At 40.4% G+C, this 144,179-nt stretch overlaps 2 protein-coding genes and 2 long non-coding RNA genes across 7 annotated transcripts; 2 read left to right on the top strand and 2 right to left on the bottom strand.

The window, feature by feature from the left end:
* The first annotated feature begins 27,907 nt into the window (after positions 1-27,907).
* LOC115380149 (uncharacterized) lies at positions 27,908-28,898 on the top strand. The gene is made up of 4 exons (XR_003930302.1): positions 27,908-28,119; positions 28,208-28,299; positions 28,519-28,623; positions 28,714-28,898. It is a non-coding gene; the product is annotated as an uncharacterized LOC115380149 (long non-coding RNA).
* Positions 28,899-29,006: 108 nt separating this feature from the next.
* LOC115380150 (uncharacterized) lies at positions 29,007-30,200 on the top strand. The gene is made up of 3 exons (XR_003930303.1): positions 29,007-29,157; positions 29,328-29,572; positions 29,690-30,200. It is a non-coding gene; the product is annotated as an uncharacterized LOC115380150 (long non-coding RNA).
* Positions 30,201-48,843: 18,643 nt separating this feature from the next.
* kif5c (kinesin family member 5C) lies at positions 48,844-103,099 on the bottom strand. The gene is made up of 25 exons (XM_030081243.1): positions 102,864-103,099; positions 89,934-90,021; positions 88,782-88,855; positions 87,240-87,344; positions 86,199-86,247; positions 83,248-83,303; positions 82,851-82,938; positions 76,615-76,739; positions 75,502-75,606; positions 74,734-74,882; positions 73,830-73,978; positions 68,635-68,807; positions 66,347-66,415; positions 64,940-65,146; positions 63,696-63,842; positions 61,839-62,027; positions 61,088-61,205; positions 60,908-60,984; positions 58,246-58,355; positions 57,751-57,852; positions 57,054-57,114; positions 54,527-54,598; positions 53,886-53,990; positions 52,611-52,827; positions 48,844-49,010 (listed from the first exon to the last, which is right to left on the bottom strand). The coding sequence occupies exons 1-25, from the start codon at positions 102,987-102,989 to the stop codon at positions 48,844-48,846; spliced, it is 2,928 nt and encodes a 975-aa protein (XP_029937103.1). The 5' UTR covers positions 102,990-103,099.
* A 1,137-nt stretch (positions 103,100-104,236) lies between these two features.
* epc2 (enhancer of polycomb homolog 2 (Drosophila)) lies at positions 104,237-139,564 on the bottom strand. 4 transcript variants are annotated; one of them, XM_030081214.1, is made up of 14 exons: positions 139,164-139,564; positions 136,705-136,864; positions 124,897-125,042; positions 120,902-121,108; positions 120,042-120,220; positions 119,105-119,234; positions 118,771-118,980; positions 117,413-117,496; positions 116,973-117,121; positions 116,322-116,644; positions 112,887-113,029; positions 109,472-109,625; positions 106,692-106,983; positions 104,237-105,584 (listed from the first exon to the last, which is right to left on the bottom strand). In XM_030081214.1, the coding sequence occupies exons 1-14, from the start codon at positions 139,314-139,316 to the stop codon at positions 105,515-105,517; spliced, it is 2,400 nt and encodes a 799-aa protein (XP_029937074.1). In that variant the 5' UTR covers positions 139,317-139,564; the 3' UTR covers positions 104,237-105,514. The 4 variants fall into 4 exon arrangements, with proteins under 4 accessions (XP_029937074.1, XP_029937075.1, XP_029937076.1 ...); XM_030081215.1 differs by having other exon boundaries at positions 112,887-113,026; XM_030081216.1 differs by having other exon boundaries at positions 120,042-120,190.
* Between the last annotated feature and the right edge of the window lie 4,615 nt (positions 139,565-144,179).

The raw sequence follows: 144,179 nt of genomic DNA, 5'->3' as shown, positions 1-144,179 counted from the left end.
TTGGAACTATATGGTGTGGTGCGCATTGCGTGCAGGTAATTTGAGTTGTGGTTAGGATTGGCGGAGTGATGTATAAACTGGTTAGAGGTCATTTTGGTTGTTGGTGGTCAGTTGTCTTTTTCTCACTCTGGTCAATAAAGTGGTTCGAGCTAGACAAGAGAAGTTGTCCCCGTGCTCTGACTACATCCACAGCCCTCCGATAATTTAAGACAATTGGTAAGAAATGACTCAAGAAAAATATCACTTGTTTTAAAAGTACATTAAGTGTTAATAGTTCCATAGTCTTGATAGTGGTCATTGCTCCAGAGGGTAGATACAGTACTGTATTCAGTAAATATTATAATAAAAACTCCCTACGGATTCAGGATAAAATTCATTGAGATTATAATTGTGCAAAAATGGTAGTCCAAAATTGAATTGCAAATTTTTAAAATTGAAGCTGATAAAGTGTCTATTTAGGGTACTTTCCAATTCAATTTTTGATGATTAAACAATTTTTACTGTAGAGATTGAGACCCAAAATAATGAATCCACCCTCTATAGCAATGACAACTATTAGAATATGGAGCCATTTAACACTGTTCAAAAATGTTTTGGCACTTACTGTACCTAGAAGGCTGCAACTCACTTTTTTTTTTAAATAAAACATTCAAACACTGGCTTCTACTATGCTGTACTTAAACTGGCAACATTAAGGTAGTGCATCAAGGTTGGCATTATGCAAGAGAACATTAAACATGTATAGTGCATGAATAGAACAGTCATTTTCCATTATTCAGTGCATAAAATTGGCTAGGCAATACATCAATGTTGTGATATTCATGTATTGACAGTCAGTGCAACATCTTAAATCTCAGGTACAAGAGGCAAACAGTGCCACATTCAGTCCTGTTATCTAGGCTTTGAACTGAGTAGAAATCTGAGGTGCACAAGGAAAACAGTGCAACATCTCAAATCTGAGGTACTATACAAGAGGCAAACGGTGCAACATCTTAAATCTGAGGTAGAAGAGGCAATTGATTACATTTGTAGGGGCAAAAAAAAAAACTTCCCCAATATTCAGCTCAACAAATAGTCCACTCTGCTATTCACTCACTGAGCACGTTTACATGCACATCTTATTCCTGTATTAACCGGAATATTCGCAATATTCCGGTTGCGTACATGTCATGTAAACACGCACCGAACCCGATTAAGGTCATATTCCGTTGGAGAGAATTCCGAATAAGCCCCCTGGAATATTCTTGTTCCAACCGGAATATTGGGGCATGTAAACACCTTAGTCGGAAAACTCCCCGAACCGGAATATTCAGTCACGACTGCGCATGCTCGACTCACAAGGAATTCTGTGGCGTCTTTGTTGCTATGGTTACTGCAAGCGGGGAAAACGGCAGGGCGAACAGCAGCAAGAGCCAGGAGACTGCAGTCTGCCTTCAGCTAATGAAAGACTTAAATATCATGGAGGATATCGATGGGAGAAAACTTAGAAATAGCCACAGAAGAAGAAGAAAAAGAAGAAGACGAGGAAGAAGACTTATTCGTCTGTTTTTCCGGCAGACCAGATGCCTATATGCGTACTGCTGCCCCCCACGGCTGAGTGTCGCATTACGTCAGAGAGTGGAATACGCCGAAACACGGGGGCATGCCAAGTAACATGTAAACGGAATATTCCAGTTGCCGCGGCGCAGTTACCTTAGCCGGAATATTGACCTGAACCAGAATATGGTGTGCATGTAAACGTACTCACTGAACAAATTATTCTTCAGCGTCAGTAGACGCCCTTTCAGTGGCTTGTTGTCCTCAAGACACATCACAACTTTTTGGATAAATGTCAATGTAAGCTCGAGATTCTTTGGATACTTGAGGTCTAGTGCATAGATGTACCCAAAGAGCAGGAGAAATGACTCAGCCAGATTCGTGGGTACAGTCACTAGTATTTCATCCTCCACGACAATAGAGATGCTCTCAGGGCTGAAGAGGGCGGCATCAGTAGTGTCATCCAAGACGCCAGTCAGGAGAGCCACCAGAGTGTCTGTGAGGTCTGGACCATCTGACTACAAAACACAAATAAAGAATGAGTTTAGTTCCTCAAGGATGCAAATCATGCTAATGATAGCTCCATATTCTCATAGTGGTCATTGCTATAGATTGTAGATTGAGTATTTTGGGTCACCATTTCTTCATTAAAATATTTTTCAAATTGATAATTGGACTTCTTCATATTGAAGCTGGCAAAGTATCTTTTTAGGGCACTTCTTTTTGATAGGATACATCTTAAGATGTCTATCTATGATGAGATGACAGTGTTTTGTTTGTGGCTTAATCACTTCTGGTCACAGTCCCAAGATATGATTTTTTTTTTTTTACTACATATGAGGCAATGGCTTAGTTACAGTTGTCTGCAAATAATCTGTTAATAATCTGTTTCTGAATCATGGAAAGTAACAAATTCACCTGAAGGTCATAAATCCTCATGAGCTTGCCTAGCTCCTCTGCTATCTTGCCAGTCTTGGTGGCCTTCTCTCTGAACAAGGTGATGAGTTTCGGTGTGTGTCTGTCCAGCTCCTTGTAGAATTGATTGCGTAGGTTAACATTGTTGATTCGGTGAAACACAGCAAACACCTGTATATGGACAGAATTACACAGAAATGTACAAAGATGAACAGGGGCGGACTGGGACAAAAAATCGGCCCGGGCATTTTGGACCAGACCGGCCCACCACATTCGATAACGCACACCTTTCCGGTCTTTTTGCTCTCTTAAATGTGTATACCAACTGTGCAACTCTTTAAAACCATAATGCCATGCAATTAGTTAGCTGTCATCAGCAGTGTTGGGCACGTTACTTTGAAAAAGTAATTAATTATAGTTACTAGTTACTTCTACTAAAAAGTAATTAATTACCAGGAAAAGTAACTATTACGTTACTTTTTAAAAAATTGTTCAAATATGTCAAATTACTTGGCTGCCCCAATCATAGTGGAACAATAAAATACAATAGATGAATAGGAATTGAACTTTTTTATTCTATTGAACAGGCCACAACTGGCCAACACCTTTTGGGCATCTATTTCAGATCAGTAAGTGCAGGTGCCTATCAACATGAATGGAGAATGAGCCCAAACTGCACATAGGAAGGTCATGGCGACAAACAAAGTATACCACACAAATCCTTTAAATCTGAATCTGATTCGATTGGTATATATATCTCCCCATAAAGTTAGAACAAGGCATTAAAAAAGGCCAAAAAAAAAAAAAAAAAGGCAAAATAATAATAACAATAATAATAATGATAATAATAATAATAATTTAGCACCTGGGTTACAAATTCACAAAAAGAGTACAGAAATGAAAATTACAGAAACCCTAAATGCCACTGTGTGTGTCATCTAGCCAATGACAGGCAGAATAATAAGAATCACTTCACTGTCATGGTTAACAACAAAGTGAGGTAGGCTAATAAAGTAAAATCCACCTTTTGTCCGGGTGGGGAATTGAACCGAAGACCTCCTGCATGGCAGACGGGGGCACTATCCGCTCTACCATCGGGAATTGTGTTCATCTGGCATTGTTTGGGCCTGTTCTTCATTCATGTTGATAAATTACGGAAAAGCGAAAAAGTCCGATCGGTTTGAAAATTGACAGCCGCTGTTTTTCTCGCAGTTTCTCTGCGCCACTTTTGCGTTTTCTCTCCATCTCAGTAGATCCTATGAGATAACGTTCGACTCGCGTTGCACTGCACACCGGCTCACCGAGCCACAGGCCCGTGATATTATTGGGCCAGCCCCGTGTCAGTGAAGAAAAATGACCAATGGGCCGCAGAGCAGCGTGTGTCAAGGGCCAGCCCGATGCTTAGTAAACAAACTCTCGCAATGACTTTATTTGCCGAAATCATTATGCAGGCGGGACCAAACTACGTAAAAGGGGTTGTTTAGCAATGTGATTGGGCCAGCCCAGTGTCAATCGGGCCGCTGATCTACTGATCTTACGGTCAGCTATTTCAATAATAATTTAAAAAAAAAAAAAAAAAAAAAAAGTGTCGGGGGACTGTCGGCCCACTTAGCACATCGGCCCACCGGGCAAATGCCCGGTGTGCCCGATGGCCAGTCCACCCCTGAAGATGAATTAAAAACAGAAGTGTGCAGTTATTTGTTGGCAAGTAGCAAAACCAAGGGCAATTCTGTTAGGGATGAGTCAGAACCAAGGTTAAAATAGAAAGTTGTCATTCATTGATTTAAAAACAGGCTATATAATGTTATCTAAAGTAAATTTAACTAATAAACCTCTGTATACTTTGTTTACTGTGAATGACAAAAATACATCACAGTGCAATGTGTTGTGAACATTTACATCTATCATTGGCTTTTTGGGGAATTTTTGCAAATTTAGATTTTTAAAGCATTCATTTAAATATTGGAACAAATTAAAACATACATGTTCAAAGTGGGCATGCCAGGGCTAAAGAGTGATTTTGATTAATTGCTCTCAATAGGGAGAATAGTAAAATAATAAAAGTGAATTTGATTCATAACCCCTATTAGGCGGTGGGCCGAGACCGCGTATCTGCTTTAGTTTTAAAAAATAACGATCCCCATCGAGGGAGGACCTGGATTTTTCAGGATGCAAAGATTGTTTTATTCTTAATCATAATCCGTTTGTTGCCACTTCAACAACTTGTTCCTAAATCCAAAATCATAGTTTAAAGTTCGTTAAATTTTCAGGCAAACGCCGCAGCATACTACACGATTCTAACCAATAGCGTTGATGGAAAAATGTCACTGGCCAATCAGATACAGCTACACGGGACGTACCTTTTCCATGGGAGACAACAGGTGACCGACAGCACAGGCATTATCTGGCGTTTGGACGTAAGTATCAACGTAATTGAAAAATTCAGAAGTTGTGTGTTTTACAATTTTGTTGAACGGTATGGTGATGTTTTAAGTGTAAATATAGCGTTAGTTTCCATAAACAGCGGTCGTCGCTAGCTTCGTGCTTTTTCACGTAGCCGGCTGCATACATCGCTAGCTAGGTGAGATAGTCAGTTGCTTATTTGTCATTAGCTGTGGCTCGCCGCTTACCAAACATCAATCATAAGTAGTCTCATAAACCAAGCAAACAATTTATGATAATGTATCTGTAGACATCCAATTATTGGTTAAGTATAAACGTAATTCGAAAGCTTAAAAATTATTTGTGTTGCACGATATGTTGTTGAATGGTATGGTTTTGTTTTGTAAGAGTAAATTATAGCGTTAGTTGCGCTAAACGGCGTTGGCCACTTGCAAAATGCTAGTTCACGTGGCCGGCTGCACATGTCGTTAGCGAGATAAGTGGTCGGCTGCTTTTTTCTTATCTTCTTAAGCTATCTCTTAGCTATGGCTAGCTGCTTACCAGCATCACCTGTAAATAGTCTCGTAGTAGTAAGTGATGGCCTGTGATGACTCCATCAATAGAACCTGCAGCCACAACTTCAGATTCTATTAAAATATCCTGAAAGCCTGCATCAGCAAACGTCTTCCCAATACATGAAAGATACGCCATAGCTGTGTGAAACTCTCCTATCCTTATTACAAGGGTCTCTTGGGCCTTTGCATATATCGCTTGATCCATTACTAACACCATTTCTGTTTGTTTCAGACAGTCAGCAACAGCAGTGGAGCGGCTCAGGATGGAATGGACAGTGTTGAGATCTGTTGAGCTAGCATCAATGACTGGTAGGTAGCCTATATTTGTAGATGGCAGTATTTTGTCGTGCTTCAACATGATATTAAACCCTGTCCATCCAGGAAGCACTTTCCTTGGAGCCTCAGACACTTTCATTAGGAAGAATGCAGCATCAAGCCTCCTTCCAATGGTTTGGGTATGTCTGTATTTGTCCTCCTGCAGATCTACCTTGAGCACACAATTCTGTGGTCCAGACCTCTGTCCTTGTGTGTATGTCAGAAGATTTGGTGGAGGAGGATGGACAGACCACTCCCTTGTTCTCTGTCTGGACAATGTATCAGGTAAAGATGCAGAATCACTAGACATGGCCTGCTGAATGATTACACTGTTGGTAATCGTTGGTAATGACACAATGCTCCTCTAGAGTGACCTCAACATGTTCGTTGTCTGATGGTTGCTCTGAAATTCCCAAAGTCCAGGCAACAAAGTTGAACAGTTGGTGAGGCACTAAATCCAAGGCATTTGCCAGTGTAAGGTCAGTTGCTGTTGGAGGCCGTGGAAGCTTTTTTGATGTTTTCACTGACTTACTGATTATGTCCTTAAGTATGAGTGCTGCATGATACAATATTCTAGAGTCATCTGTTGTTAAAAAACAAGCAGAATAATAGATTTAGGCTCCAACTTGCTTGAGGCTATGCACCCCAGCCACACCCCTTCATCACCACCATCACCATCACCAGAGTGAGCCTTTATGGACGTCAGTGGTACATATCATGATGTGTTCACTCGCATCATATCAAGTCTGTGATGGCACTTAGCAGCGAGTAGATGCAAATTACCAAAATGTTTTTCTGAACAAGTCTAAACTCCCTCATATAATCAGACCAGAAAAAGTGATCTATTGAGTGGCTGGTCAAAATTGTTTGATTGACAAAAGATATTTTAGGACCCTACATATGACACTATTTAATGTGCTATGTAGTGATAATAGCAAATTTGAATGTTAACAATCAGTTTTATTTTTGGCTATTTTAAAATCTGTCTGTCCATGTGTGTGTATGTATATGGTAACCCAAAATGTCAATTTTAACCTATAGTGGACGAGTAAGGGCTCTTAACATGTAATTTTACATCCAACATGTTCCATTTTCTTCTGTTATTACTTTTACCTTAATCACAGATCATTAATATATGAAATATTTGACAGAGTAATTGTGTATCAGAAAAAGGGGTAGTCATGCTTATGTCTTTTTCTTAAATTGTTCCCACAGATGTGATTTTACTTTTGTGCCTATTAAGTAGATTACAGGTGGCTTTTTTGTTGAAATGTTCATCAGAACTTCATTGGACTCTGAAATCATGAAGTAATGGGAATGAGTAAGAAAATTAATTATGTTTTGCTTCTCTTCATCTCAACAGTGTCCACTGCAGTCGCCTCTCTCCAGAATCAGGTGGTCGAGAAGATCCATACATTACCATTCATTCCATGATTGATACCAACCTTCTTCGACAGACTCTTTTTCTAATAAAACTGCCTTTTCTCTTCTCTTTTGGGCTTGTTTTATCTTGGTGATGTTGGTAAAATGGCTGTAGCAGTCCCTGTGATAGCCAGTGTTTGTTGGTATAGCAGCAGGTTCCTGATCAGTCTCCAACTGAAATCTCCTCATTGCCTCTTCAGCCATAAGACTCTCTCTTGTATTGAGATCCTTCCACAGAAAGACTGATTTAATAAATTTTCCCCATCCTGTGTCTGTAAAAGGAATGATGTGTCCATCCTTCTTGTAACTGTTGTTGTTTATTAAGTTAGGTTTAAGTTCATATTTTATAAGTTAAAGTTTAATAAGTTAAATTCATGTAATATAATTTATATATTTTGGTTAAAACCAGGCATAACAAGTTAAATTTATAATTTAGTGATTTAAGTTATTTGTGTTTCACTTCCTGTCGTGACACCTTTATTTTGAAGGGTCAAGGTCATTTTGTGTCTTGTTGAGCTGCGCTCACAACTTGAGTTTTAGCGCGTCGGACTTTTCCGCTCATTAAGAAAGCAGCAAACAGCACGGTGTGTTTTGCTCCGTTTGTATCATGTAAAGAAGAGACTAATGTAGTTGGACAAGAAGATGTGGGGACTTTCTGAAGGTTTATTCCTTCGAATAGCACGCAGCCAACGAGGTATTTTGTTTTCTTTTGTTTGTATTTACTTATATATGTCGTGCCTGGTGTCACATTGTGTTGCTAATGTGCTATTTGTTACTGTTTAGTTTTCACGGTGGAGTTGGAGGAAGGTGAAGCGTCTAATAAATCCATCAGTAGCAAGAAAACCACTTGTGTCTGTACATGCTTCGAGGGAGTTACACTTCTCAAGCCAGCGTGTGGCCTGATTTTTTTTTTTTTTTTTTTGTCTGTTTTTCCCCATTATATTATACTCATACTTTTTGACAAGAGCCTAACAGATGAAGTCAAAAAGCAATACAATAGACTTGATATTGAAATTATTGGAGCTTGATAATTTAACAACATGTTAAATTATTATTATTTTAAAAATCTAAATTGCTTATCAAATACTCCTGTGATAACCATGGGCGTTTCTTGGATCTCAGGACATTGGGGGCTGAGCCCACTGCCTTGTAGGGGGGTCCCCCGGAAAAATTTTGATAAACAAGCTCTATTTTTATGCTTTCTCGTGCATTTTGGCACCTTTTTTACATGCAAAAAAACTGCAAAATGTACTTTAAAAACAGCCATTTATTTTCAGAATTAATGAACAATATACAAATGTCTCTAAACTTCTTCTCTCTCTCTCTCTCTCTCCATCTGCTGCTCACTCTCCCCGTCTTCTGCCAGAAAAACAAATATATACCAGATGATAAATTGAGAGAATATCTAATAAATAAGTTATATTTTTTTCTTTTTTCTTTCACTCATTCATAAAATTTTAAAATAATGTTCATTCAATGTAGTGCTGTACCTTTCACCTTTCCATACTCAGCTGCTGTCTCTCTCCATCACCTGCTCTCTCTCCTTCATGTGCTGCCAAAAAAATTAAACATGTACTTATTACTTAGTGAACTGGAACAACATGTTTTACATTGTTTGACTCAATTTTTTTCTGGTTAAGCTCAAACTGTGCTGTTTACCTCTCCATCTGCTCATCTCTTCTCTCTTTCCCTCTTTCACTTGCTGCTTTCCCTCTTTCACGTGCCACTTTCTTTCTTTCTTTCACTTGCTGCTTTCCTTCTTTCTTTCACTTGCTGCTTTCCATCTTTCACTTGCTGCTTTCCCTCTTTCACGTGCCACTTTCTTTCTTTCACTTGCTGCTTTCCTTCTTTCTTTCACTTGCTGCTTTCCATCTTTCACTTGCTGCTTTCCTTCTTTCACTTGCCACTTTCCCTCTTTCACTTGCTGCTTTCCTTCTTTCTTTCACTTGCTGCTTTCCCTCTTTCACTTGCTGCTTTCCCTCTTTCATTTGCCGCTTTCCCTCTTTCACTTGCCGCTTTCCTTCTTTCATTTGCCGCTTTCCTTCTTTCATTTGCCGCTTTCCCTCTTTCACTTGCCGCTTTCCTTCTTTCATTTGCTGCTTTCCCTCTTTCACTTGCTGCTTTCCTTCTTTCTTTCACTTGCTGCTTTCCCTCTTTCATTTGCTGCTTTCCCTCTTTCATTTGCTGCTTTCCCTCTTTCATTTGCTGCTTTCCCTCTTTCACTTGCCGCTTTCCTTCTTTCACTTGCTGCTTTCCCTCTTTCCTTGCTGCTTTCCATCTTTCACTTGCCGCTCTCCCTCTTTCACTTGCCGCTTTCCCTCTTTCACTTGCCGCTTTCCATCTTTCACTTGCCGCTCTCCCTCTTTCACTTGCCGCTTTCCTTCTTTCACTTGCCGCTTTCCCTCTTTCACTTGCCGCTTTCCTTCTTTCATTTGCCGCTTTCCCTCTTTCACTTGCCGCTTTCCTTCTTTCATTTGCTGCTTTCCCTCTTTCACTTGCTGCTTTCCTTCTTTCTTTCACTTGCTGCTTTCCCTCTTTCATTTGCTGCTTTCCCTCTTTCATTTGCCGCTTTCCTTCTTTCACTTGCTGCTTTCCTTCTTTCATTTGCTGCTTTCCCTCTTTCACTTGCTGCTTTCCTTCTTTCTTTCACTTGCTGCTTTCCTTCTTTCTTTCACTTGCTGCTTTCCCTCTTTCACTTGCTGCTTTCCTTCTTTCACTTGCTGCTTTCCCTCTTTCACTTGCTGCTTTCCTTCTTTCATTTGCTGCTTTCCCTCTTTCACTTGCTGCTTTCCTTCTTTCTTTCACTTGCTGCTTTCCCTCTTTCACTTGCTGCTTTCCTTCTTTCTTTCACTTGCTGCTTTCCTTCTTTCTTTCACTTGCTGCTTTCCCTCTTTCACTTGCTGCTTTCCTTCTTTCATTTGCCGCTTTCCCTCTTTCACTTGCTGCTTTCCTTCTTTCATTTGCTGCTTTCCCTCTTTCACTTGCTGCTTTCCTTCTTTCTTTCACTTGCTGCTTTCCTTCTTTCATTTGCTGCTTTCCCTCTTTCACTTGCTGCTTTCCTTCTTTCTTTCACTTGCTGCTTTCCCTCTTTCATTTGCTGCTTTCCCTCTTTCATTTGCCGCTTTCCCTCTTTCACTTGCCGCTTTCCTTCTTTCACTTGCTGCTTTCCCTCTTTCACTTGCTGCTTTCCTTCTTTCTTTCACTTGCTGCTTTCCCTCTTTCATTTGCCGCTTTCCATCTTTCACTTGCTGCTTTCCTTCTTTCACTTGCCGCTTTCCTTCTTTCACTTGCTGCTTTCCCTCTTTCCTTGCTGCTTTCCATCTTTCACTTGCCGCTCTCCCTCTTTCACTTGCCGCTTTCCCTCTTTCACTTGCTGCTTTCCCTCTTTCACTTGCTGCTTTCCTTCTTTCACTTGCTGCTTTCCCTCTTTCACTTGCTGCTTTCCTTCTTTCACTTGCTGCTTTCCTTCTTTCATTTGCTGCTTTCCCTCTTTCACTTGCCACTCTCCCTCTTTCACTTGCCGCTTTCCCTCTTTCACTTGCTGCTTTCCTTCTTTCATTTGCTGCTTTCCCTCTTTCACTTGCCACTCTCCCTCTTTCACTTGCCGCTCTCCCTCTTTCACTTGCTGCTTTCCCTCTTTCACTTGCCGCTTTCCTTCTTTCACTTGCTGCTTTCCCTCTTTCACTTGCCGCTTTCCCTCTTTCACTTGCTGCTTTCCTTCTTTCACTTGCCGCTTTCCCTCTTTCACTTGCTGCTTTCCCTCTTTCACTTGCTGCTTTCCCTCTTTCACTTGCTGCTTTCCTTCTTTCATTTGCTGCTTTCCCTCTTTCACTTGCCACTCTCCCTCTTTCACTTGCCGCTCTCCCTCTTTCACTTGCTGCTTCCCTTCTTTCATTTGCTGCTTTCCCTCTTTCACTTGCTGCTTTCCCTCTTTCACTTGCCGCTTTCCCTCTTTCACTTGCTGCTTTCCTTCTTTCATTTGCTGCTTTCCCTCTTTCACTTGCCGCTCTCCCTCTTTCACTTGCCGCTCTCCCTCTTTCACTTGCCGCTTTCCCTCTTTCACTTGCCGCTTTCCATCTTTCTTTCACTTGCCGCTTTCCATCTTTCTTTCACTTGCCGCTTTCCCTCTTTCACTTGCCGCTTTCCATCTTTCACTTGCCGCTCTCCCTCTTTCACTTGCTGCTTTCCCTCTTTCACGTGCCACTTTCTTTCTTTCTTTCACTTGCTGCTTTCCTTCTTTCTTTCACTTGCTGCTTTCCATCTTTCACTTGCTGCTTTCCTTCTTTCACTTGCCACTTTCCCTCTTTCACTTGCTGCTTTCCTTCCCTCTTTCACTTGCTGCTTTCCTTCTTTCATTTGCTGCTTTCCCTCTTTCATTTGCTGCTTTCCCTCTTTCATTTGCTGCTTTCCCTCTTTCATTTGCTGCTTTCCCTCTTTCATTTGCCGCTTTCCTTCTTTCACTTGCTGCTTTCCCTCTTTCATTTGCCGCTTTCCCTCTTTCACTTGCTGCTTTCCTTCTTTCATTTGCCGCTTTCCCTCTTTCACTTGCTGCTTTCCCTCTTTCATTTGCCGCTTTCCCTCTTTCACTTGCCGCTTTCCTTCTTTCATTTGCTGCTTTCCCTCTTTCACTTGCTGCTTTCCCTCTTTCACTTGCTGCTTTCCTTCTTTCTTTCACTTGCTGCTTTCCCTCTTTCATTTGCTGCTTTCCTTCTTTCTTTCACTTGCTGCTTTCCCTCTTTCATTTGCTGCTTTCCCTCTTTCACTTGCCGCTTTCCTTCTTTCACTTGCTGCTTTCCCTCTTTCACTTGCTGCTTTCCCTCTTTCACTTGCTGCTTTCCTTCTTTCACTTGCTGCTTTCCTTCTTTCACTTGCTGCTTTCCCTCTTTCACTTGCTGCTTTCCCTCTTTCACTTGCTGCTTTCCTTCTTTCATTTGCTGCTTTCCCTCTTTCACTTGCTGCTTTCCTTCTTTCATTTGCTGCTTTCCCTCTTTCATTTGCTGCTTTCCCTCTTTCACTTGCCGCTTTCCTTCTTTCACTTGCTGCTTTCCCTCTTTCACTTGCCGCTTTCCTTCTTTCACTTGCTGCTTTCCTTCTTTCACTTGCTGCTTTCCCTCTTTCATTTGCCGCTTTCCCTCTTTCACTTGCCGCTTTCCTTCTTTCATTTGCCTCTTTCCCTCTTTCACTTGCTGCTTTCCCTCTTTCATTTGCCGCTTTCCCTCTTTCACTTGCCGCTTTCCTTCTTTCATTTGCTGCTTTCCCTCTTTCACTTGCCACTCTCCCTCTTTCACTTGCTGCTTTCCCTCTTTCATTTGCCGCTTTCCCTCTTTCACTTGCCGCTTTCCTTCTTTCATTTGCTGCTTTCCCTCTTTCACTTGCCACTCTCCCTCTTTCACTTGCCGCTCTCCCTCTTTCACTTGCTGCTTTCCCTCTTTCACTTGCTGCTTTCCTTCTTTCATTTGCTGCTTTCCCTCTTTCACTTGCCACTCTCCCTCTTTCACTTGCCGCTCTCCCTCTTTCACTTGCTGCTTTCCTTCTTTCATTTGCTGCTTTCCCTCTTTCACTTGCTGCTTTCCCTCTTTCACTTGCCGCTTTCCCTCTTTCACTTGCTGCTTTCCTTCTTTCATTTGCTGCTTTCCCTCTTTCACTTGCCGCTTTCCCTCTTTCACTTGCCGCTCTCCCTCTTTCACTTGCCGCTTTCCCTCTTTCACTTGCCGCTTTCCATCTTTCTTTCACTTGCCGCTTTCCATCTTTCTTTCACTTGCCGCTTTCCCTCTTTCACTTGCCGCTTTCCATCTTTCACTTGCCGCTCTCCCTCTTTCACTTGCTGCTTTCCCTCTTTCACGTGCCACTTTCTTTCTTTCTTTCACTTGCTGCTTTCCTTCTTTCTTTCACTTGCTGCTTTCCATCTTTCACTTGCTGCTTTCCTTCTTTCACTTGCCACTTTCCCTCTTTCACTTGCTGCTTTCCTTCCCTCTTTCACTTGCTGCTTTCCCTCTTTCATTTGCCGCTTTCCCTCTTTCACTTGCTGCTTTCCTTCTTTCATTTGCCGCTTTCCCTCTTTCACTTGCTGCTTTCCCTCTTTCATTTGCCGCTTTCCCTCTTTCACTTGCCGCTTTCCTTCTTTCATTTGCTGCTTTCCCTCTTTCACTTGCTGCTTTCCTTCTTTCTTTCACTTGCTGCTTTCCCTCTTTCATTTGCTGCTTTCCCTCTTTCATTTGCTGCTTTCCCTCTTTCACTTGCCGCTTTCCTTCTTTCACTTGCTGCTTTCCCTCTTTCACTTGCTGCTTTCCTTCTTTCATTTGCTGCTTTCCCTCTTTCACTTGCTGCTTTCCTTCTTTCATTTGCTGCTTTCCCTCTTTCATTTGCTGCTTTCCCTCTTTCACTTGCCGCTTTCCTTCTTTCACTTGCTGCTTTCCCTCTTTCACTTGCTGCTTTCCTTCTTTCATTTGCTGCTTTCCTTCTTTCATTTGCTGCTTTCCCTCTTTCACTTGCTGCTTTCCTTCTTTCATTTGCTGCTTTCCCTCTTTCATTTGCTGCTTTCCCTCTTTCACTTGCTGCTTTCCTTCTTTCATTTGCTGCTTTCCCTCTTTCATTTGCCGCTTTCCCTCTTTCACTTGCCGCTTTCCTTCTTTCATTTGCCGCTTTCCCTCTTTCACTTGCTGCTTTCCCTCTTTCATTTGCCGCTTTCCCTCTTTCACTTGCCGCTTTCCTTCTTTCATTTGCTGCTTTCCCTCTTTCACTTGCTGCTTTCCTTCTTTCTTTCACTTGCTGCTTTCCCTCTTTCATTTGCTGCTTTCCCTCTTTCATTTGCTGCTTTCCCTCTTTCACTTGCTGCTTTCCCTCTTTCACTTGCCGCTTTCCTTCTTTCACTTGCTGCTTTCCCTCTTTCACTTGCTGCTTTCCTTCTTTCTTTCACTTGCTGCTTTCCTTCTTTCATTTGCTGCTTTCCCTCTTTCACTTGCTGCTTTCCTTCTTTCTTTCACTTGCTGCTTTCCCTCTTTCATTTGCCGCTTTCCCTCTTTCACTTGCTGCTTTCCTTCTTTCTTTCACTTGCTGCTTTCCCTCTTTCATTTGCTGCTTTCCCTCTTTCATTTGCTGCTTTCCCTCTTTCACTTGCCGCTTTCCTTCTTTCACTTGCTGCTTTCCCTCTTTCACTTGCCGCTTTCCTTCTTTCACTTGCTGCTTTCCTTCTTTCACTTGCTGCTTTCCCTCTTTCACTTGCCGCTTTCCTTCTTTCACTTGCCACTTTCCCTCTTTCACTTGCTGCTTTCCTTCCCTCTTTCACTTGCTGCTTTCCCTCTTTCACTTGCTGCTTTCCCTCTTTCATTTGCTGCTTTCCCTCTTTCATTTGCTGCTTTCCCTCTTTCACTTGCCGCTTTCCTTCTTTCACTTGCTGCTTTCCCTCTTTCACTTGCTGCTTTCCTTCTTTCATTTGCTGCTTTCCCTCTTTCACTTGCTGCTTTCCTTCTTTCATTTGCTGCTTTCCCTCTTTCATTTGCTGCTTTCCCTCTTTCACTTGCTGCTTTCCTTCTTTCATTTGCTGCTTTCCTTCTTTCACTTGCTGCTTTCCTTCTTTCACTTGCTGCTTTCCCTCTTTCATTTGCCGCTTTCCCTCTTTCACTTGCTGCTTTCCCTCTTTCATTTGCCGCTTTCCCTCTTTCACTTGCCGCTTTCCTTCTTTCATTTGCTGCTTTCCCTCTTTCACTTGCTGCTTTCCTTCTTTCTTTCACTTGCTGCTTTCCCTCTTTCATTTGCTGCTTTCCCTCTTTCATTTGCTGCTTTCCCTCTTTCACTTGCTGCTTTCCCTCTTTCACTTGCCGCTTTCCTTCTTTCACTTGCTGCTTTCCCTCTTTCACTTGCTGCTTTCCTTCTTTCTTTCACTTGCTGCTTTCCTTCTTTCATTTGCTGCTTTCCCTCTTTCACTTGCTGCTTTCCTTCCCTCTTTCACTTGCCGCTTTCCTTCTTTCACTTGCTGCTTTCCCTCTTTCACTTGCTGCTTTCCTTCTTTCTTTCACTTGCTGCTTTCCTTCTTTCATTTGCTGCTTTCCCTCTTTCACTTGCTGCTTTCCTTCTTTCTTTCACTTGCTGCTTTCCCTCTTTCATTTGCCGCTTTCCCTCTTTCACTTGCTGCTTTCCTTCTTTCTTTCACTTGCTGCTTTCCCTCTTTCATTTGCTGCTTTCCCTCTTTCACTTGCTGCTTTCCTTCTTTCTTTCACTTGCCGCTTTCCTTCTTTCACTTGCTGCTTTCCCTCTTTCCTTGCTGCTTTCCATCTTTCACTTGCCGCTCTCCCTCTTTCACTTGCCGCTTTCCATCTTTCACTTGCCACTCTCCCTCTTTCACTTGCCGCTTTCCCTCTTTCCTTGCTGCTCTCCCTCTTTCACTTGCCGCTTTCCCTCTTTCACTTGCTGCTTTCCCTCTTTCACTTGCTGCTTTCCTTCTTTCATTTGCTGCTTTCCCTCTTTCACTTGCTGCTTTCCTTCTTTCATTTGCTGCTTTCCCTCTTTCACTTGCTGCTTTCCCTCTTTCACTTGCTGCTTTCCCTCTTTCACTTGCTGCTTTCCTTCTTTCATTTGCTGCTTTCCTTCTTTCACTTGCTGCTTTCCTTCTTTCTTTCACTTGCCGATTTCCTTCTTTCACTTGCTGCTTTCCTTCTTTCACTTGCTGCTTTCCTTCTTTCTTTCACTTGCTGCTTTCCCTCTTTCATTTGCTGCTTTCCCTCTTTCATTTGCTGCTTTCCCTCTTTCACTTGCTGCTTTCCCTCTTTCACTTGCCGCTTTCCTTCTTTCACTTGCTGCTTTCCCTCTTTCCTTGCTGCTTTCCATCTTTCACTTGCCGCTCTCCCTCTTTCACTTGCTGCTTTCCATCTTTCATTTGCCGCTCTCCCTCTTTCACTTGCCGCTTTCCCTCTTTCACTTGCTGCTTTCCTTCTTTCATTTGCCGCTTTCCCTCTTTCACTTGCCGCTTTCCTTCTTTCATTTGCTGCTTTCCCTCTTTCACTTGCTGCTTTCCTTCTTTCTTTCACTTGCTGCTTTCCCTCTTTCATTTGCTGCTTTCCCTCTTTCATTTGCTGCTTTCCCTCTTTCACTTGCTGCTTTCCCTCTTTCACTTGCCGCTTTCCTTCTTTCACTTGCCGCTTTCCCTCTTTCATTTGCTGCTTTCCCTCTTTCATTTGCTGCTTTCCCTCTTTCATTTGCTGCTTTCCCTCTTTCACTTGCTGCTTTCCCTCTTTCACTTGCCGCTTTCCCTCTTTCACTTGCTGCTTTCCCTCTTTCACTTGCCGCTTTCCTTCTTTCACTTGCCGCTTTCCCTCTTTCACTTGCTGCTTTCCATCTTTCACTTGCCACTCTCCCTCTTTCACTTGCCGCTTTCCCTCTTTCCTTGCTGCTTTCCATCTTTCACTTGCCACTCTCCCTCTTTCACTTGCCGCTTTCCCTCTTTCACTTGCTGCTTTCCCTCTTTCACTTGCTGCTTTCCTTCTTTCATTTGCTGCTTTCCCTCTTTCACTTGCTGCTTTCCTTCTTTCATTTGCTGCTTTCCCTCTTTCACTTGCTGCTTTCCTTCTTTCATTTGCTGCTTTCCCTCTTTCACTTGCTGCTTTCCTTCTTTCATTTGCTGCTTTCCCTCTTTCACTTGCTGCTTTCCTTCTTTCTTTCACTTGCTGCTTTCCCTCTTTCACTTGCTGCTTTCCTTCTTTCTTTCACTTGCTGCTTTCCTTCTTTCTTTCACTTGCTGCTTTCCCTCTTTCACTTGCTGCTTTCCTTCTTTCACTTGCTGCTTTCCCTCTTTCACTTGCTGCTTTCCTTCTTTCATTTGCTGCTTTCCCTCTTTCACTTGCTGCTTTCCTTCTTTCTTTCACTTGCTGCTTTCCTTCTTTCATTTGCTGCTTTCCCTCTTCACTTGCTGCTTTCCTTCTTTCTTTCACTTGCTGCTTTCCCTCTTTCATTTGCTGCTTTCCCTCTTTCATTTGCCGCTTTCCCTCTTTCACTTGCCGCTTTCCTTCTTTCACTTGCTGCTTTCCCTCTTTCACTTGCTGCTTTCCTTCTTTCTTTCACTTGCTGCTTTCCCTCTTTCATTTGCCGCTTTCCATCTTTCACTTGCTGCTTTCCCTCTTTCACTTGCCGCTTTCCTTCTTTCACTTGCTGCTTTCCCTCTTTCCTTGCTGCTTTCCATCTTTCACTTGCCGCTCTCCCTCTTTCACTTGCCGCTTTCCCTCTTTCACTTGCTGCTTTCCCTCTTTCACTTGCTGCTTTCCTTCTTTCACTTGCTGCTTTCCCTCTTTCACTTGCTGCTTTCCTTCTTTCACTTGCTGCTTTCCTTCTTTCATTTGCTGCTTTCCCTCTTTCACTTGCCACTCTCCCTCTTTCACTTGCCGCTCTCCCTCTTTCACTTGCTGCTTTCCCTCTTTCACTTGCCGCTTTCCTTCTTTCACTTGCTGCTTTCCCTCTTTCACTTGCCGCTTTCCCTCTTTCACTTGCTGCTTTCCTTCTTTCACTTGCCGCTTTCCCTCTTTCACTTGCTGCTTTCCCTCTTTCACTTGCTGCTTTCCCTCTTTCACTTGCCGCTTTCCCTCTTTCACTTGCCGCTTTCCATCTTTCTTTCACTTGCCGCTTTCCATCTTTCTTTCACTTGCCGCTTTCCCTCTTTCACTTGCCGCTTTCCATCTTTCACTTGCCGCTCTCCCTCTTTCACTTGCTGCTTTCCCTCTTTCACGTGCCACTTTCTTTCTTTCTTTCACTTGCTGCTTTCCTTCTTTCTTTCACTTGCTGCTTTCCATCTTTCACTTGCTGCTTTCCTTCTTTCACTTGCCACTTTCCCTCTTTCACTTGCTGCTTTCCTTCCCTCTTTCACTTGCTGCTTTCCTTCTTTCATTTGCTGCTTTCCCTCTTTCACTTGCTGCTTTCCCTCTTTCACTTGCTGCTTTCCCTCTTTCACTTGCCGCTCTCCCTCTTTCACTTGCCGCTTTCCCTCTTTCACTTGCCGCTTTCCATCTTTCTTTCACTTGCCGCTTTCAATCTTTCTTTCACTTGCCGCTTTCAATCTTTCTTTCACTTGCCGCTCTCCCTCTTTCACTTGCTGCTTTCCCTCTTTCACGTGCCACTTTCTTTCTTTCTTTCACTTGCTGCTTTCCTTCTTTCTTTCACTTGCTGCTTTCCATCTTTCACTTGCTGCTTTCCCTCTTTCACGTGCCACTTTCTTTCTTTCTTTCACTTGCTGCTTTCCTTCTTTCTTTCACTTGCTGCTTTCCCTCTTTCACTTGCTGCTTTCCTTCTTTCACTTGCCACTTTCCCTCTTTCACTTGCTGCTTTCCTTCTTTCTTTCACTTACTGCTTTCCCTCTTTCACTTGCCGCTTTCCCTCTTTCACTTGCCGCTTTCCTTCTTTCATTTGCCGCTTTCCTTCTTTCATTTGCCGCTTTCCTTCTTTCATTTGCCGCTTTCCCTTTCACTTGCCGCTTTCCTTCTTTCATTTGCTGCTTTCCTTCTTTCACTTGCCGCTTTCCTTCTTTCATTTGCTGCTTTCCCTCTTTCACTTGCCGCTTTCCTTCTTTCTTTCACTTGCTGTTATTCAACTTCCTCTTCTCCGTCCCTCCATTTTATGCCATCTCACCCCCCCCCACCCCCCACCCCAAAAAAAAAAAAAAAAAAAATACACTGTCTCTTTTAGTGCTTTGAAGGTGGAAGTGTTAGGCTGAAGCGTCTTGGTTTTAGCTTTGCAAATCTATCAATGACCTCTGCATGGTTGACCTTAGCCAGCATCTCCCTCTCAATTGACATTATAGCCAAATTACTTAGCCTGTCCTGACCCATTGTATTCCTCAGCCATGTGTGTAGTCGTCTGAGGGCACTGAAAGACCTTTCACAACTGCAGCTGGTGACTGGGATGGTCAAGGAAACTTGAAAGATGGCCTTAAGGGAGGGGAACATATCCTTATCCAAAAGGGAAAACACATTTTGAATGGTGGGTACTATGTCTTTCTTTTTTCTGTCAAGGAAACATTTTGCAACAAGAATTTCTTCAGGCTTTATTTGGATGCTGTAATGTTGAGCCAGATGCTTGAGTGCCTCTTCATTCAGGAAATGCTCTGAAGCAGGGTGACATGCCTGTATGCCAGTCAAGATTTTTTCTCCAACTCCAGAAAACCTTTTCTGAAGCTCTTCCAGCATTCTGTCGAGAACAGGAAAGAAGACTCTCTCTCTCAGATCATCTCCATTAGACAGGACTGGCCGTGTCCCACAAGGTGTCTCGACTACAAAGTCATGCATTTTTTTTCTCTTATTCCTGTGTGTCTCTGTTGAATGAATCTCAAGATTGTCACACAAGGCCTTGGTCTTCTCATAGATTTCATGTGCTTTCTCATTGCTCTTGTAACTTTTGAGTGTGGTCTGAACTGCTGTTTTGTATTCTATTGCTTGCACTAAGTCAACTGTTTCTTTCTGTAAGTATTTGTGCAGGCCCTGAGTTACTGACAGCAGTGCCTGAAACATGACAAGCATGTAAATGGTACTGATTCTGCAAAGCTTGCTTTCCAGTCCCTTAGCTAGAGGTGCTGAAATGCTCCCTAAAGTCTGGATCAAAGCGGGGAGGTTTTGTAGAATGGCATTCACACTCTCAATCTGACAGGCCCAGCGAGTCTGAGATAACTGGACAAGTTGTCTGTCCCCCACCTCAAGTTGTTTCTGAAATTCTTGCAACTTCTGATGATGGATAAGAGATGTGGAGAAGAAAGAGTAGAGACACTCAAGGAGATCAAAGAAGTCACGTGCCTCTGGAATGGCTTTGCATGTGGAGCAAAGGATCAAGTTAAGTTCGTGGGCATAGCAGTGAATATATAGTGCCTCTGGATGTTTTTCTCTGAATCGCACTTGGACACCTCTCACTGCCCCACTCATGACAGAAGCACCATCATATGACTGAGCAACACATGTCAGGTGTCTTACACCATGCTTCTCAAGCTGCTGCTCTATGGTGTCAGTGATTGTTTTAGCGTCAAATGCATCAAGCTGTGAAAATCCAAGGAATCGTTCTTTCACCAGGCCTTGTGGACAAACATATCGGACACACAAAGCAAGCTGCTCTGTATGGTGATCCCTTGCTTCATCCACCATTATTGCATACATTTTTGTTTCTTTAATTTCAGAGATGATTCTTGAAATTATCACATCCGAAGTACTTTGGATCATTTCGTTCTGGGATGAGGGTGAGAGGTATGTTGCACATGATGCTGGTTTGTGATTCTGGAGGAAAGGATCAAATTGCTCTAACAGAATAATGCACTCCATAAAGTTACCTTTATTGGTGCTGTCTGGTCCTTCATTGTGCCCTCTAAAAGGAATACCTTGCTTCCCCAGAAAGGCTGTCACTGCCGATATGCGTTTCAGATACTCCCTACGCCCCTCAATCTCATGGGTATTTGCAGCTTGTAGCTGATCTGTAATATCCCCATGGATCCGTGTGGCTAGAAAGCTCTTCCATTGAATTACTGCGACTTTGTGCATTTGACATTTCTCGTGATCTCTGAATGAGTCTAGTGCCCTCTTCCAGTTGGTGTAGCCTGTGGTGGTGAGTGTGTCTTTTTGATCTCTTGCTTGTTTTTGTTTGCCATATACCCTACAAACAAAGCAGAATGCTGCATTGGCAGCAACAGAGTACTCCAGCCACTCAAATGTACCAAACCAACTGGATTGGAATGCTCTTTTTTGCTTCCCAAACATAGAGGAAGGAAAGCAGTGATTTTTTTACCTGCCGTGGGCCTGTATCTGCGGTCCCCAAATCCAGATTTTCAGTTGTCATTAGTTGCCTCTTGTCCATTCTCCTCGTCATCAGTGATCTGATCAGTGTTATCTGTTTTGTCTCTTACTTCAGTCTGCTTTACCTCTGCATCTTCTGCTCTTTCCTCTTCATTGTCTGGAGGATCACCTGCAGTGACTGTAACAGTAAACACAAAAATCTTCTATGTCAGATAAATTAAGCTTAAGATACATATGCATCTTTCATTAAATAGAATATCACATCACATCAGATAACATGATTTTTAAATATTTTTTTTTAATAATTACTGTCTTGTGATATACTCCCTAGATGATCATGAAGACGTCACAAGTTGTTTGAAAAAAAAAATCAGTAATATGCACCACAAGTTAAATGAGTATCTTTGAATGTGTCGAATATCCAATATCAAACAAATTTAACTGCAGTCTCTAACAGAAAGGCTGATGTAACTGGGGCTGATGTTACTGGCTAGCCTACATCATTTGTAGGAAAATTGGTGTACATAAGCCAATTATAATTTTTGTATTAGGCCTAGTAGTCTCAAAAATGATTAAATCCAGAAATATTACACTAAGTCACCAAAAAGGGATGTATGAAAGTACAGTGGAAACCTTACAGATCACTGCTGTAGTGGTAATCCGCAAAGCTAACGTCTGAGCTAACTTAATTAAGCTAACGTTACGCGCTAGCTGTAATGATCTGCGTAAATGTAATAACTGTAATAATACAACTTGTAGGTCATACAGACATTGGCATCACTTATTTACCTGTTTCATGTGACGCCTCAGCGCTTGGTGTTTGAGCCAGATCTTTCTTTTTCTTTCCTTTCTGGAAAAATCGGCGTATGTCCATTTTTAATGAGTCTGAGATTCATTCATTTCTGAGATTTCATTTATTCATTTGCCCCATGAAGCCCTGTTACTACTGCGCGAGTTACTGCGCGTCGTGCCTTAGAACGCCCCTCCGCCGTTGTAAAATAATTGTAACTCACGGCTTCAAGGGGCTTATTGCTTTTATAAAAACGATTACCCTACATATAGCCCATAAAATAAACACACAAGAAAAAAATCAATAATTTATTGGTAATAATGCAACAATAAAATTGAGAACTATTCATTCTTCCACCAAGCAAGATAGAGTGGACAGAACGGTTACCAAGCAACACAGACGCTAAGATTGCTTTGTCATCTAGCACCTTCATCATGTCACATCAGGCTATTTGGGCTCGTTAATGTTGAATTGGATATTTCCATTAATAGTGCAATTGGTGAAATAATGTTCAATTGTGTTTGGACTCCTCTTTGCGGGGACGGTGGTGTGCGTTTCACGACAGGTGTGTTTTTGCGCAGACTTATGCCTAACGTCGGTTCTAACAATAACAATAATAATAAACTGTTAATTTACCATACATCGGCGCTGTCACACTGTGTCCGCTTTGGGTGGAGATAAAAGGCAGGTGGATCAGGAGGCAGCAGGGAGAGGTAGGCTATTTCTCCAGGGAGGCCACCAGACACAGTGGGTTACCCGACTGCTCATATATGAATCCCCGCAGGCTTTCTATGTTTTTTTTCCGGCATCATCTTTGTGATTTTTTGTGCATTCGTTGAAAGACAGGGTGACATATTTTAGGCCATTTCCGTCGTGGCGAATGTTGAAAGAGTCGGTCTTTAATTTGCGGTTGCCCTCATTCGCCCTGCATCCCATATGAAGCTGCACGTCAAACCAGACTTTACAGACAAGCCCCCGAGGTGTGTTTGAGCTTCGTGCCTGAAAGTGCTTCATCTTCTGGCAGTCTGCCTCGGTTATGGCTTGGTGGTGGGAAGATTTGTCACGTCCTTCTCGGCGGAGTTTCTTTACCACACCGGTGAAAACACTGTTGCTGGTGGTGAATTCAGCGTCTTTTAACAGACACCAAGCAGCTCCTCCAACCACTCATCCAGGCTCAGGCCACCCAGCAAATCAAAATTCACCACAGAGTCTGACATTTTTTTTTTTTTTTTTTACAAAAGTCTTGAAACAAATGCAACCTAACGAGGAAGTGGAGCGCAGAGTAGTTGGTTGCTAGACGACGCTATGTCCGTTTACACTGGCGCAGGGATATTTTGTGCTGCGGTCTGCCAGTGTTACACTGATTTTACAACGGCATGGAACGCGGCTCAGCCAATCACATTTAAGGATGGGAATCACCCGTTTTATAAATCACAGATAAGATACCTGTCAGCCAATAAAACACGGTGTTGCCATACAACTCCTCTCTCATTGGCCTGAGCGTCTCGTCGCTGTTGCGTTCACTGAAAACGGGAAAATAAAAAACTCTTCTTGAGTGTAATGCCGCTTGAATAGCGCACGGTGATATTATATTCCTACTCCGTAGTAAACCGCAGAGGAGGAAAATTATTCGGGGCTAAAGAAAAAACATCCGGGGCTAGAGCCCCGAATGCCCAGGCCAGGCGACGCCACTGGTGATAACATAGATTGAGAAATAAGCCAGAGTGATACTTCCTCTCTGAATAGACAAGCTAAGCCAGTATGCTGCTGTTAGCCAGTGAAAATAGAGATGCGGTTAAAAGCTCTATATACCGTCTTTGGTATCACTGTTTCTGGTGCATTAAAAAAAAAAAAAAAACTTTAAATAAACAAGCCACGCTTAGCCTGGCGGGGGGGGGGTCAAGAAAAGCCTGGCGGCCTATAAAGCACTGGGGGAAACCCTGATATATAGGTAAGAACTTCTGTTTACTTTCTTCTCTAACGTAAGCTGTCATTTGTAGGAGCCCGATTTCAAGTAATTTGTGATTACACAACAACGTAAGAACGCATTATTTCTTCTACACGATTTAATAATGGTTTTATTACTTGCTGAGGATCGCTTTTGGTGGGGGTCTGAATCACTATCAACTACATTCATTCTCTGTTGTCAACACCGGCATTTTTCCAAGTACGCGATTGGATGCTAACTGCCAATACGTCACGCATGTCGGACCCCAAGCATAGCTGCCTGCGCTTTTTGCTGGAAATATTAACTCGAACAAAGTTATCGATCTACAAAAAAATGTGCAAGAGGTGCGGGTGGCAACAATTTTTCTCATATTTGTTGATAACTGTAGAGGTTGTAAACAAAAAACTGGGTCCTCCCGCGATGGGGATCATTTGGATAACACGAAAACTCCTGTCGGCCCACCGCCTATATGTTCTACATACATGACCATTTATGGACATGTATAGTTCTTTCTCTACTAGTGGCTACACATGTATAAATCAACTGGTGTTATCAACCCAACAGGAAGGTAGGTGAGAGGAGACTATTGGAGAAAAGCATGTATAAAGATGACGACATGCTATGCCGTTTAAAGAGCTTTTTTTTTTTTTTTTACCTGTGACTCCATAAGTAGGGCTGGCCATCTGTCCACAACATCTCTCACCCGTGGAGCTACAAGAGCTCCAACGATTTCTTGGCGATGAAGGGCAAAGGTTGTGTTCATGAGCTTGCCTATGACTATTTGGTTTTTCTCAGTCTTTTCGACCTCTAGCATGATTTCTTCTCTCATTGTTTCCAGAGTGGCTGGGGTTTGATCCTTCGGTAGATTGATGATGTAATTGACCTCAGCTTTTCAAGCTTTCTTTATGTTGTGATGGGGTGCTCATTTTCAGGGTTGTTTCTGCTCCGCCTCCCTGTGGGCTACTTCTGCAACCCCAGCTTTGGCCAGAATGTTACGCTAAGATGCAACCTTGTACACTATGTGACGTTTCCATCCCAGCTGCCCATCTTCACCAGCCGTCATTCTGAGACATGGATGAGCTGTAATCAGAGCTTGAGCAGCCATTTCCAATTCCTTGTCATGTGGGTATGGTGTAAAGCTGTAGATCGTTTCTGCCATTCTCTTAAAGGAACAATGTGTAGAATTTACAGTGATATTTGGGTAGAAATGGAACATAGTATTCATATATTTTTTTTAATTATGTGGAAATCAGAATCTGTGCGTTTCCTTTCGCTTAGAATAAGCCATTTATATCTATATTAGGGTGCGGGTCCACTTCCGCTAGGGCCACCGTGTTGTGCTGCCATGTTTCTACAGTAGCCCAGAATGGAGAAACCAGACAGGACCTCTGGAGAGCGCCTTTCGCGTTTGTGCAAATGCACAGGTAGATCGGAAGTGAACTAACGAAGCCAGGTATATATTGTGTGCCGCACGCAGGCTTGCCATTTCATCTTTCGAGGACTGGAAGAGAGTGTTTTGAGAGTTGAGTGTGAGAACTTTGATAAATGGAGGATCACACGTATTATTCAGCACAAGAAAGAGCGAGGAAGGGCGAACCTTCCCCTTCAAAGAAGCGAAAACGCGAAGAAGCCAAACGACTTCGAGACAGACGAAGACAGAAAACACGAGTAAACATCGGCGTGGCCTTTCCCAGGTGGAAATCACTAATGAGGGACAGACATTTCAACAGTGATGCCGAAGTCGCCTGCTTTCTGCTTGACAGGTAATGTAGACTATCTATGAGTGCATTTACACTGCCAATGTAATGTGACCCAATTCCGATTTTTTGCTCTTATGTGGCACAGATCGGATATGCTCGCTGACAGTGTAATCAGGAAAAAGACGCATGCATTCGGATATTTTGAGATCGGATACAGGCCTCATTCATATGTGGAAATAAATCAGATATGTATCGGATATGTGCCAATGCGACCGCCGTGTAAACAGGCTGATCGGATTTTCTTACACGTTGCGTCTCTAACGTCATCAAATCTACGACCAATTAGCTTATTTTGTCACATAAATAGTGAACACGTGGTAAACGACAGACAGAACATGGAGGCTAACCTGCAGAGAAAGATGAGAGATGAGGAGGAAAATTTGGCACAGTGGTCAGTTGAAGAGGTCAGATGTCTTCTCAGTCTTTGGGGAGAGGAGAAAATTCAGGAGAAAATAAAAGGGACCTACAGAAATAAAGCCGTGTTCCAAGGCATGCATGATGTTTCAGATGTTGTAGGCAAGTGTAATCGCGTGAATCAGATATGGGTCACTTGATAAAATACGTGTAACCGCACAGTAAAAAAAATCGGATATCATGTTTTTAGTTGATCTGTCAGCAGTGCTATACTTGATTTATTTTGATATGTTTGTAGAGAAAGCCTGATCCCCGCAGGTTGGGACGCAATGTGCGAATGTATCATGTAGCACTTATATTCTTAATGTTGCTGTTATTTCTCTAGCTATGAGCGAGGTCTCGCAACATCGACCCCTATGAAGGGAAAAACCCCTCAAGGCGCAGCTCCAGCATTGTCCAGCATAGGTACTTCAAGTGGGACAGACAGGCAAGTAATTTCAGTGAATTAACTGTGCGGTCCTAATATGTTTGATTATAAGTAAAGTAGCTTATTTATAAGTTTTTCTTTCTAAATTCATGTTTCCTCTCCGTATGTGTGATATGTGGATCATGGTCTGTATATGTTTTACAGAGAGGAGCGTCTGACTGTCATCCCAGAGGGCACAGAAATTCAGAGTCTTGAACAAAGGTAACAGTTCAAATGTCCTAACTTCTTTGCTATACATGACTGTTTTTAATTGGAATCATTTGTAAATTGTTAATGTTTTTTCTAATTGTTGCTGTTTTAATTTCTGCAGCTTCCATAATATGAGCATAATATGACTACCTCTTGAAGCTCATGGAGAGAATGCCAAGAGTGTGCAAAGCAGTAATCAGAGCAAAGGGTGGCTATTTTGAAGAAACTAGAATATAAAACATGTTTTCAGTTATTTCACCTTTTTTTGTTAAGTACATAACTCCACATGTGTTCATTCATAGTTTTGATTCCTTCAGTTAGAATCTACAATGTAAATAGTCATGAAAATAAAGAAAACGCATTGAATGAGAAGGTGTGTCCAAACTTTTGGCCTGTACTGTACCTTTCTTTACAGAATTGACTGGGCAGATGAAGGTTCCCCTTCCCTTCATGAAAAAGAGGGAGAGAAGGGTGACAGCTCCAATGAAGATTATATTCCACCAATTTGTATACAGTATGTTATCAGTCAGTGTTTATTCTGCTATTGTTGTATGGTTTGTTTCCTTTTTTAACACCTATGCCTTTATGTTGTTCCTCAACAGAATGGGTGGAGCATTAAAGAAGGCACAGTGCATAGATCAATTTCCAGTTATTGGAATCGATGAGACTGTGCATGACCAACCCTCACATGAAGACCCTCCTGATGAGCCCTCTCCCTGTGATCAGGCTCCTGTTCTCCCAGACCCACAGCATGTCCTTTGTGAAGATGACATCATAGGAGCTAGAGCTTCAATACTATATGAGGACTGCTTGAGACAACTGGCTTCATTTTTGATCCTGCCTGTGGATAAATGTACAGCCATTTTGAACACTGGTGCAGTGTGTGACTCCGTTGGCCCCTTTGAGATCAACATCACTTCCAAGGGCACGGCAACAAGTGTTGAATGGATAAGTCTTGACAGTCGTATCATAACTGTATGTTCGCATAAAAGCAAATGTATCAAATGAAAGCTGGTGCTGTATGTGCAAAATTTTGGTCATTTTTACTTGACTTTTAGATCTGCCCCAAAGGACACCCGTTGTGGAGGTGGAATTCTCAGCCTGTAATGAAGTTTGGGATGCAAGCTGGAGATTTTCTCTTGTCCACCAACATTTTGCTATCTGGTAACAACTACGCAAAGGTTGCCCTCCTGTTCAAATTTATGAACATGGGAATGGTGAACAAAAACACCTTCTTCTCCATTCAGGACACTTACTGTGTTGACACAATAAAGGAGTTCTGGGAAGAGAAAAGGACTGAGGCCATCAGTCGTCTTCAAGGGAAAGATGTGTTGGTCCTAGGTGCATAACATAAACTTTACCATGTTATGTGTATAGAAAACATCTGGCAATGATGGTGTGCTTATATGTGAGCAAATGACTAATTTCTGTGTTTGGGTGTTATTTTCATTACTTTTTTCCCAGCAGATGGCAGAAATGACTCACCAGGCCATTGTGCACAATACTGCAGCTATACCACAATGGAAAATGATACCAAGGAGATCATTCATGTCGCAACCATAGACAAACGGCAGACATCCTGGAATTCTGTCATCATGGAGAAGCAGGGTTTTATCGAGACCATGGACAAGCATACATCAGAGATCAAGCTAGTGGAGATCTGCACAGATGCTCACGCCCAGATTGGAGCACTTATGAGTAAGTACTCACCATACATAATGTTTGAATGCATTAGTTGAAAAGATGATTGAAATATTGTGGTAAAATTTGATTGCCCATTTCACAGACCCAGACAAAGTCAGATACAAGGCTCGTGAAATTCATCACAGTCTTGACATGTGGCATGGTGCCAAAAACCTGGCCAAAAAAAGCGCTGCAGTAAGTTTAATAAGTGGATCATGTTATTACCTACATATCTGTCTTAAAATTGATTTGCCTTACATCAGAGTATTCAGCAATGTGACATTGATGGCAGAGATTATGCACACTTTCATTTTAATCAAAGACAGCAAAAGTTGATTTCTGGCTGAAGGTGTGTTAATACCCATGTCTAATACTATGTTTGGTTTGTTTGTTTGTTTTTTTTGTCTCATCAAGGCAGCAAAGATAAAAGGACAGTCCCTTCTCCTCAACTGGCTGAAAGACATCATAAACCATTTTTGGTGGTGCTGTAAGACAGCTGACACAACTGAGGAGTTTCTTGTAGGCACACAATTTATATATTTTTTTCTCTCAATCAGTTAATTCAATGCCATATAAATGCTTGATTTATAGTGCTCTTGGTTTTCGCAGACACTGTGGACTGGTATCCTTCATCATGTCTGTAACCATCACAGCTGGGAATATGGAAGCTGCCAACATGACCACCTGGAAGACACTCGTGAAAAGGAGTGAATCAAGAGGGACTCCAAGTGCCACAATGCGCTGGTGGACATCGTTTACAACAAGCGTTTGCAGAAGGATGTACATAAATATCTGTGCTTCAGGTAAAGTGTGGCAACATATCACACACATTGCCATTATGACTGTTTGGGTTTATTTCTTTTTTTTTGTTTTGTTTTGTTCAATCAGATCAACTGCAGACCTAGAGGCATTCCAGAATCACATTCTGATGTATGCCAGCAAGCGCTACGCTTTCAGTCCTCCAGTTTATGAGGCAAGAGTTCTGCTTGCTGCTTTGGACTACAATTTTCACCGCAACCAACCAACACTGAAAACAGCTGATGGCAAAGAGATGTAAGTTTCACACTTGAATTACTGAAACAAGAATATGGCTTGCACAATGGAAATATTCCCATATACAGTAATGGAAGTTTTGTATTCAAGTGATTATCTATACACTTTTTTTTGTCAAGTGTTCTATTGTTTTGCAGGTAATGAATGTTTTTAATAGTTGATGTTTACAGTTTCAGAAGGCTGTACAAGAAAAATGCCAGACGATACAGTGTCTACGCCCTGAAAGCTGAAAAAACCTATGGCTACATAACTGAGCTGCAAGCAAAGATTGTTAACCGAAGAATCACAAGTGGAGTGGGGATGCCTCAAAGGAGAAGCCTTCGACCGGATGACCCCAGACGGCTCAGACTAGTGCCCCCTGTACCTGCACCATCCATAGCAGAACTGGTGCGGACACAAGTACGGAGAGGACTAGGTAAATGACAGATTTGTTTGCCTTTACTGATGCATGTTAACTTACCCTGCAACTTGTGCTCTTGGTGAAATAGCATTATTTTGTATGAAATTAATGTTATGTCTCTGTCTTCAACAGGACCAGCTTTCCGTGATGATGATGAATCAGACTGATCCAGATAGGAGTCTTCCAACAATCCATGACTGAATCAAAGTGATAAATGCACAGCTCTTACTATTCCAATTAATGCTTTGCCATCTCATTTTTTGTTTTTCTCAGTCTGCTGTAAAGTAGACATAATAAGCTCTTGAAATGTTGTCTGTTTGACACTAAATGCTGCATTTTTATGATTGTGTGCCAGCAGATCTATTGCTATTGTCTACATAAAAATGTGTGGCCTACAATTTCTTTATAAATAAGTCTTTCATTTTACAAATGTCAGTATTTACAGTTTTTTAGACATTTTTGGTATCAAAATTGTAAGGTACACTTGTCACTTGTAATGAACAGTACATGCATACATTGTGTGTGGCAATATGTCACATTGACAAATGATACTAATTTAAAGGAAACTGCAGTACTGTCATACTTACCATATAATTATATATAAAGTCACTATATACTAAGTTTATGTTTACATTGCAGTAAATAAAGCACATATTTGATGATTGTCTTTTTTTATTGCACTTACTATTGAAAAAACTTCAATGGAACAAATACAAATGAATAAATAATTACAAAAGCAAATGTATAAATATAGAGAATAATAACAATTATAATGAATTAAAAATATAACCGTAACATTTTTTTGCCTTCAAAAAAGTACCGGATGTTGATATTGTTTTGGTGCCCTGATGATGGACATGCAGGTATGTGAGTGCTTGTGGTAATGTATGGACATACCAGAGGGCCTGAAAGGAAACTCAGATGCCAGGTACGAAACCAGTGTAGTGTCCTTGGGGATCAGGGAACCTGTCCCTGATCCTCCAAACACAGCAGCTGGGGATGACACGTCGGTTTCCCTGCCCTAAGGAACCATGTTGCCAATAGATGAAGTGTCTATAGGCAGCATAGCGGTACTCCCGGTTGTCATCTCCAGGCCCACTGGCCTGGCCTAATACCGTAATGTCCTCCCAGTACTGCCTGTGAATACGCAGAAATCCTTCAGTAAGTCTGTACTGGGAGAAGTGTGGTAATAGGCTGACACAAGTATTTGGATCCTGGCCACAGCACTTCCTCTCTAGGTCCGTAGGCATATCCCTACAGTTACCACAAGTACACCATGGCACCCCTGGCACTCCAGCAAAAGGTGGGGCACCAGGCCTGGCTGCCTCTCCAGAAGCTGTGAGGTGAGCTCCCTGTGTTCCTCAAGGGTCATCTCCTGAAGAAATTTCTGAGGAAATAAAACCCAGGAAAAATGCAAATAAGTTCCATGATGTCAGTATGGTAGTAACACTGTAATAGTTTGTAAGCTGTCTAGCATGTTGTCAACGTCTAAAATAATGACAGGCATTTACAAAATATCAAAATATCTCTTCATACTGTTCTTGTAGTGTGTAAAATGATTTATTTGCCTTGTTAACGTTCAGGGGGAGCGGGGTGTTCACTTGGTTGCAATCTGCAACGTCAGCGCTAGATGTCGCTAAATCTTACACAGTGTGTAAGATTACACACTGTTCCTTTAAGGATTTCACTCTTCTGACACCTCTTCAACTTCAGCAATTTTCCTGACTGTTCATAAACACGATTTCCTTCTTCCAGTATATGATCCATTTCATAACCAAAACCAGGAACAACAACGTGATCAGGCCAACTCTTCTGACGCGGTGTTGCAGGTACATGTGGCAGTATGTCTGTATCAGAAGATGCAGTAGATGAGGTGTCACCTTCAGGTCTGACGACTCTCAATGTACCCTTCTCTGGTAACTCCTGGATGTCCACAAGAAGACAAAACTCACCATCAAAGTCTGGATCCTCATAATGCAAGCTAAAGTCACCATCCAGCCTCGGCTTGAACCTATCTTGCATCATTTCTTTAAGCTCTTCCACTGACTGTGGTCGCTCAGTTAGTGTAAGCTTCAGGGCAGTGTCTCATGAAATATATACACGTAGCACATGCTTCTTAACAGCAGCCATCTCTTGGTTCTTAAATGACAAAAACATGTTAATTAAGTGGAGTGTAAACTCATGGAGAGTGAAGGTGACAAACACAGCCTATGCAATAATGCCCAATTTTAAGATAAAACAGACATATTAGTCAGTTTATTGTACCATTAGTACAATAATTCCCAATAAATAAATAAATGATTAAGGAATATGATGCATTTTTTCTATATATCATTAGGAATATATAGCTTTTCATGTCATGCATAGATAGAACCTGTTCATTCAGAGGGAAATTCAGCTACTCAGGAAAATTTCTGCTTAACAATTGATCAATAATCGATCGATAAGGTGAATCAATTTGCACTGCTATTACTCATCATAAAAAAAGTAAAAAAAGATGAAACTAACTTCACCTAACCAGCTGCTGGACTAGAACAGTCTAATGCAGTCAGATGTTTACACTCTTCAACAAATTTTCAGTGTAGCAATATGAACTGTTTGGGTGTCAAGAGCAATCTTCCATCTATGTTGTAAGCGCAGAGAGGTGTTTTGTCATTGAGCTCTGATGGTGTGTGAACAGCCAAATTCTTTGGGGAAAGTTCATAAGATCTCAGGTGTTCAATGTAGTATGATGTGTGCTCTTGGCAAAGAAAGACAACACTACTGTTAACCAGGAGAACCTGTTCAATTCTACAGTAATTAGGCAGTCCTCCCTCTTGTCCCACACACAGAAACATTCCTACATCATAATCGGTTCCATCAATGCAGACCTTTGATGTGCTGTAAATAATATTGCTTGTTGTTATCTGTTCAATGTATGTCTTGGCAACATCTGGAAGCACTGATACCAGTACAGAAGAGACATTTGATGTCTACTGGTGAGGTTTGAAGAATCCTGAGGCACTAAGATGGTATGCTACCATGTACTGATGCTTGTCTGCAAGTGTTTTTAACACATTCTTAAAGTTTTGTGTGTCATGCACAACTCGCTTGAAGAAACGGTGTTTGCCCTCAAATCTCATCGTCCACAAGTGTACAAGGGGTCCAAAACGGCGTACGAGGTCTGGATAATGTTCAATGTAGTGATGTTTAGGACAGAGTGTGAAATCTGGAAAGGCCTCTTTCAACATCTCTCTATGATCCTGTATCTTTGACTGTAAATACTGGATAGACTCCTCTGTAAATTCTGAGCACAGAGATAACTCTACTACCTCTTTCAATTCCATCACCACAGTCCATGCTCATCTTCTTCAGGAACTACATTGCCAATAATCAAAGGCAGCAGTCTGAGCAATGTAGCATTTTCATGGCCATTGCCACCAATGCTTTTCTTTACAACAAAGGTCTGTGGTATCTTATGAGGTTTTTAGTCCTAGGACTAAAAACTTCTAAGAATCTCGCTTATCCTGGCAAGATAGTCTTAAAATTTACAGAAAGGCCCTCCACGTCACTAAAACAGCCTTCTATTCATCTCTGATAGAAGAAAATAAAAATAATCCCAGGTTTCTTTTTAGCACCTTAGCTACAGTTACAGAGTCATAACTCTACTGATCCTTGTATTCCTGCAACTGTCAGTAGTAATGACTTCATGAACTTTTTTAATGATAAAATTCTAGCTATTAGAGACAAAATTGATAACCTCCTACCCACAATTGGCATTAACCCAACCCCCTTAGAGACAAAGATGTCAAAGATGATTAATCTCTCAGAGCTAACTTCATTTATCTCCTCCTCTAATTCATCTACCTGTCTCCTAGACCCTATCCCAACTAGGCTGCTTAAAGAAATATTACCTTTAGTTAGCACATCTCTTCTAGATATGATCAATATGTCTCTATCGACAGGTTACATGCCACAGTCATTTAAAGTAGCTATAATTAAACCGCTTCTCAAAAAACCTACCCTTGACTCAGATGTCTTAGCCAACTACAGACCAAAATCTAATCTCCCTTTTCTCTCAAAGATATTAGAGAAAGTAGTCGCTAATCAGCTCTGTAACTACATACAGCACAATGAACTATTTGAAAACTTTCAGTCAGTATTTAGAGCGCACCATAGCACAGAGACAACTCTGGTTAGAGTTACTAATGACCTCCTAACTGCATCAGATAATGGATTTCCCTCTGTACTTGTATTACTGGATCTCAGTGCAGCATTTGATACCATCAACCATCACATCCTATTACAGAGATTAGAGCAATTAATTGGCATTAAAGGAACTGCTGGTTAAGCTGGTTTAAGTCCTATTTATTAGATCAACATCAGTTTGTTCATGTTAATAACAAATCCTCCTCCTGCGGAAAGGTAAAATATGGTGTTCCACAGGGTTGTGTGCTTGGTCCTATTCTATTAATCTCTTATATGCTTCCTTTAGGTAATATTATCTGGAAACACTCCATAAACTTCCACTGTTATGCAGACGATACTCATCCGTACTTATCCATAAAGCTGAATGAAACTCATCAGCTAAGTAAACTTCAAGTCTGCCTTAAAAATATAAAGGCCTGGATGGCCACCAGATTTCTACTATTAAACTCAGAAAGAACTTAAGTTATCGTGTTTGGCCCTAAATACCGTAGGGAATCAGTTTCTAATGATATAGCTACTCTGGACGGCATTACCTTGGCCTCCAGTTCCACAGTAAGGAACCTCGGAGTTATTTTTGATGAGGATTTGTCCTTTAACTCCCACATTAAACAGATCTCTAAAACTGCCTTTTTCACTTGTGTAATATTTCAAGAGTCCGGCATATCCTGTCTCAGAGTGACGCAGAAAAATTAATCCACGCCTTTGTTACCTCTAGGTTAGACTACTGTAACTCTATTATCAGGCTGTACCAGCAAGTCGTTAAAGACTCTTCAGTTGGTCCAGAACGCTGCTGCACGTGTGCTGACTAGAACTAGGAGAAGAGATCATATTACTCCAATATTGGCCTCTTTACATTGGCTTCCTATAGAATCTAGAATAGAATTTAAAACTCTTCTCCTCAGCTATAAAGCTCTTAATGGGCAGGCACCATCTTATCTGAAAATGCTCATAGTTCCTTATTACCCTGCCAGAGCACCGCGCTCCCAAAACGCAGGTTTGCTGGTGGTTCCCAAAATTACTAGAATGGGAGGCAGATCTTTCCAACTCCAGGCTCCAAGTTTGTGGAACAAACTTCCGGTCTCGGTTCGGAGGGCAAATTCTCTCCCTACCTTTAAGAGTAGACTTAAAACTTTCCTCTTTGAAAAAGCTTATAGTTAGGGCCAGCCCAGGTTGCCCTGGGCCAGCCCTTAGTTATGCTGCTATAGGCCTAGACTGTCAGGGGACTTCATACCATGCTCTGAGCACTTTTCTCTTTCCTAATCTTCCTCTTTCCTTTTTCTTTTTTCTTTTCTTATCCTGCTCTATACCCCCCCTCCCACCCCCACACCCATATCAACTCCTCTCATTTCTACTCAGTGCATGTTATTGTTCCAGAGTCCTCTGTGCCTTTTGCTTTCATTGTGCTTTCTATGTCTTCTGGGTGATACTGTCCTGCTCATCCTGGAAGGTCATCCTGCTGCAGACGAGAAGGCTGGATGCTGCGTGTCACTACCATCTAGATTACCTGTCAGGATATTCTGTCGTTCTGTTGTTGTCATTTGTCCCAGTTTGTCCTTATCCCCTTGTCTCTGTCTCTTTGTCTCTCTCTCTCTTTCCAGTAAAGGTACTGTAGATGACCACCCGCCCTGACTCTGGTTCTGCCTGAGGGTTCTTCCTGTTAAAGGGGAGTTTTACCTTTCCACTGTCGACAAGAGCATGCTCAGGAGGGAATCTGTTGGGCTTCTCTTTTCTTCTGTAATTTGTAGAGCGTGGTCTTTACCTGCTCTACCTGTAAAGCATCATGAGATAACTTCTGTTGTGATTTGACGCTATATAAAGATTGATTGATTGATTGATTGAAATGCACACAGCCCGTTTTTTGAAACTCTCCCTTTAAAACATGAGCACAGCACTTCCTCCTTTTTGTGATGTCACACATAAGGTGACTCCGCCCATTTAAACTAGCCAGCACGCCTCCGCTCCCCAGGTAACAAGATAACAAGCTGGCGACATGTTGAAGAAAGGATTTTTAGTCCAAATTTGCTTGTCTGCTTGGCTCATGTCAGCGCCTACTGTTTTATCAGCCTGACACAATACAATGCCGGTTTCGCAAAGAAACTATTGGTAAAGGATACTGCTGTCCCCACACTGTCTGGACCAACGTCAACTCTGCGACCAGTAAGTGATTTTTTGTCTCTGTCTCATCAAGATGGTACCATTTTCGGAAGTTGTAAAGTTTTTCATTAGTGCCGTTGATAACGTTACAGCCGTTAACTTGCCTGTGATTGGCCCAACCATATGCCACTCAAACCAGTCAGTCAATCAGTGGAGAGGTGCTGATTCTCTCTTCTGATTGGCTAAACAAACCGTGCTGCCAGAGCTCCGGGAGAAAGGCAAGAGAGAGGAGCTGTGAAACTATATTTAGCAGACCACAGGTACTCAAAACCACAAATACATCTTTCAGGGATATCAACAGTTCAAATACATCTTGCAGGGATATCAACAGTGGATACATGTTCCTCTAGAACCCATGAAATGAAGTGTGGGGTGCCCCAAGGTTCAATTTTAGGTCCAATACTTTTTAATTTTTTATTTTTAATTTTTTATTTTTTTTATTTGTTTATTTTATTTCGGTCCATTTAAAATAAGAAGAAAAGAAGAAAATACATAGTTTACAGTATAGTCCACTAATAGTGGTACCGAAAAGGTATAGGCTGAAGCCAAAGCTTATTTTGCCTACCCTTTTTACAAGGAAATTATGATATTTATTAACAAAAACAATGTCACAGTTTTAAACCATTATATACGTAAACTGAAAACAAGTTAAGGGAAAAAGTTTGTACATAATAGTAATAATCTTAAATTAATCAACAATGGATTAATAAAACTTAAAACAAAAAAGAAGTCACGTTTTGCAGAATGCAACATTCACATGCCACACCCTACTATATGGCCTATCAACCAGAGCATGGCTCCACTCCCAGGGACATCTACCACAGTGCCTCACCACAATCCGTGGCTAGTAGACCACAGAGCCTGGACGGGTACATACCCAATCATAATCATAAACCACCTGCACACAAGTTCACATAAACACACATCACATATACATATACTCCCACACCCACCCATACATGTGTATTCTGAAACTTAATCATACTGTTTTATATTTGTTTAATAGCTTATTTTTGTACATCTTTTTAAATTTTGTGACAGTTGTACACATTTTTAAGTCTTGGTCTAGTTTATTCCATAAATCAACCCCTTTTACTGATAGACACCTGCCTTTTATGTTGGTCCTCACTCTTCTTTTCTTAAATATACACATCCCCCTAAGTGCATACTGGGACTCCCTTACTTCGAACAGCTCCTGCATGTAGGGTGGAAGAGTATTTTTTTGTGCTTTGTACATGATTAGAGCGGTATTTAACTTTACAAGATCTTCTAGTTTGAGCAATTTAGTGTTAATGAAGAGTGGGTTGGTCGGTGACAGATAGTCTCTTTGATTTATTATTCGTATTGCTTTCTTTTGTAACACATAGATTGGTTTGATAACTGTTTCGAAGGTGTTTCCCCATACCTCTACACAATACAGTAGGTATGGCAGTATGAGTGAGCAGTACAATACGCGAAGTGAGTTTTTATTTACTAAATATTTCATCTTGTATAGTATTGCAACTGATTTTGATATTTTTGTTTTAATGTTATCTATGTGTGGTTTCCAACTGAGTCTGTTGCCTATTGTAAGTCCCAGAAATTTATGCTCATAAACACGTTGTATTTCAACTTCATTGATTATTAATTTGACAGGTATATTAATTTTCCTGTTGGAAAAGATTATATATTTCGTTTTAGTTAGGTTTAATGATAATTTATTGACGTCGAACCACTTCTTGAGTATCTCTAGTTCTCTTTCCACTACATGCAGGAGCTGCGCAAGATCTTTCCCAGAGCTATGTAGACTGGTGTCATCAGCAAATAGCACACACTTGAGCAGTGGCAATGCTTTACATATGTCATTAATGTACATGATGAAAAGCTTGGGGCCTAAAACTGAACCCTGTGGAACTCCATGTGTTATTTTTAACATATCCGAGTTAACATTATTTAGATAGCTTTCTAGCCATGCATGGGCGACACCTCTAATACCATACCTCTTCATTTTATTAAGAAGTATTCTAAAATCTACTGTATCAAAGGCCTTTTTCAAGTCTATAAAAACCCCAATAGTGTATTCCCCGTTATCTATACTTGTTGATATTGCTTCCACTAGTTCAGTGGCTGCCATTGAAGTGGACCTATTGGATCGAAACCCATACTGGTGGTTACTCAGCAGCTGATGTTTTTCTATGAAGCTGTCTAGTCTTATGATAAATAATTTCTCGAGAATTTTAGAGAATTGAGATAACAGTGAAATGGGTCTGTAATTGGTAAAGTGATGTTTGTCGCCACTTTTGTAGACAGGGATTACTTTAGCTATTTTCATGGTAGTGGGAAAAATACCTGCTGAGAATGATAGGTTACAGATATGTGTGAGTGGTGTGACTATTGCATCTATTATGTTTTTAATTAATGTCATGTCTATATCGGTACTGTCAGTAGACCTTTTATTTTGAAATGATTTTACAATATTCAAGATCTCATTTTCATTTACACTATTGATATATATGGAGTGTGGATTTTCTGTAATAATTCTGTGGTCCAGACCTGTCTTGTCTTTTGGTTCTTGTATTTTATTTGCTAGGCTTGGTCCGACATTAACAAAAAAATTGTTGAATTCATTTGCAATTATTGTGGTTTTATCTATAGTTATGTTGTCTTTGTTAAAGTAGTTCGAATATTCCCCTTTTCCAGTACCTTTTTTGATTATGGTGTTTAGTGTTTTCCATGTTGCTTGAATATTTCCTCTATGCTGTTCTAATTGTTTGTGGTAATAGTCCTTTTTGCTTACTCTTATAATATTTATCAATTTATTTTTGTATATCTTATATCTGGTCTCGGCATCTTTTGTTCTTTGTTTAATAAATTTTCTATAGAGTGTGTTTTTCTTTTTGCATGCATTTTCAATTCCTTTAGTAATCCACGGAGTTGGCTGCTTGTTGCTATGCTTGTTTAGTGATTTTCGTAAGGGACAGTGTTTGTTATATAGCTCTAGTAGTATAGATAAAAAAGCATCATATGATTTATTTGGGTCATTTGTGTCAAAGACCTCGTTCCAGGTCTGTCTGTTAAGGTCCACCTTGAGGGCAGCAACAGCTTCAGGTGTTCTATGTCTTATTAGCCTCGCTGTGTTGTTTTCACTTTTGGTTTCCATCTTAAGATGATGGTGAAAAATGGCAAAGATAGGAAAATGATCAGTTGTGTCATTAATTAATAGCCCGGCTGTTACTTGACTCTCAATTTTATTAATGAAAATATTGTCAATTAATGTTGCTGTCTCTGTGGTTATTCTGGTCGGTTTGGTAATGACTGGGAATAGACTGTTGCTGAACATTGAGTCAACAAAATCTGTAATTTTTTTCTTTCCATGTGGGTTAAGTAAATCCACGTTAAAGTCACCACATGCTAAGTGCACTTTATTGTTATTGAGGCTGCTAAGCATATTATCTAATTTGTTGATAAAAGTGTTTAGGCAAGTTCCAGGTGTTCTGTATATACAACTTATAACCATATTTTTGCATTTTTCTAGAACAATTTCAACTGTTAGGCATTCAAAAATCTTATCTATGTTATATGTCATACTTTGTACCACACTACATCTTAAAGCTCTGTCCACATACAAGGCAACTCCTCCTCCTGTTCTGTCTTTTCTGTTTGAGGTAAACAATTCATAGCCCTCCAGTTCCACATTAAATTCTTTCTTATCATTCAGCCAGGTTTCAGAGATCGCGATGACACTGAATTTATTGAATTGTGCCAAATATTTCTTTATTTTACTAACATTTTTATTCAAACTCCTACTGTTGAAGTGTATCATTGAGAATGTCCCTTCCATATCTACCTTTTTAAATTGCTCATCAGTGTAGTACTGACAGTTGTTATTTATATTGTTGTAGAAATTATTTTCAGGATCTATGTCATTACCAATCTCATAAGATTTATAGTCGGTATGATCAAAATGATTAAAACTATAGTGTTCATACTGTTGAATATTTATGTCGCTTACGTTGGCCCCATCAATAAACTCATCGTCATCCACGTCCATATATGGGAATGGAGGGCTCTTGTCAAGATCTGTCATAGGTGGCAGTCCAAGCGCTTAGACGTTGATACATTACATGTCCCCGTCATTGCACACATGCCAACGTAAGTACCTACTACTGGCATACTTTTATATCCATTCTCAATCACAGCTATACACACATCTAGCACACTCACGTGGTCTGTCACACTCACAACCCTACAGACTCGCACACTCCCATAACCTTCCACACTCACATCAATCACACTCACTCACATTAATCTTTATATGCTTCCCCTTGGGGACATCATCAGGAGACACGGCATCAATTTTCACAGCTACGCTGACGATACACAGCTCTGCATTGCCGTGTCTCCTGATGACACAGGGCCTATTGATACCGTTTTAAATTGTATTTTAGATATAAAGTCATGGATGGCAGAGAACTTCCTACAGCTCAACCAGGACAAAACAGAGGTTTTAGTTATTGGCCCTGAAGGCAAGAGAGAGAAACTTTTACCAAAATTAAAGGATTTTAAACCCTCACAATGTGTCAAAAATCTGGGCGTCTTTTTCGACTCTGAGCTTGATTTTATTCCACATATTAGAAGTATAACAAAGATAGGATTTTATCATCTTAAGAACATAGCCAGAGTGCGCCCGTTTCTCTCTCTGGCCAGCACAGAGGTGCTAATGCATGCTTTTATCTCTAGTCGTTTAGATTATTGTAATGCCCTGCTTTCTGGTCTCCCCAAAAAGAGTATTTCACACCTTCAGTTACTCCAGAACTCAGCTGCACGTGTGCTGACGAGGACCAGAAAGCGGGCTCATATTACACCAGTTTTAAAATCACAGCATTGGCTCCCTGTGCGTTTCAGGATTGATTTTAAGGTTCTTTTATTAGTTTTTAAGTGTCTTAACGGCCTTGGGCCTTCTTATCTGTCTGACCTGCTTTTACCCTACCAGCCCTCGTGCACCCTGAGGTCCTCCGGTACCGGTCTTTTAACTGTTCCCAACGTTAGAACAAAAACTCATGGTGAAGCTTCATTTTATTATTATGGCCCACGTCTGTGGAACAGCCTGCCGGAGAACCTCAGGGCTGCTGAGACTGCTGATGTTTTTAAGCGCAGGCTCAAGACCCACCTTTTTAATCTGGCTTTTATCTGATTCTATTTCCACTCTTTTATGCTGCTTCTGTTGTTTTTATTGTTTTTAGTTGCTTGTTAAATAATTTCTTTTTTACTTTTTAATACATATTTATGTTGCCTGTATTGTTTTATTGTTTTTAATTTATTAATACTCACTCATTTATTACACTTCATTTTTTATATTGTTTTTTTTCCCTTTTAGTATTGATTGTATTTTACTTTGTTATCTTTTAGTTTTTATCTCCAGTGTTTTCCTCATGGGGGCCCTCCACACCGGGAGCTGTGTCTGGCCTGCCTGCAGGGGGTGCCGTCCTGGGGGCTGTCCTGGCCTGGATGGTTGGGGGCCCTGTTCCAGGGCCTTATGGCCGTGGTGTGGGCTCCTATCTGTCTGAGTCGGGGTGGTCTCTGCGGTGGTGCCCCCTGTAGTCGGGGGCTAGGGCGTCTCCCGGTGTGGATGGCTCCCAAAGAATGAATGGTGTTTCCTCATCTGGTCCCTCAGCGCTCAGCCATGTTTCATTTTATCTTTGGGTGGGGTTGGGGTGGGCTGGGGTGTGGTGGGGTGTATGCCTGGAGTTTATGCATGTGTGAAATATGTTGTACTTGTGTGTGTGTGCGTGTGTGAGTGAGTTTGAGGGGGTGGGGGATTAGGGTTGTATGTATTTTAATGTAAAGCACTTTGCGTTGCATTTGTTTTATGTATGAAAGGTGCTTTATCAATAAAGTTTGATTTGATTTGAAATAAAACCCTGGAAAAGTGTACAGCATGGGGCCTTTACAAGAGGCCGCAAAGCATATTGCTTATGAAAAGGTTCAGCATGTTCTCATCTATCCACCAATCTAAAGTGTGAAGGAAAAGGATGCCTACTTTGGACATTACGGCCATTAGAAGCTGGCAGCATCATGTTCAAAACAGGTTTTACAAGGACTTTCTGGTCCAAACAGCTGCTAGTTTTTGGCTTCTAGTGGCCATACTTTCTAACAAACATGCACATATGAGACATCAGTCTTTTCAGCATTTTCTGCTGGATCTAGCAGCACCAGATGTGAAACAAAGAGACGCTGAGAGCAGACGATAGAAGCGTCAAAACCCAGCGGCGCAATTTTGAAAAACGTTTTTGCCAGCTGTGATCTTACATTGGCTGTTAAACAGGTACTGTATGTCTGTATGCCTTCACACAGTTTGAAACTGACATATAGATAGTGTATATCTACTTTTTTCAGCATCTTCTGCTCAATCCAGTGAAAGCAGCGTTCGATCAATAACACTTTGAAATTTATGGCCAGGAGAAGCATAGGAACTGCTTTCATTCCCTATCCCCAGCAGAATGAGTTGATGTTTTTCTGAGCAAGACCATTGCAGCTACACAAACCACTATACGTGTAGAGCAGCAGGCCCATTTTAAATTTCTTCTGAAATCTGTTAGTTGTCATTATTTTACTTTATTTTTCTGTACAAATCTCAGTTTGGCACTCCTCCCACAGTTTTTACATTACGCCCATACATCAAACATGAAAAATGTGCAACCTGATTGCAAGAAGTATGGTATGACTTTCATAACCAATCTGACATACTGATTTCTCAGAATTCCGCAGATCCGAACAACATGGGTGAATTTTTGCTATGCTCTCCATTGCACAGCTTTTATGCTACATCCACGCTCAAAATACGGAAAACATGCACCTTGTGGAAGTGGGATGTCAGTTTTCTATAGTTTCAACGCAATACACACTAATGGCAAAATGTTTGGAGGGCCTGCCACAGAAAGTCCCCTCTCACTGACACAGAGATACACACGTGGCTCTGTATCTCTCCTTGTCATCCCCACCAACCTAGCAAGTCCCTTGCAATCACCCCAAACACCCCAGCTAGCAGCCCCAATTACCATAGCAACTGCCTAGCAACAACTAAGCAACCATTAGGAACACCATAGCAAAACCCTAGCAACCACCCAGAACACCATAGCACCTGCATAGCAACACTCCCACATACCATAGCAACGGCATAGCAACACCTTGGCAACCATCAGGAACACCAGCGCAACCACCCACAATTCCATTGCATTTGCCTAGCAACATCCTAGCAACAGAACATCTCATGTTCATGACATTGACAAGGCCCTGATACCTTTAGTGAATGTGATTAAGACTCATCTCCACAATATGAGTTATAGTCCATATCATGTCACCATACCAACTGCTTATGAAACACAATATGCATAGAGCAGCAGGCACATTGACAATTTCTTCTGAAATTTTCTGGTTCTGTTTATATCTTCATATAATGATTTCTGTCTATTTGATTTTGCAGTTGTGGTGTTATGCTGCTGGGACTGAGAGATGCATTAAGAGCACCTTCATGATGTGATAAATGTTTTTGTGTGTACTTATTTAAAAAGTAGCCTATTCCCCTCCTGAATTTTTATCCCAGTCCGGCTCTGTCCCAAACACACCGGGGGTCCATGACATAAGTTTTGGTAAGTTCTGTTATTGGATCCATGGTTATTTATCACTAAGCAGTAATGGTAAAATGTTGGTGGTTTGTGGGAAAACAAATACAACCAATGGAAATACTCAATTTTATTCAAATTTGCAATATCATGTCATTGTATACCATGTGAAAGTCAACTATTCACTTTAGAAACAGGTCAACATTCAAAGGAACTCCTGGAAAAGCTGCACAACAGAGGTCAGGACAGGACATTTACAGAATGGTGAGCATCACCTTTCTGTTATGTTCAGTATCATGATGACAGAATATTATACTGACAGGCAAAGCTCAATGTGAATTATATTCATAGACACACACACATACACTCACACAAACTGCACAAATGACACTGCATGATGTGAAATACAGTTCTGATATGTATTTCCTCACTGAAATGCAGTCAGGATAGGAGTCTGCTGACTTCCACAAACACTTGACTTGACACTGCACTTGTCCCAGGAGGGTCAGCTGTGCTTGACATACAGTTCCCTGGAAGTACCAAAAACAACCACATCTCACAAGTTAACACATTCAAAAAACATCCACATTTCATCAAACAAATTCACAGTCACAAGACAACTCACAGCATACTGTGTAACACTGGACCAAATTTCACAAAAATGAAATTAACATCACAGTGCAAATGAGACAAGGGTTGAAATCTGTTTTCTGACATGAAAACGTGTTTTGTGAAATGTGGCTGGGTTTTTTGCACTTCCAGGCTACTGTACAGACATGACTGTTGAAAATGAGAGATGATACTAACCACTGCATTTGTAAACCATCCACAACAATCAACAACAATCATGAATATCTTTCACAGCACAAGTATCCTTTACAACTTTTGTTCAATATCCTCACATCAATATCACACACACATAAACATGTGTGTGTATGTATGTGTATATATCTATATCTATATCTATATATATATACACACACACACACACACACACACACACAGGTGTGTGTGTATATATATATACATGAGACAGTAAATGTATATAAAAAAAAGTCCCTGACTAATCCTTACAGTTCACACTCCGTCACTCCCTAAGCATCCACTCTGTAAATGGCATGATGTGCTGACTGGCTGATCATGCTAACAGGGACCCTCAAACACTTCACACACTTCCCTTCACCAGAGACGAGTCCACTCACTCAGCCTTTTGGCAAACAGTGTGGCTCTAACATGAGGCCAGCACTTGAGATTCTGGTTCAAAGTAGCAAAATCAAATGTTCCTATATAGTGATGACTTTACTCACCCTGAAATTTCAGAGTGATGACTAAATAAGAGTTGAGGATGCCTACATTGAATACCTGTTTGTCATTTATATCAATCTAAAATGGAATCTGCAGAGTCTTATTTCATATTCAGTGGTTTTCTTGAACTGAAACTCCATGTTCTATCAAAATAAAAAAAACAGCATTTGTTCATATGAAAAGACTTTTAGGAGTCTGCAAATTCCACTCAGACCTGTCCATAACCATCAAATTTCTTTTGCTCATTTTCGGATTTCTTCTTTGATTAATTATGAAGTTACTTCCTGGCACCTCATGTTCTTGTCAGTGAGCATACTACACAGTACATAACAACCATATCAATGGTTAATAATACATATACTGGCAAATCGTTGTGGTTCAACACCAATGCACCAAAATGTTTTCTTTGGACTGTAAATTTCATTGATGCACCAAGATTACTCAATTTACAAAAGCTTACACTAAAATGAAGGTAGATCAATACTATTTTGCACTCTAGAAATGCACTTCTTCTGAGCTGACACACAATTACATACAAATATGCATGTGCTCCCTTTAAACGCGTAGGCAAAGTAGTGGTATACTGTCAAAGTAAAAAAGTTATAAATTACATCTACAACAACAAAACCTATAATCCATAAAACTTACAGTGGAAACAACAGTGTTTTTCAAAAACAATCAATATCAGCTTATACTGTGCATGTCACGTGAAAATGACATTCAGTGTAAAGTAAAGTGCCACTCTAAAAATACTACTACAAAAAATGAGCTAAACATTCGGTGAGCACTGACACAAACTCCAGGCTTATAAAGGTTGCCTCTGTGCATTTTTCTGTTGCTACCAGTATCTGTTCACAAATAATAAAAACCCTGTCCTGTTGATTAAAGGGACAGTTTACCCTTTTCAGGAAAAAAATCTATGAATTCACACACACACACACACACACGCACACACACACACACACACCAACCAGCTGTTGTGTAGGACAGTAGTGGTGCTCTCTTCCTCTCATTGTTACTGAGTGCTGGATACTGGCTGGATGCTCCAAATGCTAACTGTTAGCCTCCTGCTACTGAGGTGGACTTCCCCCCAGCTAACACTCTTAAAAATAACCACATCGTTAAATAAACAAAGTTTGATGGTGTGTGGCAGAATTTTTAAAACCTGTAATAGTTCAAAAATGTTTGCCATTTTCCAAAAAACATTAGTAGCTGGCAGATGCCTGAAAGGTACATGAAACATGTGTGCCTGAGGGGAGCAGAGGAAACAGTGAAGCTAGCTCTGACATGCAAACATGTTTGCAAATGACAGCAAACTCACATTATGTTCTTCCATCTCGGTGGTGGCTACTGCCACTTTCAGGAAGTGCAAAACTCATTGGATCTTTCTGGATGCTGATAACAGGACAAATACAGTTTTAAACAGTAATTTGAGCAAAGCTATTGTCCATGTACACACAGTGGCCACATTCCATTTTAGTTTTGGAAAGCAACAGTTGTAAACTGATGTTAATCCTTCTTTGAGTGGATGAAAATTGTTATGGTTAATAATGTTAGCTGGGGGGAAGGCCATCTCAATGGCAGGAGGCTAACAGTTAGCATTTGGAGCATCCAGCCAGTATCCAGCACTCAGTGACAATGAGAGGAAGATAGAACCTCTACTGTCATTCATAAGAGCTATGGGGGAGTGAAATATCAGTTTGTTTGTTTTTTCAAAATGGATGATCTATCCCTCTGACATATACCATAGTCAGAAAAAAATAAATAAATAAACCTTTCCACCCTTGTTCTACATCCATGGTTGATCCAGGGTGCGGGTTAGAGTTTGGGTTTGCGTTAAGGTTAGGGTTACATCCAACAATGCTAATGGAATTTGTGGCACTTTGTACAAAACTCTACCAAACAGCAATAGAAAGACAGACATAGAGATAGAGAGAGGCACAAAATATCCATACTGTAGGTCTGGCAGGTGAACAGACAGACACAAAGGAGTAAAGCACTTTCCAGCCATTGGAATGTACTGTAAATGAGGAATCTGTGGTTCCAGTAAAGGCATACTGGTGTGGGGAGGAGAGTTCCCAAAACTTGGAGAAATCCAGAGAGAAAGGAATGTCTTGTGTGTACAGCAGTTCAGTGTGAAGATTGGAAAATCCAGTTTCTGCCTGTTACCTGTGAAAATGATAACATGATGCCTCCTGTGAAAAAGTAACACAAAACAGAAAGCAGAATGATTAACACTGAAATTCCCCTTGTTTTAATGCTGTGAATTTATATTCCCTTTGGTTTTGTTGGTACTGATTGATGAGAGAGGTAAAATTGATTTAATCAATGAAAAACTTCCCTATCTGTGTCCCCGCCATACACCACTAGATATATAGCTACATGCTGCCATCTTGTGGTAACCCGCAAGTACACACTCCTAAGAGGAGAGCATCTAATCTAGGGGTAAGCAACTATGTGCCATGGAGAACCGAAAATCTGCAGGTTTTCATTCCAAAAGGAGAAGAGGAACTAATCAGTAAAACCAACTGGTGGAGTCTTTGGTTGGAATGAAAACCTGCAGACTCTTGACTCCCTATGGCACATGCCTGTCTACATATATATCTATATCCATATATATATATATATATTACATTTTCTTTTACATACCAACATTTGGTTATTTCTTCCTCCCATCCTAGCATGTACATGTCTGTAAGGACAAATTTCCCTGGCCATCACTTGGTTTACACAGATAGAAAGACACTATCACACATACATCTAGACTATTTAGTGTCCATAACCCACCTGACTGGCACATGGAAACCCAGGAGACTATGGGGGCAAACAGGCAAACTCCACACAGGATGGATGGGGAATTACGCCCACAACCCTCTGGATGTGAGGTTACAGTGATGCCCCAAGATGATCATACATGAGATTACTGATTCCTACTGCAGAACAGTAGGAACTAATATATTGTGTGTATTCTCAGGGTAAAAGTCCAACTGAATCCTTTCTTTGTGAAAAAAAAAACCTGCTCAGAGGTATGGTTCTTTTTGTACTGGACTTAATCAGTGAACAGAATCTGATTTTCAGCTTATAGCTCCTCACGTTCTCAGTGTTAGCAATTTGGGTCTGGAAACTCTGTCTCAGTTTCAGTGTCTCTGTTTCAGTATGAAAAGGGTGTCTAAGACAAAAGGGCAGGAGGATGTCAGCTCCCACTCCCACTCTGCATACCTAAAGGCTTAGTGGATGTCTTAGCTGTTGGCAGAAACAGCCATATCCACTGAGAAGTTTCCCAATGTCATCTCAGGGCTGATTAAAACATGCATGGCTTTCAAACTTAAGCAACAGATGTAGATTAACTGTCTAAGGCCATTTCTAATATTTACACAAGGACCAACTAAATGCCAGCAGGCCAGTGCTAATTAGGCCAATATGATGAATTATTTTTTATCATTGTGAGATGGAGAAGAGGCTTTAGGGCTACAACCATGTACTAAAAAATGTGATTGGACTCTGAGTCAAGCATTCAAGACCAGGCTTTGTGTCAAGGTGGAAACAAGGAACTTTGAAAAGCAGTTTAAATAGAGAGGAGTGCCTGAAGTGGTCAGGTCATTGATGGACATTTAGCCACAACCTCTGAGTCAAGCAATAATATGCAACTTGGTGTTGCAGCAGAATATGAACTGTCACACTGCTACACATTGCAAAATAGTTCTTCCAATGTAAAATGTGGCTAAATCACTGGTATGGTCCTTTAAGGTCTTTTTTACATCAATAGTCCATTTGCTGTGGTCCGAATCAGTGAAATGGTTGGTACGTGGTTGCATTGTTTATTTGGTTTGGTTTGGTTTCACAAACCAAAAAATTTAAATGAAGCAAAATGTATCACCCAAATCTGAGGTCACTATGTGAGGTCACTAACATGGGTAGATGCCTAGCACAGCTTTAATGCATTATATGCACTAACGCTATAACTTACAGTATGATTAACCTTACAGGTCTAACTGGACTTCAAATTGCCTAATTCTTCAAATTTGACCTACCTACTGCCTACTTGTGGTGCTGATGGTGCTGTGGCAGCTGCAGCTGTTGGGATTGCTGACGGGGGTGGGGGTGATGAGGGCTAGACACCCCCCCACTTCCACGGATGGTGGGCCTCCTCGAGGGAGAGGAAGATGCGTGTTGTTGGTGCTGATGACCAGCCCGGACAGGCTTAGCTACCAAGAGAAGGAACAAGGAGACCGTAAACAGTCAAACTAAGTGATACGCATTACAAACTACATTTGGATTTTTCTGTGAGTTGCAAACATGAAATCATAGTGCAGGGGTAGTTTTACTTGCAGGGGTAGTTTTACTTATATGATTCCTTAAAAAACAGTTTAAAAGAACATAATCATATTTTTCAGGGCATCCACATTATTAATAATCATTTTTATTACTAAAGCAACATGGTCTTCAAGAGGCTAATTCCTGTCAGCCAGTCAGGTGACAGACACTTTATGTCTGTTTTTATTGAGCAGTACAATTCTTAATGATCACAACACAAAAACATTAACACAAAAACAAATTGGAGCTGGTGTCATAATCCTGTTAAAAGGATATATTTATCATTTCTGTAGTAAAAGTGACCTATTTTTTTTTTTTAATTAGGTAATTATTACATAATTTGGTTTCATCACAAGAACAAGACCAACATTTATTACATTTTTAAAAACTTTTTAAAAACTAGAAATTTTCTATCTATAATGCAATAAATAAAAATATTAATTTAACTGAATGTAGCAATATTTGCTACATTGTGGTATTTGGTTTATTACATTAACAGCATCATGTTCAAAACAGGTTTTACTAGGACTCACACTGCCTGTTAAACAGGTACATTATGTCTGTGTGCCTTCACACATTTTGGAACTAACATACAGATGTTGTACTTTCTCAGCATTTTCTGCTCAATCCAGTGAAAGCAGCCTCCAACCAATAACACAGCAATTTATGACTACAAAAAACACAGGAGATGCCATGGGTCAGTGGTAGAGCAGAGGTCTTACAATCAGAACATCCCCACTTCAATTCCCAACCCCAGCAGAGTGAGTTGATGTTTTTCTGAGCAAGATTCTGGCAACTACACAAACCACGATAGGCGTAGAACAGCAGGCACATCCAAAATTTCTTCTGACATTTTCTAGTTATTATAATCCAACGACCAACGACCTGGAGAATGTTCCCGCACAGGTGAAATAGCTGGGATTCCCCACCAGTCTGTCTGAACTCAAGAAGCTATTTGGATGAGAACTGAAATATCTTCAGGAATCTACAGTTGAATCTATAATTAAACAATTTTCAAAGCAAGTTTCTACTGAAAAAACAGAATTTGACATGGCAGTGCCATGTCAAATTAAAGTAAAAAAGTAGGACTGCAGTGGCTTAACAAAAATGTCCCAACACTCAGTAGAAGAGACTGAAGAGTTAGTCGTATGGCATGTGTATGTTTGGTTAAAAGTATGGCCATAAAACATGAAAAGGGGCTTATGTTTCCATTGCTGAGTGGTAGCAAAGTCGTTTTTATCATGACGGTCACTATATTCAAAGTAACTTGTTTCACACTTTACATTACTAGAACCAGGATAAGATGCTGTATAATATGTGTATGTTTGGTTCAAATAAAGGGATGGAACACAGAAATAAAGAGAATTTCAAAGCAGCTGTCTGCAACTGATGTGGAAATGGCAGAGCCACAGCTGATGATGGGGAAAGTTGAGGTGTGATTAATTTGAGGCTGCTGTCAGTAGATTATGCAGAACATTTTGAAAAAGTAGATGTACAGCAGATGTATGAGTGTTCACAAATGTGTTAAGGCACACAGACATTAAGTAGCTGTTTAATAGGCAGTGTGTGAGCATTACAGCTTGCCAAACTGTTTTTCAACATGGCAATTCAAGTTATTATTTTATCTTCCAGACAAATTTCGGCATGCTACTCCTCACACAGTTTTCGCTGCACCCACACACATCACACATGAAAAACATGCAGCCTGATTCTGATAAGTGTGCTATAACTTTCATAACCAATCTGACTTACTCATTTCTCACAATTCCTGTTCAACTGGAATTCTCTCATGCGCACAGAATGGGTGAATTTCTGCAACACTCTACGTCTCACTGAGTTTGTGCTAGATCCATGCATAAAATATTAAAAATGTGTGTCTTGTTGAGGAGAAGTGGGGTGTTTATTTTCTAAGTGATCTGATATACTGTTTTTTGCAATTCCAGTTTATACATGGATTTTCAACACAATACACACTAATGGTGGAATGTTACAAGGGCCCGCCAGGGAGAAAGTCCCCTCTCACTGACACAGAGATGCACATGCAGCTCTGTATGTCTCCTTTTCTGTCTCAAGGGCCACTAGCACTGCAGCCAATGCATCCCAGTCATAACCCCCACCACCCTAGCAAGTCCCATGCAACCACCCTAAACACCCTAGCAACCTCCATAAAAACAGCCCCAAATACCACAGCAACTGCCTAGCAATGCTGCAGCAACCACCAGGAACATCATGGCAACAGCAAAGCAACACCCTAGCAACCTTTAGGAACACTATAGCAACACCTTAGCAACCAGCCAGATCACCATAGCAACCACCTAAAAACACATTAGCAACCCTCAGGAACACCATAGCAACCGCCTAGCAAGACCCACAGGCACCATAGCAACTGCCTAGCAATGCACTAGTAACCACCCAGAACATCATAGCAACCACATGGCAACGCCCCCAGACACCATAGCAACTGCCAAGCAACGTCTTAGCAATCATCAGGAAGACCATAGCAAAACAACTACTAACCAAACACACCACCACCTACCAACGGTATAGCGAAGGTATGGTGGTTTAGTGCATGGCAACAGGTTTGGCAACGCAGGGAAGCACATTTAACATTTCTTAAGAAACTTTAGCCAATTGGCCAATCCACCATACTAACCGCTTACCAAAACCCTGGCAACCACACCAAACACTACGTGTAGAGCAGCAGGCACATTCAGAATTTCTCCTGAAATATTCCAGTTCTGAAAATTTAACTTCTCACACAACAACACACAACAAACGTCTTATGTTATTTAGTATGTCTCAGGCCGCATTCAGAAAGGATCAAGCACTGTGGCAAAAAACGCAAAAACGCAACGGCAAAAATGTTGAGCCAGAATCAACTTTTGCCCAATGCCCAACATTTGATCTGTATCTGTCACTGTTTGGCGCTAAGTTATAATTCAAGTTGAGGTTCTAATGCTAAAATTTGTTTTTAATCATAATATAATCTTTACTTATAAAACAATGGACTACAATTTTTGTTTTAGAAAATAGTAAGACATAATTACAATATTTATTTGAATTTGACATTTTCTCTTACAATGGTGATAATTTCTTTGCTATGATGGCCCACCACATCTTAATTAATACAGAGGAAGCACTGCTTTGAATATTCCCCTGCAAGCAACAGACATGGAATACATTAGGTCATTTTATTCGTTTATTTATTGTTAAATTTATTTTGACTTTAACTTTTTCATGTTAAGGACTCCCAAGTTTAATGTGATTTTGCCTTATGGTGACCCTTACATCAAGGGAGATTTGGGGTTTGTGTTCAGTATTAAAAGCTTCATTCACAAGCATTTAATCACATGAAATCTGACATCAATTCAGCATCATTTAACTATATCTTTTTATTAATTACAAATATAGTTTTGCTGTATTTCTTTTTTTAAATTTTACTCCTTTCTTCTAATTTTATGGCACTGCAGAGTTTGAATAAGCTGCATCACCTATTTGTGCAGAGTGCACTCTCCTGGACACACTCTTGGAGCGCACAGCCTCTTTGATGCGGTCAACCTCTTGTTGGTAGCGTTTACGGTCCCTCATGGCTGCTTCTTTGGCATCTCTCAGGGCAGCTTCCAGGGCTTTGACCCTCTCTGCTGTGGCACGCAGACGCTTCTCCAGCTTGGGCAGTTCACAACGCAGATCTGCATTGTCCCTCACCAACTGCAAAATGTATGCCATACATTTTTTCAGGTGCCTGAATGACATGAGGGCTTGTGTTGAAGTGTACATGCATCATATAATGTGTGTGTGTGTGTGTGTGTGTGTGTGTGCGCGCGCGTGTGTGTGTGTGTGTGTGTGTGCCTTCCTGTACTGGCTACATAGCAAGGACCAGAGGACATTTTTAACTTACAGGATGGGGATGTTTTGGGGAACTGAGAACATTTTGGTCGGTCCTCACGACTACAAAGGAAAATTCTGTCTTATTGGGTAAGGTTAGGATTAAGGTTAAAATTACACTACAAAAAGTCAAAATCTTACCAAGATTATTTGTCTTATTTCAAGTAAAAATGTCTTATTTCTAGTCAAAATATCTCATTACACTTAAAATAAGACATGATCACCTCAGAAATTACTTGTCTTTAGACAATTTTCACTTGTTTCAAGTGAAAATTTACTTGAAACAAGTGAAAATTTACTTGAAACAGGAAACAAATTTTGCCAATGGAACAAGCAAATTTTTACTTGTTCACTTGTGTCACAAGGAAAAATTTGAGTATGAGCATGAGTATCATGAATTTCTTGATGGGATGCTGGGTCACATCAGCACACTGTCAAACTGGCAGACTGGAGCTGAATTCAGCCACAGCAAATTTGAGGTCAGTGGCCAATGACCATGATGCAATAGTTCCACTCCAAACTAGTGCAAAATATAGGCTGGTTCACTAGTTAGGATCCTGGTTCCAAGAATTCTGAACTAAAGCGATTCAAGAGGTGTTAGTGAACCACCTGTCAGAGTTGGATCCAGCATCTGCAAAATAACATCCTTTGCAAAAGGAAAACTAAAATGAGTGCCCTTGACACCAATGAGCTTTAATGAAGAGAAGCTTCTGATGATGTGTCCTATCTGCTCAAGACCCTCCACTTCCCCAAGAGTCAAAAATGACCCACTACCCAATCAACACCCAACAGCTGTGTGTGTGTGTGTGTGTGTGTGTGTGTGTGTCCTCGCATGCATGAGTGTATGTGTGTGTATGCAACCCTGCCAAACAGTAACTTACCTGTTTATGAACCTTTGTGAGCTGCTCCAGGTTATTCTCTAAGAAGGTGATCCTCTGTCTCTGAGCCAGACTGCCGCCGGCCTCGTCACTGTCATTTTCTGCACTCTGATTGGTCACAAAGGAGGGAGTGAGAGAGGCATCATATAACAACAAAATACCTGCATGGTCATCATGTCATACAAATCTTAAACACAAGATTAATATCTGTTATTTAAATGAAGAAAACTGGTTAACAATATAGTATAATTCTGTGGTTTTTAATGGTTTTCTACCTTTTCTAAAAATATACTGATGTCATACAGACCCAACTGAGTCAATACATTTTTGTTCACTGACTTTACAACAAATAGAAGAATAACTGCATGTCCTCTTGTTTAAATTTTGCAGTTTATCTTCAGTCTATTTTTTTTCTATCAGTAGTTCTAAGATTTACATTCCCTGACCCATTTTGCCCATAAGCTTTACAGACTTTTCTGGGTGTCCCTAAAATTAAGCTTTTAGTAAATGAACTGGTTTACCGGTTATAACAAATAGAGGTGAATCAGCCTCTTTTTTGTTGCTGCTTGTTGGTGGCTACTGGAACTAGAGGACTGAGATGGGTTGCAGCTTTTGATAGGGACGCACAGTGTTTGCTTACTTACATTCTGAACCCGCAGGCCAATGTCTTGAATGAAGAGTTTGCGAAGATTGTACAGCATCTGCAGCTCTTTAGCCTGTTGGTAGAACAATGGTTTCATCATCAATCAACTATATGGAGTGTGTTCCTGTCCTCTAAATTAATGGAGCACATGAAAATTTCTATGTTGAAAATATTTTAGGCCTCAGGTGTGTTGGTTTAGCATGTGGTTTAGCATTTAATAGCTTGAACTTAATTGTGCATCTTATAAAATGACCTGACAAACACTTACATATGCATACAGAGATCAATTGACAACTTACTTTTTAGATATTTAGCTTATCCAAAGTGACTTGCAATTAAATGGTTATTTCATAATAATAAAATGTAGCCTAAAAGACCATACCAGTGATCACTGGATTTGTGGCCCACTTACAACAAATTACCCACATTTTATATTGCAACAAACCATTTTGCAAACCATGTGGAGGTACTAAAGATTTCAGAACATATAATCAAAGTCCCTTGATTTTGAGTTTTTGGTTGAAACAAACCACCTTATAATGTTCTGCTTCAGTAGCTAACAAACTTGTCACCATTCATAAAATGAACTGATAATTTGGTGTGTAAAGCAAACGTATCTCCATAGTGGGGCGGCTTGGAACATGTAGCTAGCTTGGAATGCAGCAAGTGTGTAGCAAAGCTGTAGCTATGTTGTATGTTGTATGTAGCTATGTTCTGTTTTGTTACACTGTAATAAAGCTTTTTCCCACTTTAAAATGTCTCTAAATTATATTTGTGGTGCTGAAAACAGCAGCAGTAGGGTAGGCAAAGCATTCCATGCCAGTAACCACTGGCAGCCAGTTTTGAAAATGGCTGCCACAGTCATGAGAATAAAAATTTGCAGTGGCCCAATATCCAGATTCATTCAACATATATTCAACAATGAGTGTACCAAATTTGGTGCTTTTATCACAAAATGAACGATAATTTAGCTATGCCGCCCCACGACCAGGAACTATTTCCCAGTTGAGAAACTGTTTCACTCTACCCTAATTTCAAGTCATCAAAACACAACAGTACTGCTGCTTTTAGGAAAACTAATGTGGAAGACTTTATTATGATGAATGGAATGAATGGAAAATCATGGCTGGATAAAAGGTAGGAAAGTTTGTGTTGGAGCTCTAAAATGTGACTGCCTGCATTTGGAAAAGATAAGCAGAAGTCTCAGATATATACATTTTGAAGGCAACATGCAAGATCACTGGAATGCTCCTTTAATTTGACTCTGATTTGACTAAGAGGTATATTACTTGAACTTGACTGAACATTTACTGATAAGATTACTGGATTTGGAATGAAAACCACTGTTTGGCAGGTTGGAGGAGCTTATAGCAGGGCCAAAGATAGTCTATACATATTCTAATTCACATATTCTTGAAGTTCAGCCATAAGAACATGTGGTTCCATCTCCTGGGGGTGAGACAGAGCGCTAAACCTGGGCTAAACAGAGCTAAATGAACAGTGGTCAATATGACTTTTTCCAGAAAATCAGCTCTCTATATCAGTGGTTCCTAAAGTGAGTGCCGCAACACCCTGGTGTGCTGTGACAACTGTCCAGGGGTGCCATATAACTAGTATCACATTATACTTTTTCCTCACACTTAATAACTTTCCTCATGTAAACTTGATATTATCACGTGTACAATGTAGTTTATAAGCAAATAAAACAGAGATATTGCTCAGATTTAAAAATATTAAGTTGGATGTAATGTTAGCCCGACTGAATGTGTTACATAGGTTTTTCAACTTCTATCAAATATAACATGCATGTTTCTACGGGGCGGGGCAAGAGTCATTGTTTCCCACTCATGTCCCTCTTGTTCAGTGCTTGTTGTCATTAGCGTCATCCACTAGTTTGAACAGCAAAGCTCAAAATGAACTCATGGAACTACTAATGTACTGTGCACTCAGACGGGAATATGATGGCTGCTTTGGGAATATCCATCCCTCTCAGAGAGCGCCATCAAGGTGCTTTACCCTCCCAACCTCAAAAACAAGACACAAATACACCTGTCAGTGGAACAATTTCTTCAAAAATAATTTCATTTTACAAAGGCATTATTTTCATCTGTTACTCAAGGAAGTGTATTTTGTACCCCTGGGACATGTGGGTGAACGCAGGTGATGGGTGTTTTCTCTGCTGCTGCTAAGGGTTTGTACATTTTAACATATCAAAAAATGTCAGACTTCTCATTTACACATTTAAAAAAAATGGAATCAGAGGTGAATATTTTATGGCATTTAGCCCACTGACTGCCATATGTTTTGCCAGGGCTCAGCACTGCCCCTGATGGACAAAAGACTGAACTGCACTCTGTTTTTCTGTCTCCGAGCAGCCAGTGGCCGTGGTTCAGTTGTCTCTGTCCACAGACTTTGAAGGGGCTGTCCTTTGTGTGACAGACTGAATCCCATGCCAACCTATTCACCTCATCTTAAATCCCTCACTATGGAGGCTCTTTTAAGAACTACGACCACAGGTGTTCACGTACCACTGTGTCTTCCAAACCTTTGAGGTCCTCTTTGGCTTGCTCTCTCTTTTCATTCAGGAGCCTAAATTAGAAAAATACAGATGTTTCAGTTTACAACTGGACAGATGCATATAATGACATGGCCTGTGAAGGAAACAGTAACATCTGAGTAAATACAGCACTTTGCATTAAGGCCATTGCCCTAAGACTGGCACTAACTCATTAACTCAGATTTTATGGGTGTTTGCAGATGGTGATAATTTCATGTATTGAACATAAAAAAATCAAAACACAAAAGGCTCTTGTCACCACTTTACTTTTTGCCTAGTTATATATGCATAGTGTTTTCCTGTTTAAGTGTACAATGTTAAAAGGTGATTATGATAAGGAACCACCTATTCTGATTTATGAAAGCTGAGAGTCATTCGAAGTTCTATTTAATGCCTGTGCACAGCTAAGCTCCCGTTGCCCAGAGGAGACATGGGACAGACACATGCCCAATCTTTGTAATCTGTAATCTGTTAACTCTGTAATCCAGATATCATTTTTACATCAGGGCAACACATTTCCATTTCACGGTATCTGAATGTTTGTTACTTTCCTCAGCTAAAACGTCCATTTATGCAGCTGTTAAATGTTTATGAAAATAAGCAAGAAATGTATATTAAAATAAAAAGATGTACACTGAGCTTATGTAAGCACTGTGGGTCAAACTTACACAAGTTTCTGGAGTTCCTGGTCCTTTTCTTGATTTGTCGCCTTCAACTTGTCATAGTCAGCCTGCAGTTTCCTCTGCTCCAGCTGCAGAGCCTGATTTAAACTACAGGACAGAGACAGCAGCATCACTATTGTGCACTCTGTATGTGTTGAAAATGCTTATGTTTTGCAGAGTAATGCAGTAACATAAAATGAATTTCTTCTTGACAATAAATGTTAGATAAGTTCCACAGCCTTGCATCTCATCTCAATATATACTCATTTTGGACTGACTACATTTGTTCCTGTAACATAATGATGTGTGTTGTGCTGAATCGTGTAATTTAATATATTCAAATTACATACTGCAAGTCAGATTGTTATTGTTATCTTAAAGACTAATGTTTTGACTTCTGGAGACATTATGACATTATGGACATATGAGATTTTCACTTGACATCTGCACCTGACAGTAATTCATTTCATTTCATTTAATAATCTTATTTCATATGCATACTCTTTAACTTCATCCAGGACTCGCTGCTTTTGGTCAATCTCATCTCTGAGGCGGGACAGCTGTTTCTGGTGGACCTCTCTGTGGTTCTCCATCTGCTCCTCCAAGGTTCTCTACAAAAACACAAAGTATGGAAGAGGAAATCTGAAGATGGAAATGGATGGGCGAAGAATAGATGACTGATTACTTTTCAGCCCATTCATTAAAAGGTGCGCATGGTAGTGGGCGTGGCACACCCCCAAAAGCCACATAAATTCCCAACAGATTAGTGTAAATGTTTGATTGAGTTCATTATGTCTTCTCTTACTTAGATCTTCTATGTATTTTCTTTTTTTTTCAGACATATAAGGTTTATTTATTTACCTGACATGTTTCGGCATTTGACTTCCGCCTTCATCAGAGTGTCACTGGGTGTTGGTGTGACGCATCTTTATCAGCTGTTGTTTTTTGGAAGGCGGGACCAACCTGTCAGATTTGGACAGGTTGGTCACGCCTTCTGCTGACCGCTCGCCCCCTGCAGGATGCCGCTCCAGGTGTGGGAGAGCATATATGCTCCCTCGTCCCTGTTGATGGTCCTCGGGCCTCGCTTCCTGATCTCAATTGCCTCCCTGATCCAGCGCTGGTGTTTATTTTCTTCCGTGCGGATGACTCTGGCCTTCTCCCAGTCCATGACATGGTTTTCTCGTTTACAATGATCCGTTATGGCTGATTTGTAGTTTCCTTGTTGTGCCTTTTCTTTTATTGTTCTTGTTTGTCTTGTTGCTGTCTCCTTCTTGTGTTCCGTTTTCCTTGTGGTGAACCTCCTCCCTGTCTCCCCGATATATGTTTTATTGCATGATTGACATGGAATTTCGTATATGGTATTGCATTTGTTTTCCGGTTGTATTCTGTCCTTGGGGTGAACCAGTGCCTGGCGGAGAGTTGTGTGTGGTTTGACCGGCGTGTTGATGTTGTGTTTTTTAAATGCTCTTTGGATGCGCTCTGTGATCCCCCTGACATACGGTAATCTGACCTCTGTGTTCTTGTTTACTTTTTTGTTTCTTCTGTTTCTTCTGTGTTTTGATGTTTCTGACCTGTTGTGCACCTTTTTCTATTGCCCACTGTGGATACTGACATGTCCTCAGTGCGTGTTGTATGTGTTTTTCCTCCTGTGTTCTATCCTCCGGGTCCGTGATTATTGTTGTGCGCTCGTGTAGTGTCCTGACGACCGATAACTTGTGCACTGTGGGATGTTCGGATGTCCAGAGAAGATATTGATCAGTGTGTGTGGGTTTTCTGTGTACTTTTATTTTGATGTCTCTGTTGTCTGTGTGATATATGTTCAAGTCCAAAAATGATATTGATTGTTCTATTTCCTCTTCGTGTGTGAATTTGATGCTGCCAGTGGTGTCTATGGTGTTGAGATGATCCGTGAGCTGTTGTGTGTGTCCTGCCTTGACTTTCTCCAGGATGTCATCCACATACCGTTTCCATAGTGATGGTTTATATTCCTCCGGTGCTGTCGACAGTGCTTTTTGTTCCAGGTCCTCCATGAAGAAACCACACATAATGGCTGATAGCGGGTCCCCCATGGCAAACCCTTCCTTTTGACTGTAGATGGTGTTTCTGAACTGGAAATATGTGGATGTGGCGATGAAATCCAGGAGTTGAGTGATGTCCTGTACTGTTAGGTTTGTGCGTCTCTTGAGCGTTCTGTCCTGTACTATCTGTATGGTGGCCTGCGTGGGTGTTTTTGTGAACAGGGATATGACATCATGTGATATTAGCACTTCATTCTGTTGAACTTTTATGTTGTTTAGTTCTTTTGCCAATTCCTTGGAGTTTTTGCAGTGTTGGTCTGTGAGTCCCAGTAGTGGTTTGAGTATTTCCGTAAAAGAAAAGGCACAACAAGAAAACTACAAATCAGCCATAACGGATCATTGCAAACGGGAAAACCATGTCATGGACTGGGAGAGGGCCAGAGTCATCCGCACCTGTCAAAATCGACCTGTCAAAATCTGACAGGTTGGTCACGCCTTCCAAAAAACAACAGCTGATAAAGATGCGTCACACCAACACCCAGTGACACTCTGATGAAGGCGGAAGTCAAATGCCGAAACATGTCAGGTAAATAAATAAACCTTATATGTCTGAAAATAAAAAGAAAATACATAGAAGAGATTAGTGTAAAGGTATGTTCAGATCAAACACGAAATTAGTTTTTAACACAGTGGAATTACATACAATGTCAATGCCAAGGCAATACAAAGTTGCAGCCATATTTGCGCAAGTCCGCGGGGCAGAGATACATTCTGGGTTTGGTCTGAACACACCTTAACACGACACAATTTGATACAAGGTTTGTCCTTGGCTAAGGAACACAGACTGGCCCATGCCCACTTCTTGCCAGGTCATGCCCACTTTCATGTTTTTTGTTTGTTTGTTTGTTTGTTTTGTTTTGTTTTGTTTTGTTTTCTTTTCTTTTCTTTTTTCAGTTTCGCCACAGGAGGCCATATGGAGTGTCCTTTGACTCAATCAAGTAGCTCCTGACAGGTCGCTGGCACATGCTAACTGATCAGGGACAACACATTTAAATTCAAGCCTTATCCAAGCACTTATTTGGCTCAGGCTGTGAAATTTGAACCTAGCATGTTTGGATGAATCAACTGAAGAAGATGGAACTTACCTTCATCTCCACAGCATCCTTTAGCCGACTCATGTGTTCCTTCTCTTTGTCCATCACACTCACCTCATGCATTTTTCCTGAGGACACACACAAATTGTCTTTTGAAAGTCCGCCACCATTCATTACTGATAGTGCAAACCACATTATTGACCACCAAGTTTAAATGTATGTATATTTTACCTTGAGCCTGTAGTTTAGCCACCTCCTCCATCAGAGTGTCCTGACTTTCCTCTAGCTGCCTCTTCTTCTGCTCGATGCTCTGCATGTGGTCTGTCAGAGACTTGATTTTTGCCTGAAGCTAGATGGACAAACCCACAGAGAACAATGAAGAAATGATTAGCACTGAGGTAAACCATAATTATCCTAAAGAGGGGTTGCACCAACAAGAATTAATGCAATAAAGGTTAATGTACAGGTTAGTTCTGATCAGGGTTTAGCCAAACCACTTTTCAAATGAGGAAATCCAGATTTAAAATGAAGCAGAGCTCTGTTGCACAAGTAGAAACTCATCCACAGTCTTCTGCCTGTGCTCTGGCAACCTATGACGCAGTATTGTGGGGACGTAGTCTTCAAATTCATTGAATAAATATCCTTTAAACCCTTAAAACCTGAGCAAATTCACTTGGTCTGATGGGGAAATCCGCAATAAATGATATATTATTTAGAGATATTAGATAAAGATAGCAGTTTAAAAAAAACAATTTATAACTATTTACAACTATTAAATTACCATTAACGTACCACAAAATTACTGAAAATAATGATAAAATGTGCAAGAAAATTCATTCATTGAACAAACGTTAAACAAAACCTGATGAAGTGCCTTAGTCTCATTCTGAGCCGTGGTACATTTGAAAAAAAAAACAAAAAAAAAAAAACATACACAAAACATTATCGGACATCTTTTCTTTCAGATCCCACATTGTGTTACCTGGGAGATCAGCAGCTGACAGGAGGCCAGTTCCTTCTCGTTGGCCTGCATCTTGCTGCTGGTTTCAGTCAGGCTGCTCTCGAGCTGTTTGCTGCGATTCACCAGAGACTTGACCTCTGACTTCATCTTACTGATGTAGAGACGGCTCATGGTGAACTCCTCCTCCATCACGCCACTCGTCTCTGTCATCTGAGCTCACAGATGTACAAGCGTACAGTTGTGTGAGAGGGTGAGAGTTGATTTGTGACTACATATGGCGTTTTTTACTCTAACAAGTAATATATTATTGTAACATTTGTGATTCACTTCATTCACTGGCTACAATTTACAGTCAAATGATCATGTCATGTCATCCTTTGGCTTGATAAAATCTAAGTAGTGTGAATCCACTTAGAGTTAACTTTTTCAACTTGTCTTATCAAAGCAGAGAGAATACTTTTCTGCCTCTCAGTGCACACCCACGTCAACTGAGAGAACCATGAATAATTATGTAGAAACAATCATGGATTTGGGGCAGGGTTTCATTTTTAGATAACTCAAGCAACTACTTTGAGGGAGGTAACAAAAATAATTACTTTTTTAAAATCTTTTTTTCAACAAAATCTGTTACTACTGAATCTGCAGTATTAATTAACCACATTTACCAAGGCACTGCTTATTGTCTACCTTGCAGTGGCCAGATTGGTGGCCTGGAGATTTTATTGTATAGCAAATTCTTAGAAAAAGAGCTTTTGGGATGGAAGAAATAATGTCACTGGTTGACATAAATAGCTTAGTTCAAACTAGTAATTACCAGTAATGCTATTACTATTATTTAGTATTAGTAGAAAGTAAAGATCTAGGTATAATTATTTAATGTTGCTACATAACAATAAGTAATGACTAGACATGTTGAGTTCAAAACGTTTCACAACAAGGTTGACCAGCTGGCCTGCTGACCCTCCAAGATTGAGAATGCCATGGTCTTGATAATTTTTTTTTTTTTTTTTAATCTTTTTTGATGCCTTTAACATTTTTACTGATATGTTGAGAAAGAGAGAAAGAGTTGCTTGTGTTATTCATGTTTGCTAGTTGGCGAATTTTATACAACAGAGGTTTCTGTTCAAGCAATCTGACTGGTCAAGAGCTGTGCGTTTTTTTACATCACTGGAGCAGCATCACTTTATCTGTATTATTCCACAAGAACAGCTGCCAAACTAACAGCTGATTATCTATCACCTACAGATGATTCTGCTTCTGTTAAGTTAACTAACAGCTGACAACAGCTAAATGAAACAACAATTTCTGTGCAGCTAGCAATAGATATGTTTCCAAATAGAACTTTTGGATTGGACTATGAGTCTGAGGAAAACAACAAAACAAAGCAAATATTACTGCTCATAAGATTAGTGATTGAACTACTCGTAATGTAATGGTCGCAGAAAATGAGTTGAACTGGAGAATAAATGAGAAGCTACATGGCAGACGATATGGGCCCTCCACTTTTAACAGTTGGCAACACAGTAACAAATGTAAAGTTGCATGGGGGCTCAAATCCCCCCTCAGGCCCTTTGCTGCATGAAATCCCCTCTCTCTCCCCTGCCTTTCCTGTCTCTATCCACTGTGACTGTCAAATAAAGCAGAAATGCCAAAAAAAAAAAAAAAAAAAGTTAAAAAATGGCAATCGGAACAACACTGTTGCTACAAAGTCATGGCTGTGATAATCTACAGATGATCTATTGCAACCAAATCACAGCCGTGATGTTACTTACATGTAGCCATTCTTCCTAATTCATCTGAAAAATTGTGTTTTTTTAAAAAACTGAGATTATTTATGTTTTTTGATTATTTGTGCGGGATTTATGTTTAGGTTCTTACTGCTTTGAGGTCAGTGGTGCCAAGGACGCTGCCGATGTCGCTGAGGTCTCTGAGCAGCAGACTCATAATCTCTGTAGCTCTCTTCTTGTGGTGACTGCTGAGCTCCTGCAGGGTGGCCAGCTCCCTCTGCACACACTCCAGAGTGCTCTGCCAAAACACACATGATCACACGTTTTGAGCCTGTAGAAAGTCAAGTGAAGCTTAACTTGTACATTTAAGGCACAGTGTGCTAATGAGTGTAAAGACACTGATTAGCAATACAATTAATTAATTAATACAATTAATTGTATACAATTAGGCATACAATTAATTAATCCTTTGAAACCTTAGAATTTAACTGATTTTTTTTTTCAAAAAGATTATATATTTTACAATTAATGGGATGAAAATAACCATATTACCACAAAATTACTCCCCACAATTGTAAAAAAAAAAAAAAAAAAAAAAAAAAAAAAATACAAGAAAGTTACCATAAAAAGACAAGACAATTAACAGAAAACAACCCAAAAATCAGCAAAGGATTAATAAAAAAAAAAAAAAAATCACAAGACAATTACCATAATATTAGCCAAAAAACATATGCCAGAAAATTTACTAGAACAACAATAAGTGATTAAAATTGTTATTAAGATTATGTATCTAAAATTAATTTACAACAAAATTACCATGAAATTACAGACATAAAATACAAGACAACCAAATAATCCCCCCCTCTCCAAACAAAAAAATCAATCAATCAATCAATAAAACTAAAAAGAAATAAAGTGAATGTTGATGGTTAACACACAGCCTCCTGCGTTTCAAAGGGCTAAACCGGGAAAGTAAGCAGCTTATCTTATTACATATCATATATCTTCTTTCTTGTTTATTATAACATCCCCAGCTGCTAACGCAGTGCTAACAGCTGTGTTGGGACACATTTCCAATTAACCTGCTTGGTTCTCCTCATCTTAGGTATACTTTTACAATGTCTCCAGCACTAGACATTATAACACCACACCAACACTCACTGTTAAGAGAGTGTTTCCATTTGGGGGCATCCTGGGCAAGTATCATCTACCACGTACACACAACACCATGAGTCTGAATCCAGCTCACAGCTGGTGCTGCCCTTCCCCTGCCCACTGTGTACAGTATGATAAAGCAGTACTGACAGAAAAATAATATTTTAACAAAGACAGCATGCCTATATGTGGCACGTCCTACTGATGTATGCTCCCCTCTGTTTACCAGTGTGGACTCACAGTCCTCTGGCTCAGCTCCTCACTGAGCTGCTCATTGCTGCGGTGCTTGTTTTCCACCTCTTGACTCTTGTGGTCATAGTTGACGGCCAGCTCCTCCAGGGCCTGCAGCACCTCCTTCACCTCCTCTTTGGCTGATTCGTTGTCACTCTGCATGCGAGACAGCTCCTCCTGGAGGCGCTCATAATCCTTACGGGAAGACGCCAACAACTGCAAGAATAGAGGGAGCAAGGAATGAAGAAATGGTCAGATGAGTAAATGGATGGATAGAGAGAAGGAGTGATGGACCAACAGATGCATGGGTCAGTGAATGCATAGATGGAGAGAAGGGGGGGGGTGGAAGAATTAATGGAGGAAGGGAGAGAGGGGTAGATGAACATGAAATTTGGAAGAATGTATGGATTGATTGATTGAAGGTTGTAAGGATGGATGGATGAACAGATGGATGAACATAGGGATGGACAGGTTCAGTGTAAAATGTTGGTGACAGAGAGATAAACAATGTTGGCATGACAGTGTTGCATTGGGCTAACTGAGATAGTTATTGTCTCTGTTCACTGTTAAAAAAGCTTCCTTCTCTCAATACAAGAGTGGTGGTGTTACCATGGAAATAGGATTCTCATCAAAATCACCTCCCCTGCTTTTCAAGAAACACAGAAAGAGGGAAGGGACAATATGTCATAGACACATCAGCTTTCCACATTTGCTCTAGTGCCAGACTTTGGTGCCACTACTATTGAAGTCAATGGGACGGGCATGAAAAATCCCAATATAAAGCACTACAACTCTGTCATCCAATTCAACATTACTCTCTGCAATTAAATGGTAATCAGGAACAAAAGTGGGGTTCTGGTCAAAATGTGAGTGAGAAAAACATGGCAGCAGCAATGTGCCTTTACCTGTGCTGTACACAACTTGCAAATCACTATGCCATTTTTGACAGTAGAGTGACACAGTACTGATCATATTACACATCAGTGTCAGGGTTTTTTGTTTGTTTGTTTTGAGATCAGCAACATCCACTGCTGCTTCAGAGACTGTGTTTCCTTAATGGGTGCTGATTTATCTCCCATAGCATCAGTCTAGATGATAGCTCATCCAGATGGCAACAACAAAGAGGATTCAAGGAGAGGTAGAACTCAGATCAAAACGAATGGCAAGTGATGTCCTTAACAAATTACAGCAGCTGCTGCCCATAGTAGAGCTTGTGTGTGAAGCTAATGTGTACTGCGTACATAACTCAATTACAGCCAATGTTATGAAAAGCACTAAACAGCGTCATGACAAATGGAAGGGGAGCAGGGAAGGACTGATAATATACTTTCTGGCTCATCGAGCACAGTTACACATTTTAGCTTTAAGGGAACAAAGGACAGCGAGTCAGTAAAATAACATATGACTGAGGCTTACCTCATCTTGATCAATCATCTGCTCCTTGAGCTTCTCAACCATCTGACTGTGCTGGTTGATCTCATCATCCTGACAACAGAGGAGAGGCATGATGATTCATCATATTGTACCAGATTACAGGATGTACTGACTGAAACAGGGTCAAACTCACTCACTCAACATAGATGAGTGAAAGGCCATTTACAGCTACAATAAAAACATCTTCCTTTTTTATACCAACATTAAGATTATACTATACTATTAGACCCTGAAAAAGGTTTTTGATTACAGGCCAACATCAGTGTTTGCAATTATCTGAGGAGGGATCTGAAAAATTAGCCTCAAGCCAAATTCACATGATTTCTCGCAAAAGCATTATATACTGTATTAAAATTCAATTGCAAGAAAATAATCATATTACAAAAAATTGCAAAACCGCAATTACAAAAAATAAAGACAAAGAAAAGAAAGAAACATTACTGTAAAATTGCCAAAAAATGCTAAAAATAAAAAATAATATTCTATGCATATTAGGTTTCCCTATCATGACACAATTTTACCCATTTTAAATACCAATTCCATTATTATTTAAGCATTCAGGTATAATTGGCCTGTGGAATATAATTGAAGCTATCAGAACCTTGATTACAACATATCATTTGAGAGGATGTATCTAAATTACAAACAAGACATTACTTTTTGAAACGGATATATAGTAGAAAAACAAATGCATTTCATTTCTTTGAAAAATTCCAACATACCAACATACAAAAGTCACTGACTATTCAATTTACTCTGACTTATCTATCTACCTATATCTATCTATCTACTCCAGACTATTGACCGCGGCGCATGCTCAGCTTGTTTTAGTAATGTTTGGCCAATACTATCGGTCAGCCAATACTATTGGTGAGGCCGATAGTGTTAAGGCCAATAGTAACTAATTAGTAATTAGTACTATTGGAGCCGATACTTAAAGGCCTGCCGATTAATCGGTCGTTCTCTAATTCAATTTATACCTCAATGCAGCACAGATGGAAGAACCGTTGCAGTGATTTTGCAGAAGAACCGTTGCAGTGATTTTGCATGTTTAGCGTAATATTTACAAAATGTATACAGTTAGGTCCATAAGTATGCTGCCACTGCGATCAGCGGCTAAAAATGGATGGATGGATGGAGCTTACTAGTGCATTCCTTCTTTTTCAGGATATACCAAACCGTTGATTTGACTACTCCTAAAATTGTTGCTATCTGTCTGATAGATTTTTTTTTTTTTGCTTTTTGAGCCTAATGATGACCTTACTCACCTCACCTTACTCACCATAGACACCTCTTTGGATTGCATATTGAGGGTTTGATCAACATACCAAACGCAAATACAGACACTTGCAATGAACTGCAGACCTTTTATTTTCTTAATTTGTCATGGAATAATGAGGATAAAGAGAGAAACTGCTTTTTAGTCAAGTGTCCAATTACTTTTGAGCCTCTGAAAATGGGGTGACAATGTATAAAACTGGCTTTAATTCCTGAATGGTTAATACCATATTTTTGTTCACCCCCTTAAATTAAAGCTGAAAGGCTGCACTTCAATCATGTCTTAATTACTCCATTTTAAATCCAATGTAGTGGTGTCCAAGGGCAAAATTATAAATATTGTGTCACTGTCCACATACTTATGGGCCTAACTGTACTTTGTGTTTCTGCTAATCTTTTCCCAAAGCAAGCAGTCATATTTTACAACTCCGATATCATTTTCCTCCCTTTTATCCAGCCATTGGTTTCCATTCATTCCACTATGATATGAAAATGAACTTTCAGAGACTTCAAACTTTCTTTACACCAGTATTCCATCATTGTAATAAAGTTGCCCGCATTAGTTTTCCTAAAAGCAGCAGCACCGTTTTGTTCTGATGACTTGAAATTGGGGAACCAGAACTGGACCCAGGAAGTATTTTTCAACAGGAAAATAGTTACTGGGGAAACATTTGCTTTACACACCAAATTATCAGTTCTGTGGTTTCTGAATGGTCTTTTCAACAAAATGCAGGAATTTTGCTTACATGTTGTGAAAAAAAAAGTTTACTGCAATGTAAAATGTGGGTAAATTGCAGTAAAACATTGAAAATCATTGGTATCATCCTTTAAGGTAATTTTCACCAGAACTGTCCCACTTCAGGTTCACACAATTACACACAGCAAAGGACTAGACTGGATGTAGCCCATTTTGGTGTGTGATGTAAAAGCTCAATAAACATGGTCAGTCTGAGGTTTTTTGATTAAACAAAGGCATGTAGATCTGAGTTCACCTTGTCATCCAACTGCTGGTAAAGATCAGTAATGAGGTTTTCATACTGGGTCTTTTCCTCATCTGACAGGGGGGCAGCAGGCAGAGCAAAAGTGTCAATCACAGGTGTGGCCTCACTGCCACTTGTCTTCTTGTCTTTGCTACTCAACTGCTCCTCCACTGGAACAGCCTCACCTGAAGAGAGAGACAGAGGAAGAAGAGTAATGCATAGCAGCCTACATAAGAAAAGCTTTTCTTTTTGACTGCTATACCCCAGTACCTGGTATAAACTTCCAATCCTGCACTCCACAATTCACATGAATACCCTGTCAGTGCCCTTGCACTGGAATAAGAATAACATGACAAACATGAGGGTTTGTCGGCCTTACATTCACTCCCTACCTACTTTAAAGGGGCTCAGCTTCTCCTGTAGCCCAGCATCATTAATAGGTAAGGAAAAATCTGATATTATTTCACCCCAACTAGTGCTACCTTCCTGTCCTTGTTACTGAGTGCTGGACAGGTATATATATATATACATATATATATATATATATATATATATACAGTGGTGGAAAAAGGTTTTTGGACACCCTTAAAATTTTACACAATCTCAAATATTATGGAAAAACCTTTTTTGTGTTTCAAAACGTGTGGCTGCATAAGACAGATACAAACAAATACTAACAAAACTAACAAAACTAAAGCTGGAAACTGGACTCATCTGACCACAGAATCTTCCAGTTCCTGGCTGTCCAGTTCTTGTGTTCCTGGGCCCAACGACGCCGGGCTAACCTCTGTTTCTCATTGATCAGGGGCTTCTTGATAGCCTTGTAGGACCTTAAGCCATGATCTAAAAGTCGGCCACGTACAGTGCGGGTGGAACACTGGACACCAGTTTGGTTTGACCACTGCTGCTGAAGCTCCTGTGATGTCATTCGGTGGTTTTGCTGCACATGCGGATCAGGATGCGGTCATTTCTTGCTGAAGAAACCCTTGGACACCCAGATCTTGGTTTGTCTTCCAAGCTGTTGGTTCGTCTGTATTTCTGCAGAGTGTATCCAACTGCTGAAGGACTGCATCTGCACTTCCTGGCTATCTGGCGGCAGCTGTACCCTTCCTGGCTGAGAATCTTTATCTTCAGGTGTGTTTCCTGTGTTAGGTTCCTTGTTTTAGCCATTTTTGTGTCTGAAGAACTTTCAAATGTGCTGGCTTTATATAGACACGAAGCTTGGCAACAAAAATTGTGTCTTTTAATAAAAAGAACGACTTTCATCACTGGTACCAAAATGACCCAATACTCAAAATTTCTTATGTATTTTTATGGAACCAATCAATTTTAAGTTTTGAATGGCTTTTTTAGGATTTATTTAGTGTTTTGGCTGTGACTGTAGTAAAAGAAATTGCACTTGAAGACCTAAGAGTGATTCTTAATGCAATATTTCACAAATGCATGGGATGTCCAAAAACTTTTTTCCACCACTGTATATACACATATACTCACACACATATATATATATACACTACTCAAAAAAGTTAGGGATATTCGGCTTTCGGGTGAAATTTCAGGATGAACCTAAAATGCATTATAACCTTTACAGGTGAACTTAATGTGACCTTCTGTTAACTTTTGAATGCACATGTCCAACTGTTCAATGTTTCAGTACTTTTTGCACAAGTTGCTGTTCTCTAACAAGGAACTTAACGGCAAAATTCACAACAGGTGTTTGATCCATGAATCGACCAATAAATTTCCTGATTCAATTAGAATTGGTATTTAAACAGTCCTCCTCATCATGCTGTTCACATCAGCAGCACCTCGCCATTGCGAGGCTTCAAACAGGATGTTCTCAGACGGAAGTGGCCACTGAGCTTAGAGTGTCACAGAGTGTCATCAGCAGGTTGCAACAGAGATACAGAGAGACTGGAAGAGTCACAGAAAGGCATAGAAGTGGACGTCCTTTGGCCACATCCCACACTGATGACCGCTTCATTGTGAACAGTGCCCTGCGGAACCGGATGATGAATGCCACTCAACTCCAGGCACGTTTAAGGGAGGTGAGAGGCACCCAAGTGTCACGTCAGACCATTCGAAACCGTTTACATCAGCATGGTCTGTGTGCTAGACGACCTGCAAGGGTACCTGACCACACCACCAGGCACAGGTGTCATCGTCTTGCATGGGCCAGGGAGCATTTACGCTGGATGAGGGACCAGTGGGCCTCAGTGCTGTTCTCTGATGAAAGCCGATTCATGTTGAGCAGAAATGATGGCCGCCAACGATGTTGGAGACGTCAAGGAGAGCCCTATGCATCAGCCACTGTTGTCACCAGACGAGCCTTTGGTGGTGGTGGTGTTACAGTGTGGGCAGGTGTGTCTAGTCAGTACAGAACTGCCCTACACTTTGTGAATGGTACAGTGACAAGCCCATACTACCTGAATAACATCATTAATCCAGTCATTGTGCCCCTGCATGAACAACACAGGCCTAATTTCATCTTCATGGACGACAATGCTCCAGCTCATCGAGGTCGCATCATTAGGGAACGGCTGCTGGAGACTGGGGTACCTCAGATGGAGTGGCCTGCACTTTGTCCAGACCTGCATCCCATAGAAAACCTATGGGATCAGCTGAGTCGCTGTGTAGAGGCTCGGAGCTCTGTACCCCAGAACCTCAATGTCCTGAGGGCCGCCCTTCAAGAAGAGTGGGATGCCATGCCTCAGCAGACAATAAGTCGACTTGTGAACAGCATGAGACGTCGTTGTCAAGCTGTAATTGATGCTGAAGGGCACATGACAAGTTATTGAGACACTGACATTTTTTGTTGTGGTATACCCACCACTGTTGTTGGCTTTTGTTTCAAGAAATTGTTTGAGATGAGGAAATCACCAGTGTATGCTTCTACTTAAATGCCCTACTTTCATGATATAATATCACTGTAGCGTGAACTTTTTACATTTTCCGTAAATTTCACCTGAAAGCCAAATATCCCTAACTTTTTGTGAGTAGTGTATATATGGGTCATTCCATGTCATTTCAACAAATGGCCCACGCACTTGGGTCTCAAAAAATTCTGAAAAATTCACCAGCTGTTCTTTATTTATCCAATAGGCACACTGTAAAATTTTAGTTTGCTTGGATGAATATTTTTTGAGATACGGCCAATTTAGTGAGGGGAGTATGTGTCGATTTTGGTGCGATTTTCGCGCGTCTTTATTTTTCCTCCATTTTCAGGTGTCAATATCTCAGGAACTTCACCACATAGGAAACTGAAATTTGGTGCAGTAATACACCTCCACCTACTCTCTCAGAAACACAAAAACATCTGTCATACATCATAACTGGTAGGCATGCCAGCACCTCAAAAATGGAAAAAAAAATTACATGGGTTTCGTGGTCGACCATGTTTGGGCCTTCAGAAAACAACTTTGTATATGATCCAGCTTCTTGATTTTTTCAGAGCTTTGAGATACATACATGGACTGTTCAAAGCATTAATGGTTAGTCAGATATATGCATCGGTTTCTGGATGGCAGCTTCTCCAAATCCAAAAAAAAGTTTTCATGTCACATTTTCATTGGCCCATAACTGCATGTGGGAATGTCTTAAAAAATCTGATCTCTGTTTTCATTTAAAGTTCAAAGCTTATTCTTTCTTAGGATTTAAAACATTTTTTCTTTATGCAAGTTCTTCATTTTTTTATCCCAAACATGGGGCTATTTCACCACTCACGAATATTGAACTTCCTCAATATTAGACCATTGTAGCTTGCTTCTGTGTCTTATATTCATTTATTGTTTATTATTTGTTCATTATTAACCTAAAATATAATGACCATAGCATCAGTACTTTACAAATTTAAACCATTTTGGTGTGATTATCTTCATAACTGAAAAAATCGTAAAATGTCACACAGAATGGGCACTTTACTGTCAATCAATCTATCAGTCTTTATTTATTATATATCAAATCACAACAAAGTTATCTCATGACACTTTACAGGTAGAGCAGGTAAAGACCACGCTCTACAAATTAGAGAAGAAAAAGAGAGAGAGAGAGAGAGAGAGAGAGAGAGAGAGAGAGAGAGAGAGATGAGTGCATGAGGATGAACCAAAACTGATGAGTGGCTGATGAGTAGTTTTGGGATGTCCCTGTCCCTCTGTAGCTCAGAGGGACAGAATAATTCAAAGAACTTGTAATTGACTTTTTTTCTTGTCTTTATGTGTGTAATCAACTTGTGAATTTTTATAGTGATATCTGAAAGTAAAATGTTGAACCTCATTCACCTGTGTGTTAAAAAGGGTGTTTTTTGGTATTATATGGTCACATATAGGTGATTTTCAAAACTTTCCACCAATGGGATTCCTTGGGACTTTTTTTCCCTCACTCAGGACAAACTGAGGATACAAAACCAGTTGATTTTGCTTCTCTTGCAATTTGTCCTAGGTTGATCCCAATTTTGGCCTAAAATTACTGGACTAAAAGTCAGCAAAGTTGTATAGGTTTGAGTAAACCTCCAGTGCCTCTTGAGCTCTGGGCATTATGGTACTTGTTACATGTTGTTTTTGCATCATCCTCTCCTTCAGCTAATTCTATCAACACATTGCGCTCCTCCCTGTATGTTTACTGTGTTTGTGTCTGTAGTATCTGTACAGTTTTCCTTCATTATCCCGTTTTGACACGTACAGGTTTCTTTGTATAGCTTACTGTCTATCATTCATTTACTTAGTTTGGTTATTATGGTTATGAGTAATCCCTTCCCCAACTCTACTTCCAGGGCGTCCTCAGCAAAATGAAGCTTAATTTCACTACAATTTAATCCACTAGAAATTGTTGAGTGCAGAAAATGTATGAAAGATCATTTTCATATTTTGTTTCTTTCTTGATTTCATTTAGCAAAAATTACAAGAACGTTATTGAAAAAACAACAAGAAAATTACCAGAAAATTAGCTCCCCCAAAAAAGAAAGAAAACCAGAAGAGTGCACTCATCTCTCCTTCTCCAGTGCTCAGACTTAGGTAGCAAACCACCCTTTTTTGCCTACGTTTTTTTTGCCATGACTTAGCACTCATTTGTGGTATAACACTGTCTAGTACCTGTGCTAATGTGCTAATGCACACTGAGGTGATTGCTAACCTGAGTTTGATTTTGGTAAACTGGTCACATGATCCCATGTTCATTCTCTGTGCTAACTTGCTCTCTTGCTTCTTTGTTACCTTTCCTCCAGCGTTTCAGCTCATTCTCGAGTTTCTGGATCATGATTTTCAGACTCCTCGTCTTCTCCTTCTCTTTCTCATACTTTTTCTTCCACTCCTCGGCTGTCAACTCCAGGTTCACTGACACCGTGTTCTTGATAGTCTTAGCCCTGAAAAAAGGACAGAGTAACAGCAGGGACTAGGAAGCTTGATGGTTACCATCTTCTTATATTTCTATATTCACGGGCACTGTGAGAGACTGAGAATAGGAATAGGAATAGGAATTTATTAATTTGAAACAGGGACAATGTACAAATAAACATTAATCTTGTAAGACAAGAAAAGATGTCTTGGGCCAGGTTATAGCAACAGTGCTAATTTCCACCTGTAGTCCCTGGGCAGGTATGACAATAGAAAAAGTCACAATTCTACAAAGAGATTGAACAGGACTAGAGATGAGATGGTGGCCACAGTAGATAAAATAAGCAAAACAAACAGACAAACAAGGAACAACAGCGCCAACAGCCCAATTCTCTCTGTCACTCTCTCTGGCAACCCTGGCACCTTGCATATTTAGCGTAATAGCTACGAAATGTATGTACTTCGCGTTTCTGCTAATCTTTTCCTGAAGCAAGCAGTGGTATTTTAGAACTATAATAATTTCCTTACATATATTCACATATTCATATTTGAAAATCAAGGGATTTAAATTGATATGTGGTGAAATTTATAGTATAATATATTAAATATATATATTATACTATATATATATATATATATATATATACAGTATAATATTCAAAATAACTTGGAGCTTGAATCGTAGGGGCTGCGCACTAAAATGTAGAGACAAATTTGCTCTAGTGGTCACTGACAAGTTGCGATGTGTCAGCTTCACTGTGATAATGAAACAATGCCAGCCCACCTCTGTCCAAACATGAGGGTGGACTTGGTTTCAGCTTCGTTGTAAACAGAAGGGGAGCAGCAGATGATGATGGTGGTACGGCAGTTTCCACCCAGAGAGTCTTGCAGGATACGGGTCATCTTGCTGTCTCTGTAGGGAACATGTGTTTTCTATGGACAGGGAGGGAGAAGGACACATGAGCTATGTGCATTATTGTACAGTATGTCTTGACACTAAAAACACTTCACTGTCACACTCATATATTCATTTTCCATCCATGAACATGAAGTAATATTTTATCAGGTGACAGACAAAAGTGATTTTTCACCCACACACCTACACAAGCGCGCACGCGCGCGCGCGCGCACACACACACACACACACACACTGAGTTCTAAATTTTAATGCGGACCAAAGCTATTTCCACATCACAACAGGCTGATTCCTTGGCCTGTAAATCAAAGTTCATGTGAAACAAAAGGGACTAAAAAAAAGAATCACAGATTTAAATAGGGTAACAAAAAACTATTTCATTTTAATCTCAGAGGGAAATCCCTTGTTAAGTAAAGGTTACATAAATACATAAAATTACTCTGAGGACAATACAATGGGATTACTTTGACATCCATTCCAGGAGAGTGGTTGAAAAAATACTCTAGAATAGTTTTCCACCTGTGTTCCTACTTGACATCAGTTTCAGACAGATGTTTTCCTGAGATGGAATGCAGTGACATCATGTGTGGTGGAATGTCTGACAACAAACACACAAAAAAACACTGATTTTCTTACAGTTCCTTCAGCAAGAGCAGAGATGACGTTTCCAAGGGCAGAGAGAGACTTATTGATATTCTTGGCTTCATCCAGCACAGCTCCCTCTGCCCCAGTCTTACTGACCTAGTGAGGAGGGAGACAAATACCCAGAGGGTGTCACACTGCCAAAAGTAACTATCTAAATATAAGAAATAAATATTTGTTTTGAGAAGACACAGGCTAGAAATAAGTCTCTTGAAATAAGTAGTAAAACACTCATTCCAAGTACTGTATTAAGTCAAATAAACTCAATACTACCTTGCTAATTCTTCTTTCACTGTTTGTTTCTTTCTTGATTTGAGTGAAAAGATATTTCAACCAGAGATACTAAACGAGATCATTTTTCTTAATTCAAGAGCTGTTATCATGAGCTTTTCTGTCTTAAAATAATACAAAGACACTGACACAAAATCACACTAAATGGAAACAAGCACACAGAATTGACATTGTCAACAATTATTTACTCAACTTAATTGCTTTCTGAAAGATTATGACGACTGAAGGAGAACAGGTAAGGACTCAAAATACGACTCGGATAAAATTAACTGTAGACCATTTTGTTATACTCACTCTCCCTCTCATTTTAGATAACTTCACTTCCTGCCCCTGTGTGAGTTCCCACAGCATTTTCCACTGTGTCTCTAATCTCTAGTCTAGTCCACTGTGTTTATAGTCTCTGTGTTTCCTCACCTCAGTGCCAGTTCATCTTTGCCCTTAGCATCAAGCAGTGCAGTGTTACTTCCTAGCCTTGTGCATTTTCTCCTGGTGTGTTTCAGACCTCTGCTCCTTTTCATGGACTTTGCCTTTGCCTTCTCCTAGCCAGACCTATTGCCTGATTATTCACCTGGTATTTGGACCCCTGCTTGTTATACTGGACCTTAATTTTGCCTTCACCTTACTGGACCTGTTGTCTGATTACTTATTGTGACTGTTGTCCCTGATCTGCAATTATAGACGGAGTTTAATTTTATTTTTTTGCGGGGTAGTTGCTATGGGACAATAAAAATCTTACTAAGACAAACTATAGTTTAACTAAAACAATGAACGTAACAGTAACATAAAAAAGATGAGACAGCATGAAACAACTCCAACCTTCTCACTTCCAGCCAGGTCGACCAGGTAGAGTTTCCCTGACAGTTTCAGCTCTGTCTCCATGTTCTCCTGCTTGATGTTGATCAGGAAGATGCTATGACTGCGGGAGCTGTGCTCATTCATGTCTACAGGAGGGACAGAGGTATTACACAAGGTTTATCATATGGCAAATTGGGCTCATTGCCCCAAACACACAAGCTAGGTTTTCACCATTGTCAAATTGTTTGTCTCTTTCTCTGTTAGCAACACATCTCGAACATGTATAAAAAATCTGAGCAAATTCAGTTGATTTCTTTCAAAAACATGGGGAAAAAGGGCAAATTAGCAAGTAACTAATAAAAAATGTTGCAAGAAAATAATCCAAAAATTACAAAAAACAAATGAAAGAAAGAAAAAGAAGAAAATTATTTGTATTTCTTATAAAATATTTATATTTGAAATTAAATCACAAGAAAACTACCATACATTTACAACAAATTACTCCTAAAATTTGTTTAAAAAATGACAAGAAATAAATTGCTACAAGAAATGAGAAAGAAAAAGAAGTGAATTTTTAAGTGGGTGAAATAAAACCTTAAATAAATTTCTTTCCATGGTAATTAGTAGGAATGCATGAGAATTAAGGGGAATAAACTGGAAATTTGCAAAATTGCAGGTTAGCTTATAACAGGGAATTTAAATGTAGTTGAAAAACATCTTGCAGCATAATCTTGGTTAAAACAAGCAGATTTAATGCAGATTCAGTAGAGTTTCTGTCCTGCACTGTGCACACCTCAGCCCTGTGCACAGATCATTTCTGCAGCAGGACTGGTGAACCCACACTGCTGCATTGAGCCCACAGACGACATCCAGTCAAGGACATTTTGATGATATTATTGAGGTAAATATATTTGATCTATGGTATTAAAGTTTAACTAACAAAAAAATAAATCAAAATGTGTTTGTACAGTAGCTATTTAAGAGGCTATGTATCATGGTGCCAGCTAGCTCAACTGTGATGCTGTGTCTTCTGCTGGCCAGTTTTCTGTTGCTGTACAAGAACGTAGGTTCTGGTTTGATTTAGCATGCTGACTGAGGATTGCTCATCAGAGAAAACGCAGAGACCAGAGGCTCGAGAAACTTGAGAGAAAATGCTTTCATTTTATGACAGGGGTCAGGGAATATGTTTATTTTAAGTTTATTTTATTTAACATTCATGCTTTTTGTTGTTCAATGAAAGACCTGATGAAAGTTCTACTCACAAATATATCAAAGTCAAAAATGTAATTTTTTAAATTTGCAATAGAATAGAATAGAATAGAATTGAATAGAATATACTTTATTCATCCCACAGGGAAATTCAGGTATCCAGCAGCTCAAAACATAACATATAATAATAAATAGATAAATAAATAAATAAATATAAAAAAGAAAAAAAAAATACATAATAAAAGCAACATAGAAGCAGCACAATTATTGCTCAAGTCCAGTCCAGATGTGGATGTGGGGGGTGGTGGGGGTTTAGGAAGTGTTAAAAGGCCTTAAGAGTTGTTAAAGAGCCTTATGGCTGTGGGGACAAAGGACATTTAAACCTCTCCGTCCTGCAGTGCAGTGATTTGAGCCGCTCACGGCGGTTGCTCCTCTGTCCAGCCAGGATGTTGTGGAGAGGATGCTTCACATTATCCCTTATTGCCTGCAGCCTCTTCAGCGTGCGCCCCTCCACCACAGTTGTCAGTCCGTCCAGCTTCCTGCCCAGCACTGAGCTGGCCTTTTTCACCAGCCTTTCCAGGTGCCTTCTGTCTCTGTCCGTCATGCTGCCTCCCCAACAGACTGCAGCATAAAACAGAGAACTTGCCACCAGTCTGGTAAAACATATGCAGCAAGTCACTGCAGACTTCAAATGACCTGAGCCTCCTCAGGAAGAAGAGTCGGCTCTGCCCCTTCTTGTACAACGCGTCTGTGTTTGCAGACCAGTCCAGCTTGTTGTCTAGGACCACACCCAAGTACTTGTAGGTCTGCACAACCTCGATGGCCTCCCCTCTTATGCAGACCGGCTGACAGGGTGGCTTAGTTCTCCTGAAGTCCACCACCATCTCCTTAGTCTTGGTGGTGTTCAGAAGAAGGCCATTCGTATCACTCCAAGCCCTGAAGGCCTCCACAAGGTCCCTATACTCCCCCTCCTGTCCACCTTGTACACATGCTACCACAGCTGTATCATCTGAATACTTCTGAATGTGGCAGGACTCAGAGTTGTATTTAAAGTCAGATGTGTAGAGCGTGAACAGGAAGGGAGCTAGCACAGTCCCCTGTGGGACACCTGTGCTGCTGTCCAGTGTCCCAGAGACACAATTCCTCAGCCTGACGAACTGTGGCCTTGCTGTTAGGTAGTCCGTGATCCAGGAAATTAAGGAGGGATCCATCCCCATATTTCCGAGCTTGTCTCTCAGTATGGGGGGCTGGATAGTATTAAAAGCGCTGGAAAAGTCAAAGAAGCCAAGGCTTTTTTTTCCTATTGTTTACTGTGTTTTATTTTATTTCTTTTCCTTCTTCAGATCCATAGTCACTACCCGTTAAGGAAGCTGCCCCCCAACATCTTGTTTAACACGGTCGGACTAACATTACACAAACGGTCACAGTCTGGTAATGTAATGTGAATGTAAGATCACACTGTGCAATAGCGGTTAGCAGATTATGCAACTATCTGTCACAGTTTTATATGCTGGGCCGTGAATTTATAGGAGAGTATTAAGGCTTCAAATATTCAGATTTAGACAGGGTTTGTTATTAGTCTTCAACATCACTCACAACTAACACTAATGAGCACTCAGCTCCTCTTACTTCAGTAATGATCTACCATACTACTCTGGAGCTCACAAAAATTTTGATTATTATTTTTTTATTATTATTATTTTAAATTATTTTATTTATTACAAATTTATTTCACCTAAGCCTATTTAAAAACCTATTTAAAGTGCATCTTCAGGGTAGTTTTTACTGTTATTATTATTATTATTTTTTTTTTTTAATCCTTACACGACAAATATGTACTATGCTAGTACAGATAATATCGGAACTAGCCTTTTTCCCTTTTTTCCCCTCCCTTTTATTTATTTCCTAATAGGGTATTCTTATTACTGGTATATATTTATTCTTTTTTTTCCATTTCTCTTTTCTACTTAACTATTATTTAGCATTACTTGATAAATTATATTGGTGTAAGATTTGAATAAGCACAACTTACAGTTTAACCTCAGGCTTATCCATAATAGTTTACTCTCTCACTATGACTACTATTATTAGCATTTTAATCTTATGGATATCTTTTGTTTTCTCTTCCTTTTTTAATTTAAACTTCTGTCTGGGGCAACATTACGAATGGGGTGGGGGGGGTGAGCTGTTTAGGGGAGAAGAAAGGATTATGCTACAGAAAGGGAAGTTCACGATAATATTATTGGTATCTATGGTTGGGATTGGGGGGGCTGGGGGACTGGTGCACATGGGAAGGTGGGACATGCGGGATGGGTTAACATCCTATGGACAAGTATCAGAGGAGGGGCGGGAAGGACAATATAGGGAAGTTGAGTTCATGTATGTTCAGGGAAGCTCTCTGTCTGTGTTCAATTTATCCAGAAGAACCGGTCTCAATACATTTATTACATTTTATCATACTGTATTCACTTGCTACACCTCTCCTTCTTTTTATTATTCGCATCCTGAGTTCAAGCTGACACCTCTGAGGTTCTGGACTGTACTATGGTAGATGTGACTGCAGTAAAGGCTGGTGGTGGGCAGACGGTGAGGATCATCTCTTTAAACACTGGTGGGTTGAATGCTTTGATTAAACGCACAAAAGTTATGACACATATTAAGAATTTACAGGCTGACATAATGTTTATCCAGGAGACACATTTATGTAACTCCGACCAACAGAAACTAAAAAGACCTTGGATAGGGCAAATATTCCATTCAAAATTGTGTCTAAAAACGAGGGGCGCGGCAATACTAATCAGGAAAAATGTAGATTTTACACCCAAACACATAATTACAGATACAAATGGCCGTTATGTCATAGTCTCTGGCATACTATATCAGAAGCCAGTGGCCTTAGTTTCAGTTTACGCTCCCAATTGGGATGACCAAAATTTCATGACACAGCTCCTGGCCTGTATCCCAAATTTGGATTCCCATCTGCTGTTACTAGGAGGGGATTTGAACTGTGTGATGGACCCAATTTTGGACAGATCCAGTTCAAGACCAATGGCAATCCCTTCATTTCAGCATCCCTTCTCTGGGAAACCCTTAAGGCATTTCTCAGAGGTAAGATTATTTCACATACAGCTCATGCCAATAAACATCGTAAGCTACGCCAGAAGGAATTAGAAACATCTATTGCTAATATTGAGAAACTGCTCTTAACCAATCAGTCACCTAGTTTGTACAAGGATAGGATAACACTTAAAACTGAACTTGATCTTCTTTTGACCAAGGAGGCCGCACAACTTCTTCTACACTCGAGGGGATCCATGTATGAACATGGAGGTAAAGCCGTCTCCTAATTAGCTTCTAACCAAATTATTCAAATGCGAGATGAATTGGGATCTATTGTTTCTGACCCAAATGCAATTAATATTTTTAAAAAGTTTTACTCCCAGCTATACACCTCAGAATCCCAGAATAACAATGCCCAACTAGCTTCATTTTTTGAGAGATTAACCTTGCCCAAAATTTCAATGAACAACTAACAAATGTTAGACGCCCCCTTAATACTATCTGAGGTCAAAGAGGCGGTACAGTCAATGCAGAGTGGGAAATCTCCCGGTCACGACGGGTTCCCAGTTGAACTATATAAAAGGTTTTCTGATCAACTAGCCCCATTATTATTAAATATGTTCAATGACTCGTACTCATCCCTCCCACCCACTCTCCTGCAGGCTTCAATCTCTTTAATTTACAAGAAAGACAAAGATCCGCTGAACTGTGCTTCATATCATCCAGTCTCACTCTTATCAGTAGATGTTTGCCAAGATTTTTGCTCAACAATTAGAATCGGTCATGCCCTCTATTATATCAGAAAACCAGACTGGGTTCATAAAAGGGAAGCACTCTTTCACAAATGTTCAAAGGCTTCTCAGCATCATACATACTCCACCTTCACCTACTGAACCTGAGATAGCAATTCAGTTTTGGCAATGGTCTCATCTCCTGGATCAAATTACTTTATTCCTCCCCTTACGCACTGATATGCACCAACACACAACGATCTGAACTGTTCCCTCTCTCTCGAGGAACAAGTCAGGGGTGCCCTCTCTCTCCAGTTCTGTTTGCCATAGCAATCAAACTGCTGTCGATAGCGCTGAAGGCAGAGAATGGATTAAAGGGGATTCGGAGATGGAGCTTGGAGCACAGGGTGTTGCTGTACGCTGATGATCTTCTTTTGTATATACAAGATCCCTTAATTAGTATACCAGTTATTACTTCAACCTTGAGATCTTTTGGGGCAATTTCAGGATACAAATTAAATATCACTCCCTGAGCCTTATACAGTTTAAAGTGGTTCACAGTCTTCATTATAGCAAAGCTAGACTCTGCAAACTATACCCTGAGAAAGCTGAAGATAAGTGTGAAAGGTGCTCCCAGGATCTCTGTAATTTAACTCACATGTTCTGGGCATGTCCCAAATTATCAACCTTCTGGCATTCATTTTTCGAAACAATCTCCGAAATACTGAATTTGAGATTATCTTTCCGGTGAATTGTATCTTGTTTTACTGTTTTTCTCCTTTAAAAAAGAATAATAAAAAAAAGAATAAAAAAAAGAGAACAATGGTGTTACGAGTAACAGTTGTTGTAACATGTAGGGGTAATTATAGTGGTAATAAAAGAACTGACAGCTGTTTACATTGTGTAATAGCACTAATAGTGGTTTGTGGTTTCAGTAGGTGTAAATGTGATATTAATGTTAATGACAGCAGTAATTGTGGCTATATTGATTGTAACAGCATAAATTGTGATAAACAACGTGGAGGTGTGTGTACCTCCCCAGCAGGCCAACTGTGTTCACTAGTTAAATGCTAGTCTGCAAGTCACAACATTCTCACAGCAGCATTTGGCAGTGATACTTCAGTTCTGTTTCAACGTTCAGTTAGTTTGCATGTCAGCATGAAGACACCAGCTTAATCCTGCTAAAAATGATATTGTCACTGGTCGACAGTGATGGACAATGGTAGATGAGAATATGACTAAAGATTGGACACTCACTTGTGACAGCAACATGACGGTTGGCCTTGCCCTCATCAATGACATCCATCACCTCCTCCGGACTGGATACAAAGCGCTCTGTACAACCCTGCGAGCAAGATGGAGATTGGCATGAGGCACACTGTACATTATCATCATTATGCTTTGTGCTGACAAAATGATTGGCAAAGGACATAACAGGTGTTTTCAGGGAACAATTTTTAATGGTTTCATTTGAATAGTCATGAGCATTTCCAATGTGCTTCCTTTTGTCTAGGTATGTATTGTTATTGAACAAAATGTCAGTGTTGTTTAATGAAGTAAAACTTTCACTGAACAAAGCGCACAACTTGGCTTAAATAGCTCACCACTGTTTTGATTTCTGATGTAGTAAATAACAAGTGGATGTAATGCTCACCTTGACAAAGGGAACCCGGTTTTTGTCCTCATGCACAGCCAAGTTGGTCTTTGACACTAGAAAAAAAATCATAGCAGTCAGCAAATTTGTTATATCCCAGCTGTCCTAAGAGAACAGTTTTTAGAAACATACAGAATCTTTTGGTTGAGTTTGTGTCCACAGTCAGCACTATTACAGCAGAGATTGTGTTGACAGTGTGGTATGTCTTTAGAGATGGGCACAAATACATCAAAGAGTCTACAGTTACAATACTTGATCATCAAACTATAAAAATGAAATACAAAATACTGGTTTGAGAAAATGTGTTTGATTAAAATACAAGAAATCTGTATTTTCAAAATACAAAAATACATTCAAACTGATGTCATTACATTTTAGGCATTAAGAATAAAATGACATATTAATAATGTATTTTAAGTATTTCAAATACACAAATACAAGCTCACATTTTGTTATAAATTACATCTTATTTTTCTGTCCAACAAAATACAAATTACAAAATACTCACAAGAAACACTCAGTAATTTAATACTTATTGTAAATTTATTTGAAATACTGCCCATCACTGTATAGCTGTGTTAACTCAGCTGCTGTAACCTGATCAGCCTCAGGATGCTTGGGGTATGAACAACCGTGTGACTGCTGTTTGCTTTCTGTTGCGGGACTGTTGCTCTCCTGTCACTGCCGCACGTCTGCCAGGCCACAGCGTGCCACTCACTAACACTGTCAAGCCAAGTAATTGAATCTTCTCACTCACGCCTGTATTTCTGAATACGTTTTGATTTAAGAGGTATCAGGGGCCGGGGTGTCTGCAGACACGTCTATCTGTTTGTTAGAAGACTCGCTGCTTATCCTGCCCCACTCTCTCTCACCCTATCACTGACGATCAATCACTCCTTGTGCCTAAAACTAACCAACCAAACCAGCGAACGCTATGGGTAGGCGGGTACTAGCAGTAAGAGGCTGAATGCGGGTGGGATAAGGCTGTGTTCAAAACAACTCGGAAATATGGAACAAACCACATTGATTAAAAACAGAAAGTAATATTTACCTTTTAAAAAATCTGTAGGAAAGTGTTATGGTCCCTGCATGACCGCCCCTCATTATTCATTATTTATTTCTTATATTCATTCATTGTTTATTCCATACGTTCGTTGTCTTGCTTAGTTTCTGTTCATTGTGGTGTGTTTTCCTTGTTTCAATCTGTTTTATTTTGTGAATGGACTGACGTCGCGGCATCCCACGGAATTCGCCCTCCGGTCCACACCCTCCAGTGCTGTCACCTGGGCCGTATTCAACGTAGACGTACCGGTACGTAACATCAAACTAACAGAAATGATAAAGCTCTGAACAAACCGTTTGCATTACGTAAGTGTTGCAAGTATGGAAGCCGAGAGAGCAATTCTCCTCGCGATTGTAGTCGAAGAACTGCCTGAGCAGGACATTAGTTTCAATGGATCATTAATAACAGGGGCACTGCAAAAGACCTTTGACATCACTGCCACTGCTTTAGCAATCAGACACAGGAGGAGACCTCCAGCCCAGATCAGTGGTTCTGTGGACTCTGTAGTTCCAAACTACACTGACCCGACCTTTGTTGCTCATTTTAGGATGAGAAGAGAAACATTTCAGGTGACGGATCTGCTGTACTCTGCTGTGTTTATGCACCTCTTGTGAGCTGAACTATCACAACTTTTCTGAGAATTGAACCCGGGTCGCCCAAGTGGTAATCGTTAATCATAATCATAATAATAAACAGTTATTGTTAAACATTGTTTCTAAGATTTGTACCATAGGCCTACACAAATGAGTTTTAAGTTTTAAGTTGAATAAAAGTTGCCATATTATTGAAGAAAAACAATAATCTATGCCTGATCTACTATCATACTTACCACATTCATGTGCTATTACCTCTTCAAATGATGGGTAACATTTTAAAAATTGGCTACACTGATATAGCAACTTGGAAGCCATAATGGAGCACTGTCGTTTTAAATCACGGAGGCTTAAATACAGGCTGATGCTGACAGGATAACACCTCTGACACACCCACAAAACGGAGGAAAACTACCTCCAATGCGTGTTGCTCTCTGTCACAAAACATTACGACTAAACATATCATTCAATGAGACAACGTCACACAGTGTTACATATTGTAACGTCGTTGAATACACCCCTACATTGCCCGCCTGCCATGGTCCCCGCCTCTCATTTGCCGCTGGTCCAATCACAACCTGCCGAATCATCCCTCTCCAGCTGATAAAAGTGTCTCTGTGACAGTAACAGTGGCGGCTGTGATTTAATATGAGCAGTCCGCCTCTGTGCCTCTTGACATGTTAACGTGTTTTTTGAACTGTGTAGGCTACACGTGTCTTAGTGTCAGTTAACGTATTGTTAACTTTAGAAAACTGTGGAATTGTAAACTTGTTACTTGTTTTGGCCGATTGCCACGTGACAATCTTTAATTTGAATTGAGGCCATTGTGTTTGTGAGTTTGGGGAATTTGTTTTGGCATTAGTTTAGTTTTCTTTTCTTTTCTTAGTCTCTGAAACACCCTCAGATCATTTATGTTTAGACTTCACTTGGGTTTTGGGTGGTGGCCCAAATGTAATTTTGTTTTGAACAGGTAAGAGTAGTGTAGCCAGGTTAGGCGTTTTTCTTTTCTTCTTTCAGCTGTGTTTTCTTAAAGCTGAACAGCTGAATAGGTTGGTTAGCGTTTCTTTTTGTTTAAGCGCAGGCTACTGTTTTTTTGGGGTTTTTTTTTTTGGTGTATTTTGCTTTTTACTGTGTCGTCATTCCTCTGCCTTCCCCTTTTGTGCCTTAGTGTTTACCTCCGTTCAACTACCAATAAACGGCTGTACATGCCAGTGCAACAACATTTGTTGCTTCCCTTAATTCCCTAAACATTCTTTTAGGGTTGTAACAGAAAGTGATTTAAATAATTTACTTACCATCCAGCAAGTCTCGGATTTTATCTAAATAGATCTCAAAATAAGACACCTAAAGACAGAGAACAAAGAGAATCACATGGGCTCTTGTAATGCGGACAAATCCAACAAGTGAGCAATATAACTCTTTGGTTTTTAAATTAGAAAGGCTGAATTTGAGCCTTTCAGCAGCTGGAATTATTGCTGGCCAAGGAGGTACTTCATACGGCAAATTCAGGATCAGTATACAAAAATGGCTTTGATATGATCTTGGGTACAAAAGAAACTCGAAGAAACAGTTAGTGGAGGAAGCCAAGGCTCCTCACAGCTGTAAGCTTCAGATCAGAGCACTGCTGCCATGAGTGAAGAATCCTCTCCATTGTCTGCTGTTCTTTTGTCGAAGGCTGAAGGCATTTTTAACACAGCAGGTTTCATTCTTATTGGAGAGGGACACCCAGGAGTTCCACAAGGCTTACAGGTCAACAAAGTAGCACTGATTTTCGTTTTAATTATTTTGTTTGTTGTTAGTTTGAAGAGACCAAGAGAGACCAAGCCCCATCTGTAGGGTTACAACTGGCTAAATCTAATAAACAGACCAGGGTTCCTTTCCAACAGGGCTAGCTGATGAATTCAAATAAACTTTGCAACAGAATGCAGACAGGATGTCTTCCCCTCTTTGAAATGTCTTCGGTGCACAATGTTGCTCTGCTTTGCGTGTCGATAGCAGCGTCTATAACTTTATCATCAATTTTCTTGTGTTGTAAGACAGTGTTTGCTAATATGCCATGCACATCATCTCTTATGCAGCACTGCCTTGATGGAATACACTTCTTGAAGCTCCTCCACGCTTACCCAAAGGAAACTTTAAAGAACAATTAAAGAATATGTTCTCTTGGTCACAGGCTCTAAATCTGATATGGCATAGTCTTTGCTTAACAGTGGAACGGTTCATTTGTATTTGTATGTTTTCATTCATGTGTTTTATTTTGTATTGATCAAAGTGGGTGAATGATGAGCTGTATGCATCTCTTTCACAATGGAGCCAGTATCAGTGTCAGTTATCACCTTGATATGAAACTCCAGGTTCTCATCCATGGAGTAGATGTGGTCGAAGATATCCCTGGCAATACGAGGGATGATGCCCATCAGCTGGGGGTCATGGAGTTTACCCTAACAATACACAAACACACAATATGTGATGTTCAGTGAAAATGCGATCATACCTGGAACTACCATCATACCATCATATTAAGACAACAGTATAAATGTCAGACAAGTTCAATACTGGATATTTTACAGGAAAAAAACAACTTGATACAAAGACTGTATACTGAGTTTGAGGATGTTCAAATATCCACTGGACCATTTGTATTGCTATAATTTCTATACATGTATACAAATGGTGAATAAAATATAGACTTACATAAGTTCTGAGACAATTTAGTAGATGAATATAATTGAATATATGACATAAAGAGTATGACCTTGCTTTGTTCATGAATGTATCCTTTAGGTCCTTCCTGGGATCAGGGCTCTGAATAATTTACAAATGTCCATCCATAATCATAGGGAATATACTACATAGGACCTGGAGTGTATTTGATTTTTAGGTCCTTCCATAGACATAATAAATTCAGTCTGGGTATCCCTGCTACAATTGCTTTCCATGGAGTCCCTTAAGTTAGATAAATGCAACAAAATTTTATTGACTGGGCAGTAAAAGGGCCAAGCCGTATGTACATGCATGTACATGTATCCCCCATGTCTGCCACACCTCTACATGTGAAGGTGAATAAGGGTAAATGTTTTCCCCCCTCCTTCTCTGTCTTCAGCATTTTTTAATTTTTTTTTTTTTTTTATTCTATTTTGCATTTCTGCTTTATTTGACAGTTACAGTAGAGGGAAACAGGAAAGGCAGCAGAGAGAGAGGGGATGACATGCAGCAAAGGGCCTGAGGTCAGATTTGAATCCAGGACGCTGCGATCAGGACTCAGCCTTGGTACAATGGTACGCACTGGGCCACTGGGGCACTCTGCTCTTCAGTAAAATTTTAATTAAACTATCAGTTGTACTGAGTAAAATATTTCATATGCTCTATGCACTATGAGTGTCAAATACAATGGCTGTAACATATTCTGTCATTTTCTCAGCCATCTTCATGCTTGTCCATCACCTGTACAGGATAACAGTCCTCTGCATGTGAGCAGCAGGAAAAATATTTTCCCATAATATCCGTGCAGCTTGCTTGAAGGCGACTGCTCTGTTTCTAGGACAACAGCTGCGTCTGAACAGTATAAATGGTGTCTGCTGGGAGAGGCGAGTGGCTGATGGGAATCTTCCCCTCCATAAACTATTAAGACAGAGCTGTTTGGATAGCTTCTTGACAAATCTGAGTAGCAGGACTAGTACCACTAGCACAGGACATTTTTTAAGGGATCGTTCACCCATTGTGGAAAAAAATAGCCACCCCACCCCCCGCCACAATGCAGAAACTCAGGTGTGTAAGGGGCATGAGTCCATATTGTCACTCATATTCCTCCCTGCCACAATATCATTTCTGTATGTTTGGACCCAGATCCCAATGAAGAGAGAAATCATCAAACTGACCTCCATGGTGTGAGTCTTCCCTGATGATGTCTGGCCATAGGCAAATATAGTCCCGTTGTATCCTCCCAGCACATCTAGAATACACAAGAAAAATTCTGCAATGTTTTACATCATGGCTTGCAACACTAACAAGGGACTCCCTGATGTTTCACATTAGAGGGAGAGATTTAGAGCAAGTGCTGAAAAAATCAAAGTGAGTCTGATTAAATATACACACTTAGTGGTGGTGTAATATAAATCCCCACAATATAGAAATGTGTCTGTCTGTTTGCATGTGTGTGAGTGAGGGGAACAAAATAGGTTTGGAATAAAAAGGTTTAAAAATGGTGTGTAAGCTTGATTCAAAATATCAAGTTGGATGTGTAATGGCATCAGAGATGAGAGACAATGCGTGAGCTAAAGGAGAGACAGAAAACAGTTCAACGCAAATATGGTCAAAAGACATCTTGTGATGAGCAGGCTATTCTAGAATGGTGGAATTAAGTTAATTAAGATTATGACATAAAATTATTATTAAAGGACCATACCACTGATTTTGAATATTTGGCCTTTTTACTACAGTATACCCATATTTTACATTGCAACAAACTATTTTGCAAATCATGAAAGGATACTGAAGATTTCACAATAACTAATCAAAATCCCTTGTTTTTCCTAATTAGAATTTTTTGTTGAAACACCCACTTTAAAATTTTCTGCTTCAGTAGCTAATAAAGTTGTTGCATTCATAAACCACAGGACTGATAATTTACTGTTTAAAGCAAGCTCACTCTGCCCAATTTCAAGTAATCAAAACACAACAGTGCTGCTGCTTTTACAGAAACTAATGTGGACGACTTTATTACAGTTTTGGAATACTGGTGTGAAGGAAGTCTGAAATCCCTGAAAGTTCATTTTCATATCGTAGTGGAACGAATGGAAACCAACAACTGGATAAAAGGGAAGAAAAATGATATCAGAGTTCTAAAATATGATTACTTGGGAAAAGATCAGCAGTATATACATTTTATATACATGTTTTATTTTGTAGATATTATGCATAACATTCAAAATCACTGGAATGGTACTATCATAAGAGAATCATTACCTTAAAACTCCGCTAAATCATTCACAGGGATGTGAAGTGGGTTTCTGATGGGACAGAGGACTGACCTTTGACGATCTGCTTGGCGCAGGCATCATAGACCTGTTCCTGGTCTGTGTTGGGAGGCAGGACACGGTCGAACACATAGGGCTTCCCCTGCATGGCACAAACTGTCATGTCAAAGCAATCCTCTGCTTTATCAGCAGTTTCTTTCTCTTACTGATTAACAGTTTAATGCCCTGGTGTAATTAGCTGTTTTATCCTATGATCAGTTTTACTGGCCAAGAGAGTTTGCAAGAGTTTGCACACTGACACTGCAGGCTACTCCAACACGTCACCTAAACATGCAAACTTACATAAAAGTACATCAAAAATTAAAATAAAATAAAATAAAATAAAATAGAAACTTAAGAAATGGGGTGGTATATGAAGACTGTAATAAATAATTAAAAATTAGTCCTAAAATTAGGACTGCAAGCAGTCACTAACAGGACTGGCCTGACCATCTAGCTGCTGAACAGAGCAGATTTGCAGGTGTAGATGATACAGGAGAGTTCAAGGAATTAGAGCAAGGGCCAGTCTACATGACTTTCTAAAAAATTGTGAATGACAATAAGAAGATTGAGCAGCACACATTCAAAGACTGAATCTAGGGCCATATTAGGCCTTTTTCAGACTGCAGGCAAATCAGATTTGTTTCTCAAATCACATCTTTTGGACAGACTGTCCACACTGTTATTTACAAGTGATCTTGTAGTATCTTTAATTATTCTGGAAAAAATTTCATAGGCAATTAATTCACATCAAACCAATCATACAAAACAAACATAACAGCACGTAAAGGGCGGTATACAGAAAATCAAATCAAGACAAAATGGTGGTTACATGTTCCAAAACAAGAAAGAAAAAAAAAATAACTATAATAAAGAATTTCTTTCATCATGAATCATTACATGTCACTGTTACTGTTATAGTGCACAATTAAGAACACTAGGGAATAAATAAATGTAAAGAATAATGTCAAAGAATTCATGTAGGGGGCTTGAGTAGCTTTTGGCCAGCAACTTCCAGTTTGGGCCTGCATGTGAAATGTTTTGAAAATGGAACTTTTGAAAGGACAAATGAGACATGTATTGAAAATGGCTGCCGTGTCAATAAGCTCAACAGACTGCATATCTCAGTATTGACTTGAGCTCCTTTCTGTTATCCTTCCTGCCAACCAGATGAAAGAGGATGAGATAGATCTGGAGTCCATACTCACAAAAACACACAAACACACACACACACACACACACACACACACACACACACACACACATGCACAAGCATTGAATAATATTCCCTGACATGATCAATCCAGTGCATCTGCCAGTGCAGCACAAAAATCACACACAGGATCATAAAAATTTCATCACACATATGTCTCACCTAACAGTATTCTCTATCCACCTTTGTTAGTGTGGTGACAAATTCATTAAATGAGTGTCGGGGAGGAGGTATTTTAATTTCCCCATTTCCCCATTCTAAAAAAGCCACTGACATTCTGCTTATATCTCTAGGTCTCTCACAACCTGGACCCTCTTCAACCGTCTCGCCCTCCTATCAACAATTTAAACATTGTGTGTGTGTGTGTGTGTGTGTGTGTGTGTGAGGGAGAGAGAGAGAGAGAGAGAGAGAGAGAGAGAGAGAGAGAGAGAGAGAGAGAGAAAGAGGGAAGGACGGAGAGAGAGAGAGAGAGAGAGAAGGATGGAGAGAGAGAGAGAGAGAGAGGGAAGGATGGAGAGAGAGAGAGAGAGAGAGAGAGAGAGAGGGAAGGATGGAGAGAGAGAGAGAGAGAGAAAGAGAGAGATGGGGGGGTTTCAATAAAATTTCTGTCGCCACGGAAACTGCATCCTGCCGGGAACAGCCTGCACTGATTGGCTGTCAGCTGCTCCCCAGGGTTCCTTGGTAAATGAAAGAGCAGAGAGAAAAATGACTGCTGCTGAATGATGTGGGCCTTTCAGGTTCTGCCTCTCTGGAAGCTTAGACATGTCACACATGCAGTCTGTCCTGTAAACAACATGTGCAAACATGTTAACATTTCCTGTTGCCTTCTGTGTCCAATCTTATCCTGGAAGCTCAAGTCGGGACAGGGTGGGTGTGTTACAGTAATGTGAGTGGGTGGCTCAGAGGATTCATTTGTTTTTGTGATATAAAAATATCTATCCATATAGATATATATATATATATATATATAGAGAGAGAGAGAGAGAGAGAGAGAGAGAGAGAGAGAGAGAGAGAGAGAGAGAGAGAGAGAGAGAGAGCTGGTGTCCTGCCTGTAGCTAAGCCTGCACTCTGTGGGTTCTGCTGGACATCTGTTGTGGAGCACTCCAGCAGAGCAAACAGATAGTGTTTACATGTATGCTTTACAGTGTTTCTCAGGCATTAAAAGCAATTTCATTATTCTGTGGTTTAAAAACCTTTGAAATCCAGGAACCCATGGACACTATTTCTTTCCCATTCAAATCAATATACCAGGATCTGTGGAGCAGCAGCCATTTTCTGTGTCTTATTATATTATTTTCACTATTTATGGCATTTTTGGCATTTATGGTAGGCTATTTTTTGTTAATAATTTGCTAATTGCCCTTTTTCTGTGTTTGTACAAGAAATCAAGTGAATTTGCTCAGGTTTTAAAGAGTTCAGTTGTTTCTGTGGAAACTGTCAGCAATCATAAATGACAAGCTAAATGAAAAGCTACAGAAGCGACAGAGAAGCGACCCGGCTCACAAATTCCTAGTTCCCCATTGCATCTCATCACACGCTGTTTTAAATTTTGGGGGGAAAAAATGCACCCATTCTACAAAGTTACATAAAGTTACAAACTTTAATACACGTATGGATTAGTTACTGCTGGTCAAGGAGTTAGGATAAACAGCAGGCAGACTTACTGTCTAAATGAAATAAATTAATACAACAGTGGGCACACTGAAAGCTGGCTGATTCACACACTGCAGTGGATAAATCAACCTGAGCCTAAAGTTGAACTTGAATGTTTGAATGTGCAGGTGGGTGGGGCTCTTTCCACTGTTGTGGCTCTGATGTGTGTCAGAAATTACAGATGAGGTTAAAAAAAAAAAAAAAAAGAGCTCAAGCCGGCGCCCAGCTCGAGTGGAAGGGTCAATCAGGTCTGCACTTTGAAAATGCTGACTGCATACTCTTTTATATTTGTGATGATAAAATTGTCTCTGCAAATATTTATGACTCACATTTTCTGCAGCTCTTTGTCTTTGGGAAATGTGTGGAAACTGGGCGCAGAGTTGAACCTGGCTGAAGCTGTACACTGTGGGACGCAGGAAGGATCAGATGTGCTGCAGTGCTTGTATCTTTTAAACGTAACACTTGATATACTTTGAGCCCCAATTAACAAAAACAAAGACAATAACACTGTGATTGAGATACAGTTTTTACTAGCTGAGATAGTCAGCTAGCTGGCTTCCTACAGATATGAGACATTAGAAGAAGTTGATATGCCAGCCGAGTTTTGACTGGAAATATGTAGATACCTGTCGTGCATAGAGCCCATTATGTTTATTGGCTTTGCTGGATGTGCCAGTAAACATAATATCCAGGCAATATAGCGACGCCACTTAGGTTCAGCCATATTGCCTGGACATGTTTTATGTGCAACTGTATGTATGATTGTCTTTCAGGAAATAATATGAATGTGTAAGTAAACATTGCTGTGGATTTGTTATGGTATGGCCTAAATCTGCTTCAGCATTAAATTCAGTCATCTCCACATTCCCCCTCCTCCCTTTTTCCATTACCAGCAAAACAGTCTTTATTTATGCCAGTTTAACTCATTCTGCAGCCATTTTATCCACTCTAATAGTCCAAGAATTTTCCATTTGAATTACTACAGAGTCCAGCTGGGGCATCTTAGATGGACTGAAACACAAATAATGAGGGCAGACTGAGCTGTAATGGTCAATTTAATGTTAAGTGAAACACCCACTGAGAGCCTCCAGAGTCCAGAAGTCTCTGTCCAAAGAGGTGGTGTGGGGTGCGGGGCTGCTGTGCAAGCTGGCTGGTCATAAAAGCAAGCTGACCATTACTGGCTGGTACAGAATAAAATGGCAATTATACTTGTTTGCTATGGTAAAAAGTCAGTAGGGCCAAAGTGTGTCACTTAACTGTGCAGATATGTTATACTGTGGCTGTTGCTTGACAACAGAAATTACTATATGAATTGGTACATTTGAATGTGTGTGTCATGGTTTGTTATATGAGGTTAGCAACTGTGCTTCTCCAAGCTCCTCCAGTCAACATCTGCAAACTAACACACCTAGCTGGTCAGCATCATCAAATATACCTTCTAATTAATATAACTCCCTTAAAAACCACAAGCTGTTGTAGTTTAGCCTAACTTTGGTGGAGTAGATTAAAGTTTGTGAACTTTAAATGACTAACAGACACTGCCTGAAGGGCTAGATGTCTTTCCACTGCTGTGGAGAGTGGATACCTTATCCAAGCCTGTTGGGACCTACTGGGACCCGACAGCTTGGGTCAAGTTTGGACAAAAATTTAGAAGCTATATTCAGGTTCAGGTCAGGTTCGGTCATGTCTGTGTTATTTTAGGAAAATTCTAATGTACAATAAATAAAAATGATGGACCTACTGTCTGTTCCGGACAACTTCCTGATAGTGCAATAGTTTGCATGACGTCACTGAGTACGTTTACATGCACACCACATTCCGGTTCGGGTCAATATTCCGGTTAAGGTAACTGCACCGCGGCAACTGGAATATTCCGTTTATATGCTACTTGGCAGTATCAGCATATTCCACTCTCTTACGTAATGTGACACTCAGCCGCGGGGGGCAGCAGCATGCATATAGGCGTCTGGACTGCCGGAAATACAGAGGAGGAACCGGAACAAGAAGAAGAAGAACAACAACAACAAAAACCGTGCAAACGAACAAGAAGAACAACAGGTTGCGTTTAGAAGTGGAAGAATGCTTGTCTCCAAGGTGCATCTTCATTGTCTTGTGCTACTTGCACTTCTGTACCACAAACTAACAACAACACTACTGCTGATCCATTTTGTTCTCAACAATGGAAGATGCGAATGTGAACAGTTGGCGATCGAGTTTATGGACCTTTCCTGCCAGCTTATGCAGTTCACGCCGGCCAGAGCCCCCCGGAGTCTGTGGATGAAGGTTCGAAGCCAGGACTGGTGGGAACGTGTTGTCCTAAAGGAGTTCACGGATGCAGACTGGAGAGAGAACTTCAGGATGTCCGAGCGTCCTTTAACAGGCTGTGCGTGTTGAAACCGTCATTTCTCCTTCTGCTGATACCGTGCGTACACCTGTGCCTCTTCGTCGTTCAACTTCTATCTGAGCTCAGCAAGAATGGCAGTGGAGATCGCCTTTGGGAGGCTGAAGTCCAGGTGGCGAGTCCTCCTGAAGTGCAGCAATTTCCATTTCATATTTGCCCCCTACATGATTGCAACATGTTGTTGTCTTTCTCCGTCTGCGAGAGGGAGAAAGAGCAGGTCCACCCCGCATGGGCAGAGGAAGCGGCATCTCTCAAGAGGCAGTTCCCGCAACCGGTGCAACACGCAGGCGATGCCCACAACCACGATGATGCCATGTCTGTCTGACAAACGTACATGGCTGCACACTTCCCCCTTAGAAGGCGCCTTATGTAGGAGGGACAAATATTTGCTGACAGCAAAAACGTGCACAACTAAACACTTTACAAGATTGTAAACTGACACAGCTGTATTTCAAAAAGTATTTTTATTTGACACGTGCTTGTTACATGTTCAACAAAATTAAAGTACTCTTTTCTTCAAACTGGTGTTGTGAACATTTCTGTAAGCATATAAATGGAATCTTCTTACAACTGTACATTAAAGTATCACAGTTCAAATGTAAAGTGTTAAATGCTTCAACAGGTGCATTAGGGTCACTACAGGTGATGTACAGACGTGCGTCAGTGCTGTCATCTGCATGGTTATAGGATGCCGGTGTACTGGTTCTTGGGGCCTGTGTTGGCGTGTGATGTCCAGGGTGGCCAAACATGCTGTACATCTCCTGGGGCTGTTGCTGGAAAGGCTGTGGCTGGAGAGGCTGGGGCTGCGGTGTGGCCTGGGCTGGGAACTGGTGAAGCGCTGACATGATTTGGCTGATCAGGAACCCTGTTGAGCGAGCTGTCTCGGCCATCACTTGAGAGAGGATCCTTTCCTCTCGTGCGTAGCTCAGATAACAAATATACAAAGTCCAACATTTAACAGAGCTAGAGTTTGCTATATTTTAATTTTGGTGTATGTTGAAATGATGGATGAAAGGATGAAAAGATGAATGAAAGGATGTTGCTAGTTGTAAACATCCGGGGTGCTGCAGCCGCTTGTTTCCCCTTCGGCCAGGGGAGTCGGCAGCTTTCAGCTTCTCACACACCTTTTAAAAAATGATGCTATTGCGGTGTTTTCTCCCGTCGATATACTCCATGATGTTAAGGTCTTTCATCAGCCTCAGGTAGACTGCAGTCTCCTCCTCACTCCAAAGATGTGGGGTCTTGCTGCTGCTCTCCATGGTGTCCAATGCTGTTTACCAACTTGTTCTTCTCGCTTGCAGTAGCCATAGCAACAAAGACGCCCCAGAATTCCTTGCGAGTCGCGCATGCGCAGTCATGACTGAATATTTCGGTTTGGGGCATTTTCCGACTAAGGTGTTTACATGCCCCAATATTCCGTTTGGAACAGGCATATGCCAGGGGTCTTATTCAGAATTCTCTCCAACCGGAATATGACCTTAATCGGGTTCGGTGCGTGTTTACATGACACATGCGCAACCAGAATATTGTGAATATTCCGAGGAAATTGAAATATGAGAGGAAATTGGGCAAATAAAGCATAAATGCCAAAAAAAAAAAAAAACTTAACAAAAAATTCATTTTTAAAAAGATCTACAGAATGACAACTTGAGTTGACCATGCCACAACATTGCTGATATGTGAGATTACTTCCTGTGTGTTGCTCAAACACACAGGAAAAACTACTGCCAACCAAATGATGTTTCGGGGCCAAAGAGGGTAGAGCAGTCCTTAATTTCTTTTTCCAGAAATGCTGATGGAGGTAGGCCCTGAGTTGACCATCTTGTCTGTGGTAATAATACACAGATAAATGGCTGCTGCTTCACAGATCCTGATATACTGATTTGACTGGGAAAGAGCAGGCTACTCTGTTCAAGCTCTGTGTTTCCAGCTCTCCTGCTAAGTCTCCTGCCCCACTCTGCTTCCACCCCCCTGCACCCACTATGCTGTACGCCTGGCTTCACTTTGCTCACCAGGCTCTTAGCATATATAGCACAGTTCAGTAGCTCTGATTGTTGCAGTGTCTTACCTTTTTCCCTCTTAGTTTGATTTGTTTTGTTTTGTTTTGTTTTTAAACTCAACCTGTTCAGTTCTGTCTTTACCTCCTGATTTTACCTCTTGCTAATTTCTACTTGCTTCATGGTTTCTGGAAGTAGACTCTTGTTCAGATTTAGTCGAGTCATTATTGACTTATCTCTATAACTGCCTTTCACCTATGTGTCTAAACTTGGGTGAAATCTCAAATCATAACACTCCCATGCCACACACACACAAAATGAATAAAATATCAACATTAGCAGTAGTCAGTTGCAAGGAAGTAGCCATTAAAGGAAAAACTCTACCCTCAGATACTCTTAAACTGCATGATATCATCAATCCATGCAACAAAGCTGTCCAGAGTACTGTAAGATTTTTGTCCTCCAACTGGAGTGCGGATCAGGCCGCAACCCAACCCGAACCTGAGAGCACAGTGACTGAGCCCAAAGAGCATTCTGTGTTTGAACCCGACCTGAGCCCCAGATTTTGCTTGTCCTCCATCGCTAGGTTACATTTACCGCCTGAAGTATCCCAAGTGTTGCCTTCGGCATTGTCACTTATTCTCCAGCACTATACAGGAAGTTGGCCAGAACAGACAGCAGGTTCATCATTTATATTTATTTTGGGTTATTTCACTAAAATAACCAATGGGTCCTGACGGGCACAGGTCAGGTATTCGCACTCTACCTCCAAAATAGGTTCATATGTTCAATGAAGAAAACAAACAACATCAAACTACTTCTGTGTCTGTGGTGGCTGCTGCTCCTCTGATGTGATACAGTAGGTGCAGAAGTTACCAGATCTTTCTGAATGTTGATAATAGGAAAAATACAGTTATAAACAATAGTTTTAGCAAAACTATAATCCTTGTGCACTAAGTAGTCATATCTACATTTGAGTTTTGAAAAGTGATGCTTATGAAGTGATGTTAAAGCATCTGTGAGTGGATTTTAAAGAATGTTAGCTGGGGGCAAGTCCATCTCAATGGCAGGAGGCTAACAGTTAGCATATGGAGCATCCAGCCAGTATCCAGCACTCAGAAACAATGAGAGCAAGAGAGCACCACTACTGTCCTACAGAACAGCTGGGGAATGCCTTCTGCCTTCTTGGCAGACCAAGAAGCATCAGCTCAGATCTTATTAGTGCCTAAAGAAGAAAAACAGCATCATTACTGAAGTCAGCCATGGATCAAACTCTGTGTCATCTGGCCACTGCTGAGATAATGATGTCTTAAATGAAATGGATAAATGACAAGAGTTTGAACTGCCCTTCAAGTGACACAGCCAACTGGAAGCAAACACACAAGGTAGAAAAACTACAATGGAGGATGAAGTCATGTGCTCATTATTAGGATTGAGATCTGTCTGATGCCTGTGTATGACTGGAAAATCTTAGTTTTGGTCAACAGATGAAAAAAACAGGATTATTATGTAGGGCAACAAAGATAATGAAGACTTAGAGTTTTTTTTTTCATTTGAGGTCATTTTATTTGCTCTGGTGATTTCTGGGTTTAGCAATGCTGTTATAAGTTATAGAGCAATACGCAACTCAATCATGGTCAAGTCCCAACACTAATGCAGGTGTACAAAACTAGTACAAAGAGAGCCTGCAAGGCAGATGAAATGCCTTTAAATAGACGGTCCCTATAGGATTGGAATATGCTACAGATTTTCATTTAGGGCAAGTCAGTATTTACTTTACTGTACAGCACTTTGGCCCCTGTTGTTCTTTAAAGCGCTTTATAAATAAAGTTGGATTGGATTGGATTGGGGAAAGAGGAAGGCAATGAGAATGATGAAAATGATGAAGAAATGATCAACAGAGCTGAGCTAAGGAATAAGATTATATCTCAACAAAAAAGACACAAATGTCTTTGTCCTGTATATCTTTCTTGGAAATCAGGCTCTAACCTAAATGAGTGTGTGGACTAGCTGATAGAGTGTATGGACTAATTAGCACATGGATTGAAGCGGGGCTTCCACTCCAGGGTTACACTAACCATAATAAACAAAGGACACTTTGAAGTTTCAAATTTAATCCTCATTTGGAAAAACTACATAAAATTATTTTTTTGATGAGTGTGTGGAATTGTGTGCAAGTTTGATGCATTCACTTGAAAAAAAAAAAAAAAAAATCTGCCTTGTTTCAATTCCATTACAATGTGCCCTATGATTTCTTGTGAGACACTACTTATCATTTCAGTTTGGGAGGTATGAGAGAGATAGGTGTTATGTGACCAGAGGTTGCGCCAGACTTTTTTGTTGTCTGTCATTTTGACTGACAGGGTCATAAAAATCCTGTCATAATCTATTTTTACCAGTCACTTTAATTTTTTAAATGATAAGAAGGACATATTCATTAGCATTTCTTTTTCATTCATTTTTAATTAATATTCAGTCCAAAGTTAGCTGAACAGAAAATCCAAACCGTATCCATTTAAAGAAACTTCTGACACTCAACTGCCGTGACATTTTGTATGCGGCAAATTTCATCATATAACATATATACATTATTTGAAATATTAACTATCTTGTAACTATCTATTGCTACATTGCCCATTCTACTCTATCCAAGCTCATCGCCATTTATTCTTATTAAGCCTGCAATTAAACTAAAACCGCCTTGATTTATTTTGCTTTTTATGGTTGTAGAATTGTCATAATTGTGCAATGACTGAGTGATTTCGTACACCATCGGAAAGCTCCGGTTGTCTGCTCTCAGAAACTGTCGGATTTTTCTTTGATCGCACCATTGGTTCAGGAGTTACGGTATGAGAAGCTCTTATTACAAACAAGTGACACACCGGGGACTATTCTGTGACTGGACGGTCAAAGTTTCAGTAGTCCTACGGAGTTACCGTAATGGCCTGTATATAGGCGCAAAGCTCCGTTTCTCCAGTTCCCGACATTTTTTTTTAAGTTTCTGTATGTCATAAACGGTCTAGGAGATATCGATATGTAAAGCAGGCATGCTGAATCCTGTCGGCGCCGACATCATCGGCGTTAGAGACGTCTTTGCTGTCTTCCCCGGGCTTCATGAACCTGCGGTCCATCCTGTAGGTTGCAGTGCGTCACATAGACATACCGGCATATGTCTATGTGCGTCACTGAAGGCTAACGAGGCTCACTTTCGACGCCACATGGAGCGCCTGATTGTCAACACCCAAGTCCCGCCCCAGCCCTACTTCTGATTGGCTAGTAGGCCTATTGTTAGTGTGGCTGAGAACGAAAGCTGTGCTTCTATTGGATCCAGAGAAATGTCTGTTAGATAAAGCTGGCCGAACCCTCTTTTTTTTCCGCACTCACACCGGTACGCTGGAGATCTGGCACGGTGCCGGACTGCTATCAGCCCTGTCATTGCCACCAAGTGGTCAGGGGTGTGAATTGCAATCTGTCAAAATGACAGATGGCCTTCAGATTTTTCCGTCAACGTTTAAAAAACCCCGTCAATGACGGAAAATATTCGGTTAACGCGACCTCTGTATGTGACACACTGGATTTCTAACTGAAATCCAGTGTGAATAAGTAACAAGTGCATAAATGACAAGAAGGGGCACTCTCAATTAGAGCAGTTACAAAGTGCATTACAAGAGATCATTAAATATTTATATTTATGGCACTTTATTTATTTATTATTGCTACTATCTGGAGTGGATTTCTCCAAAACAAATTTTGTTGTATTGTGATACAATGACAATGAAGATCAATCAATCAATTAAAAGCAGCATGCATCAATATATCATTTGTCAATATAATATAATGCAATACAATAATCTCTGACTTGACATTCATTGCGGTTTATTTCAAATCAATATAAGCACCCAATACCAGACTTTTAAGTCAAGATAGACACTCAATAAGTAGCCTAGCCCTAGCTGCGGAGCTAATGGTCCCTTTGAAATATATGGAGATGGCTAGGCTAGCGGCTACAAACATAACAAACAGTCACCAGTTCACTTTTCAGTTCAGTTTTACGTGACGACGTCAGGCACACTCGCAACGGAACACAGCGGTAAGTGGCTCCTAAGAGTTAGGGATCGTCACGGTGAGTATAAAGCGATATATCAAAAAAAAAACTGCTAACAACTCCAAACCCACCAGCAGCAAACTGACGCAACCGTGGCTCAGCAGCCGCGAAACTACTTCCTGAAACCCCTATACGTGGCACTAATTGGCGGCACACCGTCACATGACAGCATAACGTAATTACTGAGAGGGAACAACAGTTACAATACAAATTCACAAAAAGAGCACAGAAATGAAAATTACAGAAACCCTGAATGCCACTGTGTGTTTCATCTAGCCAATGACAGGCAGAATAATAAGAATCACTTTATTGTCAACAACAAAATTAGGAAGTAAGTTATAAATGCCCTCTTGTCCTGACCGGGAATAGAACCCCCGACTCCTTCATGGCAGGCAGAGACACTGACCGACTTGCCATCAGGGATTGTGATTCGTTGACTAGTTTGGGCTCATTCTCGATTCATGTTGTGCTGTGCCTGATTATTATTATTGTAATATTATTATTATCCACTGATGTTTATGATACGTGAAGGAGCTCAGCTCCCTTTTTTTCAGAGCTAAAAAAGTGACAGAAATCAACATCATGCTAACAATCTAACTTGTGCTAGCCAGGTTTTTATTTATTATTTTATTTATTATTTATTATTATTTTATTTACTACTGGCCACACACCTCACCATTAATTAACAGAAACCTAAATGTCTTTCATATCAGAGTCAGGGGCGGTCTGGGGCCTCATGAGAGTCAACTTGGTGGTCCAGAACATGTAGATGTTTGAAAAGCCCCGAGCTAGGCCTGTAAACAGAGGGCAGAATGGACAATCCTGTTAGCACCCATTCCACTGCTAGTGTCAAAATATCACCTCCAACACAGTGATCCCACAGAGAATGGATGCTTGATGTTGACACCTCTAAAGTTAGTTTTGTTCTCATAAGCTGGAAAATGTAGGCTATGCTTTTGTTGAGATTGTAAGACAGTCAGTGTTCCTGTTTCAGTGTGGCTGTGTGTGTTGGCTCACAGCAGTGATGAGAGCTCAGATCATTCAGCTCAGCTCCACAATAAGAGCCCTCTCCTCAGCTCTCACAGCGGCTCTTTGTTCAGTAACATTTCCAGTTATTAAAAATCTAAATGAATAGCGATGATTGAGCTATGATTGGTATATCTCCACATCTATCACTTCAGTTGTTCAACAGTCATAGCAAAATATGCTGAAACAAAGTTAACTGTAGGCTAGATTCTTTTTAATACAACCTGTATCTGTCACTCACACACGAGTTATGCCTCATCAATTTACTAGATTAGTCTCTAAATCTTTATTGCGTCATACGATCAACCATATGTAACTCATATGGTAAAACTACATGCCCAATGCTCATTTCCCAAAAATAACAAAAACAGCTGTTCATACATGCGAGTCGACTCATTGAGCCGAAGGACTCATCACTGAAACACAAGTACCAGCCTATTGTTTCTGTGAAAAGGGTGGATGTTCGCTTTGCAACACACACACACACACACACACACACACACACACACACACACACACACACACACACACACACAGCTGTTTGACTCACGGTCACCACCACGGTGTCCTCTCCGTTGAATTTGGGGATGTATTTGTCTCCTCTGCTAAGCTCCGCTTCATTCAGCGGCCTGAAGCGGCACATCACTCGAACGCCGCACTCGGCAGCATCCATCATGTCGACGGCACGACGGGAAACCTCTGATTTACTCAACAGAAAAAAAACCTCCCTCGCCTCAAGCCTCCCTTGCTTTAGACAAGCTACATTAAACTCAGCAATCCATGGGAAAAAACACACTATTCCAGGCGTCCCCTTCTTAACCCACTATTGCATTCAGAAGCAGACTGAGGGCTGAACGAAGAAACTGCTGCGGTGGTTGACTGAGCTCAGGATTTAACCAAACCTTCTCTGCTGACTTTCCCTTTTTCACACAACACCTTGCTCACCACCCATCAGCAGCCGAAGCTTTTACAAGCACCGATTCTGTCGTCAGCCTCCCACCTAGATGGAGCCCACCCAAGACTGTGCAGCAAAGGACCATGGGAGTTGTAGTAATTATGCGAGAGAACTCGCTTAAAAAATAGATTGAGCTTGGAAAATTAGTCGTAATTGTCGTAAATTTACAGGAAAAAAGCTCGGGATATTTTCTGACAATCAAGTGGTAAATTTGAGAGGGGAGTTTTTCCACAAATTTGTGAAAAAAAAAATCGGAGAAATTGTTTTTCTTTTACTTAGAAGTATTTCCTTGTTACTAAATCCGATTGTATTTGTAAGAGTTTTTTTTTTTTTTTCATACGTTTGTGACTAGGTCTAATAGGACTACAATGCATAAAGCCAAGATTTGACAAATAAATACATGAATACATACATTAACAATAAAATTACAAAAAAGCGATTAGTAAAACATTAAAAAGAAACCTGCATTGATAATGATTAAAATTATATTTAAGCGTCAGCTCAATGACACTGGACATATTTCTTGTTTAAATGCTTGCGAAAAGAAAGCTGCTCTCAGATGCCTTTCACAAGCATTTAAGACACCTGAGAAAATCAAGTTGATTTCTTTCAATAACATGAGAAAAAAAAGGTGATAGGTGAAATTTGCAAAAGAAAAACCCCAAACTAGTAAAAAGTGACCAGAATGACAAAGTTCACAAAAAGAAAAAAAATTAACTCTCCCAAACAATTCAAAAAAATTGCAAAACATTACTAGAAATAAAAATAAAAATAAAAGATAATAAAAAATGAGTATTTACTGTATCTATTATAATATATATTTAAAATTAAATAACATAATTGCTATACGCTTACCACAAAAAAGTTGTTTAAAAATTACAGGAATATTTCCCAAATTCCCCAATTCTAACAGAGGAAATTCAATTGTTATGAATTAAAAACTCAGTGAAAGAGAAATTTCAGAGATGTCATACAGTATAGATGTATTTTTATTTCCCAGCATTTTTTTCTGAAACACTCCAAGAACAAGTAACAGGGAAAATGTCTGTCTGAAGAAATAGTGCATCAACACTAGGCATGACACTGTTAACTAAACAGTTTTTTTTCCCTCTATCATCTATACAGGATTCATGGTAACTACACTGACAACGGGAAAGGCCAAGCACTGACCATCAGACATCGTTTCAACATGTTACTTGCCCCTAGACCCAGGGTGAGAAAAAATAAAAATAAAAATAGTCACTGCTTGGCTGCCCCAGGTCCAAAGGAGTAGTCACTTGCTTTATCAATTATTCCAAAGTATACACACAATACATAGACTATTCTATTCCTGTGTTCATTGGCTTCAAGTCCCTACCCGTTTAAAAAGGCAAATATATTATAAAAAAGGGTTTCCTGCTTTACATTTGCAGTTTGAATCTTTTAAAGGATGCATATATTTGTTATTTCAATGTGAATTTAAATAAATAGGATCCTATGAAGACAATGGCTAGAGTTTGTCACTGATTTTGAAAAAGTCAAATGAAAAGCAAGACGAGTTATTAAAAATTACAAAAAGGACAAATTCCTGTGACACCAGTGTGACAGAAAATTTGCCTGAATGGAAAAAATGCCGCTAATCTATTTACAAAGGTCACCAACTTCAATTTGTGAAACCAAATCATGTGCTCAGTTTTCCATTTGTGGAAAAAAAAGCATGGAACATAATATGCTAGCAAGATTACAAAAGAAAAAAATCTCATCGTTCACTGACATACTTTGACAATTTGTTGCGGTGAAATACAAAATGTAAACATTGCAAAATAAATAGTGAAGCAGTGACACAGGACCCATGCTCATGCTCATGATCCCAACACTGTTGCATTTGTGCATTTGAATTTCATTTGCATTTTTCAAGTGCAAAAGCGTGATGACAAATTTGCTTGGATTCAAGTAACAGAAAAAAAAACATACTAATGATACAAATATACTATTTTACAAGGTAGTGATATTCCCAATTTACAAAATGTACATGTATAATATTGACAAATTGGTTAAAATATTTTTTGATATGCTCGATTCTGTATAGGTCCTTGTGTTGTGTCCCCTCAGTATTGGGGGATGGGGGCTTGCATTCTTCCTCTGGGAGGTCACTGCTTGTCACATTCACCGGTCTGATCAGCGAGTGGGGGGTGATTGACGATAAGTGGGTGAATGGGAGATGGGAGAGAGAGACAGAGAGAGAGAGAGAAAGAAAGGGGGTTGGGCTAGGTAACCTCCATGGCCATTGTGGTCTCCGATATTCCATTCAAAAGTCTCTCTGGCTCATGATTCTCCCTGTGAGCAACAGATAAAGGAATCAAAAATTGCAATTCTGTTCACACAGCACTCAGTGAATATCACGTTGGGAAAGAACTGAGAAAAAATTAGGCCAATATTTGTTGTTCAAAACAGATCTGCATGGATGTCTAGCTGTCAGTACATGTAGAATGTCTGAAGGAGTGCAGCAAATTCACTGTATTTGTTTCTTGTATTGCCAATAGTAGATGTTGTGGAATTTATATAATGGGTGGATAGTGTGTTTTTTTTGGACTGGTTGAGGGTAGAGGGGAGCCTATGAGCACGTTTACATGCACACCATATTCCTGTATTATTTGGAATATCCACAATATTCCGGCTGCACATGAGTCATGTAAACACGCACCGAACCCAATTAAGGTCATATTCCGGTTGGAGAGACTTCCAAATAAGACCCCTGGAATATGCCTGTTCCAACTGGAATATTGTGCCATGTAAACACCAGAAAATGCCCCGTACCGGAATATTCAGTCACGTTGTTGCTATGGTTACTGCAAGCGGGGAGAACGACATGGCGAACAGCATGGCGAAAAGCAGCAAGAGCCAGCATTTTTGGAGTGAGGAGGAGACTGCAGTCTGCCTTCAGCTAATCAAATACTTAAATATCATGGAGAATATCGATGGGAGAAAACAGAAATAGTGACAGAAGAAGACTTCTTCTTCTGTCACTTCTGTCGTTCTTCTGTCGTACTGCTGCCCCTCACGGCCGAGTGTCGCATTACGTAAGAGAGTGGAATACGCCGCAACACGGGAACATGCCAAGTAACATGTAAACGGAATATTCCAGTTGCCGCAGCGCAGATACCTTAACCAGAATATTGACCCAAATCGGAATTAGGTGTGCATGTAAACGTAGTCAATGTCTCACCTCACTGCTTTGTCTGTATCTGTTTGACATGATAAGAAGTCAGTAAAAGACAGAGCTCTGCCAAAATTTGGTTGCTGGGTTTCTTCCTGCTGGTTGTACTTCTCAGTAGCCACTGCTATCCTCAGTTAAATAAGGGACATTTCACCGTCAAACCCTTACAGTTACACAGTTGCATAAAATGTAAGATGTAAATAAAAGTTAAGTTGATTTATTTCTACCTGGCCAGGTTGCTGATGGTGCTGGCAGGTGTGACCTTGGGCACATGGTCCAAGGTGGTGGCCACAGTGGCAAGCTTTAAGGCAGATGGCGAGGGGGCGGAAGGCTGGGCGCTGTGGTGGTGGTGTGCAGGAGAGACGGCGCTGACGTGATTCCTGTGGTTGGGGAGGGACTGCAGCGAGGAGGAAGAGTGGGTGGGAAGCAATGGCCCTCCAATGCCAGAAGAAGACACGCGCCCTGAGATCCCTGCCCCGCTATGAGATAAGGTGGCGGAGTGGGGAGGTCTGGAGGTCCCTGTGGAGGAGCATTGTAAAAGGCTATGTAACTACAAGGCACTGTATTATTAGTAGGGCTGTAGTCAATCAGAGAAAATCTTGGTGGACTAAAGTCCTGAAATTTCGACCAAAAGTCGACTAATCGGGGGGCAGCGGGAATACAAAAAAAAAAAAAAAAAAAAAAAAATTACTATTTTTAGATCAATTAACTGGACAGTAGCCTGCCTGCTAGCCTTCTCTGCCTAAATGAATTATAAATAAACATTAACAACAAGTATTTGCAGTATATTAAATCGTTTTTGACCTAATCATTTCTGCACTGAATGATCATACTTTCACGCGGGATACTCCCGATTTTTAACCCTATCTCCCGCAATGTTCCCGGTCAGTAATTTCTCCCGCTAATCTCCTGATTTTACAGAGAAGGAAACAAGTCAGATTGTGGGGGGTATTTGTTGCAGTATCTGGCCATAACTGCCAACACTCCCGTTTTTCCCAGGTTTCTCATCTCCTGCCGCCCTCCCGTTTTGTCTTTTCTCCCGGGAATCTCCCGTAATTTACAAGCCCCAGTTTTGTTTGTTAATAATGAGAAACGCACAATAACAAAGGGTTTATTTTGAAAGCTGAGACCGAAAGCCGCAGCAGCTCCGTTAGTTTAACAGAAGCTGAAACACACGGCGAAATGTTTAACTGTAAATAAAAGTGCGCATTTTCCAGCCTGTGTCAGACAATGCCTAGTTTACTGACTAATTATTAAAAACCCGGATGTGTTGTCAATCTTAACCGGCTCGGCAGGCACTAATATCCCCGCACATCTTTTGCTGCTCCCCACTACAAAAATCTCCCGGATTTTACTACTCAAATGTTGGCAGGTTTGTGAATGACACACTGGAGTCGGTTGGCTCTGACAGCGTTGCATCACGTGCACCTACTCAATATCATAGCCTATGATTTCCGTTTATGTCAAGCTGCCGTCGTCGCAGGTGTGTGCGCCTGCAGTTATAAAACGATTAGACTAAAACTTTGAAATATGCCAATTCTGATATGTTTATACTCAAAACTGACAGAGCAACCTAACGCAGACATGTTAGCTTACCGTTTTAGGTGATATGCCATGTTGGTTGTTGAGCTGTGGTACACAAACTGTTGTTTGCAAAGTTTGCATTCGACTTTTTTTCCATCTATTTTGGTAAAATGCTGCCACACTGACGACGTCTATGACATGGTAGAGGACTAAATGTTCATTAAACGTTCTTAATTAAGCAAATAGTCGGAAAACCAGACCTAATTTTTTCTTCAATTCAGAACATACCGGCCTACCTATCTGTCTCCGCCAGTGGGTTGGGCTAATCCAAAATTGTGAAAAGAAGGGGGGTGTTCTGAAGACAGACTGTTACCTGTGAAACCGTTTGTTCTGAAAACACCCCCATTAGCACTTAGTGCTTTACTCCTGATAAAATTAACACGGCAAATAATCGACCAATCAGATTTTGGTCGACCAAGAACGTATCGACCAATAAATCGACCAGTCGACTAACAGACTACAGCCCTAATTATTAGTATACAATAAAGTACAATTTAATTCATTGAAACTCTATACTTTCTCCAAATGTATTGTTTAAGGTGGCATTCCATTTCTGTGTCAGCTCCAGAGGTTGGTAACATGTGGATTAGAAGAGATAATGGACCATCCCAGTGCCAATGCCTGATGCATTTACGCACATTTTACATTGTAACTAACTATTTTGCAAATCATGTGGGGGTACTAAACATCATCAAAATCCCTTGATTTTCAAATTGAATTCAAATTTTTGGTTGAAACACCCACCTAATAATGCTCTACTTCTGTGGCTTAACAAAGTCGTTAACATTCAAAAACCACACAACTGATAATTGGCTGTGGAAAGCAAATGTTTCCACAGGGACTATTTTCCAGTGCTGCTGCTTTTCGGAAAACGAATGTGGAGGACTTTTATTACAGTGATGGATATAGATATAGATTTTGTAGATGTTACATTGAACATGCAAAATCACTGGCATGGTCCTTAAGCCTATATGAAAGAAGATCACATCATTGTCTCTGGCTGGAAGTGCGGGTGGATGAACCCATTCTGAATATAGTATACATAACAATATCTATATAAAATGGAAAACAGTGAGTTTGTACAAGAAACTAAATTCAAAATGTGTCACTTGTATATTTAAGCATATATCTAATACACTTGATGTAAAGTACAAGGCCCTTCAAAAAAAATATATCTGAAGGGCTTTGTCTTAAGCTGTGTTTAATAGTAGGCCTACACAAAGTTACTTCGCAGGTTTGTGTGTTTATATGTACTTCGATAATCGGGTGATTTCCCACACAGCCTTTCTGAACTGTTCAGTTAGCTGCGCTATGCCACTTTAGAGCCAGGAAAAACTGGCCTTTGTCCAGAGATGATGGCAAAAAGTACAAGCCTGCATACTCACAACAGACCTGTGGTGTAATTACAGGTTGACAAGCTTACCTGAAAGATGGAGGACACCATTGACACTGGTCTTGTGGGGTTTGTTTTCATTATTGACATGGCCCAGCGGCGGTGCACTGACCACAGCAGAGGCAGCAAAGTGGGCGCTAGCAGAGTCCAGAGTCTTCGACACACACTCACTGTAGCAGGCAATCTACAAAACAGCAGCAGACTGACCCTAAGATAGTGGTTGGAATCACCAGTGATCTCATGATTTGATTTAATCACAATTTTTCAATTAATCAGGATTCAGTTATTAAGTGCAATTTGTGACACTTGTGTGATTACAGCCATAAGGGTCAAAATGTCATATAGTGCAAAACACCAGCCATAATTCAAAAAATGCATATATTTCAATTAATTCAGTTACACTTCTTTTTATTTGTACCTATCAACAGAACAAACACCATACTCTTATTTTGTGGAATCAATCGAAATTATCCAACATATCTCCTAGACTTCAAAAATCTCTTAGCTAGACGTTTTTGTGCGGAGTCACTAAATTCACAGTGAGAAATAAAACAAAGCGTTGCTTTGAAGTGAATGTTCTGCCTCACTGGATGCAGCCATGAGTTCTGCTGTTTTTATCTGAGCTTCATTAGTGTAGAGTTAATAAAATGACAATGCTGTCCGGAGTTTTAGTGATTGGTTAGGTGTGACACTCAGTATAAACACTTGCACCTTGGTGACCACAGCATAGCTACCACTACACTTCTACAAGGATTTTAATTATGGCGTGTTATTATCTATGTTATGCTGTTTGTTATGTTGCCTACACTCGTGTGGAGAGCAGAGGAGTGCTAAGCATCGTCCAAATTACAGATATAATAATATAAACTAGTGTAATAAATTATGCATTCAGGAAGTGTTCAGAGCCCCTTCACTTTTTTCACTTTATGTTGCAGCCTAATGCTACAATCATTTATATTCATTTTTTTCTCTCATTAATTGTAGAAATGTTTGTAATTAAAAAGAAAAAACTGAAATATCACGTTGACATAAGTATTCAGACCCTTTACTCAGTACTTTGCCAGCAATTCACCATTCCGACGCTGAGAGCGCACATAGTTACTGTTGCTGTGTCTCACAAGCCATTGCCCTAGCTCAATGTAATCACCTGGTCTCACTTCGGCAGTTTAGTCCAGTAATTTTAGGCCAAAATTGGGGTCAACCTAGGACAAATTGCAAGAGAAGCAAAATCAACTGGTTTTGTATCCTCAGTTTGTCCTGAGTGAGGGAAAAAAAGTCCCAAGGAATCCCATTGGTGAAAAGTTTTGAAAATCACCTATATGTGACCATATAATACCAAAAAACACCCTTTTTAACACACAGGTGATGGGGTTCAACATTTTACTTTCAGATATCACTATAAAAATTCACAAGTTGATTACACACACAAAGACAAGAAAAAAAGTCAATTACAAGTTCTTTGAATTATTCTGTTTACACATGCATATCACACATTATCTGATTTGATATGCGCTAATAAGGAATATAAGGAATAAATGCCAGAACAGATATTTATACAGTGAATTAAAAAATTACTATATATATAGTAACCTTGAATAAAAAAGTTACTATATAACAATGAATTAAAAGGTTACTATATATATAGTAACCTTTTAATTAATTTAATAACTATTTATTCCAATTAGCGCATGGAATGGAGTGGAATTATTCCAATTCCATTTATTCCAATGAGCACATATCAAATCAGATACTGTGTGATATGCATGTGTAAACAGAATAATTCAAAGAACTTGTAACTGACTTTTTTTCTTGTCTTTGTGTGTGTAATCAACTTGTGAATTTTTATAGTGAAATCTGAAAGTAAAATTTTGAACCCCTTTCCCCTGTGTGTTTAAAAGGGTGTTTTTTTGGTATTATATGGTCATATATAGGTGATTTTCAAAACTTTTCACCAATGGGATTCCTTGGGACTTTTTTTTCCCTCACTCAGGACAAACTGAGGATCCAAAATCAGTTGAGTTTGCTTCTCTTGCAATTTGTCCTAGGTTTTTTCATAAAATTACTGGACTAATAGTAGGCCTGGATTGGGAGATTTTCTGCCATTCTTCTTTGCAAATCCTCTCAAACTTGGTCAGGTTGGATGGGGTCCGTCGGTGCACAGCCATTTTCAGGTCTCTCCAGAGATGTTGGATAGGGCTCAAGTCAGGGCTCTGGCCGGGCCGCTATAGGACATTCACAGAGTTGTCCCTGAGTCACTCCTGTGTTGTCTTGGCTGAGTGCTTAGGGTCACTGTCATGTTGGAAGGTGAACCTTCGGCCCAGTCTGAGGTCCTGAGTGCTGTGGAACAGGTTTTCATTGAGGATATCTCTGTACTTTGCTCCATTAGCTTTCCCTCAACACTGACCAGTCTCCCATTCCCTGCTGCTGAAAAACAGCCCCACAGCCTGATGCTGCCACCACCATGCTTCACTGTTGGGATGGTATTGGGCTGACCGGTGCCTGGTTTCCTCCAGACAACATTTGGAATTGAGGCCCAACAGTTCAGTCTTGGTTTCTTCAGACCAGAGAATCTTTTTTCTCACAGTCTGAGAGTCCTTCAGGTGCTTTTTTGCAAACTCCAAGCGGGCTTTCATAAGGCTTCAGTCTAGCCACTCTGCCATAAAGCCCAGATCAGTGGAGGGCCACAGTGATGGTTGTCCTTCTGGAACATTGTCACATCTCCACACAGGGTCTCTGAAGCTCAGTCAGAGTGACCAATGGGTTCAATGCAGCAGAATCTTTTTCGTAGCCTTCCCCAGATCTGTGCCTTGCAACAATCCTGTCTCTGAGCTCTGCAAGCAGTTCCTTTGACCTCATGGCTTGGTTTTTGCTCTGATATGCATTGTCAGCTGTGAGGCCTTCTATAGAGAAATTTGCGCATTTCCAAATCATGTCCAATCAATTTAATTTAACACAGGAGGACTCTAATCAAGGTGTAGAAACATCTCAGCAATGACCAAGAGAAATGGGAGGTACCTGAGCTAAATTTCAAGTGTTGTTGCAAAGGGTCTAAATACTAATAATACTGGTATTTCAGTTTTTTTCTTTTTTAATAAATTTGCAAACATTTCTAAAATTCTGTTTTCATTATAGGATAGATTAATGAGAGAAAAAATGAATTTAAAAGATCATAGCATCAGGCTACAACATAACAAAAGTGAAAAAGTGAAGGGCGTCTGAATACTTTCTGAATGCACTGTATATCGTCATATCACACAGCCCTAGCCCAGACCACCTCACAATGTGGTCTGAGCAATCTTGTGTCAATGTGTCCTCAATGTGTCTTTGGTGCATTCAACACCTGTACTTGGAGCTGTCCACCTGTAATAAGATCACCCAAGACATATTTTGATGCGAAGTGTGAACAGAGCTAAAGTATGAAAGTATATGTTGTGTAAATGGCTACCTGTATGTTGTGGCGTTCTAGTAATGAAGACTGCTTGGAGCATGGAGTTGCTGCCTGTTGCTGCAGCTGTGCCAGCTGCTGTTTCTGCATCTGGGCAAGCTGCTGCTGATGGTCCTGATACTGCTCCTCAGTGATGCCCCCTGCTAGCAAAGAGAAAACATATCCGATCTACAGTTCATGAAGACTTGCTATGCATTCATGCTGTCACCAACATGACTGACAAGTTCAAAGGAATTTCATTTATTTCTTATGGAGCTGAATGACCATGGAAACTGACATGATGATGAGATACATGATGAAAGTGACAACATGTGGTCACAGAGAGTGAAGCAGCATATAAAAAACGGCAAATGTCATATAACATATATACATTATTTGAAAATAACCCTATTAACTATCTTGCAACTATCTATTGCCACACTGATCCCATTCTGCTCTATCCAAGACCAGCGCCATTTATTCTTAACGCCCTTATCGACATCTTTGCCGTCTTCCCCAGGCTTCACGAACCTGCAGTCCATCCTGTGGGTTGCAGTGCATCACTGTAGGCTAACGAGGCTCACTTTCGACGGCACATGGAGCACCTGACTGCCAACACCCAAGTCCTCCCCCTACTTCTGATTGGCTAGTAGGCCTATTGTTAGTGTGGTTGAGAACGAAAGCTGCGCTTCTATTGGATCCAGAAAAATGGGCGAACCCCCCCTTTTTTTTTTCGCAGTCAAGCAGGTACGCCGGAGATCCGGCACAGCACCGGAATCCTATCAGCCCTGTATATATCTAATAATGTTCTGAAGATAAATGAAATGACAATAAATCAAAGTGATTCTTTCAATAACAATGTCACAGCGGTTTCAACTTAATTCAGGTGTAATTCATGCAAATCTTGACATTACCTGCAATGGCCCACCAATCATGTCTTATCCAAATTTTTATTTAGCCCTAAGATATTGATAATTATGGAGTGAATTGGAGGTTTAGTATGAATGACTCTTTCAATATTATGATCAGAGAAAACTAACTAAAACTAGTAATAATAAATTGCTAAGATTTCATTGCTTGTTAATTACTTTTTTTTTTTTTTTTTTTTAATAATTATATATGGCTAATGTTGACACATCCCTTTGGTTCCTCTTGTTTTAATACCAGTGTTCAAGTCACACCACCAGCCAACCAACCAGACTTCAGCCCTCCATTTCCTCTGCTTTTAAGTTGGCCCAAAAGTACCCAACAATGGACAGAAAGATCGTTTCGGTATCGAGTATCATGATACTAAACTTGGTATTGGTATCGAAGTGACAAGTTTGGTATCGTGACAACACTACTTCCTACCATACTTGACAGTGCCATTGGTTTCCATTCATTCCACTATAGTATGAACATGAACTTTCAGAGTCTTCAAACTTTCTTCACATCAGTATTCCATTACTATAATAAAGTCCTCCCAGGGCTCTGTCCTGGGGCCCCTCCTCTTCATTATCTACCTCCTCCCACTTGGCAATATTTTCCGTAAATTTGGTATCCATATTCACTGCTTCGCGGATGACACCCAGCTCTACCTGTCCAGTAAACCCGACTTCTCTCTCCCACCCTCCTCCCTCATCCACTGGCTCTCAGAAATTAAATCTTGGTTCACCTCAAACTTCCTTAAACTCAACAGTGATAAAACAGAAGTCCTCCTCGTCGGTACCAAATCCACCTTATCCAAAGCTGAAAGTTTCTCCCTCACTATTGACAGCTCCAGTGTCCCCCTCCCCTCAGGGTAAGAGTCTGGGTGTCATCCTCGACAGCTCACTGTCTTTCCACTCACACATCAATAACATAACCTGCTCTGCATATTTTCACCTACAAAACATTAATCGTCTCCATCCATCTCTCACCCCTCACACCACTGCCATCCTGGTCCACAGCCTCGTCACCTCCCGTATTGACTATTGTAACTCACTCCTCTTTTGTGCCCCTCACAAATCCCACCATAAGCTTCAACTGGTCCAGAACTCTGCAGCCCGTATCATCTCCAGAACCCCCTCCTTTCATCACATCACCCCCGTCCTCCAACAGCTTCACTGGCTCACGGTCAAATTCAGAATCAATTTCAAAATCCTTCTGTATACTTTTAAGGCCATCCACAACCACCTGTCTCAGCACTATGGGGAGCAGAGCTTTCAGCCGCTCTGCTCCCCAACTCTGGAACTCACTCACATCGTACATCCGAAACATCGACTCTCTTTCTCTGTTCAAATCCAGACTCAAAACTCACCTGTTCAAGATAGCCTACTCTCTGTAACTGCATTGTTCAATTTTTCTGTTTTTTACTGTGTGTAGCTTTTATCTGTTGTTTTATTGTATTTGTTTTATCTTTGTAAAGTGTCCTTGAGTGTTGAGAAAGGCGCTTATAAATAAAATGTATTATTATTATTATTAAAGGCAGCAGCCTTTGGTGTTCTGGTGATTTCAAATTGCACAGAGTGAAACGGTCTCTTTGCCGGAAAGTAGTCTCTGGGGAAACGTTTGCTCTACACAGGTAACTATCAGTTCTGTGGTTTATGCAATGGCAATGACAGGCAATGACAGCATTAGCCACATAAACACAACATTACATGGTATGTGTTTCAATCAAAAAAATTATATTTGATAATCAAGGGATTTTGATTATATGTTGTAAAATCTTTAGTACCCCCATATGATCTCTAAATTGGTTTGTAGCATGGTAAAATGTGGGTAAACTCTAAAGTAAACAGGCCAAATATTCAAAATCACTGGTATTGTCCTTCAAGTAAGATTGCTGGTGATGATACTGCTGTAAATCCCTACGACAAACCCTCTCCCTCTGTGTCTTGGATGGCTTGATTTAGGCAGCAATCCAAACAAAGCACACTAATTGACCTAATTATGAAGCTGACATTGCTGATGTCCTGGTCTGTAAGTCAGGGAAACAAGGCTAAAAACCACCTACCACAGTTATGCTTAAAAAAAAAAAAAAAAAAAAAAAAAAAAAAAAATAGAAGAAAAAAAAAAAAGATACTTTGTTTCGCAATATTTTCCGCATTACTGTATTGACTTTCTAGCCCGTTACTGATATATATCATCTGTACTTAATTTTCATATGGTTTTATAACATCTACAGTGCATTGTAACAAACTCGATGAGAAATTTTGAATTACATTATTTTGATAGTTTATTATCCAATTTATCATGCAGTGATTCCCACTATGTTACACTTGGGTGCCCCACCCAGGTGTATTAAAACCTGCCCAAGTATAACTCGACCCATTCAGGGTTTCCCATTCATGTTAATTCTGGTGCTCTGCCAGTTTCACATTTATGCTCCATATGAAGTTAGCGTACACTTGGCACATTGCGCTGAGGTGAAAAATATTTCTGAGGTTTTGCCCACAAGCTGCTGGTTGTCAGCCCCTGCTGTAAATGACAACCCACCTGATCCGTTGTTCTTGGTGTTCAGCAACAAACTGCTAGTCACCCTGCCATCCAGTGAGGGTTTTCCCATCCTGCTGCCCTCATTAACCTGGTGCTGAGCAGGCCTTGGCCTGAAGCAGTGCCACCTAAGGCTTTGAATGTTGTTCAAAATTTCAGCAAAAGAGGAGGCGGCAGTGGCTGAGCTCACACCTGAGCTCATGGAGGCTCTTTGGGCAACAAGGCGGTTAATGTCTCTGGTCCTGGAGACAGGAGATGCAAAAGCATCTGGGTCCAGCTGCTTCAGGACCACGTCCAGACCAGACGATGCCCGGTCCAAGATGACCCTGATTGAGAGAGAGGTGGGTATATGAGTGAAATGAGCAAAGACCACAACAGTGACAGAGAAACAAAGAAAATGCCTAAATGATAGCTTTATATCTTTCAGTCGGGACACTGAAGTTTTTTGCATAACTTTGAGATCATTTGACTTGTTAAGGTAGTCAGACAACATTATCATCTGTGGGGTACTTGAAAACTGCTCTATAAATAAAATATTTATATACTGAATAAAAAATAAGATTACAAGGAAATATGAAAAACTGTGGACAAGTAAAATGTTAGCTTAACAGCAGATGAAAAACGTTTTATTGAAATTAAAGTAGAGTAGTTCACCTGCCCCCTCGACCCATCCTGCGGCGGCCAAGTCCTACCAACCGGCTGGGCAGAGACAGGGCAGTGAGGGAGTGCCGGTGGCGTAGGGCATCCATCCCTGCAAGCTCTGGGTGTTCCCATAGGACACCCAAATTCTGGTCCATATGGGGCTGCAGATCACAGAGGAGCATTTGTTAGACATGGATTAGTAATGGCCAAGCCTGGCCATTGACTTAAATATAAATCAGAAAACAAAACACAAGAATGCCAAGTGTTCCTCAAATCAATAGCCTCTTCTCACTAACAGAATCAAAAGGCAACAGAGAGAGACACCAGGAGGAACAAATACAATGAGCAAAGCCAGCTGAGTTTCCTTTCAACTGGCCTCATATTTGAAAAGAAATTAGGCCAAGCTCCAATTATAGGGCCCTGTCAAAATCAGTTATACTGCAGACACTTACAGAGAGATATTGGCACCCAGCTTTCCTTCTGAAGGCAAATAGTCCATCAGGATCATTCTCTTCATCGGGTTCTGATGGGGGAGACTGCAGGAAGACACAAAGACAACTTTGCTGCAAGTACGTAAGGATCCATGGAGTAAGCTACAAGTCTTCAATCTAAGACCAACTCCTTGTATCACAGAAATGTAACAAGAAATTCTGAAAAGTCCCTGTAACTTCAGCAAAACATGATGAAGTCCTGTTGAGACCTGGTAGACATCTTGGCTCTTTACTGTACTGCATCTCCCCTGGAGTCAATACCAGTTATGAACACAAGAAACAGCTGATTATGAGCATCATTTCAGACTTCATTTGGTTATACTACAACTTCCAATCATGAGTAACTTCTCTAAACATCTAAACATCCATGTCCTAATACATACATGAAAGCTTGCTGTTGTTGTTACCTGTAGTAAATTTGGATTGTGCTATAATCTGTGTGGGGGGTAATCAGATTATGTTTTTGGTGTAAAGAATAACTTAAATCACTATTTTTTAAAACTGGACCTTACCCTGTCCGACCCAAGGTTGGACAGTCCTGCTTGTTGGGGTAAGGTCTGGACCTACCCCACTGTCTTTGTCAGACTAGTGCGGACTAGAAAGACCGATGCGCATGAACTGATGAAGCCCCTTGGATAAGAGGCGAAACGTCTTCCTAAGACAAATACAAGTCCAGTTGCCTACGATTCAATTTTGCCCAAAGAGAACGATGACCTGGATAAATGAGAATATCCATAGATCCTAAAGATGCCTCACTACAAGATGAACACACGGAGAGAAGTTAGCCGGCTATCTGAACTAAGGAAAGGGGTGGTGGTAATGGCGGGCTAGTAAGATGAGAACAGACCCACCCAGGGCTGAGAATGAACAATACTGGAAAAGCATATGGGACAAGGAGGCATCACATAACACAAATGCCCAGTGGCTGACAGATCTGAGAACAGATCTGAGCAATCTTCCAGAACAAGAACCAGTAATCATCAGGATGGCAGACAATGAGCTAATGGATGGGATCCACCCAGAGTGGCTGACCCAAGGTCGGACAGTCCTGATAATGAAAGACCCCCAAAAGTCAATAATCCCAACCAAGTACTGGCCTAAAACCTGCCTCTCTACAACATGGAAGCTCCTGTCAGGCATCACTGCGGCTAAGATGAGTAGGGACATGACTAAACACACGAGCAGTGCCCAGAAGAGAATTGGCAGGAACACCAGAGGGGCACAACACCAGCTACTGGTCGACAGGGCAACAGGGTAATACTTATTCATCCCGGTTCTGAGTGGAATTAATATTCCCTGGTTCTGCTTGAGGTACTGACCAGTGGTGGTGTATAGTCCTCCTCTCCTGAGCTGTGAAAATCATACTGTTTGATGTCTGCCTTGTTGACGGTATATTGGCTGGGGGGCCGACCGGGCCGGCGCTGGGTGTACAACTTGTCCCTTTTGCTGTACTTCTTTTTTGGCCTGACACAGTCAAAGGGAAACTCGTCCTTTATGGAGACCTGGTGCATCAGACCTGTCTTGTGCATCTGGAGAAGAAAGAGATTAGCCAACACTGAAAAGGACAAGCAGAAATTACATGACCATTTCACATTTAAGACCTAACAATCCCACCTAATCTGAGGACATTACTGGTTGATATAAGGCTGGTACCTTGGTTTTGAGCTCAGCTTTGTGGCGGTTCCCATTGGTGAGAGTGACTGGGGCTGTATATACAGGCTTTTCAGCCAGAGGTACAGTGACTTCATTCAGGACCTCCCCAGTGAAGTCTCCCAACAGATACCTGTACAAACAGAACAGTTAGGGGGTTCATTAAAAAGGCAGCCGTTTCATTTTCTCTCATGAGAACTGGTAGTGATTTTTTTGAAAAGTGAAGTTTTATATATTCAGTTGTTGAAAACTATACAAGTTGCTGACAAAAAATTGAGTCCTCCTTCAATAATGATTGTCAAAATACACGAAATCATCCACTGGCCCACCGCCTAAAATTTTTGACACCAAATCAAATCTTGAATTTTACTGTGGTGTTCCTCAAGGTCTAATGTGGTATTTGGGAGGGATATTTGAGCATTTTTATCAATTCTGGAGAGATCAAAATTGGTTAAATATTTGACATAATTGAGCAAGGAAATGGCTACCACAGCTCCTATCACAATGTTCTAACCCTTATATACTATAAATCAGGGGTCTCAAACTGATGCCATGGAGGGCCACGAGGCTGCAGGTTTCCATTCCAACCAAAAACTCCACCAGGTGATTTCACTGATTAGTCCCTTCTCTCTATTGAAGGTGAGGTAATCAGACTGATTACCCCAGTTTGATACATGTGCTCCAAATGAATATAAAAATAAATAGGCACTTAACCGAAACACAATATTTATTACAGATTTCTGACTAGAATAACTTGAGACACAGACTGTGCTGCATCACAAATTAATCTTTAAGTTCCCAGCTTTCAGATGATGAACAACACTTCTATTTGGTATCTACTGTTGTCTAAAGAAAGGAGCAGAATGGTAAGGGGTTACACAGTCATATGGAAAAGCTACCAAGATTGGTTAACTGAGATCGAGCACAAGCCTATCCTTACCTTTTCTCAACCACCTCCAGGGTGAGGTGGAGTAACTCACGCTTTGACTTCTCCCTCCGCTTGATCATCTCCAGGATGGTGACCGTTCGGCTGAACTCTCTCCGTAGTTTCAGCATCTTCTCATAAGAAGCTTCGTCATTCTTTCGGTTCTGAGCAAGAGAGATACCTGATGATAATCTCTGCACGTAAAAACATTAAATAAAATAAAAGAAATATTATCACAGTACATTGCAAGTACTTTAATAGGTATATCAACTGTGATATGATTCACAATTTTAGTGGGAATTAGTCTTTAGTTGTAAATTTCATTCTCATTGGAAAAGGTATTAAAATGATGGTGGTGTGATTTGTGCTGTGGTCTGTACCAAAATAACATGTTATCTTACATCTGGGAAATACAATTTGTAGGCCAGGGCTACTCCATACTAGGACCACAATAGTTCATTTATAATGGCATAATTTAAAAAAAATGCAGCTTGCCCTTAACCATATTGCAATTTCACTAATATTTTGATTAATTTTTCCACCCTAACTGACCTCAAGATTTTCATATGGCCCACCAGTGATGATACCATAGGACTAAATGATAACATGTGTACTATGTTCACTCTCATTTGGATCCTCATTAGCTGACAAAGGCCAGGGCCAGGCTAGGGCATACATTTTAGGCCTGTGCAGGGATCTAACTGTAACTAAATTATCCCTAACCGAATCAGTATTTAATAAAATCAGATTGCAACATAATTGTGTGAACTGGAAGTGAATCACAAAATAAGTGCCAATGCCCAGCCTTATACCAAGGTAACTGATATTACACTGGCTACAACACCCCTCAATCTAACAGTCGACAACCATCCTACCTTCCTGGTCTGCATTTTCTCTGTTCGTCGTCTGAAAGCCACATAGGCATCATTGTTGGTCGAGCCATCCCTCTTTTCCTGCTTGATCTGCGGAATGAGTGAAGGCCCCCTGCAGTTTTTCCTCTTCCTCACCCAGTAGTCATACACTGACTTCAGGAGGTAGTCGTCCTCATTGAGGAGCAGCTTGGCTTCTGGCAGTGATACCAGCTTAAGACAGGGAGGGAAGAGTCAGAATACTGACAGTACAGCTGATATAAAGGAACTAATATTTTTCTTTGTAGTGCATCTTATCAATCGCATCGTATTGTATCTATCGTGTGCTTAAATGACAAAAATCATAATCTGATGGACGAGTGTCCAAAGGAATTCATATTTTATATATTATATTAAATGGATCAAAATGATGAAAAATAAAGGTTATAATAAAATACTGTGTTTAGAAACAAAATATTTTATGTTATTTAATGAAAACTCAGGGAAAACTTCAGTAGCACCCTTTGCATATTTTGTTTTGCAAAATTAATATTATCCGCTAAGCACCTGCCTCAAACGCGACAACATTCAACACACAACTTTTGCTGGGTTTCTTTTGGACAAGCTGAGGCAAGGCTGCTGCTCCATCTTTCCATCCATCCATGTGTTTGTTTGCCCACTGGAAGGCATTCTTCTTTGGAACACAATTGCACAAGTGTAAATCGTATGAATACTGCCCCCCTCAATTCCAGAATAATATGTTATGACCCAGTGAGGGCTAAATCAAAATAACAACTAAATCTAAATAACTAAATCTGGTACCTACAGTGCCATAGAAAGATGGGTACCATCAAATATTTGAACCACTGGCATGTAGCCTAATTGGTAGCGAATTATCAGTTCTTGTGACATCCCTAAAGTGAACAAATCATTTTAAAACGAACTGAAATAACTAATAGTTCTCATTCTGGTGAAAGCAACCAAAAGGGAATCACATCAGAGCAGGAGAGCGGAGCACAGTAACGCACATGCGTATGGCTGTGGGGTGGGGCGGTATCACTGATTTGTTATGTTGAAATGTGGGCTCTGGAAATTGTGAGTTGGGTACAGCTTGCATGTCATGATAATATGACATTGTTGAATTATGTTTTTAGATTTGGGATTTTATTTGTTTAATTTTCAGATACATTTACAACACATATGAATGGGACAAGAGTTGAAAATTAGCAACAGCTTTAAACTATGTGCAGGACATAAGTTTCATGCTCTGTATTGGAGCTAAAAAAAAAATATTTGCATTGTTCCTATCAAAAAAAATTATCAACAACATCAAGAACTTTTCAATAACTTTGATGGTCTTTGATGGTCTTATTTGGTGAAACGCAGATTCAAACTGGCACATTTTGGTTATCATGAAGACAAAAATTTAGTTAAAACTGGACATCTTAGGACTCTCTTTTTGCGATCTTGATAAACGGCTACCCTGTATGTTAACCAGACACAGACATAGCATAAAGAATATTCTTTTAATCATAATGCCAAAACAAAAAGGTGCAGGACAAAAGGGCATACATTGAAATAGCCGAGATCAAGCAAACATTTATGTCCATGTTTTCTGTATTGCTTCTGTGAAAGCCAGTTATAGTCACATGTTGCTGCAGCCTTTGCTTCCCACCATTATACGCAAGGCCTGTACAGAGGATGACTTCACACTGCCTTCATGTGGCCATAACATGATATCACAAAAATAAATGAAGAGCATCAATTAAGTTTGACCAGAATACTGTATTGTACTTACTTGCAAAATTAGGTAATATAATCATCTGCCAATTGATATTTGATCTATCAATATTTTCTGGCATGCCTACAATTACTTATTCCAAGGTTTTCTCAATGATATGAAACACTGATCCACAAGACACACAGTATCATAGAGTTTTTGGACACCGTCATAAGCTTTTTGAAAATAAACTATAATGGCCTCGGTTGAAAATTCAGTGACCATCAGGAGGCAAAGTGAACATGAATACAGACGTTCAAATTAGTGAAACTGTCAGTAGGCTAGGTTGGTATAGAAAACACCATCAATTACGCTACATTTAGGCACAACGCATATTTAACATTTGAGTTATAGAGAGACACAGATCCACCAGGACAGACTAGTGATGCTAATGTCTGGGGGATAATGTGGACTGGAGGTGGACCAAAGATTAATTTATACTCAACATTAAGTGCGTATACGGATGAAGCTTTCTGTCCGTACTCTGTGGTCATTTCGTCCAAATTTCTGCACATTTTCAGAATGATTATGGATACAGATGAAACAGAGCAGCACCACCTCAGCAAATAGTTCAAGAGAAACCGACCTATGAGCAAGACATGAAGAAGACATGTCAATATAAAGAGACACACGGAAGCATGAGGGCAGTGATGGTTACATTGTTTGAAACGGCCATATTAATTTTCATATGTAAAGGGAGCAAAAATGAGCCTTGACAAGCATAAGATTGTTTTAAAAAGTCTTTTAGGCCTTCATTATACTATATTTGAATGAGCACAAATTCAATCGTACAAATTTATGCAACAGTGAATATAACCTCTCAAATGACAAAGATTCTTCTTGTGAAAAAGAAAAAAACTGTTTCAAAAACAATTTCAGACCACTATACAACTACTAAACACAAATTTCCCCCAAAATTTGTCCTTCAAATGTAGCCTTTCTGTATGTATCTGTATGTTGCAATATGGTTATCTGCATGTTTCTGTGTGGTACGGGCTGTGAAAACAAATTTGCAACACCACATTTGAACACACCATACTACCATAATAATTTATCTTTGCCCAGTGCCCACTTCTTACTGAATAGATTTTGAATGGATCATAATATAACCCAATGCAACCTCTAATGATAAGAAGCTGAGAGCAGGGAATTTATTTTATCTTATTTTTTAATTTTATTTAGCATTTTAAGGATGGGTAGGGGGGATTTAATTAATTCTATTTATTCATGGGAAGGATGGGTAGGTAGAGATTTTATTTTATTTTATTCTTTTTTTTTATTTTCGGTAATGCATGGGTTGCTTATTAAATATAATTAGTTCAATATTTGCATAAGTTACCACCTTTTTAATGGACGGAGCAGCGCTATTACTAGCAGAGAGAGGTGTCTCTGGCTCGCATCGCAGCGCTAGGTACCTGAAGTCGAATACACCCATCACGCCCACCACCATAGAGCCAGGCTCCACGGTGGGGGCAGCAGGCAAACATGATGGGGGATCCGTCATGTTTGCATGCTTCCAAATCTACAATGGCACTGTTTCACCTCTTTCACTACATCTGCAAAGGTTTTCTCTTGTAGTCGGATTATTTTCGCTGGTGGTTTGCGAGGACAAATCACACACACCGTGCGGAGGTCCATTCTTTCCAGCCAGTGCTGTCGGTAGCGCGTGATTCCATGAAGTTATTTTCCAAAGTTACCCGAGAACATCACAAATAAGGCGAGTGCAACATAGATCAAAATAAAAGCCATTTTATTCTTTTATTTTTATTTTTACACAGAGGCCAATAAAATAACCTGACTCGGGGGGTAAATGGGACACTCGGTTGGGAACCGGAACCCAGAATTTTTTTTTTTTTTTTGTCTGGCCTAAGGATGCAGTTCAGTGAGAACAGGGTCTCAGGACATTGTGATCCTGTTCCTTGGAAAACAATCCTCATCACTCTAATCCTAGGGTTCCCTATTACTTTTTTGAGACTACCGCCCCTTTGTGGCATGTAGAATAATTTCCTCCAGCGCAGGCACAGAAATATGCTGCATGTCTGGCCTAAGCTTTAATCTGGGTTATGTGTTGACAACTTTTAGCAGGAGATGTGAGGGGACACAAAGCAATCTGCCCATATGTCTCTGTGTGCGCTTCTTCTTTGAACTGGGATTGGTGTGTCTCGGCACTTAGAAAGAAGACTGAGCCAATGCAAGCCATCTGCTTGTAGGTAAGATTTGTGTAACCTCAATTACTGCATACCTGGTTTGCGCTGGCCTTTTCCAACCTGTCCACCATTGTCTCAAACTGTAAAGGTTTGATCTCCATTTTGCGGTTGAGCCTGTTGAGCAGCGTCTCATCCTCCGAGTCCATGTCGTAGTCTGGTTGCTCATTGTCCAGACCCAGGGCTGGAGGAAGAAAACAAACTCATGTTAGCCTGAAGATGGGAAAGAATAGGAAAGAATAGGAAAGAAAAGGACATACAAGTGGGAATGTAGAGCCCCTCTGTAAACCCATGAGCTGGTCTGCTGCTCTCCATTGGTGAACTTGCCTCTGTGAAAGGTAACTATCATTTGGAGGTCTCTCTCTTTTCTAAAAATGTAACTGGTTGTAAAATAGTGAAGAGCGCAGGTCTACATGTGTCCTGCCTGTGATCAACACCTGAGTGTAGTGCAGTGTAGATGGAGCACCAAAATGCCAAAGCAGTCACTCCCATAAACTGTAATTACACTTGTCCTCTTCCTAGATAAAGGAATGGGTCACAATTGTAAAAAAAAAAAAAAAAAATGTATGTGACAAAACTGTTTAATAGCTCCCCATGAATACTGAATAGCATTTTAACCTGAGATGCCCGCCCCCTGTATTTATGTGGTATAATGTGGCTTCCTGGGTATTTGGGCAGCACAGGTTAAGACAAAAGTTAATGCTGACTCCTAAGAAACAAATTAGTGTTGAATGAAACAGTGAGAGTGAAGGAATCTTTTTCAAGATATTTTGCAATTTACCAGACACTACACTGTCTTCAACACTGCATTTTTGCCTGTGCTACAACAAAAGCCTATATTTTTGATTACTGTATGTATCACCTTCTATGTGTAGCCGTATTTGGGCTGCACAGTTAATCTTGTCCCAATTTCAGCCTATTGATTTTTCAATTCAGAGATTGGGAATGATACTGAGAATGTTTAGTGTGATCTGCAACACTGCACAGTAAGACTGAATAGCATTTCACTAAGTATACTGTCCTAAGTATACTGTCCCATCAACTGCCAAGGACTACACAAAAAAATTACTTTCTACAAGTGATCGTAGGGAAAGGGTCTGGGTCTAAATCAAGCCCTACAGTCTTTTTCCACACACGTGATGGTTTGGCTCTATTGGGTTTGACTTGGCAACTGAGCCCAAAAGGGCAGGGATATGTGGCCCCACCCCACAGGTGGGGCCACATACCCAATGGCCACCTGTGGGTATGCTGACCAGTTTGTCCTCCATTGTCTACCAGTGCAACACTCAAGTGTTTTATTTATAGATAGATAGATAGATAAGACAAACTCAAAAGAGCTGTGACAGATGAATACTTTTTCAAAAACGCATGAAAATTACAGCAATTGATGAGATATGTTAATCAGGTCTGTTCTATGTACTCAGTGAGTATGTTTACATGCACACCATATTCCTGTATTATTCGGAATATCCGCAATATTCTGGTTGCGCATGAGTCATGTAAACACGCACCAAACCTGATTAAGGTCATATTCCAGTTGGAGAAAATTCCAAATAAGACCCCTGGCATATGCCTGTTCAAACCAGAATATTGTGCCATGTAAACACCTTAATTGGAAAATGCCCCGTACCGGAATAGTCAGTTACGTCTGTGCATGCTCGATTCACAATGAGTCCTGGGGTGTCTTTGTTGCTATGGTTACTGCAAGCGGGGAGAACGACATGGCGAACAGCATGGTGAAAAGCAGCAAGAGCCAGCATTTTTGGAGTGAGGAGGAGACTGCAGTCTGCCTTCAGCTAATCAAACACTTATATACACTATATTGCCAAAAGTATTCGCTCGGCTGCCTTCAGACACATATGAACATGAGTGACATCCCATTCTTAAACCATAGGATTTAATATGATGTGGGCCCATTCTTTGCAGCTATAACAGCTTCAACTCTTCTAGGAAGGCTTTCCACAAGGTTTAGGAGTGTGTTTATGGGAATTTTTGACCATTCTTCCAGAAGTGCATTTGTGAGGTCAAACACTGATGTTGGACAAGAAGGCCTGGCTCGCAGTCTCCGCTCTAATTCATCCCAAAGGTGTTCTCTCGGGTTGAGGTCAGGACTCTGTGCAGGCCAGTCAAGTTCTTCCACACCAAACTCGCTTATCCATGTCTTTATGGACCTTGCTTTGTGCACTGGTGCGCAGTCGTGTTGGAACAGGAAGGGGCCATCTCCAAACTGTTCCCACAAAGTTGGGAGCATGAAATTGTCCAAAATGTCTTTGTATGCTGAAGCATTAAGAGTTCCTTTCACTGGAACTAAGGGGCCAAGCCCAACTCCCGAAAAACAAGCCCACACCATAATCCCCCCTGCACCAAACTTTACACTTGACACAACGCAGTCAGACAAGTACCGTTCTCTTGGCAACCACCAAACCCAGACTCGTCCATCAGATTGCCAGACGGAGAAGCGTGACTCGTCACTGCAGAGAACACGTGTCCACTGCTCTAGAGTCCAGTGGCGGTGTGCTTTACACCACTGCATCCGATGCTTTGCATTGTGCTTGGTGATGTAAGGCTTGGATGCAGCTGCTCGGCCATGGAAACCCATTCCATGAAGCTCTCTACGCACTGCTCTTGAGCTAATCTGAAGATCACATGAAGTTTAAAGGTCTCAAGCTATTGACTCTGCAGAAAGTTGGCGTCCTCTGCGCACTATGCGTCTCAGCATCCGCTGACCCCGCTCTGTGATTTTATGTGGCCTACCACTCCGTGGCTGAGTTGCTGTCGTTCCCAATTGCTTCTACTTTGTTATAGTACCACTAACAGTTGATTGTGGAATATTTAGTAGCGAGGAAGTTTCACAACTGGACTTACTGCACAGGTGGCATCCTATTACATTACTATTACAGCACCATGCTGGAATTCACTGAGCTCCTGAGAGCGACCCATTCTTTCACAAATGTTTGTAGAAGTAGTCTGCATGCCTAGGTGCTTGATTTTATACACCTGTGGTCATGGAAGTGATTGGAACACCTGAATTCAATGATTTGGATAGATGAGCGAATACTTTTGGCAATATAGTGTATCAGGAGTACATCGATGGGAGAAAAAACAGAAATAGCGACAGAAGAAGAAGACTACTTCTCCTGTATTTCCGGCAGACCAGACGCCTATACGTGTACTGCTGCCCTCTGCGGCTGACTGTCGCATTACGTAAGAGAGTGGAATACGCCAAAACACGGGAACATGCCAAGTAACATGTAAATGGAATATTCCAGTTGCCGCAGCGCAGATACCTTAACCGGAATATTGACCCGAACCGGAATATGGTGTGCATGTAAACGTAGTCAGTGGTTATCAAAGTTTTAATCACATTGCATTTGCGTATTTCAGCAAAAGATCACTGATGCCATTGCCACCATTGATGAGGCTATGCTACAGCGAACATGGCAAGAAATTGAGTACCGTCTTGACGTGCTTTGTGCAACTAATGCTGCCCTTATAGAGGTGTATTGAATGAGGCAAAAAAAAAAAACAAACTTCAATATCTACTCCTCATTTTGTAATAATTTCCACAGATTTGTCTATTCATTTGCTTTTGCAATAAATTCGTTAAATTGCAAAGAGACTTCATAAACACCATGTATTTTTTGCATAGTTAGATTATCAACTACAGTACAACTTTCACAGGTGTTGCTATAGGGACTTCCTGGTTGTGAGCACCTCTGTTTCAAAGCTGTTCCATTTCTCTCTAATTAATGAATGACAAAGCCCTCTGATATCATGACAGCCCACTTGAGGATGAATCCGGCTCAATTTGGCCCTACTCTGGAGACCGCCAATCTCAAGCACGGTTCAACACAACCTGGCACACTTAAACTGGTAATGGAAATGCAACTCAGCATGCCACATGGCACTCAGCACAGCCAAGAGTGCCATGTGGCATGCTGCACAAGTGCAAAGGTAGAGAGTTTAGGTAAACTTTCGGACCTTGGGATGAATAATTAGTGATGGAAGCTGTACCCAACGTGTCCAGGAACACTGTGCAGTGTCATGCAAGGCTTGGTTTACTTGCTGTCAATATTATATATCAATAATCAACAACCACAGTGTTATCATTTTAAACCTGCACAATGATTCGAAGGGTTCATATCTGTCTAACTCATGTTGTGAATCACGGAAGAGCACTTGCTGTTTACTGAACAAAAAGGTCTGCACTAGGCCTATATCAGCGTCTGTAGCTTGCCAAATAAAACATGTGATCTCTGATTTGATGATGTGCACTATCCATGTTTTATCCATGTCTTATCACTTTAACCCATACTTGGGGACCATGTGGGTACCAACAAAATGATTTCCTCTGAGCTCTTCAATGTTATTAGGAAGAATAATGGGAATGGTAAAGGAGTGACCTATGTTCCTAAAAAAGTAATGACATTTGTGATAGAGGAAATATGGATACAAGTAGAGATGACACAACAATCATCCATTCTCACTGATTGTATGTACAGACTGCCATATTGAAAATAAGCCTATAGAGTTGTGAAGTGGGCAGAGCTTTTCCCAATTTGGAATTTTACTTCAACTATAATTACAATAAAACTTAACACAGTAGTGTGCTGGATAAATACTTGATAGTACAGGATTATGTAATGGCCATTGCTTCTAAATGTTTAACCTTCAGAGAAATTGTATTTTTTCTGCGAAGTCAAATGGCACAAAATACTGCAGTCTCTGTGAGCCATCATTTGACTCGGCAGAGGTTGCTTTCTTTCTTTTTTTAAATGGTGTAGGTTTGTCCTGCCATCTCGCTAAAGCAATCTTTTTCAAGATATTTTGCAATTTACCAGACACTACACAGTCTTCAACACTGCATTTTTGCCTAAGTTACAACAAAAGCCTGTATTTTGTTGTAACATAGGCCCTATGATCCTACACTACTACTATGATTGTTTTCACTACCTACAACCTACCTACTACCTACTTATTATCACTGTAATAGTAATATCAATATCATTACAATATTTTTGTGGTAATTCCTTGTGAATGTCTATTTACACTCTTTTGTGATTGGTGTTTGTACATATTTGCTACTTCTTTACAATACTCCTTGAGACCTGGAGATTTACTTATGCCACTTTTCCACCAAAAAGCACCTGGTGCTAGTTCGGTGCTGGTGCTAGAGCCAGTGCTTCACTGGTTCCAACAAAGAACAGGTTTGCTTTTCCATCAGCCAAGAGTCAAGCGGAGCCAAGTCAGAGCCATGTCATTACGTCAGCGTAAAACGTGATCACGTGGGTGTGCGAGACGCTCGCTCGGAATCACAATAACAAACATAGACGAGCCATCGGAGCGATGCAAATACTGCTCGTATGTTTACAAGCCTACAATGTGGCCCAGAGGCGAAAAACGCAATTATTGCTAACCGTTGTTTTCATGGTCGGAACGAACAACGACTACGTTATATACGCTATACGTTTATAGTATTCACCGTTCCCGTTTGGGTCTGTAACCCCGCCCAACAATGATGTGGTGGGTCGCGTCATCGGCTCTTTCTCTGGCCCCTGTTTAGCCCTTGTTCAGAGTTGGTGCTTGCCTGGAACCGATTTGGAACCAGTTTGGCCCGTGCTTGGGCGATGGAAAAACAAAAAAAACAGTGCTAAGTCAGGCACTTGCTCCGAACCAGCCCTGGAACCGCTTTGGTGGAAAAGGGGTATTATTTATTATATTAGTGCTTTGTGCAGTAGTCCTTTTGAAATGAGTCCACTATCTTTTTCATACTGTTTATTTATCTACCAATTCTTCTTGTTATTTGTAAACAGTCTAGTTGAAATATTTATCTATGTATTTATTTAGTTGTGGTAGCCTAATCATTCTTTGAGCTGTATCAGCTTAATAACTCCCTCCCCCCAAAAATGAGTGTTCCATCGGAAATTTCAGCCTTATACACAGAATGCTGAAGGGTGGACTGATTTTTTGGGAGCCAATGAACTGAAGGAACAACAGAGCGAGATGGCAGGACTAACCTACACCATTAAAAAAGAAAGGAACCTCTGCTGAGTCCAATGATGCCAATTAAGTTACAAAAGGGGGTGTGGCCAAAGTACAGTAGTTTGGGTTCTTCCTCTAGATCACAAAGTAACTAACCAAGATGAAGCTGTTTGCCAACTGTCTTACTCTACAACAACAACAAATCTACAGACTCATTAATGTTAGCTTGCCACGCAAATGAGACTGTGGTGGGACAACAGACAAGTGGAGCAATGTCAAGTCCACACTGTCATCTGACTGCCTACTATTCATCAGAACTGGCACACTCAGCTTCAACAGGCCTCTTGCCAAAATCTTGTAAAAAAAAAAAAAAAAAATTAAAGCTGCAAGCAGCGTTGGACGGACCCTCGCACCCGTGCCGCCTCGTGCCCACTTGTGCCCGGTGGCTGTGGCATTAAGCACACACACACAGAGTTGTTACTGCTCCTTCCCAGTGAGTGTGTATTGGGAGAAGGCTGCAGGCAGCTACTGTGAGTCAGAGGAGTGGAGGAGGGGAGGGAGAACAGTGCAGAGCAGAGAAACCGGAGTCCCACCTGTTAAACAACTCTTCACAGTGGACACACACTTTTTCCAATCCACACCATGATACATAATTTTGTAGGAATTGTGGTCCTCTTTCCATCGGCATCGGTTTGAAAGCTGAAAGCTGACTAAAGTAAAAGTCAGCCCCTAATTAGCCCCTAGCATTCTGTGCTATTCCCACCAGGGTCCATGGGAAAAAGTGGAGGCGCTGGTTGTGGACACTCTGACTTTGAGGCCTTCTGAAATCCAAACGGTTCGAAATTATACTGAACCTTGAAGAACTTTTGTTAAGCACTATGTCCTCTGTCATATATTAGCTGTTCAAGCCAATAAAATTAACACCCTGGGCGGAGATACATTTCATGCAAAGTGCAAATTTGGGCGAAAACGTGACTTTCAAATGCAAATTGCGGACTTCCTGTTGGTTTTAGGTGGGGGGCACGAGCACGAAAAATGTCGGGCTTGATGAGATCTACGTTTCGGCGCTGGTTTGGTCTTTCTATCACATTCCTGTGGGCCGCAGCGGCTGCCTTTGCGTCCCTAGGTGGCGCTACCGAGCCCATTTTTGCACTTAGGGGGTCCGATTTTTGATTTTATCAAATTTTTCGCCAGACCTGATGTGCGTGCCGAATTTGGTGAGTTTTTGAGCATGTTTAGGGGGTCAAATTAAGCGTTAAAGCGACGTAATAATAAGAAGGAGAAGAAAAAGAAACGGTACAAAAACAATAGGGCTTCGCACTGGGACAGTGCTCGGGCCCTAAAAAAAGACATCACCTATAAGATGCCAAGATATGCATGAATATATAGGCAAGGATCTCCCATGAGGCACGTGTACCTGTCACCACCAACAACGCTCAACTATGTGAACCCCATATGTAATTTAGGACTTGTGAATGTACCCACACAAAGATTAATAAATGAGTGTTAAACTGCATGCGCAACACAATGTGGTACTGAATGGGCGGCGCATTTAAATACTTTTGAACATGGTGCATGTCACTTCAAATTTGTTTGAACCTGAGTTTTAGAGAAAGTGACCGCCCTAATGCTGTCCCTTGGTAACTGGCATACCTTAAGGATAATTTTGAGTACACTACACAGTGTTTCACTCAACTTTTAATTCTCAAGGTTATGGATTATCATGCACCAATGAAGAGTACAACAGTTAAGGCATAAAGTTCCAGCCCTCTGGAATGTTTGTTGTTTTTTTTTTATTGAAAGGAATAAAGCAGAGGCTATAGCCACAACTACATTGAAATCTGATGCACAAAATTACAGAAGAATGTAATTACGCACTTAAGTTATTATGACAGGAAGACAGCTACTTTCTATTTATTTTTATAATGAATCCATTATTTTAGGGCCATTTGAAATACAATGAGAGGGCTACTTGACATTTCAGCCATTCTATGCTCCAAGACTAATGCAAACACAAGTCGTGACACACTGATACAAAATGTTTAGGGTCTTTTTAGCCCTTGTTCTCCAGTGCTTTTTGTTCAACAATGCCCACAGGGACTTACCCTTGCAAGAATTACATTTGCTTTATAGTTTTTTTATTATTTTATTTTACTTAATCTTGAACATCAATCAACTTAACTTGACCTATGGTTCGGTAACACTTAATGAGAAGACACAACCAGAACTGAAACAATGAAACATTGTTTTGGGGCTTCTTGTGCAGTAAATGTCTAATATAATATGTTTACACAAATAAAGAGATTCACAAGACTTCACTGCGGATACCTGACAGAAAATGACACTGAATCCACATTTTTGCAAAGATCTGGGCTTTTAAAGGCTGTGGTCTTAAACTTTTGATCAGCTGATGAACAGCCTATTTCAGTTTAATGGTGGTTGGCAATAAATTGCTTACTCAAATTTTTTTTTTTGTCTCACTTCTTAAGATCCAACAGTGCAAAATGTAAATTCTTGCAATTTTTCAACTGGTCTTAAAATTTTGATCAGGAGTATATACAAACCTCCTCAATTGCAGCCATTTGATGAGACATGAAAACTGACATCATGTTGCCTTCATCAACCGGCACAAAAAAGTCTCACCAACAGCTGCAGTCTTGCATCGCCCGACATACAGGTACAGTTCTGGAGAGGTGCAGGAGGCACACACCCGTGCAGTGAATGGTGGTGTTTTGACAGAAAAGCCTAAGTAATTGACTGAAAAAGTGTCACTCAATATAACACATGCATGGCACTATTGTTGCCTGGGTCAAAATTGTGCCAGCACTGGGAAGCACATATACAGTTCGCCAATAGACTGATTCTATCATTACACTTCTATTTTACATACTTTATATTTTGTTTACTGTTGTACTGAAAATTTGCACATAGGTTCCAAATAAAACGAGACAAACAAGTACCTTTTATTTTTCAAGTATATAATTCAAAATGTAATAAGAAATAGGCCTCTCCATGTGGTCAGTTTACATAAACTATTTATTCTTGCAATTTACTGAAAATGTGCTATATAGTGATATATATTGTTATCAGGATATGAAATTACCCATATCGGGATATGAGGTTCAGGTCATATCGCACAGCCCTACTTCACCATATTCTAGACAAATGGCCAAATGCATGTGTGGGGTCCATCAAGAGAACACTTCAGGCCTGAACGCCGGAACAATATGGTTGATGAGGATGAAAATTATATAAATCACAGGTGTAACACAGCTCAGCTGATCCATTTGGATCACCCTTCATGGCTCAGCACGCATGTGAACTAAGGATGCATGATAACAATGGCATGCCATCAGCATCAACCAATAAAGGCTTTAAAATGAATATCAGCATATCGCATATCTGCAAAAAATCCAATATCATGCAATAAAAATGAATATGGCAGGGTTTCCACTACTTGTAATTGATCGTGGCGCACCACCACAGCAAAATAAAACCCGCCACGCCTTCGAAATGATGATTTCTTTCCACAGATGTTAAAACAATTTTAAGTATATTGTACGAATGGATATATAGATAGATAGATAGATAGATAGATAGATAGATAGATATACACATAGCCTATATTTGCGCACATATGCTTACTATAATCAGAGTTTGAAATTATCATTTAAATATCATGAAATGTTACACTACGCTGCAATTAACTTAATTTTGAAAAATGAACACCGGAGTCATCACCCGCTTGTTTGATTCTACTGCTGCGCTCGCAGAGGGAGAGAAAAGGGCGAGAGAAAGGTACTTAAGCAAGATTAAGTTTAATCCATTTTTTGTTCAAGCCTGTGGAAATTACCCTAATGTTATCGTTAATGTTAACATTGCATTGTTACCGACAGTAACGTTTAACGTTAAGGATGCACAGTTTGGCCTTAACGTGTTACGTTTCACATATGTTTTGAAAAAGGGAACGACATAGCTTAATGTCAGGTAATTTTCTGCAATGACTCATTCAGGTTCCCGAGGAAGAGAGCCAGGTAATGTTAGATAAAGGAGTCTCAATGTTCGTGATTTATCATGACGTTAAGCCCTCAAGTTCTGAACAATAGAAATGATACTGATGTGTACCGTGGCAAGTGTAATATATAAATGTTCCTAACGTTACCTGCATGATATTGGTGATGTGAGAGAATCTACAGGGCTGATAGTGGAAAAAAATCCTGAGCCTGAACTTTTTTCTGTTCCAGGGGTGTGGGGGGGTATGTATGTGGCAAATGTCATCATATAGCATATATACGTTATTTGAAAATAACCCCATTAACTATCCTGCAACTATCTATTGCCACATTGCTCCCATTCTCCTCTATCCAAGCCCAGCGCCATCAACATCTTTGCTTTTTTCACTTTTGTTATGTTGCAGCCTGATGCTTCAGTGTTTTTAACTTCATTTTTTCTCTCAGTAATCTACACTCAGAACCCCATAATGACAAACTGAAAACAGAATTTTTGAAATTTTTGCAAATTTATTAAAAAAGGAAAAACTGAAATATCACATTGACATAAGTATTCAGCTCGGGTGCCTCCCATTTCTCTTGATCATTGTTAATATGTTTCTACACCTTGATTAGAGTCCACCTGTGTTAAATTAAATTGATTGGACATAATTTGGAAAGGCACACGCCTCTCTATAGAACGCCTCACAGCTGATAATGTATATCAGAGCAAAAACCAAGCCATGAGGTCAAAGGAACTGCCTGCAGAGCTCAGAGACAGGATTATTGCAAGGCACAGATCTGGAGAAGGCTACGAAAATTTTCTGCTGCACTGAAGGTTCCCAAGAGCACAGTGGCCTCCATAATTCTCAAATGGAAGAAGTTTGGCACAACCAGGACTCTTCAAAAGGCTAGTTGCCTGGCCAAACTGAGCAATCGTGGAAGAAGGGCCTAAGTAAGAAAGGTTACCAAGAATCTGAGAGTCAGTCTGACTGAGCTCCAGAGATCCTGTGTGGAGATGCACCTATAGAATTGGTCAGAATCACTCCCGCACTTTACATGAAGTTCTGTGGGACAGCCATCCGTGTAAACTGTGAAAATGAAAGCTGAACTTCAAATTCTTTGCTCCATACTGGCAAGTACAACAGTGTTTGTAAACAAGAAGTAAACTATTTTTAATTTACTGTAGATTTTTATAACTACCAAACATTCAAGTAGAGCTTTGATTACATTTCCTGGGTAAACAAGTAAACAATTGGTTTCCACTGGACACAGTGCTACTGCTGTTAATTTAAGTAAGGACAATTTATACATACACCCTGCACATTACATTCAGCCTGTGGGAAACACTCAGCATGATGTGGGAAAAAGATAGACCATAGGCATAAGCTCCTTGTTTTAAGTGTTTAACAGAAGAGTTTCTAAGTTTCTTGTCAGAACTGTTTTACAAATATGTTCCTTGTTTGAAATGTTTTTTTGGGACTGATCTGAAAAATGACCCAATCCAAGACCCAAGACTGTGATAAAATCCGAACTGTGAATTTTGCGATCCGTTGCGCCCTTAACGTAAATCATATGATATGGCCTTTCACTAGATCTCCGTTCGACTTAACACCTATGAGAAATGTTGAACTGACATGTTAGACAACACTCTCCACCACCATCATGAAAACACCAAATGGGGAATCTTTTGGAAGACTGATGTTTCATTTCTCCAGTAGAGTTCCAGATACTTTGAGAATCTCTGGCAAGGATCATTGAACATATTCTGAGAGTTGGCCCAGCAGTGGCCCAAAACCCTACTAAGACACTGTTTTTCATTGTCACCCATCTTTATACACACATACACATACAAACACACACACTACTACTCACGTTGTATGTGGATGAGCTGTTTGGGAACCTTGAGTTCTCCCTTGTACAGACGGTCATAGTAAGTGATGTTGCTCTCAGCCTCAGGCACGGGGATGACCATGTTCTCTTTCTTCTCCCTAAACACCTGCTGGGCTGAGATGGCCCTCTGAAGATGGTGCTCCTGAAGAGGGCAGTCAACATGGTGTTACTCCCCTGACAAGTGCACATTTTGGGCACCACATCATGTTCTTACATACTCAAACCCACACCCTGCATCCCAGCAGCATAACTCATTCTAGTAGGGTTCAGTGCTTGTTTTACAAGTCCTTCATTGAAAGTCTTCTGACCTTTTCCTTTATATGTTGGCATAATGGCTTGTGTGTTAAAGATAAAAATCGTCTGAGCAATATTGTGAAGGTGTGCTCAAAGATAATCAGGGTGCAGCTGGAGGACTTGTGTTCCCTTTGGGACAAGCGGGTGGTCAAGAAGGCAAAGGCAATTATGGAAGAGCATGACCATATTTTGTCTGCTGACTTCCAGCTTATGCCCTCAGGGCATCGTCTCAAAGCCCCACCTAGGAGAACAAATCATCTCTCAAGATCTTTTATCCCATCTGCTACAAGACTCTTAAACCTGGACACAAGCCTGTGGGAATGACTTTTCGTACAAACTTACCACTAACATTGATTGTGCCTATTTATTTATTGTTGATCTATTATTGTTCGATCTTATCGGTCTGCTGATTTTTATGGCTCACCATACTCATTTCTTTCCCCCTATTGTCAGAGGCCACTGTGTAGTCTCGTATGCTTTAACTGAGTGTATTGCTGTGTGCAGGCACCCACGCGTATATATGTATGTGTGTTTATGTATGTGTGGTCTTGGCAGATTGCTGAACTGAATTGCCCTTTGGGGATTAATAAAGTCATCTAATCTAATCTAATCATTCTGTAGTTCAACCAAACATCACATACTCTTCACTCATCTCCACAGCACAATGAATAGAAATTCAACAACACTCTGTTTTTTTACTAAATGGAAGTGCTGATGGCATTGGCATGTGACCTATATCTGGATATCTGCTACTGCAAACTTATACTGTGAAAAACAGCTAGTAAACACAAAATATGAACCTCTACAGATATTTCAGTTTATGTGAACACACTACATACTCAAGACTTGGTTAGAATGAGTATGTAGTATACTTTAGGGAAACAGCTTTAGTCTCACATTTGAAACCTTGGCACTGGGCTTTAACAATATATCATTATCATATTGTTATCTAGATATGAACATGTGTGATGTTAGCATCTCAAAAGGCAACAATATGGACAGTATCAAATCCAGGGTTTGGGTTAGATGATTGGTCTGTTCTGATCAAAAAAATATTTTGTTAAGTAACTGCATTTACTATGCTGGGTGGTATTATCACACTGTTCTTTTGGAGGAATGCTCAGTTTTCACTGTTGTTACACTTAAAATATTCTTGAAGCATTGCAGCGAAATGTTTGAATTTTAGTTATTTAAATGCAGACAAAGAGAGTGATTAGTCTGTTCTGATCAATAAAATATTTTGTGAAAGAATTGAATTTTCTAAAAAAAAAAAAAAAAAAAAAAGAAAGAAAGAAAGAAAAGAAAGAAAAAGCTTAATTTTCACTGTTGCTACACTTAAAATTTCAAGTAAGTGTAAACCTATAGTCATCTTGTATTGCTACTGAGATATTTGGCATTAATGTCAAGGTATGAAATTTTTCTCATATCATGCAGCTCTACTTGGAACCTTATTCACTTCTGTTGATACAGGCTACTACATTTCAAGCAGTGTCTTGTTTGGTTTCAGCTGGGTGAAAAAACGTTTTGTTTGGGTTTTTTTTTTTTATGCATAGCCAAGAAGTTACAATTAAGTTCACTGACTGTAACCTTACTAATGCAAAGTTCAAGTACACAGGTATAACAAGGAGGGTGGGACGCAACTTGCACAAGGACCCAAACTAGCCCATGTCACTGTGGTCAGTGGATGCAAAATTACAAATTAATTAGTGTTCATTTGACCAACGTAGTTTTAAGAGTGGGAAGGAAATTATGGACATATGCTGGCACACCGCCACGGTGCACTGAAGACACACAGATTTCTCAGAAGAGGTCCTAGCTCCTCTCCTGGCCTCGGCCGGCAACGAGTCCCACAGCTGAGGCAGCAGAGCTGAGCACGCCTGCTGCATCCGTCTGCGTCGCCAGTCGCCAAGAGAACTACGTACAAATACTGACGTCACAGCAACAAAGTGCGCCCAAACTTCAATGGCGGTACGAAAGAAACGTAGAACGTACTTAGTATGTACGCTGATGGCATAAATTTAGGGGCCGGGTCTTTCAGCACTCAACGTGCGCACAAGGCCTTGCGTACATAAATCGTGAATACCACTGTCACACATAGCACACGGATGATCCCAAAAGATTATCTTTAATTTTAAATAGAACCATACCAGCTCCTCTTCTTTCTCCATCCCCGTTGGCATCTGCGGCACGGCCCGGTTGATGGACACGCAGTCCTTCAAGTCTGGGAGGTCTCTGCTGCGATATATCGGAAGAGGTTTGGCGGCGTCTAGCGCTCGCGCCCGGAACGATAATTTACTCATTGTTTGCGGCTACCGTAATCACAGAAAATACGAAGGAAACATTAATCCCGCCAAAAAACGATCAAAATATCGATGCAAATCCACCAGGCAGACGACAATTTCCATTAAAGTAGAAATCACAGGCTTCAGCTTGTCTGGAAACCCGTGCAAATATCCATTTCTGAGTGAGTTTAACTTGACGTAACAGCTATTTTTCTCGGCTGCTCCGCTCTCTGCGCCATGGAAAACATGGCGGACATGTCCACATAGCGGCGTAGCAATCCCATCAGCCAGTGCGACACGTCTGAAAAGTACAGAGCGCGGCGGTGCGTGCGCAGCTCAAACGACATGTGTGAAGAGAGGAGAGAGCCCCCTAGTGGCAGTCTGACGTTGTTCCGAAGATCATGTAGAGCAGGAATCTCCAAGCTTCTTTCATCCAAGAGCTACTTTGACAAAATGCTACTCATGTCTTACATAACTTACACTAATTCAGGTATTGCATCAAACCACTCAAAAATCAACTTTAACCCCAATATCAGATAAATTAAGCATTTTTTTTGCATGTATCACATGTTATCTAAAACCTGCATTTTGCATAAAAAAAGGCATGTGATATGTATTTTCTGAATCCAAGCTGAAATTTCAATGTATCAAATTTGCATGACATAACATATCAAAACGCAGGCCTGAAATTCACACAAATTTCATAGAACACTTAACAAAGCCTACTTATTAGTGTATGACAAATCATCTCCCTTCACATAAGCTCATCATCATTTTAAAGTTCACATGTGCATTCACTCATTCTCACAGTTAGTAGATGAATGTCTCTGCATTAAGTCCACAAGAGAAGCATGTGTTGAAGTGCTTTTTCCAAATATCTTCAGTTATTTAAATGTTCATCTATCAGCTGTGTTGTGAATTTAGATTTGATGGCATCTATGTCAGAAAAAGCTGCTTCACAAAGGACTGTAGAGCCAAATACAGCAGATAGTTTAAGGGCTGCTTGGTGGATGTTCGCATCGATGGGTGGGCCATCTGGTGCATTATATTGGACTGAAATAAGAAGGGGTCCCAAAGTGCACTGACACTGACTAACTGATACACTCAGTGTGCACTTCATCAGGTCCACCTGTACAATTTGATGCAGTCCAATGCAACAGCTCTGCCATAAATTCTACTTTTTCACAAAGTTTATGAGGTTCAGTTTTTGTTGACATTGTGGAGAATGTGTAAATTCTTTTTTGTTTTATTGAGGTTGTAGTTTGCAGAGGTCTTGTACTGGACTACATTACATAGGGAGGTGTTCTTTTTGTCCTCTCTATTTACATACATGAGGGGGACAGAATATTAGAAACACCTCTCAAGAAAATGCAGTCCATTACAACAGATTCAGATTCACTTTTATTGCATCTTAATCATATTACATATGAGAAAGAGCAAAAATCTTAGGTCTTGCCTCCCATCGACACCAGCAGCAATAGTAAACAAATAGTAAACAGCAGCACTAACTATAACCTCAGTGCCAAACATCTAATTGAATGAACAGCTATTACTGTGACAAAAAGAAAACCTGAGCAGTTATCATAAAAGTGAACTTTCTGGCAGAACACTATGGACTGTATTAGATTGTGCAGGTGTAACTAATAAAGCGGTCACTGAGTGTATATATATCTTTTGTACATAAAACGTTTTGAAGAGCTACTTAGAAACAGGCAGAGAGCTATTGGTAGCTGGCGAGCTACTTATTAGAGAGCCCTGTTGTAGAGGATACACACTGAAGTGCAGCATTTACATTCCTCTTGTCTTCATATCAAAGGTGTTTCACTTAACTCTCTGCTTTCCAGAATGAACATGGTCTAATAAAAAGAGTTTGCAACTTCATATAACTAGTCCTAAAACTTCCTGCAATTAAGCTGCTTTAATATAAACATCACACAAAAAGTAAGGAAATCTGTGTTTGGTAGATTATTTCTTTGTTGTAACAATGCTTCTTGGCAATAAATCTTATACCGCTGGAAAGCCTGTTTATTTCCCTTTTAAATCACTGATTCTTGAGAATTTGGATAAATCACGTCCCACTAAGAAAAATGCTATTTCTGCTGGAAATTTACAACATTTTAATGAATAAAAAGAATCAAGGGCATAATCAGGGGGTCCTTTGCACATTTGTAAGGTTCTTTTATAGGTTTATTTTTAATTTGTATTAATTTAATGATTATATGTTGGCCCATGGCCTACAAAACCAGTTGTCCTCGGATAGGAGATAATCATTTCAACTTGATTAAAACAACAAAAATTAATAATTTCATTGAATAATATCTTTACCACATGAAAGAGTACATCATAATATGTATTAAAAACTACAAACCATGGGTTTTGAACAATATTTACTATTATTTTGTGGTTGCTCAAAATGTGTCCCAGATATTCATCACCACCATCAGATATTTATTTAAAAAATAATAATAAAAAAACTACAAGGTCAATTACATTCCTGAGGAGCCCTTTTCAAACCTTCAGCTCTACTGCATGCTTCAAGACCGCTCAGGCTCCTGGAAGTTTTCTATTTTCTCTTAAATCTCTTCATATTTTGGGACACTGCTACTGTCACAACCATAAATTGTCAACACCGTCACTTCTGTATAAAAAATATTAAATTAGATTATGGAATAAATGTATACTTTTTAAGAAGAGGTCTGATGCAGGTAGCAACAGGGGGGAAACAAGCTGGCTAATGTGAACAACTCATGCTTATCATGTGAAAGAGCAGGTTTTTGTCACCACCGTCAGACGTCACCACCGTCAGGTTTTCTGTGTGACGGTGATGACTGAAGTCTGAAAAATGCTTATAACAGTGCTCAGGATTGTTATTTTTTGTACCAAATAGTTAAATAAAGTTGTTAAGCAAGAAGCCATTGACTTGAGTGGTATAAATTTTGGAATTGTATGTTGTAATGAGGCCACTGTCACCACCGTCAGATTAGTGTCACCACCGTCAGAGACAGTTATATTTGTTTTAAATGAATATGCTTACAATATGTTTCTTGGTGCTGTTGAGTTATTAAAGTATTAGTCTCTTGAATACAAAAATATGTTTTTCAAATTAAAAAAAAAAAAAAACATTACGGTGACGGTGTTGACAAAAACAAAGTAGCCTAATAACTGGAAAAACCTATTTTATGAAAAAAATGCAAAATGAGGAGGTTGCACCGGTACATTGCTGAACAGCCAAGACCTTGGCCTATAATGATATACCTTCAGATTTTGTAATTTAACACACTTTTTTTTTTCAAAAATTAAAACCTGTTTTATCCAAATTCCCAAGAATCAGTGAAATGATGCCACATTTGTAAGGAACATGCATTTGTGGGATGAGCAGCAGCGCCCATGAAAAATTTGCCAAATCTCTGCCAGGGCCTAACGGCTTATTTTGCTGTTGCTATTGACTTTTGTTTTGAGCTTCTGGTACCCCAGCCAACGTGGTTGTGTCCTCTATCCTCCATGATGACAACACTCGCCCCAACAGAGCAGGGTTTATCAGAAACTACCTCCAGAATTTGGGAGTGGAGAGGATGGAATGGCCTGCCAGCAGTCCTGACCTCAACCCCATTAAACACTTGTGGGATCAGCTTGGCCGTGCTGTTTATGCCAGAGGGACCAACACAATCACATTGGCTGACTTGCGACAAATGCTGGTTGAAGAATGGGATGCCATCCCACAGCAGTGTGTGAGCAGGCTGGTGACCAGCATGAGGAGGAGGTGCCAGGCTGTTGTGGCTGTCTATGGTTCTTCCACACGCTACTGAGGCTCCTGTTTGTTACATGAATACATTGTTAAATTGCCAATATGTCTTGTTTCTTCAAACTTCAATCATCCAATCCACCAAACATCAAAAAAGAGTCGGCAGAATAAGTTGTTAGGCATTGGCAGAGAAGATTTGGCAAATTTTTCATGGGCACAACCCACATACTCAGCTCTGCTGCTCGTCCCACAAATGCATGTTTCTTACAAATGTGGCACCATTTAAAAGGGAAATAAACAGGCTTTCCAACAGCATAAGATTTATTGCCAAGAAGCATTGCTACAACAAAGAAATAATCTACCAAACACAAATTTCCTTACTTTTTGTGCGATGTTTATTTAGGTCAATGCAGTTCAGGACTGGGCTATCACTTTCTTCTTTCAATATAAAGATTCTGCCCAGTGATTCACTTTGCATGGGATTCTGCACACACCCTCACTTACACACCACCTCCTGGCCCTGAGCAAGGGCTCAAGACAGCTGTTGAATTTAGCCACATTGTTGCTGGAGCTTCAGTTGTCCCATATCTTTAACTTTGTGTGACATAGAACTGCTGTTTCAACACAGTGTTTTCTATAGTTTTTGTTAATTATGTGCTTGCTTTGAAAAGGCAACGCATCGTATTCTCTTGCATACTTATTATTATTATTATTATTATTATCATTATCATTATCATTATTATTATTATTATTATTATTATTATTTCTCAGAAATCCACTTAAAGCAATTTTTTTTCCCATCCATGTAACATGGGCGAATTTCTGCTAGGTTCTCCATTGCAGCTTTTGTGCTACGTCAACGCACCAATTATGAAAAATGTGTGTCTTGGTGAGCAATGTGTCAATTTTCACATCGATCCAACTTTCCGATTTTTTGCACACATTAAAATCACAGAACTTACAACCTCATCATTCCCTCATAATTTGCCCAAAAAACTCCATTTCAAGTTTAAACGGGTCAGCACAAGTGGAACATTATTTGTGCAAAATATCATCTTGATATCTGTTGTACTTTGGGAGGAACAACAGTTTAAGTTTGTACAACAGGATAGTAATATCAAAGAAGACTAAAGAAGACT

This window comes from Myripristis murdjan, chromosome 21, assembly GCF_902150065.1.
Source record: "Myripristis murdjan chromosome 21, fMyrMur1.1, whole genome shotgun sequence".
NCBI classification, from domain to species: domain Eukaryota; kingdom Metazoa; phylum Chordata; class Actinopteri; order Holocentriformes; family Holocentridae; genus Myripristis; species Myripristis murdjan.
Note: the sequence above shows the minus strand (reverse complement) of the source record. Positions and strands in the feature narration are given on the sequence as shown.

Excerpts from the sequence above, each read along its gene's own strand:
- kif5c (XM_030081243.1), bottom strand. The coding sequence starts at position 102,989 with ATGATGGATGCTGCCGAGTGCGGCGTTCGAGTGATGTGCCGCTTCAGG. Across the intron at positions 57,115-57,750 it reads CAGGAACTCCAGAAACTTGT|GCTCCTGAATGAAAAGAGAG; the intron begins GTAAGTTTGACC and ends TTTCTAATTTAG. Across the intron at positions 54,599-57,053 it reads AAGGTTTGGAAGACACAGTG|GCTAAAGAGCTGCAGATGCT; the intron begins GTACGTGAACAC and ends TTCTACCAACAG.
- epc2 (XM_030081214.1), bottom strand. The coding sequence starts at position 139,316 with ATGAGTAAATTATCGTTCCGGGCGCGAGCGCTAGACGCCGCCAAACCT. Across the intron at positions 136,865-139,163 it reads TGGAGAAAGAAGAGGAGCTG|GAGCACCATCTTCAGAGGGC; the intron begins GTATGGTTCTAT and ends TGCCCTCTTCAG. Across the intron at positions 118,981-119,104 it reads AAGCTGAGCTCAAAACCAAG|ATGCACAAGACAGGTCTGAT; the intron begins GTACCAGCCTTA and ends TTTCTTCTCCAG.